Genomic DNA, 144179 nt, shown 5'->3' with positions numbered 1-144179 from the left:
AGCGTGATCAAAGGCTCAGCCCAAAAACACACGACACACTAAAAGCATCAAGGCTCTGTCGGCATTGTTTTTCTGCTGTCCCACAGCTCAAACACAGAAAACTCCTCAACACCCTCCCTCCCCCATACCGTCCATGGGAGCGAGGGAAAAAAAAAAAAAAAAAAATCACAGATAGGTTTGGGACCAGAACACTGTCGCTTTAAGATAAAATATTCTATCTTCTACATCATAATTATCTCCTTAAGGTAGAAATATTAGCATATCCACCAATCTTATTATCTGAGAAATTGGCTCATTAAGTCGGCTGGCTCCCTTTGCGCCCACCTTGTTCTCCATTGTCCATACTTCATGAGTGCGGGAGGCTGCTGAGGGGCATTCTGACTGACAGGAGGCGCTCGGCACTGGGAGCAGGCCTCTGTGGGGACGGGCCCGGGCCGGCGCCGGCTGATGGGACGGCTTTCTGCCGTTCAGCAAGGGGCCAAACGGAGAAGAGGAAGAAGAAGAAGAAGAAGAAAGCATCTTCACCGCTGGTGAAGTCAGATCTCAGAGCGAGCCGTCCCTGGAGACGGGGAGATGCTGAGATGAGCGGTGACCCAGTGCCGCTTCCGGAATGCTTGGTGATTACAGAGTTTTTCAGCGCTCAGGTGGTGAATCAGTGAAAGCTGATCGGTGTCGCTCGCGGCGAGATGAAAGTTGCTCAGCGCGGTTTGACCTTCCTGAGTCGTGCTCCGTGTGAAGGAGGCTGTCTGCGCGACCCCGCCTGGGGATGAGGGCTAAACCCCGGACAGAGACAGTGTTCAAAGCCCAATTTATCGTCTTAAAGAGCAAAGCATACATTTGCTTAGTAATCAGAAAGACAGGCTTTCCAAATTACATTTCCTGTGCTATTAGATATTAATGACATGCTGGAGAATAGCCCTGGCCTCTAATCTGCAAGATTTAATCCCTGGAATGAAACCTGACACCCGTGGAGGCTAATGAAATCATCCTTTTAATCCAGGGAAATGTCCCCCATAAGCCCACAGCTTTAGGAAACCACAGGATGCACGGCGGACGGTGCGGCCGACAACACGGAGCGGGATAAGTTCAAGATTGGAAGGGGAGACGCAGAGCTAAAAGTAGAAGCTGTTTTGAATATTTAAAAAAAAAAAAAAATAGCGAGACAAACAGATTCGACATGAATGGAGTACGTGAAAAGGCGTGGAGGAGCCGGAGGTCGCGAAATTATAGTGTAGCTCTGGCTTGTGATTAAAGATGAACCAATCTTTTTGACGTTTCTCCAGAACACAGAGATGCTTGCACACAATGCAGGAGCTCCCGCTCCCTCCCTCTTCCCTTTCTGTCTGTCTCCCTCTCTTTCTCTCTCGCTGTGGCTGTGTGGGATTGAGTTGTTAATTAGAATCGTGGCCAGGCCAAATGAATTCAGACCTTCTTCCTTCTGTAATGGTGCTGTAGACCCCAAGCTGTGGGCTTTAATTCTCCTCTCATCAGTCTGATGGAAAAATCACCTCACTGCCATTCAGCTCTGCCACTCATTAACCAAGCCAAGAAAAGGTGATGGGCACAATGGACAATTTTATTGTGTTTTTTTTTTTTTCCTTCCTTGTCTCTTTTTTTGATGGCACACATATGCATATAAATCGTTCTGTGTCAAAAACGTGTGCATATGTGTGTGATTTGAAAAGGAAGGGGAAAAAAATTAAGGGAAAAATGACATATATAAAAATGATATTGGCTTAAAAAAAGACTTTGTACCAAATAAAAACGATGAACAAAACCGGAGCGAAAAAGTGCGTCTGTCACTCTCGTATATGCGCGAGTTCAAGTCCCTAAATACTTCTGAGGGTGGTGCTGCCCTGCTAGTGTGTATTAACAGGCCGTGTGTGAGGCATGAGGGTCGAGTTGTGATATGCTTAACAGCCAATTTACAAAGGTCAGGTGAGTGGGATCAAACGGGTGGGAAGATCACACCTCACACTCCTAAATGAGAAACAATCATCCCTCCAAAGGTCACGCAGACACAACCAAGGATTAGAATAATAGAGCAGGCCTTCTGCTCCTGCTTCTCCCTCTCCTTTGCCTCAACATCCTCTTCATCTATACACGAGGAGAACGGAGAAAATGGAATAAAGTATTTTTCTCTTTTGTGCTTTTCTTCAATTCGTTTTCATTTTGTACTTTTTTTGATCGATCTATGCATATATTTGAAATACTGAACATTTACATTAAAGAAATGAAAGTCATGTATAAAAAGTGAGTTTCAGCTGTAAAATAATGTAATTAATCATAATTAAAGTTAAACAGAATCAATTTTTTTCTATATTCTTTATAAAAGTATTTTCTATATACATTGTGATTGACCAGAAAAATGTTGTTTGTACTTGTTGAGTTATTGGAAATTATTTACATATTTTAAAAATGGATATGCTCAGCATTACACACTCTAATCTTGGTGTATTCTTTCTTACATGTTGTAGTCAGAAAGAAACAACTACGAAAAGATGTCTGCTAATAATTCTGTAAAGGGTCATTCAATATTCAAAAAGTTTGAAAAATGTAAACAGACTTCTTTAAAAAAGTTTACATATTTCCATGATCAATTCTAATTTGCTATTTAAGCATCAAACTTAAAACAATCAAATTGAATCATTTGAATCTTTGATTATGGATATTTTTTTTTCCACATTAGAACTGCTGTCAATCTAAAACAAATATTTAGGGTTGACTTCATTGGTCCTGAGAAATGAAACAGCATTATCAGCTTGGCCCAGCCTGTAAAGTGACACACAGCAAAGCAACAACAGGGGGCAGTGTTGAGTCATCCTAAACTCCCGGCTCCCTGTCCACTTCCTCTCTCTCTCTTCCTCTCTCTCTGGCCACAGTCCAGTCTCGCCACCTTTCAGGATTAATTACACTTTTTCAATTAATGTTCTAATGAGAGCTGCTGGTGCAGAAGTCTGATAAGGCAGTTAGGATGTGAATAAGACACACACTCACACACACACACACACACACACACACACACCACACACACACCACACACACACACACACACAGTGGGAGATGCACTAAGTACAGTGATTGATTGGACATAACAGAGGCTGATGGAGTTGATACTGAGCAGTCAGGAGCAGGGATGCAAACTGGACCAGGCCAGGACCGAGGTGGACCGACACATGGATCGCACACGTATACGAGTGATTTTAAGACACACACACACACACACACACACACACACACATCGTGATGAGGATACTCGTTTTAGTGACATACCTACACATCTGCAGCGTAGGTTTCCATGGTAATGAGCTCAACCGGTGCAGGAGAGCCCCCCCCCCCCCCCCCCCCCCCCCCCCCCCCACTCCTCCACGCCCCCACGTGCAAACTTTGCTGGCACGCACCAGGGGACCTGTCAAGTATAAATTAGTGCCGTTGATGTGTCACAAGATGCCCCCGAAGGTCATTAATTGGTCAGTGATTGGAGGTTGGCATGTCATTTATATGAAGATAATTTGCATAAGGCAGTGTGGAATACTTTTTCCTCTCAAAAGCATTCTACAGATTCTATATGCTGAACCTGACTAACTAGCGTGGCGTCTCTCCCCCCCCACCACCCCTCCCACCCCCCATGAGACTGCTCCTGCTCCTGAGTGGCTGCAGATTCACGCTTCAGACAGAGTGTTCTATAGCAACATGTAGAACATTCTTTTCATTTATTCCCCCGTTCATAATGTCAGAAATTCAATCTGTGAGTTTGTGATAATTCAGGGACATACGTCCAACCGCCATTAATTAGCAGCAAAAAAAATATTTTCATCCAAATGGAATCGTTTGTCTAAGCTTAGGAGGCTTTTCAATTCTTTTGCCGCACTATGGACAATGCGATTTCGAATATGCATGGCTTTCTCGCCCAAGTACAATACATTCATATTATCATTTTAAAATAAGTCACAGAAGGAATAAGTACATTTTCAATGGACGGAAATGAAAATCAATGGAGATCTGATGAATCTTAAAGGGGCCCATTGTTGGAGAACCAGAACCAGATTGAAGGTCAAAGGGAAAAAAATAAAAAGGAAAATCCCTGACTTTTTCGATGACATCCTTTTGAAAACTGTAAAAGCTGACTGTTCTGGGAGGACAAAGGAGAAGATAATGTGTGGTGTGTATATGTGAGTCTCTCTCTCTCTCTTTCTGTGTGTGTGTGTGTGTGTGTGTGTGTGTGTGTGTGTGTGAGAGAGAGAGAGAGCCTGCAATAGTGCGGGAATGGGGCGTAGAAATATAGTTTTTAATTTAAAAACACTGAATGTGATTCTGACTTTCACTAATCAGAGCAAACCATTACATTACATTTTACACTTTTAAAGATAATAAGAATTAATAGTGTCTTGTCTGTATGTGCATTATGCCGAATATGCATTAGTTAAGAGTTTGTCAAATTAGAATACCATTTTCTCTCATGTACTTACACAGTCTTCACCAAAGGACAATATGAAAGTGTGAGTGTGAGAGATTACTTTTCTCGCTCTTCTGCTGCTCTCTCTCCTCCACACAGACACACAAACACACTCTTCCTCACTTACTTTCCTTTTCCCTCTGTTGAATTTTTTTTCGCTCTTTCACTCCCTCTCTCTCTCTCTCTCCCTCTCTCTCTCTCTCTCTCTCTCTTCGTCTCATTGCCCCATAACCACAGAGAGATGAGTTCAAGCCACCATTAAAGCGTTAAAAATTTAAATATATAAAAAAAAAAATCTTAACGCTCTTTTTAATTAAAAAGGATCCTAATAATCCACATCATATTATACGTCGCAGATTCATCGGTCAATTTAATAACAGTGAGGCTTTTGGATCTTAATATCTCTGCTACCAGGTTTCCTTCATAACTGAGAGCCCGTGTTAATTACAGCAGAGCCTAATGGTGGGGAATATTCAGGGCCTCTCCATGTTTTGATAAATGGCTTTCCACTAAGATTTATTCCTAATTATCTCATTTGTCTTTCTCCATTACTTTTTATAGCTTAAATTTATGAAGTCATTAAGACGTTAGTGGGCCTGATAATGATTAGGAGAAGGAATTGTATGAAAGTGAATTATATGAAAATGATTATGGCTAAAGGAGTGTTTAAAATGAGGGCTGCGGAAGCCTGGACGTGTGCTTGTCTGTGTGTGTGTCTCTCTCTCTGTGTGTGTGTGTGTGAATGAGAGAAAGAGAGAGAGAAAGAGAGAGAGAGAGAGAGAGAGAGAGGTACATGGCTTTGTTTGAAGGTGGCATGCGACCCCCCGTCCTGCCCATCGGAAGCCACCACCACATTACAGCAATGGAAATCAGCATGATGAAACGTCTTTGTCAGGCGCTCCATCCCTCTGCGTCCGTCCTCTCCCTGCTGGCCCCCTTCAGCTCATATCTGGCCTCCATCTATCTGTCTGCTGCAGCCGTATTAACGCGGGGCCAATGTTCTCCTGCAGCCATGAGAGATGATGTCTTTCTCCGACGCTCGTCCACAGATACACACTGAGGAAGTTTTTCTTTCGGTGCAATTGACTTGAGTTTAATTTCATTTGGCTCGGAAGGTAATGAAACATAAATACTGAGGGCCGCCTGTGCCTGTGGGGGGAAACAGTTTTATTGTGCAGGAATTCAGCTGGACTGTTGATGACACTGTGTGAAACGTTCGGCTCTCCGGCCTGGCATGAAAAATTCTGAGATTAGAGATGTTCGGGTTCTGGCAGACACCGTGAGCTGTCCTCTTGTCGTCCTGGCCCTCCGTTGCTTCACAGCAGTCCGCCCGCACCCTCCTGAACCTCCACTTCCCACCCCGGCGGGCTTTGTGCCAGAGATCATAAGAGGGAGCGCAAACCCCTGCTTAATGAATTAATTATTTGATTATTTAATCATCCAGATGAAGAGCGTCTTTAACACCGGTGTTAATTAGCCAACATCTGGGCGAGTCAGCGAACCAGCCACACAGAAACAAAGAGGAATACCAACACACACTCCATCTTTCCCCCGGTGTGAGGTGGCATAATCTGGATCTTTAATGTACGTCAACGCTTCAATGATGTTTTCTTGTAAAAATAGAGCAAGCCATTCTTTTAATGTAAGGTTGTTAAGACACATTGAATAAGTAAAAGTTTTTACATTTTTTTTTAATAGAATACTTATATTAATACATAATCTTCACATAGCATTGAATTTGGATGTCTGCTTAATCTCTTTTCATCTTCATATTCCTCATTCTTATGCAGTGCGACTACTTGCCATTGGGAGGAGCAATGTCTTTTCTTTTGACCTCATAAGACTTGGTTTCTGTGCTTAACAGATCTGCTGCCCAGTTGACCACTGTGTGATTTCTGGCAATGCAGACGGGCGCGGCGAAACCGCCCACCTTCAGTGATAGCAGCAAAGGACATGCAAACCGCTGGACTGAAGACATGAAACTGATCATTGTAGCCAGATTGTGACAGTCATGTGAGAACGGCTTGTTGTTCCCTCATCTACTGAGTGTCAGTGCAGCGACTGAGTGTTTAAGTGAACATTTACTCTTCTGAAATAAATCGCTGCACCTTTGGGAGTCGTTTCTGACTCCTCTTAGCAGCTTTTAAGCCTTTTCTCTCACTGCGGCATTTCCACATCAAATTTGAGAAATAACTACTTCAGAGAGTAGCAACAAGTAAAATCATTAAAACTGGCATCAAATTAAACATTTGTGCAGATTTCAGCTGTGATCACCAATAAACTCTTCGCTGTCTCTTCTACTCAAAACACTCTGATATAAGGAAAAGTCTTGTATTTAATTTTGAGTGTGCTTCCATAGCAGGCGTCCATATGAAGCAGACCTCAAGGTCACACGTTCCTGCTTCTTTCCCGTCTTCCTCGTGGCCTTGCCTGTTGAGGAAGACAGACATGGTCTATTGAAAGACAGCGAATAGCAGAGGAGGCGTGGAGGAGGATAAAGATATTTGTGACTCTCTAGGCTGATTAAGACCACTTCAGTCTGCTTGCTGCTACTTCACACCAGTAGCAGCAGCCTTCAGTGAGTGAGGGAGGACCAGAAAGGTGTAAAGAGTGTGTGTGTGTGTAGAAAGAGAAAGAGAGAAAGGTGGAGGGGGTGAAAGAGGGATTCCCTTTAATTGCAATCATTCTGGCAGCACTGCAGGGATCTACATGCCATGCATACAATTAGGAAAGAAGAAAGTAAAGGGTGTGCTTCTGCAGCCACCTCACTGGCTTCCAGCCTTACCATGACTAACCCGAAACACACACACACACACACACACACACACAGCTGAATCTAAAGAATTCGCTCTTTCACCGAGAGAAGTGATTGCTTGAAGGTTTGAGTGAATTAGTGTCAGAGTGCTGTGCTGGCAGCAGCGTCCTGATTTCTGTGTGTGTGTGTGTGTGTTTGTTTGTGTGTGTGTGTGTGTGTGTGTGTGTGTGTGTGTGTGTGTGTGTGTGTACGTGTTTGTATGTATGCTTTCTGTGCGCCGCCGAGGTTAATTGAGACACACAGCTCATCTCTGCCCCGATGAGGGTCAGAGCACAGAGGCAGATCTGCATCCCATTAATCTCACCCCAATTTATGCTGCCACACACTGTCAGTCGCAAACCTACCCCCCGCCATCCCCTCACTCACACACACACACACACACACACACACTCCAATGCCCATTAATTTAGGCCCAATTTGTGTTGTCCTCAGTTGCTGTGATGCATAGCACACACTCTTGGCTTCATGATTGCAAATGCGCACAATATGGTTACAATTCACACCCAAACACTTCTTACACACACAAAGGCTGCAGAAGCTCTAACAGTGTTGATGGCATATCTGTTTTTTTTTTTCCTTTAATATTATCATTATCAGCACTGTGTGACCTGCTGGGTAAAGTGTGAAACCAAATGACCTGCGGGAAAGCAAAAAAAATCTCATAACAGTGCCTATCACCTTATGAGCACACACTCGCACACACACACTCACACAGTTTCTAACATCCGTGCGGCCTCTATTATTCTGCCATAAGTTCCTAGCACAATGCTGGCCTGACAGAAGCTAAACCCTGCAGCACCCAGGAAAAGGAAAGGCAAATTAACCAGCTTCACTCCAACACTGAGGGACCATTAAAGTCGAAACGCCTGGTCTCCCTGGCTAGTTTTTCCTCTCCATCCTCTCCCTCGTTCCTCTCTCGTTTTCTCACTCTCCAGCAGGAAAGGTTAACCGTGAGAGGTTCTCAGAGACACTCCAGCAGACACACAAGTGATCTTTCCTTTAATTGGCTTTTCCACTCCCCTTCTCCTCCTCTCTTCTCCCCAGCAGGTCAGCACTGTCGACTGCAGGGCCCGACTGGAGAAACACACTCTGAACTGAGAACTTGATGCACTGGGTAAGGTGTGTGTGTGTGTGTGTATGTGCACCTTTAAATATCTCCATCCAGCCAGTCAATCTGTCGTTAGTAGTACAGAAGGAGTGGGGCTGTGTAATTGAGCTATCTGGCTCCCGGGCCTCCACGATGTCCTCATCCATGAAGCAGCTGACACCGTGGCTTCTCTCCTCACTGTCACACACACACAGGGCATACGGGAAAATTCATAAGAAGAACACTGACAGGCGTCCAGCCATTATCAGCCCCGGTGCAGGTCTTTTTTTCTTGCTTTTTTGCAGTAAGGAATCCTTACTTTCAGCTTTCCTCATGAAATCTCTTGATTTGAAAGAAAAAGAAATGCATTGTAGGGCAGAAAATGAAGATGTGGAAACCACGAGAGTCGGACTTTTGGTTCAGACTGGATTGTGAAAGAGATGCAAGCATTTTGGCTCAGCTCATTGCAATCGTTTCAGGACTGGATCTGAGTCTGAGTTGAGTTTGTGCCATTGAAAACAGAGCTGGGAAAAGTTACCAAAATTCTATAACTTCTCATCACATCTGGAAAAAATACCTAATTATGTTCTTCTAAACTCGATCTGGCAGCCAGCAGATCTTGATAGGAGAAAGAGAATCACAGTGTGAAATGAGCTACACGCTACACTGCCTTACCCGTGGTAGCCTGGAATCAGAGCAAGATGACTAGACAAGGCCGCTCAGACGATTGCACCCCGGACTCAGTTATGCCGACAGTTCTGTTTCATCTCGCTCTATGTGCCAGGCCACGACACAGCCATTATCCACAGGGTGCAACGTGTGAGAAGACATCATTACCAGCTGTCTGCAGAGCTGCCTCCTTCCCCTATCTCTGCAGACGCCATCCTATCTAACGGCCCGGTCCGAGCAGGACCGGAGCAGAGCCGGCAACTGAGAACAGCCTCATTCCCACCTGCCACAGAAACAGATAGGACACCAAGATTCGGCAACCTACTGGTGACTTACTAACCTCCGCTCGGCTGATAATGGAGCGAGGTTCATGACTCATCGAGTCACCGGTTCAGATGTTCAGGTTTCATCTGAGCTGCAGGACTCAGTGTGATAGATGAATCACATCAGCGGCGGAAAAAGAAAATGAAGTCGGGGAAACCCTTTCAATAACAAAGTTTCTTGAGGGCAATGCGTAGCAATTTATATATGCAAACTACTAGAAAAACAGATGTAAAGCCCAGTCAATTAACCTGATAAACAGGCTGGTGACTCAGAAAAGGAGGATGTGTTGAAGTAAAACCATAGAGACGACACGCAAACTCTTCACAGAGAGGCCTCCCGGTTCAGGAGTGTTACTTTAGACAGCCTGGATAGATTCAGCAAAGGCAACATGAATAGTTTTGCTTGAAATCATCAGTAAAAGGGAGTGAAACACGCATGATTTTCTCCCTTTTATCACCAGTTTCCGGTAAATAGCGGTGACCTGTAAGCTATGGAGACCGTTAATCTCCCTGCCGGATACTGCGGTAGTAAAATAAAGCCCGGTTGGATTTCATGGGTCTCATTCCCCTTGTGAATTACAGCGTGTTTTGTCATCATCAGTGGCTCCTATTGGTCTCTTTTGACGGAGACGTGTGATGTGGCGAGTCGTGACTGTGTTTGAAAGCTGTCTTCAACCCCAAAGGTGGACGCATGACAGCAGGTGGGCAACTACACAAGAGCAACAAGCAGCGAGAGGAAATGGAGTCTGGGGTTGTCAAGGCAGCGAGAGCGTTATGACCCAAACAGTCTGCGCTCTGTGGGATATTACCCCGGCCCTGGCCGTCTCCTGACCCCCGACTCCCACCTCCCGCCGGACTTAGCGGAGGTGTAGGTCTCGTATTGAAGTCAACCGGACCGCATCTTTCTGAAGCGGTGCCATGTCGCCCCCTGACAGTGCGGCTCTTTGTGTTTAGTTACTCACACACACGCACAGACAATGGTCCGAGGAGCCGCTTCAGACGACGGACCGGAAACCAGTGTTTGTGTTGACAAGGCGCCCCTTCCTGTGTGCTCCCGGAGGCTGACCACCCCCACTGATTCATCTACATGTGTGTTTCGAGGTTGAACGCACCCCCACCTCCCCCCCCCCCCCCCAAAAAAAAAAAATAGATCCAACTGTAATAATTGTTTCTGAAAGGTCTTTTTTCATCATTCTCACTGTTTTTTTAATCCCAGCTATGTCGCACCCTCCTTCATTTCCTCTGCTTTTACTGGCTACAGAAAACAATGGAGTTTTGTTGCATTTTACCTTTATAGGCACATTCATTTTTTTTTTTCTCCAGATGACCCAGTAAATGTACTCGAATTGGGTTTTTTCAATTGGCAGCGCAGGGCTCCAGGTTTGCAGTAGGTCAGTGGTGAAATAGACAGTGCTGTGTGTACCGAAGCCAAACAGAGACATAGCAGAAACCAGAGAGGCTGTTTAGACCTGTGAGATGTTGACTTGTTACCATTGCATTTTGTGTATTCGTGTGAGTGTGTGTGTGTGTGTGCACGCAGAAGGACAAGGCTCTGGTCTGTGCTCCCTGTTTGCTTAAGGTGGCATGAGTCAGCTTGACTCAAAAACAGGAGCCTGTTTTCGTGCGGCCTGCCAACTCCCTGTCTGACATTTAGCGAGCTTTTTGCTTTCACACTTTTTTTGCGCGCACAACCACACACTCACTTAGCGGCAAGTCAACATCGCCACTGGGAGCCAAACTGGCCCTCTTGGCTCTCCATTGACCCAGTGTTCACTTCTCAACTCTGTCATTTTCTGAGCTCCTATTTCCACCAAAAGTCATAGCGTGTCAATAAATTCTGTTTTTCTTCACATTTTTCGAAGGGAATGAGGTACCTAAGAAAAAAAAGTGTGGTCAGAATGGGACTTGACGGTGCTGAAAGCAAACATTGGTGGTCCAATGCAGGTGATAAGAGGCGGTTGTGATAGCGTCCATGTCGAGGGTGCGTGTGGCGGCCTGGGCAGCAGAGGAGAGCGGAGCTCATTAGGAGGATCAGGAATGAGGTGGGAGGATGTGCATGTGTCAGGGGGACGGGTCTCCGTATCACCTCCTCTCCTGTGCCCCTCAAAGCCAAGCTGCTGTGGTTATGAGGAGCTGGAAGGGTTTGGCTGGTGGCCAGAAGTTGCATAATCGTGTCTTTAAAGCAGCAGGGTGCCATTCCTCTCCCCCCCCCCCCCTCCTCTCTCTACTGCCGTCACCTCAGTTCTAAATCTCCTTCTTTTAGTATGTTTGATACTTTGTTTTATATCTGTACTATTGCTACATGTTTTCTATGCTCGATTTATCAGTGTCCGCAAACACAACTTGAAAGTTCACACCAAAATAAATCTACGAATAACTTACTTTTAGCAGAAGGACTTGCTCCAGATACTCTGTCTATGATGATGAAGGGGTTTGACTGTTGTCCAAGAGATTTGTTATTCTATTTAGATATCGAAGCACTTCACTGAGTTGCACTGTTGTGTGTCGGCACTAATTCCTTATGTGCAAAAAATGTTGTCCCAGTAGTATTACAGTTATTCTCACATATGCCAGTTTGCTTCTCTAAATATCCCCTGTGTGAGTAAAGCATTGCTATCATATCATTACTTTAGGCGGTCCCAGCTTTGTAATTGATTACAGCTATGAAATTACTACGGAAAGTAAAAAAACCCCTGACATTTCATTGAGCTTGTTATCCATTGTAATATGTGAATAAAGATGTGCTTCCTCTCCCTGCCCTGCTCTCCTGGGTCACTGCTACAGTTAGCTTTTTCTGAAGCTGTTGTCTCTATGGAGGTAAACTCTGTTACTATTTCTCAAAACTCCTGTTTCTGATATTTGTATTAATATCGGTACTGCTTGTGAAAAATCTATGATTACTTATAACTGAAGTAATTACCATCTCCTGAACCAACGTGGTAAGTGGGTTTGAGCCTTTACTGCACATGTCTTTGTGCTTTATAACTGACTCTGGTTCAAATCATAAGACTACATCCCTGCCCCCCTCCTTCCTGAGCGCCTGCAGCGATACCATCACATAGGTGACACTGTGATGTCTGGTTGGAGCTTTTCTCCCCCATCATTCTGGCTGTAATGCTGTAGAAAACATCATGTTGATCTCTGTATCTTTGCAAGAAATCTCCTCAGGAATCAACAGAAGCTCCCTCGTCTCTGCTTGTCAGTGTAACGCACTCTCTTCTTCGTGTCAGCGGATCATGCTCCTACTGTGAGGGACTGTGGTAAACAGGTCTCTGGATTTGGGTGAAAACAGCTTCAATCCGAACTTAAGAATCAGACAAAAGACTGACCGACTCAGAGCTGATGGTTCAGCTATTGTGTTATAACACACTGCAGTAATTAACTAAGTAAGTAACTATTTACTTTCCTCACAGACTTCAGTCTGTTCTGTTCAAACAACCTGTGGATTTCTGGCCACAGTTTGAAGATGTGCGCCTTCAATAGTTATAAATGACCTTCAGACTGAGTGCCATCAGAAGGAAACCATTTGGAACATGTTGAAAGGTGCACTACATTGACGGTTCTATTCCTGTCGTGGGATTTGTTAAGAACAAGAAAAATGTGGGATAAACCTTCTCAAGCTCTGCTTTTATGGCGAGTCCTTCATGTTGCTTTTTTAATGAAAAAGAAAGACTGTCATTTATGACATTTGATTATAGCACCCAATGGAAATATGCTAAAGAAGTAGACTTTTAGATGTATTTAAAATGGGCACAAACTGAGCTCGATGAAGCATGAAACTTGACTCACATTCTGTTGTCATTTAACAAGAAGTTTGTTCTGTCTGGCCTCCTATTTTCCCCTGGGATTCATTGTAAGCGCTGGAAGCCCTGAAATGACTTCCCCTTGCTGCACGGTGTCACTTTGGCCATTTAGCTGTGGGCTATTGAAGCTTTTCAGTTGAATTTGAAAACAAGCTGAGTAAATTAGCGCTAATTAATTATCCATCAAATGAACGGCAATAATTATAATAGCGGCAGTGTGAGTTTTAGTGTTTTTATAAGGCCATGAGGTGAGTCATCAGGCCAAAAACCCAAGACCTGAAGCTGCAGCCAACTGGGAGGAATACTTGGAGCAAACCAAGAGCCAACATTTAGCCAGTGTTTTATTGTAGTAGTGCCAATTCTGGGGATCTGGCACCTCCCACCCACACAGATAAAAGCCAAGCCTTAAGTGGCGATGTCTGCTCTGAATGCACCTCCCCTGTCTGACACAGGAGCTCCACTCTCAGAGCGAGAGCACTGCCAGAACTGCCATGGAGCTGAAGTGTGTGTGCGCATTTCTCTGTTTGCTAACATGGCATTCATTATGTATTCAGTTAGAAGTTATATTTCCCCCCCAATCTTTTAATGTCTTCTTTTTTTTTATCGTTCGCTTTTCTCTCCATTTATGTTGAATTCACAAGCAGCTGGGGCTGCTACGGCATTTTAATCATCCCCAACTGATGCCTGCATTCGCTTTAAAACTCGCCTTCAAATTGAGGCAAGGGTAAAGTTACGGCTACGGTTGAAGTTTGCATGAGCGGCTGTGGCTGGTGCAGTGGGAATAGGTTCCTGCCTCATATCCAGGAGTTGAGCTACATGGTCCCAGCCCTGCGCTGTGGTTTTCCCTCATTCAGTATACGTAATGGCTCTGGTTTTGCTGCAGAACTCATCGTGAAGCGATGGGTATGGATGACAATTAATCGCACACATTTGATGTAAGATCAGGAGCAAATAAGTCGTTTAGCCTCAGCCTCCTGCAGGGAAATGACCAGAGTAACCTGAGGTCAGCGGATGAGATTGAGCAAAAAATGCCCCTCTGCACTACAGGTATACATATCCATTAAAGCAAATGACTTTTCTGTGTCTTAGTGAAATCTTTCAGATGATTCATCAGTGATTCATTATCTAACGGATGCTCTCACAGCGGAGGGATCCCAGCTCACTAGATTAATCTATCTGTCATCGTCTTATAAGGAAGATATATGGTCATTGTTCAGCGGGGCTGGGATGAAGTAAGGGGGCGGGTTTGTATCAGTGCTGGACATAGACATTTCTAATGAGAACATCACTCCAAGCACATACTGGGAGTCGGGGGCTATTGTGTCTCCGTCCTATAGGAAATACATTCAACTTGTGTTTTTCCCATATAAAGTGCTGGCTGCTCTGAAAAGCTTTTCCCTTACTCACACTGACTGACGTCAAAACACATATCTGATGCTTTTTTTAAGTCTGACGCACGCGGACGGTCACCTCGGTTCCACCCACTCTCCGTGCACGGGCCTGCCGCTCCGCCGCTTCCGTGAGACCGGAGCAGAAACAAACGTCTCAGTCCTGCCAGCTTATGTGTGTGTACATATGTGAGAGCGTGCATGTGCATGTGTGTGTGTGTGTGTGTGTGTATTCCCTGGAAGCCCACTGAGCTGTGGTTCCCTCAGTAGTCCTGCAGCAGCAGTAACTCGATACAGTACACACACATTTTTGTTGCTGATCCAAGCCTGTCCGGCTGCCATGATTTCGGTTCAACTTGTTGTAAAACACTGCTGAACGCCGTTAAAGAGGAGAACATGCAATCAGCATCTAATGAGCACAGTGTGCTATGGTATGGAAGACGGTTATGTGCCCCTTAATGAAGTTACAGTGGACTTGTGTTTAACGATTGGATGTTTTTAAACCACATGTTGATTCTGTTTTTTCCTCCATCAGTAAAACAAAAAAAACCAAACAAACAAAAAAAACGGACAATTTCATTGAAAAACCAATGTATTTATTCAACTCATGTCAAATGTCCCAATATGATGTTTTCCTTTTGAACTGTTCATCTCTCTGCCCCTTCTCTCACTCTCGTGTTGGAAGAAAAGATGTTGCTTTTGTAGGAACTTGTTGGCAAAGCTTCCTCTGACTCACACAGCTGCACCCCGAAGAGCTCCCTCTGATTTACAGCCAGCAGGGGTATTACAAATTTCTACTTATTTACTTTCAGCCTCAGTCCATCTGTCTGAGCTTTGAGCTCTTCATTCCAACCTCTAAACATTGCTGGCAGCGTGGGACAGTTTACTTCACGTTATTATTATGCGACAGTTACAGTTTGAGGGCTCATTCAAGAAAAACAAAAGGCATCTTTTACTGCAAGTTTGTAATGGCGGTAATAAAATCCGCTAACAGCTGCTGGACTGAGGCTCCAACCAGAAATGCGTTTTCAAAACGACCAATTAAGCCATTGCCTGCTTTCTAATGCGATCCTGCTCAAATCACTGGCCTCACACATTATTGTGTTTGTCTAAATGTGAAAATGTGGAGGAGACAGAGGCTCTTGCTGCTCGACTGTACTGCATGTGGCGTCTCTTCCTGCGTGGCGGTGGATGTACGGCCCGGTTTACACGTTCCACAGTCAGTTGTTCAAAGGTCTGTCGCCCCTGCCTGCTCATGTAGAAATTGTTGTTTCTCCCTGTAAAAGTGCTGTGAGATGACTGTGTTGACTTTGGCGCTATAGAAATAAAATTTAATTTAATTTAATGTGGAAAAATACTTGATCCTTTGTGTGAATCAAGTGATTTGACTGCAGTGGCATACATGCATTCACTGAAGGGGAATCAAGCAAATAAAAAAAAGTCTTTCTGAGTCCTTCTGTCTCCCTCTCTGCCCAGCCCCTCCCGTCGGGGGAGAACTCATCACAGGGAGCTGTGCAGAGCCGCGTGCAGGCGCACGAGCTAGAAAAACCATTAATAATCTCTCAGAAGTGGACTTTGCCATGCTACTGAGGTGTCATTGAGAACATTGTCCATTTTATGCTTCATTGCTCCTTATGAAGATTTAAGAACTGTACAGTTCAGAAAATGTCCTCCGTCGATGCTTCTTTCATGTGGCCTGATGAATTTAAAAGGCTCTAACTTTACTTCACAAGATTTTGACGTTAGAGGAGACACATTTATTAAAATGATTAGTTGGGCCCTGTGTGCATCGTTCCTCCTGGGCCTGTGGGGGTTTACCCCAGGTATTCTGGTTTCCTCTCTTAAACCAGACGTGTTTGTTGATGAGTGAGGCTGAATTGTCTTTTGACACATGTGCCAAAAGAATCTTATCTGAAGTGTTATCTGATCTCATTTCTCAGTTCAAATGTGCTCAAAATATGTTTTTAAAGACCAAATGAAAAAGACATTGGCCTGTTTTTGTCCACTCTTTGAACAGGAATCCATTTTTTTTCCCCCTCGGCTCTTGTTACTTTTTCTTGTTGAATTGCTCTTGAGTCGGATGCCGTCAGCCCATCAATGAGCTCAGACGCTTCAACTCAGTCAACATATAGATATTTGAGAAGGCTGTCCTTGAACGTGGCCCCGGACACAGTTGTGTATACAATGATTTAAAAAAGCGTGGCTGTATGTTGGCTGCGCATCCTCAGAATGTTGACTGAGCAGTCGGGTCTCAATGCGTCTTGGCTGCATTCACGCGCGCACTTAAAGCTGGCCACTTGTGATCCGATCACCCAAGATGCATTTTAATGCCTGGTGTGAAGAGGGCCGCAATAATAGAGGTCCCATAAGAACACTTTAACAGTAACCCCTACAGATGTAGCCACACATGAAGGTTATATGGTTGTCGTCTTGTACAATAATCACATCAGAAAACTATCAGGCATATTGTATGAGTTCTGTGTCTGTTGTGGCTTTCCTTTGACCCACTATTAATAATAAATCGAGTATTTTCTTCTCTAGGTGTCTCTCTGACTTCAGTGGAGGAAGGGAGAGCTGTGTTTGGCGGGATCCAAGGGCGAGTGGCTTGTCATGTCAGGGGTATTAATTTATGATTTCCATCCCAGCTTCTGACCTGCTCACCTTCATTAGAATGCAGCTTTTGTAATTTCATGGTTAATATTCAATAGCCACTTGTCCCCTGTGTCTGTTTTGTGCATGTGAAATTTCTTGGGCATGGGGGTGTGTGTGTGGGGGGGGCGGGAATCGTTTTTGATTTGTTCATAACGTGTTTGTGCATATGTGTGTTCATGGAAAAAGGAAATGAGGGTCGACTGCTGAATGGCTCCCTGCAAAACAGTTGCAGATGTCCAGAGATGTCCTCTGTGTTCCTGCTCCCACCGAGGAGCTCGAATCGCGTCTCTGTCTGACCTGAAACATTTCAATTACCTCCCTCCTTTTAGAGACACACACACACACACACACACACACATACACACACACCGCATACAGTAACTGACCCCTTTATGGCCACTTGCTTCAGGCTGTAATTCTGTGTCTGTTATCAGTGAACTGTACAAGAAATGGAGGCTGGCCAGCATCTAACACCAAGTGGACTACACACACACACACACACACACACACACACACACACACACACACACACACACACACACACACACACGGATGGTTTTCATGAGGCATACAGTAATTTCTAACCACAAGAGATGAAATAAGGAGAGAATGAAAAAAGAGGAAAGATTAAGGCAGAAGAAAGAGAAAATCGCGAGCTGTAAAAGTCCCCAGCATCTCTCCACACATTCACACGTTGATGCACTGGCCTGAACACACATTCCTACTGAATGACTTTGGCAAACCTTTAGAAAAACACATTAAAGAGCTCTGTTCTGCTTAAGACCGAATGTTGCTCTGTTTTCTTCCCCTTTTATTCATTGTTTTCAGTCATTTTGAAGCTCACACAGCAAATCTGGTGGAGTTATACTGACACTAAACCAACTGTGATAACATGGATATAGGACTCACAATACATACACGTTTTAAGGAAGTATAGTTTTTTCAGTGTTTGGGGCTCAGTTGCAGGCAGAAAATTGAAATCATGACCTGTACAGTTTTGCACTTGGTGTGAAAATACGAGAACACAGAGTGCATGTAATTCACATTGTTTATTCAGTATTACACAAAGAGATGTTAATGCAACTTCCAGGACAGCAACTCAAACTGACTGTAAATGAGGGTCGTGTAAACAAAATGACACTATAGTGGACTAATTCAGCTGGGCTTCTTATAACTCTTAGAATATTTGCAGAATATGCCAGCCATTTGAATCCATCTCTAAACTGCACGGCATAACGATATAATAAATCCATAAACGTCAGTCAGACATTTTCATCGTCGATGCAACTCTAACAAAACACTACAATACTGAACTGATGGGAAGTAAACACTTACTTTCTTCCAGTATGTCTGTACTAGCTAGGCTAAATACAAGGGAATTATTTGGAAATGAGATGATGAGCGGGTACAACATCAGATCCATGGTTTAAAATCCTCTCTATAATCAATAGATTGATTGCAGTGCAAGATCAAAGTTCACCTGGGAACTTGTTCTATTGAGGCAAAGTTCTCCATCATCAGACCAAGTAAACAGTGTTTTCTGGGGGAAAAGCTGCTCCCACCCTCCATAAATTCCAAGGCACCTCTCAGGATAGCATGAAGTAGTATTTAATGAGTGAAGCCATAAAAAGTATTTGAGCATCATTAAAATAAATTGCTTTAGTGTTTTGCATTGCAGGCCTTAGTAAAATGTACCATCACCACAGTAGCTTTCTAGAACCCAGTTTTCGTGCTCAGTATCTCCGCAGTACCTTCGTACATCATGTTAAACTCATTCTCAACAGAATGGATGACGCTACATCCTAAACAGAAAACCCTCATTTGATATTAAGTTCTTCTACAGCAAAATTCCACTGATTTTAAACCTTACTTTTTCATTCTGGGTAATGTTTCCTTTTTATTTATTTTTTGCTATTTTCTACTGGAATGTGTACGTTTCTGCAGGGACTTGAATGGGTTAAAGGGGTGATTCAGTTCCTCACAACAACACTTGACAGATCCGGAAAGATCAGGTTGTCCTCTTTAAAATATAACAGGATTAAGCCGAGTAGCTCAAAGGAGAAAAGGGAGACGGCTGTGGACAACGTGTCCACTACACAGCAGAAAATAAAATGGTCCGCATCCCCGGAGGAGATGATTCGCAAAACATAGTAGTGCTTTGTAAGGTTCCCACACTCGTCGTCTGAAGAGCTTAATAAATGATTATGCTTTTGATCCACGTTTGAGCCCAGAGAGCAGCTGCAGCTGAGTGTTACAAGTCTTAAAAGCTGAGTTCGAGAGAGAATGTGGTTTTTGCAGTCATACATGTTAAGAAACAGGATGTCAAATCTGTTGGGTTCAAAAACAGGGAACCTATTGTTTTAGACATAAAGTGAGCCAGGAGGACACTCGATAGCTCAGTCGTAAACAGTGTTGTTAAGAATTGGCTTTTGTTGTTGTTGTTGTTGTTGTTGGAGTCATATGCACGGACCTAACACACACCAGAAACATTTTCTGGCAAAGTTGGTCTGCGACAGAGAGCTGGTCCCCAAATGAACCACCATTATTACAATCTGCACTATGAAATCTTTGTCAATAAAAACATGTAATATTGTCATTTCTACACACATCCTTACACTGAATAATCAATTCTCCCTTCATAAATTTCTCTTAATACTCAAAAAAAAGCACTGTTTTCCAGATCTCGCCAGGATTTTTTCTCAGTTGAGGGTGAAAGTGTCCCAGAAATCTGAAACACACTCAGTCCAATCTCCACAGACAGAAACAGTTATTACGTCATATTAAGTTGCATGAGTGGAAATCTTTGCCATTGCATGTAAATGCAAGTTGCAAAAACGCAGCCAGGCTTTGGTGTCATCCAGCTGATTACAGTCTGATCCTCCGTGTTGGAATTCAGCCCTTAAAATAGGGTTTACTCAAACACCGCCGCATTAGCAAGGCACATCAGCACTTCTATGTACAAGTAACTACAGGTCTAGTAACAAAGGTCCAGTAAGAGCCAAGTCTTTAGTATTTCTGAGGAAAAAAAAAAAAAGTATGTAACAGTATTTCATCAGAGAGGAGGGAGAGATTTGTATCAAGTCATTTTAAAATGCACAACAGATCTAGGTGACATCTCAAGAGGTATTGGGTTGGAAAAGGTATGCACCGGAGCGACTGAGCGCGCAGGCCTGTTATCAAAAGTGTACCATTCATACTACGAGCATATGGATCTAACTTAGCATAATATCATGAGATTTTCACTCGAGGAATTAAATTAGATGTTGAGCAATTTCTGCTTTACACAGAGCCCAGCAAAACCCGATAACACAGAAATGTGATTTTCACATTAGAGGAAAAATGCAAATATCTTAACTAAAATCTACAAAACAAGGATTAATAGAGATTTGGTAAAGGCGAGGAGCCCACTTGAAAATTCAGGCCTTAAGCTAAGCCAAGGCCATTTGTTCACATCGCAAGAACGACAGAGAAAAATGAAATGTGTGAAGGGGGGGGTGTGATGACTTCCAGTCCTTTACCAGATGAGCAGGAATTCAATGAATACAGTCAAAGCCCCTCGAATAAAATGTGAAAGTAAACAAGACGTGCGACAGAAAGCGAGGAGAGATCTTTGATTAAGGATGCTCTCCCTTCACATGTTCGATCAGAGAACGTGTCCTTTACACACGCCTGTCAGCCATTTGCGATGTGATGTCTGTTACAGTACACATATCTGCAGGCTCTCTTGATTGTTCTCTGAATAGATCAGTTAAGGAAGGATAATTGTTAATAAAAAAAAAAAAAAAGAAATCTAATATTGCCACGAGCCATCATTTATGTTTTCTCTAGTCCGAACAATACAACAAGAATAAAAGACAGCGATGGATTCAACATCTCCCACTTGGACTCTGTGTCACAAAGGCCGCTGTAAGTAATCAAAATGGAAGACTTTAACCTTGCCAAGGACAGACTATGTTTCTACAGAGATCTGAGCGACCATTTTCCCATTATGCAGCTGCTCTTATCTACAGAAACACTAAAATCCGGTTAAATGGAGCCATTTTCTCATTTGCCTTTTGGAGGTCATTTTTCATGCTTGGAGAACTCCAGTCATTCAGACGGCACAAGGGGCTCGATTGTAATAATAGCCCGATCAGCGAGGGTTCCTGGGCCCGGTCCGCCACGCGGCTCCGCAAACGCTCGCCGACCACAGCTGGAATGCACTCTGCACAGCTGTGAAACAATGACCCAGCAGCAGAGGCGAAGCAGAGAGGGTTACTCTCCCGCTGTGTGATCGATAAGGGAGGGAGGAGTTCACCAGCGCCCGCTCTCTGCTGCTAGGAGGAAGACATCGGACATATAGCAGAGCCAACCAGGCCGGCCGGCTGACTGTGGGAGGGGGAGGGGGGGGGGGGGCCTCACGAGGAGAAGCACAGGCTGCAGCACTCCATGCAGATCTCCAGGCAGTCCGCCGACTCGCAGCAGGCGTCGATGATGCCACAGTCCATGTCGCAGGGCAGGTCGCAGTCGCCGCACTCCTCCGACGCGCAGCAGCAGCAGAAACACGAGTCGTCCCCCGCGCACGAGCCGCAGGTGGCACAGTCTAGCACAATGTTGCACAGAGTCAGGAACTCGCAGAAGAGGCACGCCAGGATGCAGTGAACACAGCAGTCTGCTGAGAAATACCATTCATTAATTAAATTTAAAAGTAAAAAACATAAGTGTATTCAAAAAAATGTTGTTCTAATCTCCTACTCAGACTGGACCAGTGGAAAAATACAGGATAATATTGCTATCAGTCCTCCTCCTCCATCTTACCATCCTGCCCCTCTGTGGGAATCTGGGAGCTGTTGCTCTTGGAGCTGCTCTTGCTCCTCTTGCTGCTCTGGGAGGTGATGGAAGGGTTGGACCGCAGCTTCTTGGTGTGTTTGGGCCCGGCGGAGGAGGACGAGGAGGTGGACGAGCCTCCTCGCTGCAGGGAGCCCAGCTTTGGATGAGGGCCCCCGTTCTTCACCCCGTTGGCCTGGAGGGCATGTGTGTAAGGCACGTGCGTGTGGTGGGGACAGTGTGTGTTGGGGGGGTGTGGGTTCGCGTGACTCTTGACTCCGTTGCGTAGCTGGCCGCTGGGCTGCGTCCGGCACGGCTGGGAGTGGTGGACGGGAGTGGACCTGGCTGCTGGCTGGGCTGGGAAGGGAGAGAAGAGAAGAGCGCTTATTCACCACAGGCTGAGGAACACACGTTCAAATGTGCTACACAGTGTTGTTCAGTTCTAAACTAACAAATAAAATATATAATAAATAAACAAGCAAAAGTGTTGATAAAAAGCAATAAGTTGAGCAAAGACACATTTTTTGAAGTGAAAGTAATGTAAATGTAATGATAGCAGATTAGCGTCATAAAAGAAGTAAGACATGGGCAACTGGAAGCCTGCAGCCACATCTGGCCGCCAGCTGCTGGCTCTGCAGCCCTCAAGACAATATTCAGAAATGGTGGAACAATGAAGGTGGATGAATTTTAAATCCAGCAACAATGTCAATGATATTTTAAAAAATGCTTGAAACGTTGCTTGAAATCAGCAGCTCCAGTTCTTGTTTTATCCATCAAATTTGCCGCTTTGTGCTAAAATATGAGTGAACTGAGTTAATAGAATGATTTTCAGGCCTGCTTCATCTGGATTTCAAAATAGATTCATCAGATTAGTTTTGTCCAGAATTCTGGGGAAGTAGATAAATTCAATCTGAGGAACGGTCATTTATTTGTTCATGATAAAATCGTTCAGCAGAGAGTTGACAGGGGTGAGACAACGCCACCGGAGGGGGTCTCTGGCCACAAATGTTGGAGAAATCATGACGTGTAGAGCACTCTGAAGTTGTTCAATCCAATAATGAAAAATTAGTAGTATGTGTATTGTAGGTGTGTTGGTGTGTGTGTGTCAGGACGCTGGCCAGGTAGTGTGTGCATTGCACCTGCTCTGTGTGTGTGAGCCGAATCTTTCGTGTCAATACACTCACACAGCTAGAAAGCAGGAAAAAAGACAGGATGGTCGAAAGAGTGTGAGACAGGAGGAGGAGTTCTGGCCATCAGAAAACCATCTTTCATGTATTTTTGCATTTTTCGTTAAACATACATGAACTATAAACACGCATATGTAGGGTTAATCTTTCTGCTACTTTCTTCCAAATGCTGTCGAGTCCTGACAACTCAGAAAAAATCTGTCTAACTGCCAAACCAAACACACACACACACAGACAGACAGACACACACCCTGAAGAGAATAATGGAAGCCTGGGTTTGATATATTATGCTACTATTTAATACCAGCCTATGGAGGTCCACATTTTTAGGGGGCCCTTAAAGCATATGGTGTGGAGAGGAGTCGTGAGATTTAATAGTGCAGAGGAGAGAACAACACACACACACACACACACATTACTACTCACAAATGGAGAAAGCATCCTCCATGATCTCTTACTATGAAAGTAGACTGGATGTAAAAGTGTGTGCTTGATAACCGCTCGCAGACAGATAACCCGGCCGAGCGTGTTTGGATTGGCCGCCGGTCGCGGTCGCACAACCAATCCAGTGTTATTATAGATTCTTTCATTCAGCGTTTTTTAACTCTGCTCCAGATGTTTGGCAGGCTGCGGGGTGAGTGTGTGAGTGTGTAGATGTACATGTATGTGCGGGGCTGGTGAGGAAAAGCCACACTTTCTTCCCAGAAAGTATGTAAAAAGTCAAAACCTTCAGTCCGCCTGTGTTATGTCTTTCTCTCTTCCTCCCAAGGTCCATCTCCTCCCTTTTGTGTCTCGCCTTTCTCCCTTTAGCACTTTCCACAATGCTCTATTCTACCACCTTGAGCTGGTCAGGATGTAGGTCAGCATATGAAGAAAGGGATTAGAGAAAGGGGAGGAACACTGTGCACACTTCCCTTAAATGTTGCATTGTCCTCTGGGGGATTTAAGTTAGTGAAAAATTCCAAAAATTTTCACTTTTCTGAACTGTGTGTGTGTGTGTGGTTGCAGAATCAGCAGGCCGACAGACAGACAGAGCGAGACAGGGAGAGTCAGGACTGTCTCCAAACAGGGCTTGAGTTGAGGTTAGGCCCACTCACACATATACAAATGTATGCATGCATGAACACGTGCCAACACACACTCGTGCGCACACAGAGAGAGAGAAAAAAAACAAACAAAGTCCCTTTGTCTTCGATCAAGAAAGTATGAGAGGAAGACAGAGTGCGAAAGAGAGAGGAGAAAGCTGAAGAAATGGGTTACTGCCTGTGCATTTTTGGAACAGGAGGATTCATGGGTGTGACTCATAAACACAATGATTCAGCAGTGGGAGCTGGTTAAAAATAACAGCAAATAAAGGTCCAAATGGCTGTGGGATTAACATGATGAGACTGGGAAACTGCCGGGCGTGCGGCGCTGGCCGCTGGACGTCTCGCTCGCTCTATCTGCACGTGTCTGTGCAGGTTTGAGTCGCCGCTAAGTCTGAATCACAATCGGTCGAATGCAGGAGCACACCGCCAGCCACACACCCTTCACCTCCTTCTCCTCTCCTGGAGGTTTTCAGCTACCCTGTACTTAAACGCTTCCCCCCCATAAGAGCAAATTACTCTCTCTCTACTTATCCCTTGCTGGAACGAGTCAACACAATGACAGTGAAGTCTGTCTGCGTCTGCACCAGATATTTTATTTACTCAATGTCAGATCTGTAGTTTGACTCTGTGGACCAAAGGTTAGTGGGCAGAAGATATCCTGTTCCGCCAAATTCATTTCATGAAGAAAACACAGAATGGTATGAACTTGGCAGAAAATAGTTCAGTTTTGCAACGTTGCACATATCCTTTCAAACTATTTTGTTGAGTCCATAATTCATTCCAGATCCATTATCACATCAACTGACTCTTTTATGGGGTTTTTTTTTCTTGAACTGCTGCATTGTTTGGAGCTGCAGGGCTCAGTGCTGAAGCCGTAAAGCTATATGATGATTACACTCTAACATACAGTTTAGAACTTTCTTCACTGGGGTTGTTTACAAGTTGGCTGCAGTGCCGAACCTCAAGTAACTTCACAGACGTAAAGCCTGCATTTAGAAATGTGCCTGGATGCGATCTGGTGTGCACACTACTAATGGAATCCACTACAAAACAAAACTAACACAGAAGAGATGCCGTTTCCAACTGATCCTCCTCAAAAACAAGCACAACGCCTACATTCTCCTTTTTTCTGCCTAAATCACCTGCATAATGCGTGCAAACTGAAAGTGCAAAGAGTAAGAAATCAAACCTCGGCGAAGCTGGTATGGCTGCATCTTATGTCAAAAACACTGAAAAGCCAAGTTCAGTGCTTTAAATCTCTTGGTTCCAGGAAATGTGGAATGCCTGACAGAAATTCAGTCAGGTGCATAAATGGTTCAAATCAAGACATCATTTTGACCAGAACAATGCAACTGAAATGATGGAAAACTACATAATTGTCAGCTTGTGAAATTACACGCTGAATGAAAAAGACAAGTTGATTATTGCGTTTATTACCGCACATTTGCAGAAGACTTTTGTCGAGACAAGTAATGCTTTTAACGGCAAGTGAGTATTCTGAGGGCTAAATTTTGTGGTAAAATAAAAAAAATGGATTCTATAATAAAAACTGATGAAGAAGATTCCCTCTCTGTTCACATGCATCTTACGTGGCAGCCACCTCCATTGGCGTGTGAATGCGATTAACAACGCAAAAGAGCATCTTACTGCGCAAAAGAGGAGGCCCATTTTCCCCATTTAATTCCAAATAACATATTAAAAATCTTTGATTTGCATTATGACCTCTACTGTGATTAAAACCGTGTAAAACTAAGTGAACAAATTAAAAACAACAGCCACGATTAACTGGATTTGATATGTAGTCTATATTTTTAGCAGTCATCTTGTTTGATGAGTTGGCCTTAAAACATGATCGACGAGGTGTAAAATGTAGAGGAAGTCTGCCGGTGGGTGAGAGAGGAGTGAGGGGAGCTGATGGAAAGCTGCATCACAGTGCTGCAATACCTTCTAACAAAAACACGCGGCACACAGTTTCCCTTTGTTGACAGCGAAATAACCAACAACGGCATTGCTCACTTTAATGTAAATGGTGAAATAAACAAAGTGGAGGCATAAGAGACACTACTGTAATCCTAAATGATCAGCGTAAGCAGTTTACCATGTGTAAACACACACATCCCGCTGCGGTTATGACCTCAAAGACGGCACTGTCACCATGACATCACTCACTCATGGATGTGTGTGTGTATGTGTGTGAGTGCGTTCCACTCACACCATAGACACAGACACACACACACACACACACACATACGGTCTCAGATCTCAGATCCCCAGCCGTTTGCCGACTGGAACCCAGACGCATGCTGCGGCTGTGATGTCATCACTGCGAGACAGGAATTCAGTATTTACGCTTCTGTTTCCTCACACTCGCAAACACCCCCATGCGCATTCACACACACACTTTCACAGATGTCACACAGCCATGATCTCACTGCAGGCGTGAGTCACGGCTCTTTTTTTAGTCCGCACGTTCATCAGAAGACCAGACACGCAGATGATTGACTGATTGGTTGCAGATGACACACAGATCATATCTAACCTCGCTCACACTGATACTGACTTCTGACATCAGACGTCACCTGAGAAGGAAATAAAGTTTAGAAATGTTTTATTTGCGCATTAAGGCTTTAAGTTTGAAGCAACACGTGCGATTGTGTAAGTAGAAGCTATGGATGGAGGGAGGAGGCAGGAAGGCAAAGCCAGTGAGGACTGGTGTGCATGGCAGGACATTTTGTTCGAGCTCGCTGTCGTTGCATAACTCTGGCTGCTCAGCATATGGAGCTGGTAGGTTTCATAGGTTTTTACTGGGATGTAAAATAAAGTCGAGGGAGAAGACGGGAGTGAGAGAGGAGCGACAGGCAAAAAAAAAAAAAAAAAAAAAAAAAAAAACACACCCAAAACTTTTTTGGCCTTCCAGCCTGGACCTGAAAATAGACGCAGGCAGCAGCAGCAGACGGGACAGGTAGAGACAGCAGACATTCACACACCTACTCACTTCAGGCCACACTACATTCACCTACTTATCCATTTCCTGCCTGAGATACTGGCTATTTGGTTACCACAAGCTAGCTATTATCACAGGGAAGGTTCCTGTTCGCATGTGTCACAATGGCTGGCTGGGGATTCTGGGAAAAACCCTTCTACTTTTCTAACACATACTCAGATGTTAGGTTTTCTCCACTTTCTTCTTATCCCCAAATTCCTCCTTTCATTCATCGCTCTTTTCACAGACACCAGCCCTCCTTTTTCTGGGAATGACAGGAAGGACAGATTTAAACCCGTGTTTAAATTAGTTTCCCAGTGCTTTCAGGGTGAGCCGCCATGCTGCTTTTTTATGCGATGAGTGCGAATATTGTGGTTGTTAAGAATTGGAAATCTGAGCAACTCAAGAAACAAATGATCTGCTCTGTGTGTGAATGTTCTGCAAAATGTTTGGCTTTGAAGCAGCGATCTGGAGTGACTTCACATCAAGAACCAGTAAAGTGTGTCACTGTCGTACCTCTGATGCAGACCCAGAAAACACTGCGTGTGTTGACCACAGCTGGACTGATGCAGAATTGTAGCTGCTTACAGTTCTCCCATGATGCACCACATCTATCGGTGGAAGGTTTGGACTGCCAGCAGGCCGGTTCAGCACATGTTTTTGTGATGGTTGTTAGTCTGGAATACATGTTTTTTGTTTGTGTCAACACATGGCTTTCATTCTGTGTGATTTCTAACAGAATTTGTAGATTGTACCTTTACCTTTGCTCACGATAGCGGCTTCCTGTATGAAGTCAATCCTATTTTTCAGTGCATTGTCAAATTAGTGCCTACAATTAACCTTTGCCTTGTGAAAAAGGTTTCTATACTTTCCCTGATGCACTGTAGATTGTAATGACTTCAAAATAATTGCAATTTGAAGTTATCAGAAAGTTTTCTTATCTCCAGATAGACTCCTGCTCTACTGAATTTTCAGTCACAGCCACTTTTATCTTCCACGTCCCACATTTTCTGACATATGTCGCCATTATTAAAATCCCAAATCTTCTAACATTCATCACAGAATAATAGAATGTCTTACTTTGAAAATCTTATTTAAAGTAAGAGTTTATGAGCGTTCCAAATCATTTTTGTTTCTACTTTGACTACGCGCACTGTGCTAAACTTCTTGGAAGCTGGAGTGTGTAAAAGGGAGAAACAGGTGGTGGTAGTTGGTGAAATGACTTCAGGATGACAACATCCAGGTGTTGAGAAGCGTCTCCTCAGCAAACCGAGGCAGAGAGCTGCCGATGCACCGGGCGTGCAGCGTTACGACCGGACAGCTGGGGAAGCAGTCTGGATCTGGAGTGCATTAATATTTCAATGACAACATCATAATATTTTGTGTTTTCATCCGATTCAACCAACATCCCCTCTTGCCAGGAGACAAGTGGAGGAAAGACGCTGCAGGTGTACGTGCCACTAATCACAACTTTACCCTTCTGAAGTGTGTGACCACAGTTCAGTCTGAATTCACAAGATACAAAACATCAGAGTTATAATGAAAAGCGCACCGAGGCGGTGTTTACTTGGCTTGGCTGAAATGACTCACTTTCTATAGCTTCGGTGTGTGATTCATATTACAGTGCGAACTAATGATAGCGTGTGATTTGTGCCATAAACAGAAGCTGGAGTTACTTTATGCAGCGGCTTTGACTGAGGAGTTCAGCGAGGTGAGCAAAAGCAGAGAAAACTCACAGTACTGTGGAATCAGTGCGTATCCATTCATAACGTGACACATAAGGAGGTAATTTAGGCAGAAACAGTGTATTTGTGTGTTTGTGAAACAAGTGGAACAAGCGTTCAGAGTATCTATTTTGGTATGACTCATTAAGATATCCAATAGAGCCAATCGGCTTCACAGAGCCAGGTGCTAGGAGGTAAAACCCACAGTGTCAGTCACACCCACCTCTGGCGGTGACGGTCTAACAACCCCAGGGAGGGAGAGAGAGAGAGAGAGAGAGAGAGAGAGAGAGAGAGAGAGAGAGAGAGAGAGAGAGAGAGAGAGAGAGAGAGAAAGTCAGGGAAAAAAGAAGAAAGTGGAAGAAGAGCAGAGAGAAAGGTGTTTCATTTCAAGTGTGTCAATCCGGGTGCAGACTTGGTTTTAGTCAGAAATCAAAAACTTAACCTACTTAGCTGACAATGTAGATATTTCTGTCTGTGTGTGTATGATTACCTGACCTATTTCTGCAGGGTGTGCGAATGTATTTGTTAAAGGTCAGGACAATGTGACTCATCAGACCAGCGATCAGTAATGGAAATAAAACTCTCACTCGTCTCTCTGAGTGTGTCTCACTGTGCGATTGTGTGCGTGTGTTTGTGTTTGTGCGCGCGGGGCCTTTACTCACACGTGATACTCTTGCTGGGCGTCGTGAGCGCTGAATGAGAGAGGGTGCCGTTGTGAAGGCAGCCGTCTCCATTATCGCTCAGTAGCCTTTCCGGGGTCCCGTTTGACCTCAATATGAGGGGCTCGGTATAGGTGTGGGCCACATCTGCAAAGAAAGGGAGAAAAAAACCCATTAGACACAGATTAAAAATCAGTAAAAACATGTTTTTTAATGATGTGATGAGCTGAGAAGATGAGAACTCTCACAATGCCAACTTTCTTATTATCTGAGATAAACAACCACCTATTTTCTACCATGCTGTAAACTCGTCCACTTCCATGTCATTTCCCATCAGCAAACACCTCATTACTGTGAACGGAGCTGTTCTGCTGACTACACCAAAGCAGAAGATTCTGTCTATGTGTTGGTGTGTGTGCTCTGTCCTAAAGCTGCATCTGGAAGCAGTTAAATCCAACCCCTTGTGACTGCTTAGGAGTCTATGTGCACGCTTGTGAAATCTGAAAGATGTGTATGTGTGTGTGTGTGTGTGTGTGTGTGTGTGTGTGTGTGTGTGTACACATAAAGGTGTCTGTGCTAAAGCATATATGTGTGTTTAAATGAACACATTAGAGAGCATGCTCGGAATATACATGCAGTAAATACATGTCTGGGAGTTTTATGTGCTTAACGGTACCATGCAGTCCTCTAATGAAGCTGTTATTACACACACACACACACACACACACACACACACACACACACACACACACACACACACACACACACACACACACACACACAGAGGCCTTCAAAGCAAGGCAGGCGCAGGCCTCTCTAAGAGGTGCAGACTCATTCCTGGGCAAATGGGAGCCAGCTGGACTTGATAAACACACACACACACACACACACACACACACACACACACACACACACGGCAAACCACGTCCTGTACGAGGACTCAACACTTCCCGACTCTGTTTATTTACACTATCCTCTTTCAGTTCTCAGTTCTTTATCTGTCCTCTCTTTCCTGTCCCCTGGATCTCCTTCTTCATCTTCATCTTCAGCTTAGACACAACATCAAGTAATTGACTGCCAAATTACTTTGCATATTTGTTATAATTATAGAGACTGATTCATATTTTATGAGTACACCTTTATACTTTTCCTAAAAAGTTGATCAGCTCTCTGTTTTGAGATGTATATATAAGCACTTTATAAGACTTTAAGAGGAAAGAATATTTTATTGCTATGGTAATGTGTTGATATTCTATTGCTGGACTTTTTATTTATATTCATATTTAGCTTAAACAAATGATTAAAGAAACTCCCTAATATATTTCCTTTGGTAAAAAACCAACATGACAATTACACAGCTAAAAATCCTCTCTTTAGAAAACGATTAAAGCACCTGTAAGTCTCTGGAGTTTCAGCTTTTTATATCTAAGGATGAAAGCGTCACACATGATCATGTGAAACTTTTACATGATCAAATTTTAATGTTTGTTTATAACTTTAATTCCCTTTAGAATAATTTCCCTGTCGTTGCTGTTGTTTAGACCAATCCTACCTTCATAAATCCATATTTAATCTCAATAATCTGGTTAAATCGGGGCTCAGTAAGTAATTTATTTACTCCACTGTTTAATGACTGACAAAGCCAAACCATTATGCTAACTTAAAATGTATGTGTGTTCTTTATTTTATGTGAATTTCAATATCTAAAAGCTGTTTTTTTTTAATAACAAAATTTGTTCTCTTCTAAAAGTAATCCTGCTGCATCATGTTGTAATGAGGTTTATTATTTTGTGCTCCTGAAAAAGTAAACACGGGACTAATATTTCATGCAGTTGGATGTGCGGAGGTCCAACCACCCTCAGCCCGCCTGAACAAACAGTATCTGTAATTCCAAGAACACTGAGTATATCGGAACCGCCGCTCTGAATCACTGGATTGTGAAAGTTGGTGAAACGCTGATGAAGAGCCGCAGTGTCTGGAGCAACGCTGGATTTGAGCCGGCTTTCATAACGGTGTGTGTTTGTGTGAAGTCTGAGAAAACATAAACAGGACCTGTGGAGATGGGAAGCACTTCCTGCTCTTTTGTTCTGTTCACACACACACTCACACGCACACGCACACACACACACACACACACACACACACACACACACAGATACACTACATAGTGATATTCCAGAGCAGCCTCAGTCTCTGGAGTGCCAGCGCTCTCGTCGCTCTCGCGTTTGTCTCCTGCATGTGAAAGCCATTTCTGAAGTCCATGTTGGATCCATTAGATCTAATCAGCCTGCTGCAGATGCAAAAAGCCACCAGTGAGAACTGCTGCCCTCCACTGCCAAGTGTCTGGCTTCGGATGTGTGTGTGCAATGTATGTCACTGGCTATATCATTACATCCTTTCACCCATGCATCTGTATTTGTCTGTATTTTGTTTTGTGCAGCTGGTTGATCAAAATACTGAGGATGGATCATAAAAAAAATCTTTGCTTGCGGGCAACAGTTGATTTTAATAACATGAGTTGACATGTTTTTGAAAATATTGACATCAGTAGTGTAATTTAAACCAAAAGGGCCTGAGGTGACCTTTATCGGCTCTCCTCATCCTCCCTCCCACCTGCATTGTTCTGTTCTCATTCTCTGGAAGAAGCTTTAGGGGGACAGTCATGATCCGACCAAAACCACATGAAAGACCAGCGTAAGCAAACATGGGGAGAGAAGAAGGGCAGGCTTCTTCAGTGTCAGGTCCCATTACTTCAAGAATTTTCCACAATTACTTCATCTGAGAAATGTAGATTTAACTGCGTGACAAAAGTCAAACACAATTCCACCGTCAGTGCTATGAAAAAAAAACAATTTACAATGTAGGGGAAACACAATGGTGCTTAGAGTGCATACAACATGGGAAAAATGTTTTTTTTGTAATGGAGTCTGAATTACTGCTGAAACTAAGATATGATTATGATTAGATGCGATTTGAGTACCTTGTTCAAGCACATAAGGACGGGGTGAAGGAACCTACAACCTTGCCATTGCAAAATGACCCGCTCCACCAAGTACTTCACCGCCTCCCCACGAGACGACTAACAGCGACACCACTGTGTGGACTGTCCACATAACCTTTGGGAAAGACAAGTTCTCTGTCAGAAACTGCAAAAACACACGTAAACTGCTGTCGAGAACATGAAAAACCTGAAACCTGACGACAGATATCTGCCCTTTGCAATTAAAGCAGATGAGATGAGAGTCTTTCTCATGGTTGAGCGACTGTTGAGATCAGCATGGCCTAACAAGCTGGAATTCATGTGAAAAAGACGCTCCGAGCGCCATCAGAAACAGCACAGATTCAGCTTCACCCGCCGGGTTACCTCAGGTAAACCAGATGGGAAGTGAAGTGGTGTTTGAGTCACAAATACAAACACAAAACAAAAGCTGTGTGGGCTTCGCCTTAAACAAGTCTGTGAGGCAACTGAATGTCAAAATGACAAAATACGAACATATTTTACAATATGAAACCCAATGAATACATAGATTACCGTATGTTTATGTATATTACTTCTCTTGTACATTTCTACTGATTATGTGAGTAAATAAATATTGTGAGCCGCACCCCACTGCCTCAGCTGGGTAAAGAGTGTATTCCTGTGACCTAGCCAGTCAAAGTTTTCCCTCAGTGAACCACGATTGTTGGACCCAAACACATTCCCACCGAAGTCACAGTGCCATCCAAGCAGGCCTTCAACCAATTGTGTGCTGGCACCAGCATCAAACCACCAAACCGCTCGACCTCAGAGCCATTTCTGAGATCTGAGGAGGATGAGCCTCTAATTAGAATCAGACCAGCGCAATCAAGAGCTGCTGAGGAGATCAGGCCGTGTGTTTACACGTGTGGGTGAGCGTGTGTGTATTTGTTTTTGAATGCTTGACTGTGTTTCTCTGTGTGTGTGTGTGTGTGTGTGTGTGTGTGTGTGTGTGTGTGTGTGTATGTGTGTTTGTGTGGTGTGTGTACACGTGTCAGCAGCTCAGAGGGGGCGATTCATCGGAATTTCAGTCTCCTAGTAAAAAAAACAGTCAGCTATTAAAGCAAAAACATATGGATCTAACACACATATACACACACACACACACACACACACTGAGCAGCCAAACGATGTGACATATCCTGAATCACCTGGAGCGGAGCGCATCATGCTGTTCCTGTGAAATAGGAAGCGTTAGGGCACAGACAACAGAGTTCATCAGCTTCCTCTGAAACTTCCTGAACTGTGTTTTTACACTTTCACTGCCTATTCTTCCAGCGCTCACAGTGTACACACACAGGAAGATCTCCTAGCTCTCGACATCCCTTTTGACACACACACACACATTTTGCATTTGAATATGGACCAAGCGATGCCGTAAAACTTAATCAGAACAATGGCCTGTGTTCTTTAAACTGCCACCAACACCAATCGATGAACTAACACGCAGCAAACATGAGAAAAACAACGACTGCACTGCAATGAATGCTGTGTTTCCATGCACTGTGTGTTCAAACTCTGCAAGTCAACATATTTGGCCAATCAGACGAAGCCCTACTGCCCTAGATTTTGTTGACAGTGGATCGCATTTCACTTCAGAACATTAAAATACCGCCAACGGTCCAGAAATCAGGAGCACAAAAGCACGGAAATCAAGGAAAAATGACTTAAAACCACAAAATAAACAACCGCTTCTCTTCTGTCACTGGAAATTGCAGATGCAGAGGGGATCACAAAAAAACGGAAAAACAAATGCTGGTCAATTGCGTCTGGTTAAAATTGGGTCCAAGAAGGGAAAGGGCGCTGTTATTTGGAAGCACAAAGCAAAAGACTTCAACATAATATAATTAAGTTCCTGTTTATGCGTCGCAAATTTGCAGATGCAATCTTCAAAAACATGGTTGTATAACAGATGTTTAACCAATATCATGCAGCTCTTGCACACAATTAAATATTTCTGGATATTCATACATATATTTCACATTAAAAGTAGAGAAGAGAAAGAAGAGGCGATTTTTGGGCTCTGATCCAGTCTAAAGCAAAAAGCACCCACCCACACACACACACACACACACACACACACACACACACACACACACACGCATACACACACACAGAGTGCCGCATTGAAATTCGTCCAAAATCAGTGATTATAGTCGCTGTGAAAGAATGGAGACGTGTAAGCTCCTTAAAGACAAAAACTGTCTGCTGTTGATCAGGATTAAGGGGGAATTTAATTACGCTACACAGTCTCACTGATTCTTCTCATCCCTGGGAAAAGCCAGCTGCTTTGCTGGAGCTGCATCAAACACAAAAAACTGAAACAGGAACACGACCAGATTCAAACAAATGGAAAAACAAAGACAAGCATCACATTTACTGATAGCATGTTCTGCCTATCACGCTATTTTAGAGTTAAGAAGTTGTGAAACTTAAATATCAGCTCAGCTTTTACAATAATTTCAGACTTCAAACCAAAAGGAAAACAACTTGCACACAGAAACGTTGAAAAAAATGTCCAACAACAAGCCACTGATTCATGAACTGAATGGGTTTGAGCTGACACATCGTTCTGACAGTATCTCTAAACAGTTTATGACGAGGAGATGAAGATTAAGAGGGTCTATTAGTGAGTCACTGCTGAGTGATGGAGAGAATCAGAAAACCCACCAGAGCAACAGCAGCAAGCAATTCACAAATGTTTGCGAGGTGGCAAAGAAAAATAAAGCACGCTCATTTTCGTCGTTCAAATACGCTGTAAAAACGTCTCAAGCTGCCCCTGGTTTATTTCAATCCCTGTGAGAAACCAAATTAGACACAAGCCTCGACAAACCTCAAAGGCTAAAAAAGGGAAAAGCTGCTTCTGGTGCAAAGAAGTCAAATAAGTGAAGTTTAGATGATGACAGGGAGGATTAATATTACAAAGGAGGGAAAACCTGAAAAGAGGGGACGTTAATTTATTAAATTAGGTGCAGCCAGTTGTTCAGGGAGATGGCTTAAATAATATCTGTTTGGCACAAAATCTGAAAAAAAAAATCTTCTTCGTCTTTGCTTGTTAGGACTGTGACTCAAAGTCAAGTCAGGAAGAAATGTACAACATAAACAGTAGATTTATACGTGCACACGTTACTGGGATGTAAGGTTTTTACAGTTCATATGATTTATTCAGCCACATAGGTAGTTTCGTAAAAAAAAATGTGCAGCACAACAAATCAGTCAGTGAGTTTTTTGCTGAATGATCTCAACCTGGACGCTCTGCAATCAATCAATCAGATGATTGAAAAAATTTTAAGAATGGAACCAACATCACGTCTGTGATCCCCGATGGAAAGCGACCAATGCATCGGCCCTCACGATCTAAAGAAATACCTCAAGCCTCTCCTTTCTCTTGGCGTTTTTGAAGCTGGATTTCAACAAAAAGTAAAACCAAACAACTGGAGACCGCATAATTATTGGCGTGTTCAAAATATGTGTAACCAATGTTTGACATTGCGACAGCCTGTTTGGTACCAAAGAACACAAATCATGACAGAAAGGAAGACAATCGCAGAGAGGAGGAGGCCAGTTGCAAAACAAAATTTGAGGAAAGTGAGAAGAAAAGAATTGTCCTGGTGAAAGAGGGCGAGTGGCGGCGGACGACTCCTACTGCATAAACACACGGCATCTCTGTGCTCTAGTGAGAACAACATTCACAACACACACACACACACACACACACACACACACTCTCAACACACATATAATGACCCTGGAATGATTGAGGAAAGGTTTATTCACTGACAGCTGAAAATACTGCTGGGTAGAGTTAAAACCTTCTCTGAGCTCGTCGCTACATTGCGATCGGATCATTATTGTAATCACCTCACCGCCTCAGAGACTGCCGCAACAAACTGATCATAATCAAAGAGAAACACGTACAGAAACTGCCGTCTCTCCCTGCCGTAGTGCAGGGGACCAAATACAGTAATGCTACGAAAAAAATACATCCATATATTTTATGCAGCAACTTTATAAAAGATGTTCCTGCAAAGTTTTCACCTGATACTTTAACCAATAAAGTTGGCCTATTGTGTGCTTATTCTCCATAAGTTTTAAAGAATGAACCACAAAAGGTTTAATATTCTTTAAAACTTGCTACAAGTGGTCAGATATGAATGTAGTTCAAGACCTCAGAATAAATACCCACAATTCATCGAAGGTCAGAGAAATAACACGACCACTCAGAGCAGAACAGGGAGAAGAATACAGATATTGTGTTCTTTCAAAAGTTTTTTTGTGAAAGTTGTGAAAGTTTTGGGATGTGAAATTATAATTTAAAGTTTCTTGGTTTGAATCCCATTGTTGTGGGTTATTGAGCAAGGCTCTTCAGCCCCAACTGCCAAGGTTCGACTTGCCAAATCAACCATGATGATACGTACATGAACTGCTTTGGTGACCCTGGAAGGGAACAAACACATTCTTCCACTTAAAAAAACAGTGGTATCAATGAAATACAAACTTTCACAATAACATGTTTACAGATAAACAGACTGATTTCAAGCTTTATGAATCAAACATTATAATCAGGGGATTAAAGTAAATGTGATTCAAAACAATTTTATAGAATTTCAGTAAACTTTGAAACTGTTCAAATAAACTCCGACTCAGAAGCTCGCCGCTGCTCCCGTGTGATTCTACCACTGCTACAAATCGAGAACACATTGACGGATCTGTCAGAACACAAATCCACAGTTGTTGTCATCTGTGCTGACTGCGGAGCTTTCATATTGGAACACGCTCCTCTGCCTTATGGCATTCCAGACACCAAATCATTCTTTGAAGCTTCGGTCAGATCTGTCCATGTATCTGTTTCCCTGTTCCAGAGTCCGCGGCCCTCCATGCAGAGCAGTGGGTGGGGGTGGATCTCAGCTGAAAGCAGGGCCTTGTTGCCCTCAGCAGTGGCCTGACCAATCCTCTCCTCTCTTCCTCCACCCTCTGGATCACCTACTTAACCTTACCCTACACGCACACACACACACATACACACGCCGACCACACGGCTGAAAGATGTCTAACTTTAGTGGGGGAAGCCAGAGTTCCACTGTGTGTTGGAGCAAACACAGGTAAAGCCAGCAGAGCCAGGGGAACATGCTGGGCATGTTTGGGCACAAACCTCCTGTTTAATAACAGTAAAACTCTTCAGGAATCATCATTAAATATACTCGTGCTGGTTAACCGCAATGTAGAACATAGACGGATGCCATCTTTCTGCAAATACAAAACAGTAATTGTAATAAAAAAGATTGGGTCGAGACCTGCCTTCGAAGGGAAAACCAGAACATAAATCGCAGAAAAATAAAAGAAGTTCACCAACCACTGCATATTTTGGGGCAAGTTCTCATGGAAACTAACCACTTATATCTACCCAGTTAACCACACCTAACCTGATTACCCCACAGCACCGGCGCTCTGATCCACACTGCTGTTGTTTTCTCACTGCAGCTTCAGGGAGCTTGAATCATTTTTTTTTCTTCTCTTGGATGAGTCACTCAGACACAAAATACCCAGAGCTGAGTCCACATCCTCCCATTCCCGCCCCGGTGTCAGTCAACACCTTCCATAACCAATCCCACAAAGAGCCGGGGTCATTCTCAAACTCCCAGGAGCCCCATTGTGGCGTTTAAGCATTCCGCGAGGCTGAATTGCCGCTGACCTGTCTGATAGTCCGAGGCGGCGTGTCTCCCGCCCGAACCCGTCTCAAATCACCTGAGTACACAACTGCTATGTCTGTCACCGAGACGACCTCTGACCTAATGAATCACAATGACATCCAGAAAAAACACGCACCGAAACTGCAATGCAGTCACAGTTACCGGAGCGCAGCCTCTGACTCAACCTTTAATAATTATTAATGACCAGCGTTAAATTTTAAACACAACACTGCTCAACTTTAGCAAAACATACATCAACTCTGACACTTTTTTTTTTACCAGAAGTGAATGAATTGATTATTATTTCTTCCACTGTTACAGCTGGGAAAGAATAGAAAACATATTACATACATGCTATTACCGTACATTCACACCCACACGCCGACCCAGTGCCTATCATGAGCTTCACATGCATGAGAAAAAAAAAAGAGCTTCAGCTCAAGCAACTAATCCAGCAGCTCCTCTTCCTCATAACACAGGGTCACGTTTTATTCCACCGTTCTCAGACACTCATATAGAAACAACTGAGGATGAACATTGTAAACATTAGGCGCGTTCAGACCCATCTCAGAGTCCTGTTTATTCTTCCAAAACAGAGAAACAGTAAAGAGCCACGGAGGTTTCATGATGCTTCAGCTCCTCACCTGCTCCAGGACAGGGCTGCTGGTTGGGGCAGCTGCTCCCCGCCTCTCTGTTGGGGGTTTTGTGTGGATGTGGTTGCGGATCTGGTGGTCCAGGGTCTCCATCACCAGGCGGATGGGAGGAGACGGCAGCGGCGCTTCTCTCCTCATCCATGGGCGTGGGCCTGGCTCTTCAGGGAGGAGGGGAACGAGCCTGAAGCGGGGAAAAGGGAGACGGCCAAAACGTTATCAAAGCAGTGACAGCACGGGGCGGAGGAGTTATTTATCCTCCTTTCTTTTGAATGAGCAGGGAGAGGTCTCATCAGGCTCGACTTGAACCGGCATGAATCCCTCTCAGCTATTTGAAAATCGGGATAGGAAGTGTCAGATTGCTTTCATAAAACAGTGCTACTGCTGACTAAACAGAACTATCTAAGAATAGCCTGTGGATGGAGGTAATGAGAATATATTTATATATATTGTGAGTAAATTCAGATGAGTATATACCAAACATAAACACAACAGACTTCAAATGACTAAAGCAGAGTCCACCTCCCCCCGGTTTTCCTTTAAACTTCCTGAAATTCCTGAAACAAAACACCTGATGCTCTAATAAATCTCCACGCAGCCGTTCAGACGCGCGCACGCGCCACTTTCTCGAACTCACGTTTCAAAAGTTTGCGTCGTGCGCGCGCCCGTCCTGCCAGGAGCAGCTGGGCAGCTGTGTGCGCGCCCCCGCGCCGCCGTGCACTCGCTGCCCTCCAAACGCTTTGACAACTTATCGCTAAGTTTCTGTCGGGCGAAAAGAAAAATGAAAAAAAAAAAGGCTCGACGAGGCGAAGTTTACCGAGTCCACATCCGCTCCAGAAGCACCGCGAGCTGCAGCGGGTTTTATACCTTAACGTCCCGACACGACGCGGAGTTTGAAGAAGTGTCCTGAAAGGAGGAAAAGTTATCGCGCCGCACCATCTCGAAAAGTTTACGCACAAGTGCGCGCCCTCACTCGCGCGCTGACAGCGATTGAGATTTACCGTTCAGAGGAAACGCAATGTAGAATTCACAGCTACAACACTAAAATAGCTATAAGTTAATAACGGGCGGATTCTGTTTACCTTTACTGCATGTCTGCTGAGCTCTAATTCCCAAACGAGTCCCTGCACGCTCAGACACAACTCCGCTCCACAGCTCAGATACTTCTTCTTCTTCTTCTTCTTTTTCTTTTTTTTTTTTGTCTGGGTTTATTCTGCAGAATAACTCACTTTGATCTGCAACAACAGCACAGGAAGCTGTTCTCACCTTCTCTCTGGCTGTGGGACTCAGTGCCGCCCGGAGTTTGACTAATTCATCCTCTGATCCCTCCAGCTGGACGTGTCGCCCTCCGAGGACCTTCTGCAGCCCTCCGGTCACCAGACCTCTCCTCGGCTCACGCAGGTGACCCCAATCCCCCACTTCAGCGCATTATTCTCCAGCAGCGGACAGCTTTCTCTCCCTCCGCCTCCAAACTTTGTCCGTGCGGCTCGCCCCGTCCTCCAGATGTTGGGAAGTTGGACTCTTTTGTCTGCGCCGCGACGCGTCCTCGCTTTCTGTTGCGCTCCCGCAGCTTCCACACTTCCAAAGTTTCCAAACTCACGAAAAAGCAGTGAATGAGAGGCGTCCGTCCTGCGCATTTGGTGTCGCCTCTCTCCTCAGTCCCACCGGAGCCTGTTTGCCTCAGACTGCTGCTGCTGCTGGACAGGAAGCGACAGTCAGCAGTGATTGTGCTTCCTGCAGAGTAGTCGGGCTGAGCTCCACTGTCATATAATTAGCGCTTAACCCGAACCAGACTCAGCACCAGGTCCAGGACTCATGCTCCAGGAGTCCTAGATTTAGTCAGGGGGACAGTTTGTGTAGACAGACACACATTTTAATGCTTCCACAATCACCTATTTAATATACTGTGGAGCTAAGAGCATCACCTTTCTGAACCCGAAACATCCAGAATATTTGAGTAAACATGTATTTTAAATCTGTGTCCAGTAAACTTTACTTAATTGAATCAGAAAATAAAGGAGGATATGAATGGAATTTACTTCTACTCCTTAAAAGCAAACATCTTTCGGACTCTTCTAATAGAAATAACAAACAGTTTGAGTGATTGATTAAACTAGAAAAACAAACAAAAAACCAAGAATCACATTTCGCTTCAACTGCCAAAAGGAAAAATACCCAGACTTTTACAAAAGGAAGAACATTGTAACTCTGAATATCAGCTGACATGGAACACTACTGAAGGGACAGTTTCTCAGGCATGTTTGTGGGACAAAGATTGCTTATAAACATGAAAGAAAGGAAACCAATTTGTCAGTGTGGCATCTCTAAGGTGATTAAATGACTGTACAGGAAATTTAGGCCTTAAAATAAGATGGAAACATAAAATAGAAATGGAAAAGAGAAAGAAATGGATTTATCTTTCAAGAAAATTTGGGGAAAATACCATGAATTTCAAGCAAGATTAACCACTTTGACTTTATAGAGAGTCTTTGGTGAGAAAAGATTTTTTAATCAGAAATTTTGAAGCATACATTCAGGAATCGGCCATGTCAGGCTGGAGGAGCTGGTGGCTCCCAGTAAGACCATCTCCACTCATTCTGCGTCTGTTTAAGGCCAACAGCTTTAGGAGTGAAACAAAGAAAACAAATTTCAGAATAAATCTGATCTTCAACTGGGACCGATTCTTTGTGTGAGTCCTGCTTTCAGTTACAGAAACTGAAAATAATGCAGAGTACTGAGCAGACCTATCGATAGGAGACGGGCGTGGTGTAATCTATGACATTTATCTAAAGAAGTGAATTACTTTTTTATTGCTTGGAAAGAAGACATTTAATGAGATATGATAAAGGTGGAAAGGCCACACCTGCCCATCCTCTGTTTAAACTACTTTATTGAGCATAAGAATACTTGTAGTCACAGAATCCTTTTTTTTGGTAAGACACCCAAAGCTCTGTCTTTTAAATTTTTAATTTGTTTCTTTACTTTTTTTTTTTTTTAAAGACAGATCACTTTTAGCATTTTTAAGGTTAATTTGGGAGAAGTTTAGGAATGTGTGATGTTTTTTTTTTTTAAGGAAAGTCAATTTATTTCCGAGTGTTTGTGTGACTGTTTGCAGTCTGATACATTATTCTAGGTCTTTCGGTTTTTCAATAATTTCATCCTTTTGGGTGTTTTGCCTTCATTATGCTAATTCTTCCCTCCTATCTTCATGAACACTCCAAAACATTATCCTTGGGTTTCAGAGGCACCTAAACAGACAATAGTTCAACAATCACTGATCAGCTCATCTCAAAAGTTATTTTTCTGTAACATCTCCATGTACAATGGACACTTTTTCTGTGCACTAAGTACTTTATATGTGCATCAGTGGCTGTACAAGTTTCCAGTGATTTCACATCTGGCTCCGTGATAATAACAATACTGCCCCCGTAATGTGTGGTCTCAGTGCTCCTGCCTTTGTTCTTTCAGAGAAATCTTGTGGTTACTCGCACATCAGGAGCTGCATGTTGTCAGCAAAAGCACGTGGCAGCTGAATACAATCTAAAAAGGTTTGAACTTGTAATTACAATGTGGTGATTTGGGGAAATCACCAAAAATAGTTTCATTCTGAATGGATGTATTGTTTGTTTTGATCCCGAGCGCACACAGTCCTCAGACGAAAGCTGACTGCACCTCTGTCCTTCCTCTGCAGAGTCACTGTTTATGTGCTTCTGTGACTCACTGTGGGAACGTTCTTCATTCATTCTCCTGCATGCGAGCGCCTGCGGGACCAAACTGGGTCATTCTGTTTATGATTCATGCCCCTTTTTGGTAATTGTGTGCCAAAGAGAAATTACAAGAAACCAGCACATCCAGGCCTTATTCCCACACGCTGCTGATTTTCACTGGATTTATTCACGGGTTTTTTTTTAAACCTGCCACGCTCACAACACTTCTGAAACAGCACGTCGCTCAAACGGCTTGTCATTATAACCTTCACTGCAAAAGCTAGACGTTTTATCATGTTCTGTCCTGCTTGATAACGTCAAACAGACGTGTGTATGAATATGTCATATTTGGCACATCTACAGTAAATAAAGTCTGCGATCAAATCGTGATGTGAAGTCTGAGTAGTAGAATGAAGTATTTGTATTTTCATATAAACAGGGTCATGCAGGAGGCATTAGAGCAGGGTGTCAGGGTTCACATACAGCCCAGATCCATCTGGAGTGGTAATTTAGTGCCTTAATGACCTGTACATTTAAATTTCTAAGATTTTCTTTGTTGTGACACAGAGTATACGTGATGAAAACATCTATATTTTTACAAAACCAAACAATTACTCCTGAAACTGAGAACAATCTCAGCATAAAGCCAATTTTGCTGGGTCAGACTGGACCCTCACCCTGCATTAATGCTCTGAACTTCACACACATTTCTCAAAAAAAGACTTGAAATAGCTATAATATGATGTATACATGAAGTTATTTTCATATCTGTTGTTATACCACTTCAATAACTTTGATAGCAACTAAGAATAAAACACATTTCTTCTGTCATGTAGTGTTACATCAATCCAAATCTTATTTTTCTGTACTCACTTCATTCAGCTCTGGCCTGAATCAAATCAAAGTCTTCTTGCTGAACAAAGTGTGGCAAAACATAATATTGCACTCAAAAAAAAGGATGTTTGCATTTTTTTCAGGAAAGGCAGTGACGAGAGCCGAGTTCTTGAAACAAATGACGAGCTCAGACTCATTCGTCACGTGTCTCGCGTCCCAGCCGACGCAGAAGTCTCGCCCATGTCAGACGGGCTTTGTCTGCTCTCGCCACGCCGACACCTGGAGGTGTGAGCTGAAGAGTGTGTTTTCACTGATTGATGTTTGAAGGTGTGTCGGGGTGATTCACAGCAGCAAATCTTCTCCGGCTTCTTCGACAAGCCTTCATTTTTTTGCAAACAGCTTGATAACCACCTGCTCAGTTTGTGCATTCATTGGTCTGCCTCGCTCTGTGGGCGAGCAGCGTCTGTCTGGGCACGAGGGTCAGAGTGTGTGTGGGCAGCGGTGGTGTCACAGAGGTCACGTTTCAGCTGAGTTTTTTTTTGGGATGTGTTTGTTTTTTGGTTTGTGGATAGCACAGGAACTAGACTTAAATCAAACTGACTCACATTTCAGTTTTGATTTCTTTGTGACGTGTAATTCTTATAGATTTGAATGCGAGGCCTCATTTTAATGAGATTGACCCAGTGTGAAAGTCACTAATGGGGGACTTCAAAAAACTCCCAATGGCAGCATTTTAAACTCTCCTTGAGCTAATTCAGATCAACACATTGAGAGCACATGCCCTCCCTGCTGCTCCGCTCGCATAACTTACCAGTTTGTCATTTACTGTGGGGGAGTTTTAACTGAGTGGGACACGAGCACTCCCAAAGTGTAGCTGATTAAAATTCTGAGTTAATTTCAGCTAATTCACTAGATCACATGGTGTTAATGAAGAAATTCTCATCTTGATATCTACCATCAGCGCTGCACTATTATGGAGCAGTCAAAACAGAGAACATGGAATCATAAGCCAAACACACATTTCAAAAACCTCTGAACCCTGTTGACCTTGACGTGTGGCACCAGGCTTATTCATACAACATCAAGGCCGCACAGTCCTGCAGAATAAAAAAGGGATGTAAGTTTTTGTCATCGTTATCTCTATCAGCTGATTTCTGTTCCTCACGCCAGTGTTTGGAGAAATGCTCTTCAAAGGAAATCATTGCTGGAAGCCACTGATTTGCTGATAATTCTTTTCTGTTGTTGAGTTAATAATGCAGTTACAAATGTGTTACAGATTAAATTTTCAGTACAAAAAAGTGACAATTATAATATTGGGTCCCTAATTTATTGTAAATTCAAATAAATAAATTGAATGAAGATGGATTCATTCATCAAAGCAGTGGTCCAGATATCCAGGTGAAATGCAGACAGAGAAACAGACATCAGAGTCTAAAGCTGGGAAATAACTTACTGTATTGACAAATAACCGACCAGGATGAAACACACAAGGACTTGGTGAGACGCAGGTGGAAACAATCAAGCGAGCAACAAGACAGTTGAGAAGCAGGGAGATGGCGGACAGATCCAGACCAGTCCCATCATGAGAAAAGAACCAGGAAAGACGAGACACAATACAGATTCTTTGGAAAAGCGTCAAGACAGAAAACAAGGCGGAATACGGACAAAGCACTCTTTATAAGCACGTTTCATTTAATCTGTTCAGTTCAGGGAAATATTGATCAGACTCTACAAGTGGCAAGACAGTGATAATGTTAGTGTCACTCAACAGAGCAAATACGAGTAAGCACATTATCCTGAATTTGCTTAATCTGTGTTTGAATGATCCGTAACAAAAAAAAAAAAAAAAAAACGCTAAAATGTATTTAAGGAAACACTGATTGTAATGCAACGTACTGAAAATGACTTCATGCTCAAAGAAAGAAACAATACTGCTGTTGTTGGAAGGATGGAGGCGACTCCGTTTGGTCATTAAACTTAAAGAGTTGCTCTGCATGAACGTACAGCCGCACTGCATTTAAATACAACACTTCCCTTTATGTTGCTGCTGGCTGCTGCTATAGTTTCTTTTTTTTTCAGGGTGACTGAGTCACGGCTGTTGCCCAATGCCTGAATTCAAAAGGATTGCCTCAGGAGAACTTCTGTGCCCTGACCCAAACTGAACCTGAGGCAAACTGTCCAAAGACACATTTAGCAATGCAGAGAGGACCACTTCCTTTCTCACAGCTCACAGACGGGATCTTTGTTGTGCCGAGGCCTCCGAGACTTTACGGCCTTTCCACTCCTCTGATAGAAAGAACACGCTGCTTTCTGCCACAGCGGTTTAGGACGTGTCCATGAACTTATGATCAGATGAGATCTGATGGAGGGAACGCCGGAGCTGAGGAATGGACGGGACGGACAGAGACGCGGAGTGAGACGTGTTTGTGAGTTCACAGAGGAGTGAAACTGGACACAGTCTGAGTGTCCGTCCAACATCATCCACTGGTATTATTGTAAACTTTTGATATTTTTAATTTTTTTCTGCATGGTGGAAAGGGGAGTAGGGGAGTGAACGAGAGAGAGAGAGAGAGAGAGAGAGAGAGAGAGAGAGAGAGAGAGAGAGAGAGAGAGAGCGCAGCCACAGCTCCAGAACAAAAGCATCTTTGTAAGTGATTGGAACCACATTTTTTACCCTCCTCTCTCTCTCTCTCTCTCTCTCTCTCTCTCTAACATTATCAACCACTCTCCAGCTCTTTTGCTCACTCTGCCCTCTTTCTTACACTCTCTTCTTCCCATTCTCTCTCTTACTCTCCCTCTCGTTCTGCCACCTATGGCGCTTCCTCCTCTTTCTCATCATCTTCATGGCTCCTGAAGGAACGACCAAGTGGCCCAGGAGGCACGAGAAGAACATTTCTGTTTAAAAAGAATCAGTGCACCACCTCCCAGTGTGTGAAACACTACCCTAGAAATGTTGCTTCATTTTGGAAAACAAGTCACAGTGATGCCTTCTGTTGTTGCTTTTTTTAATTACTGAGGAAATAGTTCTTTCTAAATTATTTCTTTACCCCCTGTAACTTTTAATTATAATTATATTGTCAGCCAAAACCGCACCAAAACGCTCAGCTCTCAGCATTTACAGAAAGAAAAGCTGCATTTGAACCTTTGTGTGCAGAGTTTGCATTAAAAGATACTCTGTACTTTTTTTCTTCTTCTTGTCATTTGCAAAACAGTCATACATTCACGGTGTGTCAAGCGGAGCACTAACGTGTCGCCGCTCTGCTGTTTGCTTGCATGCAGCACAGTTTGAAGGCTGACAAACAGAGGAAGAAGAAGGAAAGCGAGTGAATAAGCAGGCCCGTGGCGACGCATGCAGCAGAGAGACACACAGCATGTTGTCCGCCGCCTCTGCCTCCGACAGGGACGGGAAGACGGCAGAGGCAGGAGGACGGATGGAGTGAACCGGAGAGATGTCAGCGTGGCTCTGGGTAAATTTATTTAGTGACTCACAGGGTCTGCCTGGACCTCACTGCTCTCCGTGCTGCGGGGACCGGCGGCCTTCACGCCCACCCATGCGGTCCGTCACACACGTGCATGTCGACTCAGCCTCGCACGTTTATGCATTAGTGTACAGATGGAGACTGAAATATGTATAAATACATCCAGAGGTTCAGACTCAAGTTTGTGCTAAACACTACTTCGCCCTGCCAAGAATAACCTCTTTGTGTGTTGCTCTGCACCCTGCCTCACCTTGCACAAGTATATGGTACTCAGTTTCTGCTTAGTATTCATGATGTGTGCATGCCAGCAAGTGTGTCTTTGTGTGTGTGCATGTGTGCTTGTGGGTCTGTAATAGGCTTAGGATGGGGTCTCTCCAAAAAACCAAATGTCACAGGGATTTAAGCGTCAAGAGCGAGTTTCCTCCCAGCTGACTAATGGAGAAGTTCACTAAAAGCACAAGATTAAACAAAGTTTCAACTTTCCAAAAAACATCCAGCCGGCTTCCATTTTTTCCCCCCCTCCCTGTGGCAACATACCCATGATGCCGAGCTGAGGTTTAAAGATAAGCTGTAGGGCATGCGGCAAAACCTGCACGGGAGGCAGACTCAGGTAAAGAGACAGAAGGGAGAACTGAGGAAGATGAGCAACCTGGAAGTCTCTCTGTCTGTCTGTCTGTCTGTCTATCTATCTATCTATCTATCTATCTATCTATCTATCTATCTATCTATCTATCTATCTATCAGCCACCTGTAACACCACACACACACACACACTCAGCACAGCTCGTTCAGCGTGTGTTCCTGTTTGTTTTGCACTCTCTGGCCCACTCTGTTGGTCACACCGTGTCAGTGGACCTCACTGATGTTTGTGTTTGTGAGAAGATGCTTGTATTGTCTGGTTTGTTTACTCCTCCTGGTGGCCACTCTCTGTATCACAACACATGACGACCTGTGGAGGCCTGCAGGACTTCTGACTGCACAGAGCTCACACTGGACTTGTCTAATATTAAAGTCAGCCAGAAAAGCTGTGATACAGCAGAGGCTGTCTGTATATATTCAGTAATGATTGCATGATTTGCAGCGTCACTGTTTATTTCAACTGAAACAGTTTTCCGAGGAATCAGACCTTTGATACCACGCACCTTGTTCTTTTTATAAACACAAGTCTCTATATTATGATTCAACCTGCGCAGTTAGACTCAATAATTTGTTCACTTTTGCTCCAGTAGTCCTTCCTACATTGTTAACAGTGGCTGCTTTTATTGCTTTCCTGTAATTATTGCAGTCAGGAGTGAAGCGTTTAAGTGGCAGGCAATGTGTCAGAGGTCACAGGGAAAATTGCTGCAGCTTCATTTGACTCTGCAAATAGTTCACCGTGTGTAAAGTTACCATTAGTTTGTGTATTCGTAGTCTCATCTGCGCATACGACGCTATCAAAACATCCAAAGACAAGGGACACAGCTGCTAACTGAATATTTCTGACTACGCCTCCTCAAAACAAAGGTTTTCACTTTTTACCTTTTTTTTATATGGAGATTACACTGCTGTCATATTCAGTTTATTCAACTCTACAGAGTTGTTGTTGAAGACTTGGGTCTCAGAGTTGCTCACTGGCTCAGTGGTTGGTACTGTCACCTCACAGTGAGGGGAACCTTGGTTTGATTCTGGGCTATAGTGGGTCTATATGTGAAAAGTGTGCTTATTCTCCCTGTACACACACGGTCTTTCTGAAGGCGTCTTAAACCCACAACTTTAAGGACACGTCAGTGAACTGATGGCTGTCGATGTACATGAAAGAGAATAAACAGTTTGGCGTAGGACAGTGTAATAAGTATTTTATTGCATTTTATAATGCCATTGTCAATAATTAGTACAGATTACATGCAACTAGACCTACTGTACAGTTTTTTTATTGTCTGCATGAACAGACACAAGAAGATTCAGGTTACAAATACACAGATATATGTGTGTGTTTTTATACAGCATGAAGGAAAGGGCAGTGACTGGCATTACATGGCTACCCGGGGTCGAGGGTCGGAGGGCTGGGCTCCACTGTCTGTCTAAAGCCGCCGCCCAGTCCCTGTTCCCACCTCTTCCTCAGGCCACACTTTCAAATAACAAGAAACATAACGAAAACCAAAGGATAAAGAGGTAAACAGGTAAACTGAACTAAAAAAACAATACAGAGAGTCACTGCTGAAAATGTACACACATTCCTAAGGTTTAACCAGAGGAGAGCTGAAGTGGTAGTTCCATCTTATTCTGGCTGTCTTTTTGATAATACCGTTCGGCAATGCTCCACTTTGAGAGTCCCTTCCCCCTCGCGTGACGCCTCAGAACTGTCCAATCACACGTCAGGATTTGAGCTCCCTGTGTCCTCTGAGTCAGTCGCTAGCCAATGGGGATGCGGGCGGCTCCGACAACGCCGCTGCGCGGATGTACGACAGAGAAAACAGCTATCGGCGGAAAAGGTGGTCGGTGAAGTCGATGGAGAATTTTGGAAGTAGCTTGGCTTTTGTTTGGTTGCGGCGTCGGTTTGGTTACAGTTTGGTTACAGTTCAGGAGATTTTGGACTAAGCAATGTTGGCTTCGCAAGGCCTTTGGTAGTCAGAGGATGAGCTGCATCTCTGAGAGCCGTTTCCACATTTTGGTATTGAGACTATACGCCGAGAGGGGGGAGTATCAAAAATGCAGCGGTGTGAGTCTTTGATCTGCCTCTGTGGGACTGGGAGATGAGGTTGGCGGCCGGTCGCCACCCGCCAGGTGTTTGACTCGGCGACACCCCCTCACGGCACCTGCAGATGACTGACAGCTCTGCGGGTCGGGAGTTCAGCACAGGAATGACAGGGGTCGGGGGTCACAGGGAGGGGTCACAAGGAGCAGGGACACATATTGGCACCTGAAAGGACCAACAGCAATACCTTTCTAGAGCTCCACATTTTTTTTTTTTTTTTTTTTTTTTGTTAAAGCAAGAGAGGGGCTACATATTCTTACATTTTTTTCCTCTTTCTCGTTTTCTTTTCAGAGGTTTTGGTCCTGTCTTTGAGAAAAAAAGTCCTTCTGAGGTATCAATACATAATGAAGAAACTTTTTTACTTTGTTTTCCATTTGTTGTTTTTTTTCTTTCCTTAAAAATGCATAAATGCAGTACAGAGACAAAAAAGTATCAAAATAGACCTAGCTAAGATAAATATACAAACAGGTGTTACCTAAACCACTGATCTAACTTTAATTCTTTTCATTTTTTTAGAGATAATACACTTAAAAAATCAGCGTCCCAGACGTTTTAAGAACCGAAAAAAAAAAATGGAAACAAATAAAAACAAAACTATTAAACCAAGATACCTGCAGCACTTAATATGATAAATACATATACTTCAGCATTAGCAGTACAGTATAGGAATCAGAGCTGAAAGCTTTACAATAGCTAAACAGATGCAGAAACGGAACAGAAAACCCCAAAAGAGAAGCGGAAATCAAAGGACAACATGGGAAAGAATGCCCTGGAGAGATAAGCCAAGCATTAATATACAAGAATACATCATGTTATGCCAAGCTGGAGAGAGAACAGAAGTGTTACATGGCGACCTGTGAACAATCTACATCTTTATAAAACAGCTTTGTTTACAGGTGTACCTTAAAGCACAAGTCAGAGATCATCTATGTACTGAATGCAGCAGTTCCTCTTGGTTTGGATATTACTAGTTAGTAGTGATGAGTTTCATTGTGTGTGTGTGTGTGTGTGTGTGTGTGTGTGTGTGTGTGTTTGTCCTCTCAACGTCTCTGTGTTTTGGTGAAGGGGGGTTGGGGGGGGGGGGGGGGGGGTGCTGCTGTGTTGCGGGTCTTTGGATATCTGGATGGTCAGAGCTCTGTGTCGCACTAACCCATAGCCCTGCGTCTACGCTCCCGTTATACACCCCTGCGCGCGCGTCTGTGTGTGTATACGTGTGTGTCAGCGTGCGTTGTCGGCACCGGTATTTTCCCATCACTACCACCTGACAGCATCCCTGCAGCAAAGAAAAAAATAATAATAATAGAATCATTGCTGTTGATGACCGGCTGCTCCTCAGTGGCTGAGAGGCCGGTCATGAATACACACACGTTCAGCGCTCAGAGTTCGTCTGGAACACAGCTGACATGTGGCGAGCGCTTCACAACACATTTCGAGACGTAGAGAGTGCTTCAGATGTGTTTTAAGGAGAGGTAGTCATTTTTAATTCTATGGAAAATGAAACGTCTCTTATGTTTTTGGGCTCGAGCAGATGTGTCAGGGAGTCCAGATCACCTAATAGACTTTTTTTTTCTTTCCCTGTGTATGTGTGTGTGTGTGAGTGTGTGAGCGTGTGTTTTTTGTTGTGTGTGTGTGTGTGTCAGTCATACAGTCAGTGTAACAACAATTTTGGCATTCATTATTATCATTGAGGAAGAATGGAGAACAAAAATATTTGCGAGAGTTCAGTCTCCCATTGGCTATGTGTCGAACTGTTTTTGAAAAGGAGGTAGTGTTATTTTTGGTTTTTATCTCATTTCAAGATGTCTGTCTGCCACTTTGTACTTTGTAAGAAATCAGTCTCTAATGTGACAGGAAACAGTCCTGTTTGAACACAAAGTCATCGGAAAGGTTCTTTCATTAAATAAGAAAAACCATCTGAAGTGCAAGAGAGAGTTTGACAAAAAAAAAAAAAAAAAAACTATGAAAATATGAACCCAACTTTAAATCACATGACGTCCCTTGGTTGTTTTCTTCTTCTATTGGTCTATTTTTTTTGTTTTTAGTCGTTCCCTCTTTATTGTATTTGTCATAGATATTTGGAATAACGTCTCCCTGTCGACAGATGTGGCTTTTTGAAGCACGTTACAGTACACTTCCACTTCTTGTGAAAACTACATACAGACAAACAGGGAATTACTTTCTTTATAGAACTTTTTTTTTTTTCCTCAAGAATTAAAAACTCCAAATGTTCAGAACATATTACAACAGCATCAGAAAAAAAGTACCTAGTGTTTGAAATTAGCCATCAGCTTTCATTTCACCTCTGATTTTGTTGGTAGAGATGCGGAAATGTTGCGTTCAAGTGCCTTGTGAGTGCTTGGTTTTTTTGTTTTTTTTTTTTAGGGTCAGGTTGTGTTTGGAACACAGTGAGCCCGAGTATGGGACAGACACGGTTTTACCTCCAAAATAGTATTTTTTCCTTATCTTTTTCGTTGGTTTTTGGGGAGGAACTTAGCGAGGTGTGTTACATTTTTTGGCCTCATACTGTTACTTGATATGAGTCGGTTTCAGATTCTGGTTTGCTTTACACCCTTTGGTTTTTGGAATGATCAGCACTGTAAGTCATGGAGAATTGTAAAACAATAGTTATATGAAGTACAGTAATAAGAATTCAAACTCCTGGTTTGTTGTCTTTTGGCCAGTTCTTTAAGAAAAAAAAAAAAGGGGGGGGGGGGGGAAACACAAAGAGCAAAAATAAACTACAGGGTTTTTGGTTTTCTACATATTCTTTGGTTACCTGTAACGAAAACAAAACGGGAATAAGCAGATAATAGATTAAAATAAATGTCAAATTTGGCATGGCACTGGAGAGAAAAGCAATGCTTTGATGCTCACGGAAAACAAAGAAACAAATCTCGCGTGCTGTTCCTTTAACACAAACTCACACAGTGAATTGCAGATAGCTTCTACACAGTAACTATTACGACCATAGAGCTTTGACTCCAAGCTGAGCAGAGTTGCCACATTTGGTGTCCCACAGGAAGAATTCCCCCTTATTTCTTTATCAATTTGGACACAGTTCCAGGCAGAACCTTTTGTGGGATGAGGTATTCTCTGACTGCAGTAATAATATATATCTATATATTTAAAGCATTACAGATATTTGTCAACTAAATACACAACCCGAAAAAAAAAAAAAAAAAAAAAAAACAAGTGAATGAGAAGAGAATGAAAAGATAAAGTTTCAGCTGTTAAATAATCTGTCTGGATAATGGCAACTTTAAGTGCTATTTCCAAATTACTTGCCTGCTACACTTGGGACAGAAAGGGAGGGGGGCTGGAATGGGGGGGTTGGGACAGTCGGGACAATACTGCGCTTTTTCTTTCTTTTTCTTTTTTTTTTTTTGTCCTTTTTTTTGCCAATACTCACTTGGAATGGTGTGAACAACCAGCGTAAATCAAACAACTTACAATACAAAACAAACAAAAAAAACAGCATCCTTACAAAAGGTGTGTCAAAACCGAACACGACCTCGGTAATATTGATCCTCAAAAATGAAACAATGATAATAACATCAAATTTAACAAAAAAAAAAAAAAAAAAAAAAAGGAGAAAAGGAAATGACAAAAGCTACCACACGTTTCTTTTCTTGCTATAATCCATAATCATCAACAGTTTTCTTTTTAGTCACAATATTTTTGTAGAGGCTTCCTCCATCATTTCTCACCACTTCCCCTATTTTCTTCTTTTTCTCAAGAGTGTTCCACACTCGTCGCTCCGTCTGCCGGCGGAGGAGAGAAGGAGGACAGCACCAAACGGTCCAATTCCTGCAGTCTTCTGGGGAGGATGGGAAACAGGAGGGAGGGGGGGGGGGGGGGGGGGGGGGGGGGGGGGGGGGTTTGGGTTGGAAAGTGTCTTCTTTTTTTCACTTAGAAGCAAAAAAGTCTTAAAGGTGTCCCTCGCTAGGTGTGTGGCTGCTGGCTGAAGAGTGGGGGGGGCCTCGCCGCCTCCCCGGGTCAGCCTCGCTCATCCTTCCTGTCTCCTCGCCTTGAACAGTTTCGTCTCGATCGGAACCGAAGAATATGAAAAAGCAAGTGATTGACGCAAAGGGGGGGGGGGGGGGGGGAGGAGGAGGAGGAGGAGGAGGGGGAGGTAAACCGCACGGCCCCAGGCGACTGCTCCCGATCTATGTACACATGATCCCGTGTGTGTCTGAGGGCAGCCTTGTTCTTTTCAGCGCACACACGCGTGTGTCTTCTCAACCGACGTGGAGATAAAGCGGCCAGCCAGGCGGCCCGGGTGGACAGAGGGGGGCGCTGTGTGCCGGGGGGGAGGGAGGGGGAGGAGGTCCACGCCTCTCAGGGATCTCTACATAGAGCGCCATCTTTCCAGGGAGGGCGATGAGACATGGTCTGACAGGTGGATGGATGCGTGTGTGTGCATGTGTGTGTGCGTGTGTGTTTGTGTGTGTGTGTGTGTTTGTGTGTGAGTGTGTATGCATTAAGTGGTGTTACACCTCTGAGCCAAGTGTTGAGAAAGCAACACATGGAGGTAAAGCAGTGCTCCACAGTCTGGTTTTTGCCTCTGAAAGTAACGAAGGTCATCTAACCCTGTTTGGAGTTTCTCAATAACGTCCTCAGTTTGCTTGTATTTTCTCAAAAACAAACAAATAAACAGAACAAAACAAAAAAATCTCTTTTTTTTCTCTCTTTTCTCTTAAGTGTACTGTTGCTATCTTTTCCTCGTTGCTCAGGCGAGAGGGATCGGGGTTCGATCTCAGGAAGTCCCGCCCTCTCCGCTCCGCCGCGGGTCCGTCTTACTCCAGCTCCTCCGTGGGAAGGTCCTCCTCCAGGTCGCGCTCGTCGCTCGGCAACGGCAGGCTGTGTGTGACCCCGGCCAGGAGGGACACCGGCCGACTGTCCTCCTCCACCTCGGTGGGCTCCTCCTTCACATGCACCGGGTGGCTGCTGAGCAGAGCGCACAGCCGGGAATCAGACCATTCATCTCAACTGAAGACTGGAGGCACGGTTGCTTGTGTGTGTGTGTGTGTGTGTGTATGTGTGTTACCTGTACTGCTGAGGGCTGAGGGTGGGGCTGCAGCTGCCGTTGCTGTTGACCTGCTCCACGGTGGAGCTGACATCGTCGTGGCCCACGTGCAGCATGTTGAGGCTGGCTGCAGACGGAGGGGTCACCAGGGGGGGGCTGTTCAGCAGGGCCAGACTGCTTTCTGCCAGGGCCGCCTGCACACACACACACACACACAGAGGTATGCACATGTTATTTTGAATGGGAATACTTTCATTTCATGTTAGAGACAGTTTTTGTAAAATATCCAAGACGAAAAAATTCACAAAACTACAAATTTTTCAATCAAGTCGACGTGCAGACCAAGTGCTCAAAAGTTCTTTGATTTTTTTTCAGTTGAAATTAAACATGACTTTGTGAATTTCCTTTAAAATGAAAACTTACATTACACTAAAATAAATAATAAGTTTTGAAAATGAACGACCTAGAGTTCAGTGCATATTGTTAAAATGCAGCGAATGAAAGTAAAAAGTTATCTACCATAAAAACTGTACAGTAGCAATATATTTATACTTCATTACTCCCAACCTCTACCCATAACCGGAGGTTATAAAATTATAATTCCAGTTAATGTGGATATATTTAATTAATGAGAAAATTATTTGAAAGCTGATTCAGCCACAAGGCGTGATCAATGTTTTCTCTTCACACACTGATGGCTCCTCTTTCTGACGTGTCAGTGAGCGGGACGAGCCACTAGGGGGCACTTATATACAGTCTTTCCAGCCACCAGCTCTGCTCCTACATGTGAGTCCCTGCTCCAGAGGCTGAGCCGAGACACTAAACTCTCTCCACCGCTGCTGGGAGAGACCAGGTGAACTTAAACACTCACAGGGGGGGGACAACGGCACCGGAGCATCTTCTGACACTGTCCTGGACGCTCACATCCCATCCAGATGTGCGCTGACACAGGTGTGACAGTGACTGAGCCTCACCCCACCGCCCCCCACCTCCCCCCTCACAGATCCAGAAAAAAAGACAAGAGCAACTCTCACAGGCTCAGAGGTGGAATTTCTGGGACAGGCAATAATTTTATGCAGTAACCTTAATTGACAACCGCTTGACGCAATAAATTGTGCGTGTGTGCGTGTGTGTGTGTGTGTGTGTGTGTGTGTGTGTGTGTGTGTGTGTGTGTGTGTGTGTGTGTGTGTGTGGCAGTGGAGGTGACACGTGTGAAAAAGTGAGGTGGGAGGTGAGAGTGTGTTGTGTGATGTGGGAGGCGGAGGTGGAGGGAACTTGCTTAAACGTCGTGAGGGAATTGGCTAATTATAAGAGGGAATTGATATTAGTGTCCTTGATTACAACTGGCTATCGTGTGTGTGTGTGCGTGTGTGTAGGGGTGTGTGCATGTGTGTGTTGATAACAGACACACACACAAACAAATCCCAGGGAGGGAGAGCTCTTACCTGGTAGCTGGCGTTTAGGGATCCAAAGCCCAGGCCTGAAATCATGTTTTTCACCAGGGTGGGACTTCTACACACACACACACACACACACACACACACAGAGAGAGAGAGAGAGAGAGAGACAGATTGAGCACATATGTAAAAACTCATCGCATTATGACAAATCTCACAAATATGTTTGTTTCACATACAAACATTTACAGACTGTAAACAGATGCTGAAACACATATATGACAGTGTGTGATATCTGGCATGCAGGTGTGTGTGAGTGTGTTTGTGTGTAATTATCCCAGGCTGCTCTGGTGGTTGGAGAGAACATCTGTTTACATACACTAACAAGGTTTTTTCCTGTCTTGTATCTCTCACAGCTGCTCACTAATGGTGTCGACAAACAGGAAAAACACACACATACACACACACACACTACATACATTATGAGGCAGCTGCACCCCTCTTTTCTTTTTCTTTTTGTTCTACTTGACTCCTGAGTTGGCCCCTTGCTAATAATAGAGGGTCCATTTAAGCAATCATAGTGCCAGCGCCCATAAGCTCACACACACATCAGCTTCAGCTGCACATCAGGAAATAGAAACGTGTGCGTGACCGTGTGTGTGTGTGTGTATGTGTGTGCGTTCACGTACCCGGTCATCTTTGGTGGTCTCCTCTTTTGGTATTCAACTTCATCCACAGTCCACACGGCCCCCTTGACGTTCTCCACACGTACAAAACACTTGTGCAGACTCAGGTTGTGGCGCACAGCATTCTGGGAGAGAGAGAGAGAGAGGAGGGAAAAAGAGGAGTGATTCTAATATGATAGCAGTGCTTCCATTCATTTACTGTCTTACTTTGTGTTTAATGTCAGATGCGCATGATGTAATGCATTTCAAACCCAGATATTTCTTTTTTTTGTATCCTTAAGATAATTTTTTTCTTTTGGAAATTTCTTTCACTTCGTAAATGTAAAAAAAAAAGAGAAAAGAAAGAAGAAGCTCTACTACTAGAGGAAGCAATCAGCTGCAAACCACAATCAGGCACAAAAGCTGGAAGAAATAAAAGAAGGGCATCTAAATCTCCTTGTAAATTCACACATTTAGCGAGCCGGTGGCTTCAGAAATCTCCTGAATCCAGTGAAAGCAGTGCAGGGTGGAGGGAAACACATGGACACTTTAATGCAGCTTAGAAACACTCAGAGACGCTAACTGCAAAATGTTTCCCATCACTCGTTTATCGATCCCATGACTCACGGATAAAAGTTATTTTATTTGTACAACACGACCCGGGCTTGGCTCTATTTTACCCAGAACTCCACACTCGGCTGCGGCTCTCTGAGCGGCGCTAATTCAAGGCAGCCGTTCTCTAGTAGCGTTATTTTATCTCAGAATGTTTCTAATCAGTCATCATCAGCACACACACACACACACACACACACACACAAAAAACACACACACACATCCACAGGCACTCAGACAGCCAAGCAGGCAGGCACACACCGCTATCTTCGTCTCAACCCCCCAGGGACAGGCCTCCCTTTTCATCTGCTATTTGTAGTTTGTTCATGCCCAATTTCATTACCAATTTTAATTCGTCTATAATTAAATCCTGCATATTCTCTCTGACACGCTGTTCTAAGCCGAGAGGGAGGGACAGGCCAGGCATGCATCACTCCTTGCCGTAATTACACACTCAGATACGCACACGCACACACATACAAACACACACACACATAATTACACAAGCCATAATCAGCGGAGGAACCCTTTCTCCCCCGCATCCCCTCAACCCCCGAGCCGCGATGCTAAGTTTTGTAAATGAGTCTGACCCCAATCTTTGCCTGCCACCCTGACAGTGCAAACACACGCACGCGGGCGCGCGCACACGCGCGCCAGACGCCGGTGCTGTTGCAGTGCCATTTGCATCCGTCTCCGTGATGAAAGCCTAATTCTTCCAGTTAAAACATTAGCAGTCATTTACAGTGGGTCACAGCACATGTGCCACTCATCCCCGCCGCCTGCAGCTGGAGGAGACGGGCAGACAGCGGGAGGCACGGCTTTCTTTTTGGGGAGGGAAGACTAAACAGTGTGCGGCAAACAAGAGATTATTTTACATTAAAAAAAACTGGAACAACAGATTAAATGTATTTCAGTTTCAAAGTAAAGCTTCTTCTTCAGCACAAGTGACTTTTTATAAATCGTATTTTATTTAGTTTAAATTGTTATTTATAAGCCCCAACGAAAGGGAAATACTATTGTTGAATCTGGGTGAAAAAGCAAACTGCAGATCTTTATTATAGCACATTCGAATAACCCTTAACACCCATCTTTTCTTCTCCTTCAATCAGCCCTCTCTTTTCCCCCTCTCTCCTCCCTCCTTCATTCTTTGCCCCTCTGCTTTTCTGATCAATGACTTCCACTCCCTGACACCGGTGCTCTCCTCATGAAATATAACGGTTTATTAAAGGACGTACATCTCTACGGCCCTATTTGACTCGCTGAGCTGCTATATAAATACATAAGGCCGCGGCGAGCTATATTTAAAGGTCTGCTAGGCCAACGGCGCAGGAAGCAGACGCCAGACATTAATAGTTAAAATTCATAAAAGTCAGATGAGGGGGTAAAGATATTCCTGGCTACCCTGCCTCTTAACCTCCTCCACACCGCACCCCTCCCTCCATCCCTCCATCCCTCCATCCCCGCCTTATTGGTGAGGTCTGCTGGAAGGCCGCGGCCGTCCCCCTTCCTCCTTCCTCTGCTCATTGCCTCACTTTCCCTCCATCCAACAACCAGATGAGAGCGAGGTTTCAGTAGAAATGGGTCAGCACCTACAATGGTGGGATCAGGCCAGGTGTGTGTGTGTGTGTGTGTGAGAGAGAGAGTTATACAGAAAGAGGATGATGTGTGATCATGAACAGTGTGCAGCAGCTCTCTCTGAGCTGGATGTGTCCCTGAAACTCAGTGTGCCACGTCAGGAGAGAGAGAATAAGAGAAAAGGACACCGCCGACAGGGACGGCGCAAGAAAACTTTCTCTAAAATGACAGAAACTGTCAAACTGATCACATCTTCATCCTCATCGTGTGTGCTTGAGTATTAGATATTTGTAAATGCATCGCTATGTAAGTGGTGCAGGGAGGTCTGCAGTGAGGCCGTATTTTCTGCTAAGTGAGGTAATTTGGCCGATGAGCAGCGTTTCAAAGAGGCGCAGTGGAAACTGCCTGCAAATGTTGTTTCATTATTTGTGGTCCAACAAGTCTCAGCTGGAAAACACAGTTTCGTCACTGGGTGTCCAGGCAATCACTTAGCAATAAATACTTTTAAGCTGGTGACTTGTAGAAAACATCTGTCTTGGAAATAATAGAATCTCCCAGCGACAGAGAGGAGTGGGTTTTATTTCTCAAAAATACATTTATGTCTTTTTCTCATCTAAATAAAGAACTCCAAGTTAATCTGTTCATTAGTTAAATCTCTGTTTTAATGTAGTTTGAGAGGTTTAGATAATGCAGCGTTTCCAAAAGCAGTGCAAATATTGAAGGTAAATTCATCTTATGGAGTGTGTGTGAGTGTGAGTGTGTGAGTGGCGTTGGGACGGGGAGCCGTTACCTTCCATGTGGCTGTGTTTCTCCTGAAATAGGCAAACTTTCTTGTAAACCAGTTATAGATCTCATTAAGAGTCAGCTGTCTGTCTGGGGACTCCAAAATGGCCTGAGAGCGAGAAGAAACGGGACAAAAGTCAGAAGGAGAGAGGCAGGTGGAGCTGCTGGGGGGGGGGGGGTCGCCGGATGGACTTACATGACGTATAAGAGAGGCGTAGGTAAAGGGAGGCCTGACATCAGCGTTCTTGTAGAACTCACAGTTCTGAGCGAGCTCTGAGGAAAAAAAACATTCAGATTAACTGATGTTTAATGAATCTGAAGTTATGAACAAGTATGGGACAAAAACAACTGAGAAAATCTCAGCAGCAACCATCTGAACAATTACAATTTTTCTTTTCGGTTTATATTTAGAGGGCAACTCAACGTTACGTCATTTACAGATTCGAGTGAAAGAAGCAATCAAACTGCAAGGTGAAACTCGAGAAATCTTCACATTGCAGGAAAACCACAAGACAGCAACAACTACCTAAAAGTCACGATTTGCCATAATTCATTTCTTTTACCAGAAATCTAAAGCAGCTCCAACTGAATGCAAAAGAATCATCAAACAGCAATCAACACCTGATTTTTATGGACCCCAGGTGGAGTCACGGATCAAACATTAGCAACAGCTAACAGGGATGTAAATAAATAAAGGTAATTAATCTGCTAATTACGACTCACTGCGCCGGCGATGATAATAACATAAATGAGAGGGTAAAGCTGGAAGCGGGGAGGACGTGTGCTGCGGCGTACCTGAGGCGATGGGGGTGCAGTACTTGTCTGAGTTGCGCCGACGTATGGGCCCGACGGCGTGCGTGTGGGAGTGGGAGTGTGTGTGCAGGCTGGAGGAGCTGATGACTGAGGGTCCCTGGCGCAGCGGGGTGATGGGAGTGGCGGCGGAGGTGGGGGGGGTGGGGGAGGCCCTCTGGGTAGGCCTCGCTGTCCCGCTTTAGCAGAGAGCCACTGGAAGCCAGGTTCAGCTGGGAGGAGACACACACGGGACAAAATGAAGGAAGAGCCACAGCACGGGGACGGATTTCACTGTAAACTACTGCTGTCTGCCTGTTGACTTTATCACTTCACCATCCGCTGAGCGCCGCCGCTGTTTACAAAGGAGGATCGTCAAGACAAGAGCGGGGTCAGATCTTATCAATGGATCACACGACGCAGGAAAAAAGCTCCTACTGTACAGTCTCCGCTGCTGGGACATTCATCCTTAGGGTGCAGACTGCGAGTGACTAGTCTAATAGGTTTGTCTGCTCTGTCTCACACACACACATACACACACACACCACAGAAATGATGCAAAGACAATGATGGAGAGGCCGACATTAAACTGACATCGTTTAACCAAACGTTATACAGGGTGCTTTATTCAGGAAGCACGACAAATGTTGAATCAAATTAATAGAAGGCCTTCAGCTCTCTCGGTGAATATGAGGCCCTATCGTTTGTGCAGAACCGCACGCACACACACACACACACTCACACACACACACACACACACACACACACACACACACACACACACACACACACACTTGAACACTCTGCACATACGTTTCTACACACAGCACTGGCTGCAATTAACCCTGAGCTTACAAAAACAAAACCACACGACAGCATGTTTGTAAGAAGGGGAGCGCACACATGCGCTCTGCGGTGGCAAAGTCTTCACGGACCAATTCGGCCCAATTAGGCAGAGCCTCGCACGTGCACGCCAACACAGGCGCGCGCTCACAAACGCACGCACGCATGCACACACGGAACCAGTGGTCCCAGTCTCACTGGGAGAGACGTTTCAGGGCTGCTAGTTTAGGACTAATTAAAACCACTGAGTGTGTGTGTGTGTGTGTGTGTGTGTTGTTTAGATGTATGTAAAACGTGCAAATCGCCTCCTCTCTACTCTGCCCCCTCTCTGTACCATTTAAACTCTGGAGGGGGGCGGGGCTGTTTAACAGGTACTTCATTAAAGCTGCAACCCTGCCCCATCACCACGGCAACAGTGGAACACTGTTAATTGAGGCCAAGCTTTGTTTCCATTCCTGATGCTCCTCCTCTGCCCCTCCTCCTCCAATCCCTGACCCTGAGGCTCGTCTCCAGTGGTGACAGAACACGCCTCTTCCTGATTTCCCATTAGATGATAATGGCAGCTGATCCCCCTGCGATCAACACATCATTCAGACACACACAAAAGTAGACACACACGCACACACACACACTGGCAGGCGCACACACACATTGCCACTCGGCTGCACCCATTTATATTCTCAAATTAAGACACTCTACCTCTAATTGACAATTAATTTCAACATCTTCATATTTTAATAAGACTCCTCGTCAATCTGAATAATGAAATATTCATTAGATACCTAATAACAACCTCGCCAACCGGTGTGGACACACACACACACACGCCACATCACATTTCTACCCTATTTGTTGGCACACTCTCTTATGACCGTGAGTGACTGTTTTGGCTCTTCTCTTTCATTGATGAGCCGACGGACGAAGCTGAAATGCTGGAAATTCATATTGCTGCATATTGTAGAATTAAGGACAGGGTAGTTTCCTGGGATATAAACCTGCATCATGCAAGGTTCCAAGAGAGTGAAAAGGAGTAAAGGACAAGTCTTAGAAAAAAAACAGGCCTTCTAATTTATGAATAACCCTCACTGGTCAATAGAGGGCGTGAATACCAAGCGAGAGAGAATCCGAGGCTGAAGTCCCAGAAGGACAGAAGAGGAAAAAAAAACTTATGGGTGTTTAGAGGGAAGGGCAAAGGTCTGGGGTCAGAGGGTGGCTCAATGTGACTCTGGGGTGAAGAATTCTACTTACAGGTTGGTTAAAAGGCTTTGGCTCTGAGGGGCGCATGTGCAGGTGGGTCATCATGGCCTGGAGTCGCTCGCTCTCTTTTGCCAACTAGAAAACACACACACACACAAAAAACACACATTAGAGTGGATACTGTTATATTCCAACCGTTAGATTGATATAGAAGGGTATTGACACAGAATTACGATGGCAATTACACCTCAGGCGCAGAGACAAATACGAGAGGATGCCTCTTTAGCACCCGCAGCGCTCTCACACACTTACACTAGCCTGCAGACACACTCGTCCCCGTTTGACTTTGTTAACAGCTGTTTAATAGGCGATGCTCCAGCCTGTGGGAACACTGAATCCCGTGTGTGTGTGTGTGTGTGTGTGTGTGTGTGTGTGTGTGTGTGTGTGTGTGTGTGTGTGTGTGTGTGTGTGTGTGTACACAAACATCCACGTGTAGCCTCCAGGTATGATGGAACTACGCTGAGCCCGCTCACATCATTAAATACCCGCACACAGCGGCAATGTGTGTCAGTGAGCGTCCGGGAGACTCTGAGCACAGCTCCCGTCCTGCATCTGTGTGTGTAAGGGGCCCGAGCGGCGGGCTGCCTGCGGAGCGCGGAGGGATGAAGTGACATGTCATGGGGAGAGGGACGGCTGTCCTGATGTGATGTGACACCAGCTGCCTCTCTGTCACTTTGCGTTCCCTGGCGGTGGCTTCAGGGTCTCAGCTAAACGCTGTTTACTACCGCCGCCAAACACAAAGGCCCGTCCTCACGCCCCCCCCCCCCCCCCCCCCCCCCGCCGCCGCCGCCCCCCCATCACCGACGTGGACAAATACACTGTGATGCAGTGGGTGTGAGGACTGTGTGAGGAGACAGCCTTTGTGCTTCCCCTTGTATCACTTTGTTTAGAACTTTTCTCTTCACATACTGTACTGTTTGAGAGCAGCAATTCACTTCTTACCCACTGTTGTTTTGCTTTTTCCTTTGCATTCAGATGTTTCAAGAGCGTTGCGTGCATGAACCACTCTGAGAACAAGAGACTCCTTGCAGCCCGGTCCTCCGCTCTCTTTCTTGTGTCTCTCTCTTTTCTTCCCTTTTCCTCTCCCTCCTCCCCTCTCAGTCTCTTGCTGGTGACCAGAGAAGCTTTATAATTGGAGCAGCGATGGCAGCTTCCCTGCTGACTGCTCCTTTTAAATTACAAGCTCCACTGCTCTCCATAAACCCTGCCCTGCCTGAGACAAGTTACTGCCATTGACAGGCAGAAACAGTCTTCATTACTTTGTTTGTGAGCAAATGAAAATTAAGTGTGTGCACTCGTAACGCAAGTGTGCGCCTTGTGTGCGCGACTCACCTGTATCTCCAGCTGCTGGACCACCTGCATCTGGACTCGGCACTGGGCGGTGCTGCGGTCGTCGAGGGCGTGCTCGTTGTTCAAGTGCCTGGAGGAGACGGGAAATTGCAAAAAGGGATCAGAATTCATTGGTTTCTGGGAACTAAACCGATATCTACAAACACAAAGTATCGAGATCAAAGCGCCGCTCGCTCCAATTTAATAAAGATTCCTAAATCAGGAGGATTAATGCTAAATCAATTCACAGGTCCTCGGTGATGAAGTAACAGAACTCGGCTCTTTTATTTTAACGGAGCTGGTTTAGTGCTAAAAAAATAAATCACAGTCTTGGAAGTTTATTTTGTCTAGAGAAGAACGCAGCAGCTGTGTTTTGTGTGTGTATACTTCATTGGGACTCAGTGAGCCATAATCCAAGACAACCACCTGGATATGAGCTCATGTGTTATCGTACAAAGCCTTATCTTAAGACTTTTTGTTAGCTCTACTCCACTTATTAACGCGGCTATGCGTGTGTGTGTGTGTGTGTGTGTGTGTGTGTGAGAGTGTGTGTGTGTGCGAGCATGGCTGTGTGTGTGTATGTGGGAATGGTGGCGCTGTTTGTTTCCTCAGACGTGGGAGGACCTGGGACCTTCTGATCTTTCACAGTGTGCCCCTCCCTCTATCTCTTCCACCGTCCCTTTCGCTCCTCTCCGTCATCACCAAGGTTATTCACAGGTTGCTGCAGCTTGCCTGCTGTGTGTAAGTGTGTGTGTGTCGGTGTGTGTGTGTGTGTGTCCTTCAATAGGCCTTAGTGAGAGTGTGATATCTTATACCCTTATAAGCTCTTACATATAAGCTCCTTCCATAATTTGTTTATTGTGAAAATGTTTGAATATGTTATGTAATGAAAATTGTGTGTATTTGTGTGTGTGTGTGTGTGTGTGTGTGTGTGTATGTGTATGTGTGTGTTTTCAACAAAGTCAAAAGTTGGGCAATCTCAAGCAAAGACCAGAAATGAAACAAAAACAATGATGTCATGGCATGGCTAATCTCGGCAGATAGATGGCTCGACACAAGTGCACGATAATAATAACAAAAACATGATCTCACTCCTCTCCCTCTCTTTCTCTCACCCGTTCCCTGTGAAGCCCCCTCTTTCTTCGTCACTTACACTTCTGTCCACTCTCCCCTTCCCACTCCTCTTCCCCCGCAACTCCCCAAATGCCTATGATTCACACTCATTTCAACTGAATCTGCCCCCAAAACCCTCCCCTCCCTGCATAGCGGGGCCATAAACAGTAGCAGGGTTTTTTTTTCCTCCTATGTGTCCCGACAATGAGGCTCTGTTTACTCCTCTGAGTGCTGGCAGACAAGGCTTTAACCCACATTACAGCTTCAGCGACCACAGCCGGAGTATTATACCAGAATACAGGCAGAAGGAGGGAGGGGAGGTGGGCAGAGAGACAAGAGAGGAGAAGAAAGACCTGGAAAAGTGGAGAGCCCCCCCCCTTCTCAGTTCTTCTCGCTCTACCCTCCTCCCTCCTGGGGCGATGACTAAGGCCCGCTGGAAGGGAGCGCACTGCTGGACTGACAGCGCTATCTGTCGCTGCTGTTATTTTTTTTTTCATCCTGCTCTTTTACACACACACACACACACACACACACACACACACACACACACACACACACACACACTATCTCTTACTCTCCTTTCTCCTTCCATCTGCCCTGGGGCTATGTGAAATGAGACACCAAACAACAGCTTTCCTCTCCAAACTTTCCCAGCCTGCCTGCAAGCTTTGATCTGACTGTCCGATGCCATCACAATCACTGCGCACACGTCCGTGATTGCGCGTGTGTATGTGTGTGTGTGTGTGTGTGTGTGTGTGTGTGTTTGAATGCGTATTTCATCACTGGGGCTTATTAATATCTCTACAGTTCAAATAGCTAAGAGTTCCACATCGATAATGACTGTGAGTTTGTTTAGGGCTTCATTAGAGGCTGGCGAAGCCTTCGTTAGTAACCGCAGCGCCACGGGGAAGTCCACTGTACTGTGTGTGACAGAGGAAAAAAAGAGGCAGAAAAATGTCAAGGCCAGACACTACATCAGCATCACACTGTGACTCCATACTGGCAAATCAACAGTGTGTGCTGGGAGGAGTGAAAGTAAACAGAAATAAGGAGAGGGGTGAGAAAGGAGTAGCTGGAATGCAAAATGTGGAACAATAATAATAATTATTATTTAAAAAAAAAAAGGTCAAATCACTTTGTGAATGAAGAAACACGTTGAACTACTTTTGTCTGTTTGTGTTTCTGGAGAGAATGGGTTAAAATGTACTGCAAATAAAATACATAATAGTTGAAAATTGACAGACCTGGAGGCGACCTGTTGGAAAATTAGCCCAGCCAATCCTTCCCAAACAAAGAACTCACCCACAGGACGAGTGAATGTTTAAACCGGTGTGTTTTCATGCATGTATGAGCCTCACTGCTAACGTGATGAAACCGACTGCAACAGATGAATTAGTCGGGAAATGCAAATGTACGTGAATGACATGTACATTACTCATTAAACTCCACTTTTCTTTTGCTGCATCTACTTTAACGTGGATCAGAAAATGTGTCCGTATTCAACACATTACCTCCCAAAACTTGGAAATAAAATGTAGTCAAAAACTAATTCTTAAGATTGTGATCCTCTTCTTCTCTGTGATGAAACAGCCGCCTGATGATGTTCAGAGTTTCCAGGCGTTATCGATCCCTCTTCAGATTGTTTCTTTGTATCAAATAAATAATATGAAGAACCATTATGTTATTAGTACTATTTTTACAACTGAAAATTCTTTGAATCAGAGGAAGGAACAACTATTATAAAACAAAATTGAATTTTATTGCGCAATATTAGATTATTGTTTGTGAACATCGACGGTTTTATTTACAGCTATTTCCTGACATTTGCAGACGGCTGTTGACTCACTTGATGAACTGTCCCATGTCCTCACACAGTGCTTCACAGCCCGGCCACTTGCACTCCCCGTGGCCGTAGAGCGGATGAGAGCCGGCGTGCTCCTCATGACTGTGGAGAGAGCGACACACAACAAGCCGGGGTCAAAACCTGGCGAGCGGCTGCGCGCCGCACGACACGCCAGAGAGCTTTTCATTTTCCAAACGAGGACTTTTCATTTGAAACGTATACAGGAAGTCGACCAACAGCGTTCCCCCCCAGGTCGCTAGATCAGGAAGACACATTTATAAAGATGTCACTGCACTTGCAGAAGAGCAAGACGGTTTTTTAAAAGCATCGAAGTCAAAAAGCAATGACGGGATAATATATCAAATGATTGATAAGCCACGCTTCAGCACAAACACACATGCAGAAAACAAAACAACAAGCACAGTAGCGGCATCGGCACAGCCATCTGAATCTGGTTAGCAGTCATTAGCCTGCATAGTTCACGAAGCCAAGTGGAGAGAGAGGAGGATAGAGCGGAGTGGGGTCAGTTACAGAAGCCAGGCAAACAAGGGAATCGGTCCAGCAACCTCAAAGTCACATTTTGAATTCTATGACCTGTATTTCTCTCAATGGTGTGTGTGTGTGTGTCCCAGTGTCGGTGTGTGTTCTAATGTTTCAGGAGTTGACACAGAGCCGGCACAGGACCAACCAGCCATGACTGATTGGCGGCGGTTGCCGTCATGTGCTGGTTGTTCTTTTGTGGTGAGCGTTCTGTGTGTGCTTCTTGTGTGCGTATCGGTTCGTATTTATGAGTGTGCATGTATTTGTATGTGTGTTCGACGACGAAAGACTCGGCCAGGTTTGGTTTGGACTCGGGGCAAAATAGCTCTATCTGTGCATGTGTGTGTGGCAGGTCCAGTAGCAGATGCGGTTCAGACCTGGACCTTCGCCGGCGACGGCTGTCTCCACATATATTTACACGACTGCGTATGTGTGTATTTGTATGTGTCTTTGTGCATGCACACCATGCGTGTGAGAGTGCGTGCGCGCGTGTGTGTGTGTGTGTGTGCACAGACTGGAATGGGGATTCTCCCAAATCAACATCAGAAGGTTGTCTAACAGAAACCATTTGTCTTGCAGATGGAAACATCTCTCTCTCTCTCCCTCTCTCTCTCTCTCCCTGATCATATGTGCAGGCTGAGGTTGGAGTGTATGTTTTGTGTGTGTGTGTGTGTGTGTGTGTGTGTGTGTGTGTGTGTGTGTGTGTGTGTGTGTGTGTGTGTGTGTGTGTGTGTGTGTGTGTGTGTGTGTGCTGGCTGTGGTTAAGTCAACTCAGAAGCAGCTCAGACAGCAGACATGACAAACTGTTGGCAACCACATTCAGCTCCACATCAGCCGTGCATTAGCTTAGCAGGCTAGCACACTCTGCTGCTACCCCCTCGGTGAACTTCTCAGCCGACCTGCACACATTGTAGCAGTTTCAGAACAACAGCAAATGACACATTCAGTGAACTAACAGGACCTCTGTTAATGAACACTTGTCCAGCCCTTTATCACTCCTTTAAATTGGGTTGTAGAACAGAGTTTGAGATTTAAAACCGCTTCACCATGGTTTCTGGCTTGTCCATATACTTATGAGTGTAAGTGTGTGTATGTGTTTATGCTACTCACTGGCTGCTGGGGGGTTGACTGCCTTTGGAGTAAAGTGGTACATGGTCATCTCCGCTGTCTGCCTTGGTGAAGGAGGATATCCACTCAAACAGTCTGGCTCTTAAAGATGGAGACAAGTCCCATGAGCCATCACAGCCACGGGACAACACAGCCTTTGTATGATGCCGAGGGGCAAATGCGTCCTTGTTAATGCCCACACCGTGATGCCGGATTGGTCTCTGAAGTACTTTTAGACATCTGCCCTGTTTTTTTTTTTTTTTTTTTTTCCACCTCTCCTCCCCTGATTCCACCATGGTCTCCTTCTCCTCACATCTCCTCTATACCGTACTGACATGTGGTTGACAGCCTACTGGCAGAACATACTGAACCTTACACACCTCCTATCAAATGAGCGGAGAGACATTTACACTCTGGTGATGTGTGATATGCTGCGTGTGTTATAACTACGTCTGCTTCGCTGTAAAGCTAGAAGCTCTGAGTGGAGAAAATCCCAAACACACAGCGAGATTGTTTGAAAGGGAGAGATTGTAAAAGACACAGAGGACGGAGACGTCGTCACGATGTGGGACGGTAAATGTAGGAGCTCCTGTACCTGTCTCTCTTTGGGGTGTGGCTCTGTCCATTGGGCAGGCTGTGCAGTGGAATGTGAGCACTGGGAGCTTTGGGGAAGGCTGAGGTAGAATTGGAGCTGTTGGTGCTCAAGTCCAGGCCCTCGGCCTGTTTCAGGGCCTCCTCGCTGCTCGGCACGCCCGATACCTCCTTCCAGAGCTGCTGGAGGTCTGACGGACACATCGCTGCGGAGAACGTCACACAGTTACCTCACATGATTCAAAGATCAATTTCACATTTTCTGGGCGGTTTTAACACGTTTATTTCATGACAGTGAAGGAAACGCGGCGGGCGATAAATCAGACGTCACCCACACACAAGACACACTTAGAAACTGGAGTCACAGATAGCTGCAACTAATTAGTCTGATCCACATAAAACACACATGCTCCTATTACAGCCCCTGCGGTGAGGAGCGGTGGTTAAAACAGGAAAACAAGCCAAATGAAACATACGGGGAGTTGATTTTCGCGTGTACATGTTATCCTCTCAGATAGCCGCTCTTCCTCGTCACTTTTCTTAACTGCTACCGTCCACCAGCGCCGCCGCTCTCGTCACAACCGCTGATTTGCGCGAACAGGGTGGGTGAACACTCGGAGCTCATTTCTAGTCACAGCTTTGTTATTTCTTCTCCAATTTCACACAGAGAGACGCCTAAAATGCCACAGCCAACTCCAGTGGATGTTAACATGTGTGTGTGAGCGTGCGCACACACACACACACACACACACACACACACACACACACATCTGCGCATACGCATAGAGAGACCTCGCAGCAATCCAAATATTATGTCTGCTTTGTCTGCATTCTTTTGCGGTCCCGCCAAAACAAAAGTTCTCACTCTGGAAAAATGAGGTGGTCTGTGTATAGATTTATGCGTATGCGAGAGCACAAGCGTGTATTATCCGAAAAGTCCGACCAAATCTGCCAACAAGGGAGTGAACGTGTAAAGTAGGTAAAGGATTTTGCATAAAGCTGCTCATACTGTACAAATCCAGCGAATTTAAAAACAATTAATATGTAACTCGAGAGTTAAAGAGATTTTCAGTCCAAGATTGGAGTACGCCAAGAATTTCGAGGTAAATATTAGGTGGGAATAAAAAAAAAAGCTGAACATATTCAGAAACAAAGGAAAATCACTACTGTGTGTGCAGTCACAAGAAATTTGTTTTTTTTTTTTTTTATGCACAATATTTTAACATTTTATATTCACACATGGGCATGTGAATAGTTGATATAAGTAGACATGTTAGAATGTAACCTGAATTTATAAACTGTAAACACTTAAACTGAGATAAATTCAGGGAACTTCTCTGTACGTAAAGTCCAAAAACTGCTTTTAAAACACTTTTGGTTAAAATATATATCGATTAACTTGATCCCTTTGATCTTAAGACAGGCTTCCTAAATGCCTCCATCTTACTGCAGACACACAAAAAAACCCCAGAGGCCATTAAAGGCCCCCTCATGCCACCCCCACCCACCGCTGCCAACACCACACCAAACAACAGCCCTTTGAGGCGGGGCAACAGTGCGTGCATTTGTGTGTGTAGGTGCGAGTGTTTATGCATGTGTGTTTGTGTGTTTGTGTGGCATGGCTGGTCAGAGGAATGCTCCAGCTCACGCCTGGCTGAGCCGTCACAATGGAGCAGCTCTTTCACACTGCGGGGAAATTCCAGCCTGATACGGAGGGAAGGAAAGACACAGAGATGCCGAAGTTCAGCTGTCTAAAAAAATTACATTTTCCTAACAAAAACCGAAGCCTCTGTCTTTTCATCTGAATCCAGTTGTTTTTGTTTTTCTCCTCAAACTCTTCGAAAAACTTTTAAATTCACTTGTAAACTTTTTGGGATCAAGCTTTCTCAAAATGTGATTAAAATTATTGAGTTTATTTGGACTGCGTACGAGTGTGTGACTGACTGCATGTGACTTTGCATGAGAGAGAGAGAGAGAGAGAGACAGAGAGAGAGAGAGAGAGAAAGAAAAAAGGGAGTGGGATCTGGGATCAGACAGCGGGAAGGAAACCCGTCTGTTTGGTCAACTCAGTCAGCGCTTTAGCAATGTTACGGCCACTTTAGTGCCCCGAAAGCATTCTCTGTGAGATAGCGTTTGTCTCTCTCTGTGTGTGTGTGTGTGTGTGTGTGTGTGTGTGTGTGTGTGTGTGTGTGTGTGTGTGTGTGTGTGTGTGTGTGTGTGTGTGTGCTATGCATTGCTCAGCAAGTGCTCAGACAGAAGAGGACAGAGAGGCACACACACACATGTTCACGTGGGGCGGGCCAGTCAACATTTATCATCCTAAAACTCTGCTGACAAAATTAAGGGGGGAAAAGTTACAGCGGGAGAAGTTCCACACAGAAACAGAAACCGAATCCAGTGGGCACAGCAATAGCAAAACCATGATGTACTTGTGTCTGGTTAATCTCAAGTACACACACATGCATGAGCACATTCGCCCGAGCATATGCACACATCTCTAAGCAGGAGGGCTTAGTGGCATATTTTACCTATTATCCAAATGAGTACTTTCCACAAACCCACCAATCACGTTTTCTTTCATCTTTTATAGGCTGATTAACTTAACAGGCTTCACAGACAGCACTGGGCACAGGCCTGGGTGTGTGCGTGCGTGCGTGCGTGCGTGTGTGTGCCCGTGTGGGAATGCAGGTTTGCGCACATACCTTGCTGCAGAGACTGCATGGCGGCGGTGGGCTGCAGGGGAACCAGGCCTTGTCTCTGGAGGTTGAGGATGTGCTGCTGCTGAAGCTGCTGCATCTGGATCAGCTGCTGCTGGAAGGCCAGCTGCTTACTGCCCAACTGCTGCTAGAGCAAGACGACACCGGGACAGGAGAAGAAGTTCCACATTACTTTAATGCCGTGTGTGACACGGCGCTAAGTGATGATGTCTCAGGGGAGAAGTTAAAACCATTTAATTTCATCAAGTCTCAATTTGCGAAGTCAATGAAATCTGTGTATTTCTAAACCGTGGCAGACAATTACTCACAATAAGAGCAATTAGTTTGTTCTGTACTCTGTAATCCAAACTGAAAGCCATAATTTTAACCAAAAGTCTATGATCAGGTAAATCCAAACCATTTCAGTTTGTATGAGCAGACCTTCAGCTAATAAAGCCATAAACTCAAATTATGAATGCAGTGTACACCAGACCACCACATTTTCATATTTGCTTTCATTAAAAACCCATAAAGAAAACGTGTGACTTCTTATTGGAACTGAATACCTGATATAAAACAAATATTATCACAGAATCTTTTTTTTTTTTTTTTTTGATTTTCTGTCTCAACATATTCAAGAATAAAGCATCCGATAAATAAAGGCTTGGCACAAAGGTCAACTGCGGATAAAAAGTTAAACAGGAACTAACAGATATAAAAACTGGAAAGCATCAAAAGAAAGAGGGCCTGATGCCAAGCAGCGAGGGCTCAGAGGAGGTACAGGAGGGGCAGAGGGACAGAGGGAGGTTAAAGGAGGAGTGAAGGAGAACATGGCGTGTAGCGATAATGTTGGTGTGTGTTACAGTGATAAATGTCCCCTTTCCTGCTCTCCCAGTCCGAGGCAGACCTGGTCTGAGCCGAGCTATTTGAAGTTCACCCCCCCTAAACCAACCCCTGAGAGAGAGGGGCTTTATCTCTCACTGATAACTAGTGGAGGGGAAAAATAAATAAATACGACTGCTCATTGTGTGTGTGTGTGTGTGTGTGTGTGTGTGTGTGTGTGTTCCTGTGTGTTTGTGTGTGTGCGTGCGTGTGTGCCTGTAAGAAAGTGGCGGCCTGAAACTCTTTCAACAAAGAGGAACTCACAGGAAGGGCAAATAGGTCATTTCCTTTCAGACTTGGAGCCTGAGGAAAAGTTTGTGTGTGTGTGTGTGTGTGTGTGTGTGTGTGTGTGTGTGTGTGCTTTTACACAGGTTCATAAAAGGGGTAAAAAAAAAAAAAAAAAAAGACACCTTTTGGCATGAAATTACTTGCTTGATCATTCCAAGCACTTCTGGCTCCTGTGATACAGTCAAATTCTGCAAGAACACTTTCCTTTCATGCACTGTCACATCTTGATTGATCAAATGATTGTTGTTCCTGCATGTTGAAATGTGTGGAAGTGTGTGTGTTTTACTGTTAAAGAACGAGGAAGAAATCTGCCAGCCGGTGACAGGAACAATCAGATTTATGTGACAGTTCAAATACTACAGTAAAATCCTCCTGAGATTTCATGAAGATGTTTGGTCTATGTAAACAGAGTAAACAGTCCTCACAAGTCAGCATATGTGGTTTCCAATCATGAGCTGCCTCCGGCGTTTCACTTCACTGTAGGTTACAACTAGCTGCTTTGGGAAGACGTGCATTTGTTGTATTGTAACTCTGTGTAATTGGACGCCGTCCATCTCTTTGGCTTTGTCAAGACGCAAGACGTAAAATCTGTGTCATGCTTGCATAGTTCGGTTCTTTGAAGTGAGTTGCCAAATTCTCATTAGTTGCAATAAATGGTTTATCAAGATCAGAATGTCCTGACTGAACCGCTCCCTCCCGCTCATTCTGCTTTTTTTTCCAGCCCTCTTGCCCCTTCTTTTCTACTTGTCTGTCCATTTTATTTCTTCCACTCCCTCCTCTGTCTCCTATTCCCTCCTGAGATATGGCCATAGTTCTTTAATACACACATTGTGTGTGTGAGAGTGTGTGTGGATGTGTGCCTGTGTTCTGTTTACATTAGCTGTGGCTGAGTGGCCAAAGCTAGCGCAGTAACAGGCTGTCAATGTGATTTATGAGCACATCACACACTGTCTGAGCCTGCCAGTCACACAGACGCGCGCGCGCACATGCGCGCATGCACACACACACAAAAAGGACACTCAGAAGATGGAGTAACACACACCGTGGATGGACGCTCGCGGATACACACACACACACACACACCAGCATGCATCTCTTGTGATGGTCAGAGTCACTTCATTAAGCTGACTCCTGACCAGTCTCAAACGCTCCGGTGACACACAAAACACAAATTTAACACACACACGCACTCACTCAGTCTTTCCTTCAACGCATCACTTCCATGCAGACAAGAAAGTGAAGAGGGATAGAAGAAGAGAGCGAAGAGGGCAAGAAGTCAAAGGGACTGGCGCACAAACACACCAGCATGCAAATCACAGATTTCACTCGTCCTCCTCCTTCAACTCTTCTCTTTGTCTCCTGTTTTTATTCCTTCTTGGGTTTGCTAAAGGTGGAAAAATTCAAATCTGCTATCTAGAAAACTTTGCATTGCAAAAATCACACACAAATACCCCGTCAGACCCCAGGAAATGAAAGAAATGACTAAAAAGCTGTTGTCAGGATGAGTGATGCCTCGCAGCCGCTGAAAAACACCGACTGCTGGAAATGTCCTTAGTCACATTAGCTGCATGGAGCTCTGCGGGGAGGCGTATTCCCCCAGGTGTGTGTGTTTGTGCAGTGAACCGGCACACATCAAGCATCTCTCCGCATGTATGTGTGGCTGTATGACCAGTGTTTGCACTTGTCGAGTTGTTACAGGACAACAAACCTGAAAACTGGGACAGTGGCAGAGCGGAGGGAGAAGGGGAGAGCGATTCAGACACCCGCTCAACATGCGAGTCAACCACAACTGGTTTGCTTTGGTCACGGTCGAGTTGGCTGACCGCTGTCGGCGAGGAGTTTGTGGGGCGGGGGGCTCTGCCCACTGGGAGAGGGGGGGATGAGGAAAGAAATCTAGGATGTGTCTCCTCATGCATTTATCAGGAAAAAAAAAAAAAAAAAAAATCTCACGAGGTCTTCCTCCTTAAGTCTGTCTCCTGCAGGTTCCAGTCTCGCTACTATAATACACACATCAGAGAAAGCGAGTAAAGAAGCACACGAGCGCTCGCACCTACAGCCACGACGGTAAACCTCAGTTCTGATGCGCGCGTCGTGTCCTGGTGTGATCCGCCGTTATCGTACTGTACCACAGCTGTGGTAAACTTGGCACATAATTGTGCGGTTAGAGAGAGAAGGGAAGCAGACGAGGGGAGGACTTCTCGTGTTGGCGGGGTTAATTGCCAATTAAGGGAACGGCAAACCCCTCCCACGGAGAGATTTCCCTTCAGTCTCAGAGCTCCAGGCATGCAAATGAATAGCTCGGCAGCACAACGCTCGGCTCGACGCAGCCTCCACATGGCACGCTGGAAACCCTGCAGTCACTAATCCTTGTTTGGAGACACGATTGTGCACACTACAGTTAACTTGACACCGGAGGACGGGATCAGGGATAGGAGGAGGAAGCTCCGCCACTATATGTAGCTACAGTCTATACATTGCGTCCTTTATGTGATTATTTTTTTTTTCTTCTTCTGCTTACTCCCATGTCAACCACTTTTACTGCATTTAAGGGCACTTGTGTACTTCAGAGCCTACTTGAGCTGAGTGAGTGTGTGCTCGGTTGTGTTCACCTCTTTCGCAGCTTGCTTCCCGGCCTGCTGTTGCTGCTGCTGCTGCTGCTGCTGCTGCTGCTGAGTCAGAAGCTGGAGATGTAACTGCTCCTGCTGCTTCTTGTAGTACTCCTGTAACTAGAGACAGACGGGGAACGGAGGGGAGGAGGAGGAGGAGGAGGAGGAGGAGGAGGGGAGGAGGGGAGGTAAGAAATATGAGGCCACCGAGTCACAACACACTTTGTATCAGCCTCAACAATGCCAGTTTTCCCAACACTGCGCTCGCTATAGTCAAGATACCTTAAGCTGAATAGGAATGTCAAGGAAAGCCGTTTCTTTTGATTCCGTTCGGCGAACGCCTCGGCCCATTGTTGTGGCGGCGTTGTGCTTTATTGACAAACTGCGCATAATGTGCAAAACGCGGAGATGACAACGACTGCTGAAGTGTATCAGGTGGCCGCGACGGTACTGTACGATGAGACGATTGTGCGTGTTTATGGTGTGTGTGTGTGTGTGTCGCCGAGTTTAAACTGAGTTAAGTATGGCTTGAGTGTGGCTCAGAGACACAAGGGCAACGGAGCAGAAACACCCCTCTATGCAAGCTCACCCTAGTATTGTAAAGAGGAAGAAGCTAAAAAGACTTAAAAAAATAAATTTGAGGATCTAAAGATAAATGCTGGGAGCAGGCGCATGCTTTTTCCACACACTGTGTGCAAGACCGAACAGGATGATTCCAACCTTACAGACAAAAATGCATAAGGATATATAGCTGTGGGCTTCTCCTGTATTTGCTGTACACCTGCTCAGTCTATATGTATGAGTGTGCACGTACCTACACTTTACAGTGAAAGCTCTTGACTCAGTAAATCTTAAATGAGCAGTTTTTAAACCATGTCGAGATAAGAGGAGGCGCCCGAGGCGACGTGAGCTTTTTATTGGTGGCCCGTCCTTTGGCAACGCAACAGACTGGAGGACCCGAGTTTGAAAGTGACACTTCAGAGAAGTTTCTTCATTTTTATTGGAATTACCTGTTATGTAACTGCACAACTAGTTCCAGAAATGAACAAAAAGCACGATAAACTGGCATTTATGGAAACTCACTCAAACGCAGTCCCTGTCCAGAGTTTCCCTCTGACTGGCCAGAACGTGTTTGTTTGAGTTAGTAATTATTAATTTGCCAGAGGAACTCCATTAAGATTACAATCTGGCTGTGAGGGGAGCAAGGCAGACGGGAAAACCTACACTGACCACAGCGTGTGTTAGTTTATGTGTCTGCGTGCGCGTATGTGCGTGCATGTGTGTGTGTGTGTGTGTAAGGGAGGTTATTCTCCTGAGAACAGCCTGTACGTGTGTCCATCTGCAGTTTGTCTTTGTTTCATGGTGCATCAAATGTTCAAAGAGGCTTTTCAGCGGAGAATGACTTCACAGCACAGCAGTTGCTTCAGTCTCTCATCCGTCTGACCCGACGCTGAACACACCACACACCAATGCCCATCCTCACCACGCACGCACACACACACACACCACACACACCACACAATGTACTGTAATGGTCCTTTTGTGCAGAGCTGTTTTACATTTTCCAGTGTTAATCTAATACTTGACATAGTTTCATTTTTGCATAATTTTTTTTCAAGCTTTCCTCCTATGACGTTCCTCCTCGTCCTTAATTCATTTTAAATGCAGAACTCATTCCTTCTTGCTACTATTTCTTTCTTTTCCATCTGTCTTTCCTCTATTTTATCGCTCCTTAGGCGGAGTTAATCTCTCTTTTCCGCGTCACTAGCCCTGATCACCTCCTAATCACACAGACAAATGCATATGCAAGCACACAGACACACACACACACACACACACACACACACACACACACACACACACACACGCGCGCGCGCGCACACACACACTTGGCTGGAGAGTGGTGAGTTGAGGGAATAATTAAGTGATAATTAAGGTCTTTTTAATGATTTGATTCAGTGGCTCTGTGCATTAAGAGTATGTGTAAGTGAGGCACTCACCTCTCTACCCTATTACCATGACCTTGACTTTAGTGAACACACCAAGAAAGAAAGGCAGCTGTAGCATAAGTAAAGTAAAGGTTAGACGAAACTTAAAGGTTAGAACACAAATATGCGCGTGCACGTGCACGCACACACACAGTCTGTCTGTGCAAACACACTGCTTTGTGGCAGCGGGTTGTAAAACTTACTCACACACTCTTACACAATGCACCATTGCCATGTGGATATGAAATTTAATGCTCCAGTGAGTGATATGTTGGTTGGTTGTTCTATGTGTGTGTCTGTGTCTGTATGTGTGTGTGTGTCTGTGCGCAAAAGTGCCTGATTTGCAGATATACACTAAGTGCGTAGTCCATACTGTGGTTAATTAAGTGGGAGAGCAATGTTAAACTCGGTGGTTTTATTAGCGGTGCAGTGAGTGAGTGTGCATTATCAACCCCCTTTCCCCCCCGTTCTCTTTTTTTTCTCGTCGTAGAGAAAAAAAAAAGAGCTGGTGAAGAGGTTCTTAGCCATCTGCATGTCTGTTTCCAGAAAGCCGGCACATTTCACATTTCCATTATGATACGTGTTGTCAGATCTTCACACTGCAATTTATACTTGCCTAAAGCTACTACTCCTTATTAAATCTACTGTATGCCCTGGCCTTGCCTGAGTGTGTATGTTCGTGTTTTCGAGACATTCCCCACAATGCAATTACTTCTCCATCCCCTCACTGGTAACAGTCGTCTCCACAGCCTTTACAAGGCGGCGTGCGCTTTTAAGCCTGTGTTAGTCGGAGGTCATGGGTTGGTGTGGTTGAGTGTTTAACAAATCTGTTAGGGGGTGAAGAGTGTTTACCGGTTTGTGTTGACATGGCAACTCCTTTATCACCTGCTGGGCACAACACACACACACACACACACACACTCCTGAATCACTATGATTCATTGCCTGTTGCTAAAAAAGCGCAATCGTCTGTGTGTAGGTGTGCATCTGAGTCCCTGCAGGTAGGAGCACGTAGAGCAACAATGCTGAAGACGAGGCAGGCGAAATGACAATATGTCTATGAGCCGAGATGCGAACGTGCGTTTAGCATCAAAGCTCTGTGAGAATTGAATCAGATACAATCACGCCCAGTGTGTGTCAGCGCCTACTAAAACAGACGCATCTAAACTTGCCAGTCTGGGACAGGGTCCAAACAAAGTACAAGTGCACGTGTGTGTGTGTGTGTTACCTGCTGTAGCATGAGAGCTTGCTGTTGCTGCAGCAGGGCCTGGAGCTGAGGGGGAGACAGGATCTGTTGCATCTGCTGAGGAGTGATCATCTGAGGACTCATCATGGCCATGGACACAGGCACCTGCAGACAGGGACACGGGTCGTTTAAAACGCCGCACACATTTGGGTTTCAGCACAAAAAAAAAAAAAAAAAAAAAAAGTAGGACAACTCAGTCAGTGGGTTAAGAGTTGTGTGAAAAAAGCCCAGCCAGCAAAGCAAGCTTCAAGCGTGACTGTGCCTGCAACTGAATGCTTAACTCAAAACAAACAATCTGAATAGAGATCGTGCACTTTGCTGGTATAGACAGGTAAGAAATGAGAGAGGTGTGTTTTGTCTTATTCTGTACTGTCAGTCAACACACAGAAAAAAGAGCTGGCAACGTCACACGGAGATGAACAGGCAGCCACAGTAAAACTGTTGACACTTTTCTACACAAAGCATTTGATTTTTTTTTTGTAGCGACAATCGCAGATAAAAGAGTGGATATGAAATCTCCCGACAAAATATAAAATCTTATCTGGCTTTATAAACATGTGATTACGACTGCCTCCGATTCTGCTTCCACAGAGTCAAGCCCGGCTAAGAAAAGGGAACAACAAACTGTGTATCTGATGAGATGAGTATCTCATCAGATGGAGCTGCAGGCAGCTGCAGACAGGGAAAGTGTGAGGACCGGGAGAGCAACATGGCGAATTTCACAGCACTGTACGCGCACGTGCATTGTGCCCAGAGATCTGCAAAAGATCCTAATCTGAATACAAACACTGTAAAACTGAAGACAAACATAAATCGGAGCAGAGCATGCGTGCGCACGTACATACGCAGACACGAGATGTTCACAATACTGCTGACAAAGTGCTTTTGTGCTCATTAACAGTTGCAGCAACAACAGCTCACAGATAGACTTAATACGGGGAATAAAGGGACTTGAGAAGTTCAGACAGTGAGGAGAGTTTTCCTTCATTTCCTACGTCTTCCTTCCCTACCTCCTCATCGATAAACCATACAGGGTTCTCAATACAAATAGCCATCTTGTCTTAACATGTCCGTTACGTCTGCTTCAGAGAGACACCACTGCGGGATACCTCTGGATCTGCCCGTCACTTTATACTCAGCCCTCCAAACGCTGTGTGTTAGTGTGCATCTGTGTGTGTCTGCCTGTGAGCGAGGCTGTTTGCGAGGCTCATTTAAGAGCAGTCTATCTCCTCGGCACCTGAGGGGATGGCGAGAGGTGCTGAGCTGTCACCGCTAAATTAAATCAGTAAAGAGCTGATTTGGTAAACAAGATCGGTCATAAACACGAACACCCTCTTTCCCACACATCCTTTCTCTGCAAACCCTAACCCTTCTGCCGTTCATCCGGTCTGTGGCTTCATCGAGCAGAGGCTTCCCGAACTGAACACTCCTTCTACCACATGTAACAGCAAAGAGATAGACAAAAAAAAAAAAAAAAAGACAGAAGGCGAATAAGTTGGGATATGAGATAAAGGTGCAACAGTTTGTTTAAGCTGGAAGACAGGGGAGGAAAAAAAAGACAAAATCAGAGCCAAGGAAGTAAAGGGAAGGGTGGTGTTGTGGCAGTTGGTAAAAGAACAGGCAAAAGGGATCAGGGGGAGGTGGAGTAGTGAGTAAGATGGGGGCGGTGATGGGTGCAGCTTGGCGTCATGCCAGCTTGCCCCCGCCGCTGGGCCTTGTCAGTCTAAGCTGCCAAATGAAAAGCTGTAATTAATTGCTCTTGTGCATCCCATTCTTCCTCCCTGACAAATCATACATTCTATTTTATACACACCGCCATCGACATTTTCAAGTCACAGGCGTAATAATTACTGGAGTTATAGCACCTTTCTGTGTGTTGGCTGACGCTCTGATGCCAGAACCAAATGTGTGTGTCTGTGTGCAAGTGTAAATATACTGTAATGTGTGTGTGTGTGTGTGTGTGTGTGCTTGCGCGCGTGTGTGTCTGCAAGAGTGAACATGTGTGTGCGTCAGGCTGAATGCTGAGTAGCTAAGGTTTGACGCCATTAATTGCCCCTATAATCTAATATCACAAAGCGTGGTGATTATGGGGCATGCGTTGCCACCGCCATACGACACCGCCAGCCTGAGAGCGCCGCCACAAAACAAAAGCCTCGCCATTAGCGATTTGACGGGCCAGGACAAAAGCGTCTCACAATGCAGAATTATATTTTCATTCGGCTTTGTCTCTCCTGGTGAATGATTTCTCCCCTTTCATTGGACTGTGAATAGGGAGAGTCTGAAAAGCCGGGCGATTTGAAGTCAGCCATTTATTAAATGCATTTAATTTTTTTCCGCCGCCGTCGTTTTTTTTTTTTTTTTTTTTCTCACCCCCCCTTCCTCATGTTGCATGTTAATTTAAAAGAGAGAGATGCGTGGTAGATTAGCGAGAGAGGTGAAGCTAGGGGAAGCAAGTGGATGGGCGAATAGAGAAAGGGGGGAGAAGGAAGGGTACCTTCCGCGCTGAGGAAGAAAGAGAAGGAGATTGCAAATAACGGTTGGGAAACAGAGAGATGTGCGTGAACAGTCACACAGAGAAAGAAAGGAACCAGAAAGCAGAATTTTTTTTGTAGCCTTGAGCTCGAGCAGCGGTTGTCTGCCTGGACACGCGAAGGCAGAGCGTGTGTGTTCGATAAATGCGAAATAAAAGAAACTCCTATGATGTTGCCAATATCATTAACATGCAAGAATCACTCATTAGAGGACACACATACGAGCACACGCGCGCAGGCGCACAGAGCCGAGGGGTCAGCCGGCTGACAGAGGTCAACCCCTGCCACGGAGAGGGGGAGCTGGGGGAGGGAGGGACGGAGGAGAGGCAGGAGACAGCCCTGTCGTTTACAGAGAGTTGAGGAGTAATTAGAGGGGTTGTTTGAAGAGGGAGTTTAACTGATTAACAAAGAAAGAGGGGGAGCCGAGGAGCGCCCGAAAGATGGGAAGGAGAAGGAGGAGAAAGGCATGAAGTCCCAGAGGAGTGAAGAGAGAGGAATGGGGGAATGTAACTTGCATTTCAATGAAGCTCCATCCCTCTCTCCTCTCCTCCCTTGATGACTTTTCATTCTAACAAGGAGGAAAGCCTTTCACCGCCTCCCATCGCCGATGAAACCTCAGGAAGAGACGAGGGATGGCGATCTGATATTAAAGCCGGGAAACGGGGCCAGCTCAGCTCATCGCCGTGTTTACACAGACACAGGCTGGTTAAATGACTGCATCATCTCCGGCTTAACTGTCTCATGTGATTTAACGCATGCTCCCGCACCAGAATGATTGCGTTTAAACTAAACAGCGGCACTCTTGAATTTTTTTTTTTTTTGTTTGTTTTGTTTTTTTTTCTCACACATAAACAGAATTTTTGAGGGCATGACAGCAGTTTGGGAACACACACTTTATAAGAGAGCAACAGCGAGTGGCCAGAGTGGCCATAAACACTCCCCTGAGCTGCACAAGCAGATGCATTTACTTCGTTGGTTATTCACCTGAAAAGCGGGCGGCCGGTGCACGTGCGCATGAATTTGTGTGTATGATGGCAGCAAGTGGTGAGAAGAAAAGAGGCTATAATCAGAATCTAAACAGGCTCTCAGTCTAAATGATGCAGGCCCTGCCTCTGGGTCTATGGGGACACACAGGAGAGAGGGATAATTGAAAAAATGACAAGGGGAGAGCAGGAGGAAGAGAGGGGCTGACACAGACCTCCTCCTCCTCCTCCTCCGCCTCCTCCTCACCCCCTCGCTCGGCAGGAGCAAACCCCAGCGCTGTTTATCCTTGTCACTGAGCATTACCACCTCACCATGGAAGCGACGGCTGCCTCTCTGCCTCTCTCCCTGTCACACACACACACGCACACACACACACACACACACACACACACACACACACACACACACACACACACACACACACACACACACACTCCGTCTTCCCAATATGCTCTCTTATAATTTTCCGTCAATGCACATAAAAAAAAAAGTATTTTAAAAGTTTTCTTGAGCCTCTGCTGATTGAGAATAAGTTCCCCGTTTGACACTGCGTGTTTAAAACCGAGTGTGTCGGTGCTCCGTGGCCTGTTGACGGGTGAAGGAGTTAATAGCGTGAGGTGAACTAACTACCCCCCCCCCCCCCCCACCCCAACCCCCACGCTTGCTGGTGGAGGATTTGTTTATTCACCAGCTATCATCACTATCACCCCTTCCATCTTTCAGCCCCTCAGGTAAACAGCCTGTCTGTGCTCATCACACCAAGAAATGAGAGGAGAAAATGGGGAGCGAGGAGGGGGGGGCAGTGGAGTACAGGGGACAAGGGAGAAAAGAGAGAAGCAGAAGAAAAACCATTTGAGTGAAAACGAGGAATAGAAGGAGTGCCCACTGTGCTGAGAGTGTTGTTTGGAACTCAGGGCCAGGCCTCCACTGGAAATAAAAGGGCCCCATTGTGTGTGGTGAGTACCCCTCCTCCAGCTAATCTGCTGCAGGGCCAGGGGCCACATTACTCCGGGGGAAACTGATGAGCGAAGCCAGGTGGGGTTGGGAATGATACGGGCATCTTGCGGCTTCAAACTTCAAACATTTTTTTTGCTGAGTAATGTTTCGGTCTACGTCTGCGAACAGAGCATCTGTGTGAGCCGCCGCTACAGAAAAAACACCCGCGTGTCAGAGGAGGCCTGAGTTTTATTCACGTCTTTGGTTATTTTTTTTTTTTCCATCCAAAAATACTTCAATACATCAACGATCCAGTTAAAAGGAAGTTAAAAATCTTGCGAGCCCTTGAACACCTGTGAAGTACAAACCGAAAAAGCAGAGTCATTTAGACGATCATTGTTGGTTTTCTCGGCTAATGGAAAGCTAGAAAGCAAGAAAACGATTCACTGCTTCAATTACTGTCGGTAAGTCATTGCAAAAGACACTGAAATCCTGGCTAATGTTCACAAGAAAAGCTCGCTTACTTAAAGTGTGATTCGAGCCCAGGACAGTGAAAGACAGCAGTCGCCTGTGAAAGTGAGAGAGTCGGGGTCTTGGAGCGGGAACTTGCTGTCTGGGCACGCATGCTTTGACTCACACATACAAACAGTATGTGTGTGTGTGTGTGTGTGTGTGTGTGTGTGGGGAAGTGTATAAAACACAGCTCTCTCTGACAGGACACAGACAAATGAAAAAAGAAAGAAAAAAAAAGAAAAAACTTGAGAGAGGACAGTGAAAGACCAGCAAGTTCAAGTGGATAATCCCCCTCCCCCACCCTTCTCCTTCTCCTCCACTGCCTCCCTCCATCTAACGCCCCAGTGCTTCAGAATAAAAATGACAACACATTTCCAGAAACACACGCACAGACATACACACACTCAGGGCACTTCATTGGGAAGTGTGAGAGGCCTTTATCGACCATATTTCATTACTGATTTCACTCATGTTTCAAATCACAAAATAAGAGTTTCACACTTCAGTGGCCAGACCCAAACCTTTCCTCTCCATCCTCCTCGTCTGTCCGTCCACCCCTCCGCCCAGAGCCGAACCCAATCCGCCGGCTGCCCGGCCTCCTCCCCTGCACCCTTCACAAACTGTCAGGATCCCATACGGCCCTCCGAGACACACACGAACACACACCAACGTGTGCGCGTACGGCCACAATTCCCTCCACATCAAATAAGAGAAACTGCCAACTAAGCACTTTCATTGAGTGGACAAAAGGAGTGCTTTGGGAAAAACACTTTGAACGGAAATAAAAGAGGACGAAAGAAGGAACTGCTTCAGTTGCGCAGACTCTAGGGGGCTCAACACTCATCTCTCCACATACTTTTGTTGATTAGTTAAAAGACTTTGAACCCAGCCTCCATCTTCACATTTAGTGCTTTCTCGAAAATCTATAGAAGTTCAAATAAGGCAGCAGCGGGGAGGAACATACAGAAAAATACAGCGCGATATGCTAGCAAGAAAATTGATTTAAAAGCGGCTGCAGTGGAATAAACCTCTGAGAGAGCAGAAGCGGACTGCTGTGAGTCAGTTTCCTCCTCGCGTCTTTCGTTGCGCGGCTCCCTCTTTCCCCCCCGTCCCACCGCGCTGGTGTCAGCTCTCTCCAGAGAGCAGCCAGCCAAGCTAATTAACATATCTCTAATGAGTCTTTTCATTTTTTTCCTAATTAAACGAGCTCCTCAATAATACATGAAAACAGGACACCGCGCTATTCAATTACATACGTATGGGCCGCAGCCAAGCACGCGCGCATTAATCTGTATGTGTGCATGCCAAGTGCCAGCGAGTTAAGTGTGCCAGGCGTGCGTCTGCCAAGTGCTGCATATGTGTCTGCGTGTGCTGCCCACCCAGCGTACAGGGGGGGTGGGGGGGGGGGGGGGGGGGGGGGGGGGGGGGGTGGGGGGGGTGGGGGGGGGGGGGGGCGTGCCAAAGTGCGTCCATTGAGGAAAAACGTGCAGCGGGTCAAAGAGGCAATGCTACGTATCACGCTGGGTAATCCGCCAATTGCCACTCTGTCTGCCAACGGCGTGCCCGCCGATTCTCTCAGTAGCGCTTGTGCCAGAACCAATTAAGGCAACCGGGGCCAATTATGTCCGACACTCCTGACAAACACACATCTAAAGTGTAGAATTATCCAGATTGCAGAGATATGAAGGCGCAATAGAAAGGAGACAGGTCGTCTTCGTGTGCCTTCAGTCTGCCTTCATTCGTCACTTGAAAATAATATTATTTGTAACATAAAAATAATCAGTTATATTTAGGTTGACATGATTCTAAACATGAGTTGCGCAAACACAGTTCTCCAATTTTCAAACTGTCATTTAAAGCAATATCATTTCCAGCCAGCGTTATTAGGTATTATTTCTTGCCGTCTTTTGTTTCAAGTGCCAGTCATTATAAAACTACTGACTCCTAAATAATCACTTGTAAAAATATTTTGTACTTTTCAGCAACTGTAGCTGCAATTTTGATGCACACAATCAATTTTTTCTGCAATTGCCTGTCGAGAGACTTGAGCTATTGTCGACTTTCTCCTCAACGTGACGCATGACAGCGTGACACACGCACGTGCATGTGCACACACGCACGCACACGCAGACACACACATGCACACACACAGTGGATTGATACCATCTCGCACAGCCAGCCAAACACAGAGACCATCTCTGAACAACCAATCAAAGAGCAGATACAATCTCGGAGTTTCTTTTTCTCTCCGCTCAGATCCTCCCCTCTATTATAAATAAAGAAAAGAAAAGAAATATGATGGGGAAGGCGGAGGGGGTGTGGGAGGGTAAGAACGAGGGGGGCACGGGGTATAGTGGGTGGGTGGGAGTGGTGGGGTGGGGGCTTGTCAGCGCAGACCAAGGCTTTTCCAGAGAAGTCAAGACACGAAAAGAAGTCTTCCCGCTCACCCTGTCTGCCGCCGCCGTTCTCCCTCAGAGAGAAGGGAAAAATCTAATTATCGAGCTCCTAAAGATCTCATTATTGGCTGAGGCTCATTTGCATGTGAGAGAGGAGCCCAGCAGGAACCAACCTGAGAACGGCCATTTTGTGCCTGATGTGAGCCGCTGTGCCAGCGCGCAGGTCGCTTATTGGCACCTTTAGAAATGACCAGATTAAATATCGAGCTCTGCTCACTCATTCTTCGGTGTGACCGGTGGATGATTGCTTCTATTACAGCGACTACCTTGAGTTGCTGCGATTTGAAGGTGATCATGAACCTGGAAATTACAGTAATTAAGAGATGTTGACCCGCCGCCGGAGTATTGTGACGTCCTGTAAACAAACTGAAGCTCAGGTATACAAAGAACAACCAGCGTGTACTTGGCTTTGTGACTGTGTGGATGCAAGCACAAACACACGCAGAAGTGTGTGTGTGTGTGTGTGTGTGTGTGTGTGTGTGTGTGTGTGTGTGTGTGGTGGCAGGGTGTGTGGGGCCAAGTGAGCTGACAGCTCAGACAACAGAGATGTAGCACGGATGCCCCAGAGAGCGTAACGAGGCTTGCAGGGCCAGGCAGCAACAAACAAGACAAACAAGACAGACAGAGGAGCAGAGCTGTGTGTGTGTGTGTGTGTGTGTGTGTGTTCACTGCAGAGAAATAGAGCATTGAAGTATAGGAGATGTGCATTTGAAGCAGGTCAACTGAATGTGCGTTCGACCTACGCTTGACCCCGTTCATGTGAAAATGCTTGTCAACATTTGCAGACGACTCCACGGCGGATCCCGACACTTCACTGCATAACAGGAGATGTTCATGTTACATGTTACCTCTGAGTTTCACTCCGCCCACAAACGTGTTTTCCTTTTACTTCCTAACTTCACAGTCCTTCAAGCTGATCTTGCGTTGAGTCAGTAAGTGCAAAGTCATAATGGAACAATTGAAATCCCGACCCTCTCTGTAAATTGCTGTTCTCCAGAGCAAACTAAGGTCCAGCGTGAATCGACTGCAGATGTGGACACAAAACATTCTGCATCTTAAACGGTGAAGGACTACCAGCAATAAAACATACTGGCTTGTTAGCAATAACTTATAAATATCACAGCAATTCACAACTGATATAGTCTTCAAAGTAAGTTTAATGATAAAAAAGATTTTTTCCACATGTCATAAAAACTGTTTATTTGGTCTTCTTGCCTTTCAAAATGTCATTTCTGCTGCTGCCAGCTTTCATCCAAAATAAATAAAGTGATTTTGATTCCAATTCAGGTTTTGATTAAAGAGTAATCTGTAGGATCGCAGTTTTTAAATCTCATTTTAGTTTTGACATCTTGAGTAATAAGCAGTCATTAATTCGGTGGCATTTTTCTACATCCCAGAGGTCACTCGGCAATTAAACTGTGTGGCCGACAGTTCAAAATCTTTACTTTTGGACTTTCCGTTGGTGATTCCTACGCTGATGTGATTTTGGTGGCGGTACGAAGTGCTGCTTCAAATGTTCCTTTTAATTCCTCTAAAACAAAGTAAAAAAATGCAGCAAAGGACGGCTTATTCATCAGAAGCCAACAAATGCAGATCTGCATCCATGAACTTTACATTCTCTTCTATAGATGCAACAGCAAAGGAGCAAAACCAAGGAGTTTCAAAGAGTGAGAGAAAAAAAAACCTGAGCTGGAACCACATTGTGCTCCCCATTGTGTTTGACTGAATAATAGATGTCTTGATTCTTTTCACATATTAATACTATTGTTGACGACTGCTGCGATACATAAGCAACAAAAAGCACATCTCATGACAGATGGAATATCTGATTCTTACATTTCCACAACATAACTTCCACGTGCATAACTTCAACATAACTAATCATGTGCACTTACAATCATTTAATCTCCGTGTTTTTTTTTCATGTTTTCCTTTCAAAAACTCAGAAGTTTCCTTATTTCCTATGAACTCCGTAGGAATCGCAGACTCCGAGCACTAAATCTTACCTTATCCTTGCTTCTGACTCACATCTGTCTTCCTCCTTTCCCTTCCATCTCTTCCCCCTATTTCCCAAACTATGATGGACCAGCTGTCTGTTTATCGTGTGGTAATGAGAAGAGCAGTGAAATACTCAGACAGCTCACTCCTCTAATAGACCCGAGGCCCAACTTTATTGATATATGATATAGCTATAAATCACACTCTCCGAGGAGTCCGCATGTTATGTGAAGAAGAGCTGAATGTAGTGTCTTGGGTGATATTTATTGACACACAACGAAAGCTACGACGCATCCTCGTGTGTCTTCTTCAAGAGGCTTTTGGCAGTTTTCACTACAGCCAACCCCGCTCTCCCCGCTCGCTCTGGAATTCAACTCTGAAAACGTCTCGCTGGCCAATCTCTACAAAGACCTCATTCACTCACATACTAACAATCAGACACACATGCAGTCATAGACAGAGAGAGAGAGAGAGGGAGAGAGAGAGAGAGAGAGAGAGAGAGAGAGAGAGAGAGAGAGGAGGGACAGCAGAGAGAAAGTATGCAGCTATATCATACAGTGCCGTTGACGTGGCAGGTTGGTGAAAACAAAGCTGCAGCAGCCAGCAGCTTAATAATATACAGATTCTGACAATGCAACGCCGGATTTGTGCATCTGCGTGTGAGTGTGTGTGTGTGTGTGCGTGCGCTCTGACCTGCACAGGGCTCTGCTTGACCTCGTTGTTGCCAGGAGAGTTCAGACCAGAGGCCTGCTGGAGAAGGAACTGTCTGGCTGCCTGGAGCGCCTGCGAGAAAAAAACAAAAAGGAAAAGAGGAAAAGAAACAGAGATGATCAAATGTTCCATCAAGTACATGTGGTCACTGAGTGAAGTATTATGACTGCTGAAAAACAACCGAAAACACACTGCGAGGAGAAGGAGAATACACGTGCGCAGTTACAGATGCGAGTGCCCATCCAATTAGGATGTTCCCTCTGAGTTAAATGCCATTTCATAATCCGCTCCCTTCGCCAAGCTTAATTTCATCAACCTGAGACATCCACCGGGCGCGCAGCCTGTTTGTGGGTGTGTTTATGTGAGCCCGAGTTCATCCTGACTCATTCAAAACCATCGCCGACTCCAAGTTTTAACCATCATTGCTTTTCCTCCTTCTGGGTTTTTTGCTCTCTTCCAAAGTCCTTCTCCTTCAAAGGAAGGTGAAAGGCCGCTTTTCCACATCCTCTGAGGCAGGAGTGTGTCAGCACATTTCTGTTTGTCCGATGAGCTGTGTGTGTGAGTGTCAGAGCGGTGCGGGGAATCATGCCCCCCCCCCCCCCCCCCCCCCCCCAACCACCGATGGGCCCTGAAGAGCTCTGACGAACCACCGCCCACCTCTTCATCCCTCCTCCTCCTCCTCTTCCCATTTCCCTCCTGCTTTCCCTCCAGCGCCGTCCATTCAAACCAGTGACACCATCGCTCTCCAGCCCCGTTTCCATTCTTTCACTCCGCTCCGCCGTCGAGTGCTGCTGATTCATCCTTCCGACTCTTTAACCTCTTAATGATCCCCTCTGCTCCTCAATCATAACCAACTTTTTCCAGCAACCGTTCCGACCAGCACTGCTCGCATTAATCCTCCTTGTGTTACTAAATATTGTTTGTTCTTCGGTGCACGGCTTGTTAAAACACGAAGCTCTCTGCTGTCATCAAGACAAATAATTCCCCCAGGAACAGGCATTTTTGTTGGAGTGCTTCAACTGTTCTGAAAACACAACTAGAAAACACCCATCAGAAAACACAAGGGATGCCTTGCACTTACTGTAAGCGCGCGCACGCGCACACACACACACACACACACACACACACACACACACACACACACACACAGACACACACACACACACACACACACACACACAGACACACACACAACAGAGGGTTAGAGAGGGGAGACAGCAGGATGCACATTTGCTTCCTCTGACTGAAAAGGGGAAAGGTTCCTTAGTAAATATTGATTTATGAAAATCTGTGTGTGTGTGTGTGTGTGTGTGTGTGTGTGTGTGTGTGTGTGTGTGTGTGTGTGTGTGTGTGTGTGCGTGTGTGTGTGCGCGCGCGTGTGTGTGTTCCAACCACAAATTAACGGCCAAAATGAAAGATGTACCTCACCAATGGAAGCTCTTACTCAACCGTGCAGTGCCACAGATCTGCTGTACTGCAACATCTCACAAACACACAAAACCGTGAAGCTGCCTCACAACACACACTCACTCTTCACTGTCAGTTATTTAATGGATATAAAGCGGGGTGCATTAAGTTATCTCTAATTATAAAAAAAAAAAAAAAAAAGAAAGAAAGGAGAGATCAGACTGGGACAGAGGGAGAGAGAGAGAGTAAGAGTGAGAGGGAGAGAGACAGGGAGAGAGAGAGAGAGAGAGAGAGGAGTTCTCTGTGCAGTCAGAGTAATGAAAACCATCTGTATAGAGCACACTTGCTACTTTTGCTGAGACCGCAATTAAAACACACACGGACGTGGCTGTGGATGTGCCTACACACACACACACACACACGCAGACACACACACACAAACACACACACACGCAGACACACAAAAATCTTGGGAACCCCCTCCCATTTACTGGTTTGACCTCGGTATTAAAGCATGTGCGCGTTCACACTCACACACACTCACACACACTCACACACTCACACACTCACACACACACAGAAAAAACACAACCGCCCAGTTTGTTGGCATGTGGTGTGAATTACTCCTTGAACACCCTGTCTGCCCAAGAGTGAGCGTGTGTGTTTGTCTGTGTGTGAGTGTGTGTGCGTGTGTGAGTGTGCGTATGAGTGTATGTTGGCAGGAGTTGGGGAGGCATGTCTGGCAACAATAAGGGACAATTCCACCCAAATTACCACCCTGATTACCACTATATTAAAGAGCCATTTATGGCTTTCATAAACGCTACAACCAAGCAGAGGTGATGCCTGTCTCCTCTCCAGCCCCTCCGTCCCAGGACGTGTGCGTGAGCGTCTTTGAAAGACAAACAGAAAACACTACAACAGTTTAATAACTGAATTATGATGGTGTCCCGATATACGATATATGGGCGGCATAACCTGCAGTGTGATATCAGTTAATAAATGAAGCCACTGGTTTTATTTATTCATGTCTTGGAGTGAGTTTTTCCTCATGGTGGCAGGAGTGCGGTAATTTCCATTATTTTAAGGATGAATGCAATCAACCTTGTACTTTTTAACTCTGAACGAAACAAGAGAGGAGACAGGCACGCACGTGCGCGTGCACGCACACACGCGCACAGTCAAACTCTCTCATGTCTACTTTGTCAAGAAGCACTTCTCTTCTTTGACCCTCCTCTTTTATTTCTGCTCCTCGTACTCAGTCCTCGCCTTTTTCTTTACGTGACCTGGGTGAGCTGCAGCACTGCAAAGTGTGTCTCCCCCCACCACTTCCAAACACCCACCCAACTACACACCCACACCCACACACACATCCACACAAACACACACCAGCTCCTCCAGGCCTCCCCCTTACTGCCCCGCTCCCCCTGTGGCATTCTTGGGGGCGCACTGCACCTTTAAAGAAAATATGAGGGAGGCCTAAGAGGGAGGCCCAACAACAGAGCCTTTGTGCTGCCGCGGAGCACACACACATATACAAACGCGCGCACGCGCGCACACACACATAGACACATCAGTGGTGTCAGACAGGTTTTATTAGAGTGAGAGAGGGAGGGGAGGAGGAGGAGGAAGGGGAAGGAGGGGTGAGGAGGTCACCGCTCAGCTTGGAGGCCTGAGAGCACGGTGTGAGTGTGCAAGTGTGTGTGTGTGTGTGTGTGTGTGAGTTTAGTGTGCGAGTTCTTCTGACTTGTCATCGCTTCCCTCTGTAAATCATCGCCTCTGACACAGCCTTTAATAACAGTGCATTTTTTTAATTCAGCAGGGTCACACACACACACACACACACACACACACACACACACACACACACACACACACAAACAGGCACCCGGAGGAACGTCTACACACTCTGCCCTTAATGAGGCTCGGATCAATCACAAACTTTATCTCACTGACAGGAGAGACGCCCGATTAAAGAACTGATCATTAATTCTACTACGTAAGTCCATTTTAAAGAAAACGTGAATTCTTATCGTGGCTGTTGTAAAAACCAACATATAAGCAGGCATTCTTAGTGTGTGTGTGTGTGTGTGTGTGTGTGTGTGTGTGTGTGTGTGTGTGTGTGTGCATGTGCCTGGCTCAGGTTGCTAAAGCAAACAGGTCTGTGTGTGTGATGAATCTGGCCTCTAATCCGCCCAGTGTGTTTGGGTGACACAGGGAGAGGGAACGCAGGAATAAGCAAAGAAATCTAAACAGAGAGACATAGCGAAGGAAAGGGGAGGAGAGAGAGAGAGAGAGAGAGAGAGAGAGAGAGAGAGAGAGAGAGAGAGAGAGAGAGAGAGAGAGAGAGAGAAAGAGACAGGTGGGTACCATATGTTGGAGTAATCCGTCAGCACTGACTGAGGTCCATTGTTGACGGCCGAAACGAAACAAACCCGTCCCCCCTTTTACCCTCTCCTCCTCATCTCCCCCCCAAAGATAAACAGCCCCCGGGGCAGACAGTGGGCTGTCCTTGGGGTGGGGGGCAGGAGCAGGAGAGGAGAGGGAGGGGGGGTTTGGAAGGGCAAGGGGGAGGCAGGTGGTATCAGATTTCCTCGCTCTTAGACCAAGACGAAGGGTGCACAAAAAAAAAAAAAAAGAAGGAGCCTGAGTGAGGGCGAGAGAGGAGCTCATTGTTTCATCTGTCCACGGCCGAGCTAAACTAGGCTTGACTAAGCGAGCGATTCAGATGTTTCAGCAGCGTCTGAGGAAACAGATCTCTCCAACGCCAGACAGCTATCCCTCCTTCGCCCGACTAGCTCAGCAGCCGAGGAGAAGTTTGTAATGCACCTCTCCTTTCAGTACTCTACAAACACTCTTTTCTTTTTTTTTTCCTTTCCCAGGAGAGATGGGCAGATAGATTCAGGGTGAGAGATGCAGGAAAGAGCTTGTCACACCCAGCTGCCTCTCTACAGGTCTGCATGCTTTCTGATTTCGGATCAGTGGGAGAAACTGGGTTCAGAGAGAAGCAGTGGATCTTTCTACACTTCCCTCTTCCTCCTCTCCGTAGTGCTGTCATTGAAGCTGAAAGCCAAGCTAAAGCTGCACCGGTGCTGCCGTCCTCCTGGGTCACTCCTGTGATCCCCGGTATCCGTGTGCGCCGCTCCTCGTCTCTCTGGCACCAGAAACACACTCACACTCGGCGAAATCCCTTCCTACTTTAATTTACTCTCTGCTTTTGGCTTGTTCTCTGCTACTCTACTAGCTTTTCTGGCTCTAAATCTCCCTTATCTTTGATTCTTTCTTTTTCTCTGGATACTCGGAGGGAATCACGATCAGAGGGAAGATGAAACAAGACCGAACAGATGTAAGACAATCTGCAAAGCATGTAAATTTGCTAAAAGGATAATGATACGCAGTCCTGGTACCTGCTCACCTGCTTCCAGAGGACGGCCCGGTATTTACGCCCACGCACACTGTACACACAGCGAGACGGCTGAGGAGGTGACAGTCGGCGGGATTGCCGCATGACTCTGGGGCACATGTGAGTGAAGGCTTGGTTACAGCCACAGAGGAATCTCACGTATCAAATGCATCACTGTCACTCACCACAAAAACCAGATTGCTTTCCCAGATCACTCCTACTTCGTTTCTCTCCGCGTCTGTATCACCCGATCTGTCTCATTCCTCCATATAACGTATAACTTACAAAAGTTTATCTGGCGTCTCTCCAAGTATCCTGTCTTTCTTGTGCCCTGGCCCCTCCCGTCTCGTCTTTACAAATCTGTTACCCATACCCTTACTCGCCATAGCGCGTTTTCAGAGCAGATATGGGTGAGACAGAAGCCTAAAATAGACTGTCCGGGCCTACCGGTGGAAGCCATGTTTTGTGAATGCAGCTGCTGGCTGAAAACTCGCCGTCTACGAACAAAGGCCACCAAAGAGATGGCTGAATGCTCATTAGAGGTAAAACTGAATTTAAATGTTCAAATTTAAAGGGATAGTGAAAGAGCGGTGCGGGGTATAACTTTTTGACTATATATTTACCCCCTGGACACAGCAGGGGTTTCTAGGGGGTAAACATATATGGAAGGGGCAGCTTGAACCAAAGCCGTCTAAAGCCCGTCAATTTCACGGTGGGTTACAAATAAACCAAACTCTGCCAAGACTTCAAGCCCTTTCCTCTCACTCTTCCTCACGAATGCCTCCTCCTTTTCTGGAATTAATCAGGTTTTTCCGCCCTCCTTTCAGCAGCTTTCCTGTCATTTGTTTTCCCTCATAAGAAACTTGAACTTCAAACCAGTTGTCCACCAGTATAACGGAGCTTAAGCTGCGCCGAAGGCCTCAATCTGCTTAAGACGCCGCCGCGCTGGAAGTATCTGGGACACCTTCAGAACCGCCAACCAGCCGCAATCCCGTTCAGCTATTTAATGTAATGTTTCCGCAATATAAAGGCAGCGTTTGAGAGTTGAGGTTTTAAAACGGCTGAAGCAAGATTCTCTGGGCCCAGACTGACCATTAAAGAAAGGAAAGACCGCGTTCAAGAGCCAACGCAATAAAAACTCACAAACTCCAAAAGAACTTCAAAATATGCCGTAATGTTTGAAAACCCTGGCTGATTTTAGTTTCTTTTTTATTTTTTTTCACGTACTATTTTTCACAAAAGGGACCTGTTCGAAACTCCAGGGACCCTGCCGTTTTCCAGATGGTTCTCTTCAGCGCAAAACTGTTTTGTGAAAACGAGAAAACCTCTCCCCTTAAACTATGTCCCTACACTCATCTAATGTTTCTATTGATTCACAGGGGTATACGCATGCTCGTAAAATAGAGCTGACTGAATACCCAGGGCTGCTTTATATCATGACACAATTCATCATCATACACACATCTTCAATTCAGGAGGACGAGAAAAAAAACGACAGCTTCCTAAAGAGATGTTTTCAGCTTTTTTGTCTAAGTGAAGGGAGAGGGCATCAAAAAAGACACAATTAAAGATAATGATGAGGTGAGCAGGCGTAGAAAGAAAGAGGAACTCCCTTCCTGAGAGTATAAAAGCAGCTCCTTCTTTACTGTAGGCCTCATCTCAGTCCAGGCGGCTAATTGATGGCAAATAGCTCTACAGCAGTTTCCTCACACACACACGCACGCACACACACACACACACACACACACGCACACACACACACACACACACACACACACACACACACACACACACACACACACACACACACGTCATACATTATATACACATGTGCAGTTTCCCTGCGGTTTTCAACACAGCTCGTTTGGCAGGAGAGTAAGGTCTCACTCCAGACAGACCCAGCCCAGAGAGGAAAACACACACACAGACACACACACACACACGGACACACACACACATACAGACAGTGTACCTTGAACGATTTAGTCCTCATCTCGTATAAGGTGGGACAGTTAAGTAGTTTAGTCATGCTCCTGGGGAAGACAAGGCCGCGGAGGTGTTAGGTCGGAGCCGGGCGCACTCCTGAGTTTAAGCTGCTTCTTCTGCCCAACAAGACCGAGTTGTGTGAGGGAGAAACTAAGCGAGACTAGCCCATGATGAGGATAGCACTAGCCTGGCAACCAGGCCTCACATATGGAAACCGTTTAACTCTTATTAATAATAACAAAAAAAAAAAAGCAAACTAATAACACATGCAATAAGCTGCCAAAACGCAGCTCAGGAGACAGAGAGAAAACACATACATACACAGACTGTCTGCCATGTGCACATGCATGCACATACACAAGCACACACACACACACACAAACACACACACAAAAGCAAATGTACACACTCAGACGCCCGTTGGTTAAATAGAAAAACACGCTCCTCGTCAGCGGTCTGTAAAAGCATTAGCCCGCCTGCCCACTTCGATGGAAATAAAACCCTTTCATGTGTTTGGTTCAGAGGGTTTTTACACCTGGTTGTGGCTGAGGGGATGGAGGTAGACACGCCCTCACACCCACCCCTTACCACACACACACACTCACACACACACACACACACACACACACACACACACACACACACACCGGAAGTGGGCAGGGGCAACTGAGACCTGCTGTACAAAAGTTCAATTTCTAAATAAGCACAAAATCTTTAACTTCCCCAAATGACAAACAGGGGCGGAGTGTAGTCTATGGAGGGGAAACAGGGAAGTGTGTGTGTGTGTGTGCAGTTTAGTCAAAGTCACTATCAATCCGTCCTTTCCTTTTAAATTTTTCAGTTTTTACAACAGATTTATTTTTTGTTGATAATAAATCTTTCCCCTCAAAAAAATCTAACATATAAGAGAAATGTCAAAATATTGGTGTAATCACAGAAATATCCCTTTTATCTAGAAACACAACAGTGGAAGTGTAAATACATAATTACCATTTGTTAAGCAGTAATTTCCTGAAAACAAATGAACTGCATTTTAGCATCAATATTTGCAGTTTTTACTTCTACACTGACATGACATGTTTGCGACTTTACTTTCAGGTTGCACGTGATTATTTTTTCCATCATGGCCTATCTTTGAAACACGAAGACTAACTTCAACCAAACACTACACAGGTCTATCATGGTGCTTCAGAAAGAACTGAAAATTATATTTAAAAAAAAAAACATAATGAAAGTGAACAGATGAGAGAAACTTGAGCACCTGGGAATAAACTACAGTCAGTTGCTTTTACTTTTACGTTTCTCCTATTCTGCTATTTCAGAACCTGCTCTTTGTTACTTAGTTTCCCAAAAAAAAAAAAAGAAAATGAGTCACAAAGTCTTTTTAATACAAGATTATTGAGTGTTTCCATTTTTAAATAGTTACTGATTGTTTCAAAAGAAACTTTAACTTCATGATAAATTTGTTGTTTGTTTCAGATATAATGCAGATAAGATGTGATAAAACGCAGTCAGTCAAGCCCTTATGGTTAAAAGTAATTCTAAGCTTAATTCCACATTAGGTTTTATTCTACCAACAGTACCACACTCACTTTTGATGTGTTCTTAGTTGTGGAAAAACTTAACAAGGCGGCCAATGCATTCTGCCTGTCAGGTGAAAAAAGGCCGCCGTGCACTGTTCCAGGGCTCAAGAAGAAGGCAAACAAGAGAGAGAGAGAAGAGCTACATTCCTCTCCTCCTCCCTGTTGACTCTAATCTCTCCTTTAAAATGGCTCACACAAAGAACCAGCGCAGACTAGCTAATTAGCAACACTTTAGGCCTCTGCAGCTTTTGTGTGTGCGCTGTGTATATGTGTGTGTTCATTGTGTGCATCCCGGGCTCTCAACTGTTTCCAGGGTAACTGCTTGCCTAGCAGCCGTGCAAGCGTTGCACATTTTGTCTTTACCCTTTACTTTCCCCCCCGGTTCCAACTTTCTCTGAGTCCATCTACCTCTGCCGGTCCGCTGTGGCGGAATGAGATGAAGGGATGAGGACGGTAGCATTTTGTGCGACGTGTGTGTGTGTGTGTTGGTGCAATGAACGGTTGTAAACTAAAGTTGCTTTGTTTTTGTGCCTTGCTCCTAATGAACCCTAAAACTGGGCATCTGAGTGCACGTCACTTAAAACCCATTACGGTCAGTGTGTTTTGATAGAAAAGGCAGCGGACAATGACCAATGGGAAGAGGCGTCCATAAAGAGCGAGAGAGTCGCACCCCGCCGTCAATGGCCGGCGGAGGTCACCGGGCTTTGCTTGGTGATCCGTGACCTCCCTCGCCACTCAAATACCTTCTGAGGAGTAAAAGTCAACAAGCGAATTTTCACCATCGGACAGAAAAATTCTTCATGAAGAGCGTTCACCCGGGCTCAAACACAAGTGTGTGTGTCTGTGTGTGTTATTTACTCAACGCCACAGCTCGGCCTACTTGGTGTAAGTGCTTTCAAACACTCCCATGGCAACCAAACCCAACCTAACCCCTTCAGGTGCCCAGGTAGGTGTGTGTGTGTGTGTGTGTGTGTGTGTGTGTGTGTGTGTGTGTGTTTCCAAGAGAGAGAGAGAAGAGAAGACAGACACACACATTTCTTCTTTTCTTGGTGTTTGTCAATTCTTGTCTCTGAGCCTCTCTGCCGGCCGGACCAACCAGCCGTGACTGTGTCCATGCTGGCTGATCTGGCCTGCTGGACCATGTCTGCAGGCCGTCTAGTCTTTATCCACAAGACTTGGAGCTCTGTAACACGTTTCAGCGGGCGACTTCAGACAGGAAACCTCATTGATAAGGACGTTGTAGAGCTCTGGTAAAGCCCGGATGAAGGTTGTGACATAAAATTTAGCGGTTAATTCCAGGAAAGTGTCGAAGGACGGCGGATCGTACGCCCGCAGCTGATCATAAAGGCGTATATGAATCAAAAACAAAAAGGACATCAGTGGTGAGAACAAAAATCTGCTCTCAAACTCTCACTGTGTGGATTCACGAACATCCAATGTCCCGGCTGGAAAAAAAACGCAGTAAAAAAACGTTTTATGACGCTCATAAACGCAGCATCTCAGCATCTCAGAATTAGGTCTCAATGTGTGAAAAATACACAGAATGAGACATATGAGAAGGGGGAGGCAAGTGAGACCGAGTGCATTGCTCAGTGGGGTTCGCCATGTGCCGTACACAGTCCTCACAGTATATCTGACTTTATGTTCACAAAAAAAGAAAAAAAAATCCAACAAGCTGATCTTTACCATTAAAATCAAAGATTTAGCAGCAACATTCTTAAAAAAAATGGAGTTTTAAGACCATTTAATAGTCTTTATTGATTGATTCAAACAGATCCAGATACAAGGTAAGGAGAAGGGTTTAAAAAAAAAGTCAAAGAGGACAGATAAAGGGACCTCTCCTTGTGCTTTTAAGACTTTTAGAGGAAGTTGAAGTTCTATAGGTTTCTTTGTATCACAGCGGTAACTGCAGTGGGTGTTCTGTGATGCTAGGCAACCCGTCTTCCCCCTCCTCTGTGTCGGCCTGACCTCTGCCGACCTGTGAACTACACTGACCTGACACATAAAGAGGAAGGCCTGGCCTAGACTGGGGGAAAGCTTTTAGGAGGTGACAGCACTCAGAGAGAGGCCCGGCGCTGATTTACTGGCCGGCGTATATGACAGGACGGACGCACGCAGACGCTCGCGCACATGTGTTCCCGCACGCAGACGGAGAAATGCACACATGGGATGTGACCCGTCACGCCGACGCACAAAGCACGGCTGTAATTAAATTAAATGAATCTTAATATCACAGCAAAGTCCTGAAAATACATCCCGGCGTCTCCTTTTCGCCTCACCTCCACCTCCTCCTCCTCTTCGGTCGCCCGTTCACCTCCATCTACTCTGCACTTCTGACCTGAAAGTGAACTCAGCGCCGAGCTGGAGGTCAAACAAGACATAACTGTCCCAGTGACCAACATTCACCTCCCATAATTTAGCAGAGCTCGGCTACCAAAGCAAGTGGATCACATGTGGCTGAAAGAAAACCTTTCCACCCTCCATCCATACAGACCATAATTAGTCTAGCGATCTAACAGGAAGCCATACATTATCTGAACCATCCAGCATCTCTGATAACAGACGCACGCACGCACACGCCAGCCTCACACATCTGTCCACGAAGCGCTCGCTGCATCAAGCCTAAAAGCACATTTTTGCACACGCACACACACACACACACACACACACACACACACACACACAAAGCAGCTATCGTTCATCAGTGTTTGTGTATATCTGAGATCTGTATCGGTTCCCCCTGATCTCCAGTCATCACTGTGGCTCCTTAATTACACCCTTCATTAACTCACATCAGTGCCGTGCGCGTGTGTAACTGCCTGTGTGTGTGTGTGTGTGTGTGTGGAGACGAGAAAGAAACAAAGATTGCTCGTAAGTGTGTGTGTGTACGCGTGCACGCAACAGAGCAAAATGAGGGAAGCACTGAGGAAAAACTACAACATGACAAATGGGAGCGGGGATCGAAGCTCCAAACCAATTTCTAAAACTGCCTTCTTCTCAACCAATGTTCCTTATAAACCCTTGGGGAAGGGAGACCACTGCCTCACTCTGCCTTTCACTTTCTCTTTGCCAGTAAGAGTGCGTTAAGGCCAGGCGGGAGAGTGAGGGGACCAGACAGACAGCTGGGGGAATGAGCCCCTTCCTGGCTGCTGTAGTCAGCCGATGAGCGGCGCTCCCGGGAGGAAACGGCGTCTTTCTGCCACTGCCTTGTCCTCTCTTTTCGTTCTTTCTTATCGTCACTAATTCCTCCTACTGTGGCTGCCTGGACCAACAGGAGCGATTCATTGATGAAGTGAGAAGACAGAAAAGGGGGAGGAGTTTGCAGAGCCTATAGTTTGGACATGCATAAAAAAAAAAAAAAAAGAACGGAAAGAGACTTAAGGAAAAGGAGCGAATTGAAGACACCTGGTTCTCGTCAGAGCACCCTCCACCCAGCCACACACACACACACACACACACACACACACACACACACACTTTGAGGTTTGTTAAGATTTATCCTGCTTACATTTCTCCTCTGCTATGCATCATTTCATGTCCACACCCGGCACCTCAACAAAGTGCCATACACTCTCCGCTGCACTCTCACTTTTCCACCTCTCCTTTCTCTGTGACTCGGTAACATCACTCACCGTTTTCCCCTCCCTCTCCTCCCTCTCCCTTCCCATCTCTCGCCCTCGATGATGGGACCAAACTGGTCTTCGCCCCCTCTTCACTTTCTTCCCTCTCTCTTCCCTCTTTCCCTGCTCTGTTCTTTCTGGGGAGGCAGACAGGCCACATTCCACAGGGAGGCCCAGGCGCCCTTTTCTGACACGTCTCAGCATTACACCCCTCCCTCATCCCTCTATTTCTTCTTTCCAGCCCACAAATGCCCCCCCCCCTCCTCAACCCCACCCCTCTTTGCCCGTCTTTTTTACCTCCATTCGGTCTGACTGGTTGACCGGTCTCCCCAGCACACCCATATTTACCACTGATAATATGAAGCCTATCTATCTATCTATCTATCCATCCATCTATCTATCTATGGGACTGAAAAAAGGACAATTGAAAGATGGGAGATATTCACCAGAGACAGAGAGAGGACAGTTTAGGAGTTTGACGGCTGGAGAGACGGCTGTGATTTCTCTCAGGTTCCAGAGGGGCCCAGAGGAAAAGACGGCTTTGTGTCCCGACAACACCGCGCTGTCAGGAGGGCTGTGTGTCTGCGTGCGCGCCGGTGTGTCTTTTCCGCTCCAGCGCGCGCTGGCATGGTGTTTAAGCACAAACGCCGGTCTGCACTGCACCTTCAGGTGAGAGACTGAAGCGTGGAGAAGAAGAAGAAGGTATACACAAGACGTTCGGGAGGAAGCACGAGCTAAAAATACAGCCTGTCGGACCACCCTGGACCAGCGCACTATAAAGTCTTGAAGTGTGATGGAGTACAGGGTGAAATGAAATAAGCCTACACACACACAGAGGCAGAAACAACACTTCAATTTAGGTGTTTTTTTTTCTGTAAAAGTTTTAGACTAACATATTCCCATTTGTCCAGGTAGAAGACATTCCACCGGGTCTTATATGGACTTGGTTTTATAAGTGGAAAATGTTTCATCGGTTCATGCTGCTCCCTTGACCAGACTGGCACAAATCGGATGAAGCCACTTGGACAAGACGCGAAACATCCTCAACACAGAAGTCCAGCTGACGTGATTCAATCAGCTTTGAGATATCATCAACTGAATTTGATGCATTTTAATACGTTTCCCAGGCCTTAACGTCAGAAAATGTCCGATGAGAGTCAGAATCTGGAGGAAAGGTTGTGCTTGTCTTTCACAGTCCACATCGGATAGAAGGAAAAAAGAAGTACAGTGAGAGAGAGGAAGAGAAAAAGATGGAAAAGAGAGAGGGAGCTGTGTTTGTGGTTGGTAACCCGCTCAAGAGAGGAAATACCAGATTGCGCACACACTTGCACACACACATACCTATATACACACACACACACAGGTGCAAAAACATAGAGAGCGCAGACACGTCCGAGAGAATAAAGGCCTGCTTTGTATGAGGCGCAGGTTTAGTGTTTAAGTGTGTGCATTTGTGCGTGGCTGTGTGTGTGTGTGTCCTCGGCTGAAGGTTGCTGAGGAAGCAGGGTGAGGATGCAGTCAGGGGAAGAAGGAGGGAGGGCAGGACAAGAGTGAAGGGCTTCGAGTGTTCTTCATCCACCTAAGGCTCCATCATTATAATTAGAGGGAATAATTTTAGCAGCAGGGAGGAAAACCCTGATTTTTTTTCTCCCTCTGGGTTTCCTAGAAGCTCAGCTGGTGACGGAGAGCCAAGAACTCACACTGACCCTCTGTGATGGGCAGACGAAGGGCATCCAAAATACTATCCACCTATCCATCTATCTACAGAACATAAAATCATCATTTGATGACAACTCAACATGTTCAGGGGTTATGAACAAACGGCTGATGTGACCTCTGCAGGGAAGAAGTGCTCACTCTCTCAGTGAAGTGTGTGTATTTGTGTGAAGGCCCAGGTTCTCTGGAAGGCAGTCAGTGGAGAGTTATGTGGATTTTCGGAGAGAATGAGGAATAAAATGTAGAATTTCATCCAAGAAGTTCCGGGAAGAGTTTGGAAATTCCATTTGACACAGTGGCCTAGGAGCGTGTGTGTGTGTGTGTGTGTGTGTGTGTGTGTGTGTGTGTGTGTGTGTGTGTGTGTGTGTGTGTGTGTGAGTGTGAGCGTGTGTGTGTGTGTGTGTGTGTGTGTGTGTGTGTGTGTGGGTGGACTGACGCACACGAGATAAACGGCACAACGGCACTGACTACAAGCTGACGTGTCAAACAAACATAACTTTATGGTTCGGAGAAAAAATGAAACAGTAGAACTTCACTCCCACAACTGTGACACACATACTTCTCTCGCATCCCCGCTGTATGGGAAGCATGTGAATGCCACTTAAAGCACGCCAAACTGGTTCCTTCCACCTGGACAGAGCCTACGTATGGCAGGTAGTTCTGTCTATTTTTATTTTCAGCCAGGAACATGTAATAATACCCCAGTGGGAACCTCATGGTTATGAATTATTATGGCGCGCTGAGTCCCGGTGGAATTAGCTGGCACATTATGAACGGCAGATAATTAAAGCACTGACGAGCCAACCTGTCAGAGCTTTTCACTGCGCGCACATGTGGGGCTGACAATTACCAGAGTCTGGCCAACTAAGTGTTGTCACATCTGTACATTATGTAATGGCCCGGTGTGTACATGCTGTTCCCGACAATGTACCGTACACACGCTCATGAGTTGCACAAGTGGGAGTTGTTGCAGAACAGGTCCCTGGAGCGCATATGTATAGGTGGAAATGTAAACACAATGTCAGATGCACGCATGACGAGCGAGCAGAAGTGCACACGGGGCCCAGAAAACATCCACATGTGTGCTGCAGAAACACACCTGTTGCTGCTGCAGGTGCAGTAGGTCGACTGGGCTGATCTCTCCATTGGTGTCTCCGTTGGACCCACCCTCTCTACCTCCTCCCGCGTCTGATTGGCTGCTGAGGCTGCTGACTCCGTTCTGGTTGGACGGTGTCGTTCGGATGGTCTCAGAAGCTGATTCCACCATCATCACTGGCACCTGAGAACAGAGTGGGGGGGGGAGCAGAGATTGAATGAAAGAGCCCTGGACTGTTGAAGCAGAGAGCCTGCTCCCATGTGACTAAACTTGAAAAAAAAAAAGAAAAAAGTTGCATACAGTAAACAGGTGGAGAGATAAAGAACGTCGTTGTGTCTATGTGTTCTTGTGCTGTATACTTTGTAACAGAAAAAAAAAAAAAGGTCTGGTTATCAACCACCCACACAAACAGGCCCAAGAGGCCACAAAGCAACACACCTAAAGCCGTCTCTTTTTGTCTACATGTAAATGTGTGTCGAGCCGAGCGCACATGGATTAGGATCAGATGTGCAGCAAATATAAACTGACAAGGCTGTTAATACTGAGCTATATAGTTAAATAACTCACACATTTTTCCAATAATCAGAGGTGGCATGTGTGCGCTGTGTGTGAGCCACGAGCAAGTTGGTCTTTGAGAAAAAATCTGTTTGATGCACCTTCAGAGGGCCTCTCTAATTAGAGCGTGTTCCTTCCACAAAACCCGACAAAACGAGCCGTTCCTGGATGTGTTGTTGTTTTTTTTTTTTTTTTTTTTGCGAAACAACGCCTCACAAACACACAGGCGCATTTGCCATCGTTAGGAGCCGGAGCGTGGGAGAGAGAGAGAGGAGACGCGGAGCTACACACACAGGCGTGCACAGAACACACACAAGGTAGCAGATACAAAACAAAACAAACCTTCATACAAGCACGCAGGCTGTGAACTCCTAATGACAAGCTCAATCTCGTCTTTCTGCCTCATCCAGTTTTAGAAATTAACACACACAGGCGCGTAGTTTTAAAGGGGAAAGTTCTACTGCTTTTATTTCAGCAACCCGGAGTGAGTACACAAAAACGCCATCGAGGCATTCCACCCGTCGTCTGTCTGCGACTATGTGTGCGTGCGTGCGTATGTGTGTGTGTGTGTGTGTGCCTGTGTGTCGCTTTCAGAGGCATACAACCAATTCCTTCTGGGGAAACAATAAAAGCCAATTCATGAGAGAATCTAACTTTTCTTTCCCTCTGAGGGAAGAACAGGTGAACGTGTGTGTGTGTGTGTGTGTGTGTGTGTGTGTGTGTGTGTGTGTGTGTGTGTGTTTCAGAGACTCTGACAGCAGGTGACGGTGTGACACATCGCTAGTGGCTTTGTTAATGGTATCATGCCAGATTCTTGCAGAGGGACAGGCACCTGAGCATCTGCGTGTGTGTGTGTGTGTATGTGTGTGTGTGTGTGTGTGTGTGGGGGGGATGCGAGTGTGTGAAGGCGGACGTGCTCGTTACAGGGTCAACTCGTCCAAATCGCACTTTTTTATTTTTTTTGCTTTGTTTCTCTCCTGGCAGAGTGGCGTCCGGCTGTGTGGACAGTCTGATCATGCCATTTAAGTGTTTGTCATACCTGTCACTAAAATTTCACGGTGTTGCGTCGTCTAGATGAAGATGAAAAGAGAACCGGTTGTGCTATCTGATGCACTCAATCACACACTGCATGGAATGCTTTAGCACAATTTGTAGTGGTGTAACTGATCACGGCTGACCTGTGAGTCACACAAGTCACTGCCACAATTGCCTCTGTGTGAACCGCAGAATAATTGCCGTAATGGCGTGAAATGCAGCTTCAGTGTTATTAGTTTTGCCGTAACAGAAACAAAAAACACAGCAGCATGAATGGAGCAGCGGCCATTGGCAGGTATACAAAACTGTTAACAGGAACTTTACTTTGAGTTTCTGTTCATTTGAATTCATTGTTTTTGAATCAACGGCTCGACACTAAAATAGTTTCAATCTGACTGATTTTGAGTCACAAAATTGACTCAGTCGGTGAAAAACCTCCCAAATAATTCCACATGCATTCTCCACCAGGATACTTTCTGGACAAACATCATTTTATTTATGCTTCCTTAAACAGATATTGCCGCAGAGTGTTTCAGGTAAACACAAATCTAATTCTATTCAATATCAGTATTTTAGGATAGCATTATTCACTTTCAGTTACAACATTTTTTTTTAGTTTTTTGCCATTTTTCTTTTTTTTTAAATGTATTGCCCTGTATTTCAAGGTTAAGAGGCTCAAACCAACTCTTGTGTGGTCACTGGTATTGTTGGGTTCTTTTCAGAATTTTGGAGGGCTACGCCAGGTGTCTCCAGACCGAATTCAGCCATACAACATTTCTCGGCGCAGCGGCACGATCCGAAAACCACAAATCACACTTCAGCGTTTTCCTCCCCATTGACTCTCCCCTTGTGTCCCTCCTGGCACCCATCCGCCTGTGAAGTTAAGAGTGAGAAGCTGAGCGTTATTGTGACATTTAGAGCTACTCACTTAATCTCCAACCTCACTCCTCTTCTCAGCGCTCTCTCTCTCTCTCTCTCTCTCTCTCTCTCCCTCCTTCGTTCTCCCTCCTGCCTCCGTCCAGAGCTCTGCGAGGTCAAACTACTCCCCGAGGTAATATTATGAAGCAAGGCATAGTGCTGAGTGATCAACAGATCTCGCCGCACAGTCCACTGACTTTGCACTGCAGTAGAAACTCCTCACATCATCACACATTTCACTAAGCATGAATCACCGGCCGGCTATCGAGCCCACACTGCGCTGCACTGTGCTGTAATGTACTGTACACCCATCTGCTTCTTACTCTTTCTCATTGACCTTATTAGCAATAAGGGGGGGAGAGATAAAGACGGGGAGGGAGACAGAGCTTGCAGGTGGACAAGGACCTAATGGGAAAGTGGGAAGTGTGTAAAGCTGTGAGCCTATGCCCTCGCTTTCACACACACACACAGGCAATGTGGTGGTATGCTCGTCTAAAGGGTGTGTACTCTGTCATATCCTGTAATGGGTGTATATAAGCTGGTGTAATGGAGGTCGGGAAAAAGGCAGGGGCATAAATCAACCCTGAAGTCTCTGATTAGGGTTATGATATACACACACACACACACACACACACACACACATTGCCTTAAGTTTAAGTGTTTCTGGCAGCAAAGAGGAGCTGCCCGTGCAGAGGCCTGCCTCAACCCGCTCCTCACTCTTTTCCGTGTGTCTTTTTCTCGCTCTCTCAATCGCTCTACAAGCTCAGACCCTCTCGAGCTGAACCCCTGACCTGAGAGTGTGTGGGGAGAGACATTCCCACTACCCCGAGGGGACCGAGCGAGGGAGGGAGGAGCGCAGATCAGAGAGATAAAGAATGTGTTTGGAAGAAGGGGGAAAATAAAAGGCCTCCTTTGCCTTTTAATTGGGATGCAGAAGAGACGAAGAGAAATGGGACTCAACATGTTTCTGATGACTCCAGTGCATGTGTGTGTGTGTGTGTGTGTGTGTGTGTGTGCGTGCGTGCGTGCACGTGTGTTTGTCTAAGAGGCTGACAACTACCTTTGTACTGTAATGAATTAGCTCACTGGAAATGCTGGGCGCTGGTGTTTGTGTGTGTTTCTGGTGTGATTGATGAGCGGAGGGGAGCTAGGACGAGTCCTGTTCCGACACGTAGCTCGTTCAGACGTTCCCGAAAATTTAGCACTAATAATAATACAGAATTTTACCCCCCCCCCTTACCCCCCCTTACCCCCCCCCCCCCCCCCCCCCCCCCCCCCCCCCCCCAACCACCATTTCTTCCCACCGCACCGACTGTGAGGAGTTCAAAAGAGCCAAGCTGAAAATGCCCAGTGAGCTCGCTCGCCACGGCCGGCTCCCAGAGGCTTTGTCCGAGGGATTGGCTCTGTCAGATTCCTCCTGGTCACTACTCATCAGAAACTTCCAGCCAGGCCAGTTGCACTTTCTGCGAGTGTACGTGTGTCTTTGTGTGTGTGTGTGTGTGTGTGTGAGAAGGAGAGGGTTGTGTACGGCGTGTATTTATGTGTGCATCTGTGTTTACAGCAGCTTAGTGAGATAATAAGTCTTTATCATGTTATGCCTCATGTGGGAATATTTCCAGCAGTCCCAGAACGCCTGTTCTGTTTCCTTCGCCTTGCATCAGCTCACAGGAACGCTGCTTATTAGGCAAAGAACTGAGGGAATAAGGGTGGGAGGGAGACTGAGTGGAGGAGGGAGGGGGTGAGGGAAAAAATTGTCTGTACCAGTATCTACACTCCATCATCTATCTGCTTTCATCTGACTCTTGAATTATCTCTCCTGCTCTCTGCATGCTGTCTTTCCCCCTCTGGTTATGCTTGGTAACTAGTGGCATCTTCAACCCTGGAAAACATTAAAGTTTTCACCCTGAAATAGAACCCACATAGGTTATTTCTATGATCTTTGATAGTTCAATCGATATTTGTGAGCAAGAGAAACAGTCTTCCGGAGAGAGAATATTTGAGGAAGAGGAGCTGTAACCTGTTTTGTAATCAGGAAACAGAATTCGGAGAAGCCTCTGTTGACAACAAGCGACTCTGTGGATTTATAAAATATTTGGTTAACTATTACACCCTGAGGGGCTTTATTTCATTATAAATGACAGTCCCAAAAAGAGTCATTGTGGTTGCTGTCAGTATGTCCACAAAATGTGGTATTTACTGTCAGTGGAGCAACCCCAGGATTTGTCTCCTAAATGCATCACAAAGAGTCCTCGCTGTTTTGCATCGGAGCTTAGACAAGTACATGAACGCTGACATATAAAAGACAGATCATGACTTAATAAACACTTACACACCCATGTTCTTACAGTCTCTCACTGCAAGCTGGCAAAGGATCGAGGGCTGAATAAACTGTGAGGCTGGCCCTGAGGGAATCTGACTTAACCCCAAACCATCGGATCTACCAGATCTGCACACGTACACCTCCACGATGAACAACCAAACCAGAGAGCAAAATGGCATGCAATATAAATACACCTTGCACAGTGATGAGCTTTGTGGCAGTGAATGTACAAAAGAAAGAGAACAATATGAAAATGAGGTTTAAAAAAAAGAATAGTGACTATTACCCTTTTTTTCTACTGGAAAGACAAGTCGTTTATATATAATCACGTTTTAGTGGAACTGTTTCCTACCCGTACCTGGAGCTCTTACATCTTCTGTGAATAAAGTAGCTTGCTTTTTTTTTACCGTTCCATGCAAGCAGATAATTAACTAACTAATGAGGCTATCTCTGTGTGTGCCAAGACATGAACTGAACAGTTAAGAACAGTACCACTCTAAATGCTATTAAATGAATTACTGCCAAACAGTTCTGTGCACTTTGTGAAGCATATTCACAGTACTGTAATTCAGCTGTTACTATTTTCTTTTCACTGGGTGTCTTTATGAAGCTTGAGAAAACGCAAAGTTGTCAGCAAATTGCTGTAAAGAAATCTTATTTTAAAACGTTTGACAGTTTGGATTTTTCGTAAAACAAAAATGCATTGAAAACAACACAAGAACTGTCAAAATAAACAATGTCGCAGCAAAAAAACTACACGGCTCCATTGTTTCCATGTTTGGGATATCTTTAGTTTCTATTCTCTTTCTTTAGTGGAAAGAAAGTAAGAAAGCGGGATAGGAGGGATATCTGCGTGGCATTTTCTTCTGAGCAGACGAATCTCAGTTTCAATAAAAGAGAATGAGGTCAGGGGAAAGCTGGAGAAATAAAAGATTCTCACATAAGTGTGCGCGCTCAGATCATACTCTGCGATCGCTTCCCTGTCCAAGTTTGGTAGTTTCCTCGGCAGCTGGCGGTTCCTGGTCGGTGGAAGCTTCCAGGTAGGCCTGAGCTAACAGCTAACAGCTAGCAGCTTGCAGCAGCGCTCCAGGCTGCTCTGGCTGCCAGCCAGCGCTAACAGGTTGGCTAACAGCAAAAAGGGCTAATGCTAGATGTCTGCGGCCGCCCTGGCCCTGCTCCAGTGCTAACAGGTGAACTCCATTATCCCACAGACAGATAGCCAGTCAGATGTGGGCCAATATCTACTACTGGCTGGCTGACTGGCTTCAAAGAGTATCATCAGCCCGGAGAGAGAAGTTAGCAGCACTGGCCTGTAGTCTGACCCCCAGTGTGCTCTGCAGCTGGCTAATGAAGAAGCCAGTGCTTTTCTAGGGGAGTGGAGAGAAGAAGAGAGGGGCTCAGTGTGCAGATGATAAGAAAATCCGCCGCTATGTAAACAAGGAGAGTTCTTCAATTCTTCAGCGGGATGTCTGCCATATGGTGTTTAGTTTTAGCGTTTAATACCATGCCGCCGTGCATGAAAGTGGTTTTTTTTTTGTATGCTGCTGGACAGTACCTATATGTTGGCCCCTCCCAACTCTTTGGCGCGTATGACCGTGTGTGCACGCATGTGTGAATTTGTTACCCGCCTGCAGTTCTCTGAAGACAAAGTCCCTGTTTACAGAGCCCATAAAGATTAGCCTCCCTCGGTCAGGTGGGTTCTGGAGCCATAGGTAAACACACAGCACATTCCGCACCGATGAGATCGCTCCGTATGTGTGTATGACCCGGGCAAACATACACTCCTGCCTTCACCTCGACCCTTCTTTTAGAGCGCAGTAAGTGATTTACCAGCCTGCAGACTTCTGTCTGTTCAAAACGCTGGAGACAGACACAAAGATACACACAAATGCACACACACAAATATTTGTAGAAGGAGCGGACTTCATGCGCACCTCATTTATCTGAGCCTAAAATCATGGGTTGAACATTCCAAAAGTGTGTGCGCGCGTGTGTGCTGCGTGCGCTCCCGTTTGTCAGTAGGAAATCATCCTGTGATCATGAAGGTGAAAAATCCCAGCGTTCACCTTCATCTCTCCCCCTCGGTCCTGAGAGGTAACTGAGGTCAGGTCGTGACGCTCCACAACGGATATTACTCAGATTGTATTTAACATGGTGGAACAGAGGTGAAGGGGGAGGTAGAGGAATGCAAGGCAAGAAGGAGAGGAGCTTTTTGAAAAAGGCAATGTGCCTTTATTTGGATCTGAAACCAGCGAGAGCGCCGCGGAGCAATTAGCAGCTCTGTCCTATGAGAGCTCTTTATTAGAATGACCTTCACTGTGAAGGGGGATGGATGGCGAAGGGGGGCAGAGAGGGAGGAAAGAGCAGAGGAAGAGAGAAATTTTGAGGGATACAGATGAGAAGGTGCCAATGGGGAAAAGGACACATGGCACGAAGGTGACAGGGATGAGTAAACCGAGACTTAAAGACGAGGGGATTGAATTGAATCCATATGTGACGAAGCCAGAGGTGTGTGAGGAGTGTGACCTGTCTGGCCCTCAGAGCTTGGATTCATAAATGCACACACACTGATGCTATTTTTTCGTTTTGGGTCTCTGAGTCTTTTCCAATCTGATAAAAGAAAGCGGGTGCATGTGTCTCTTCAGGTGCATGAGAAAAGTTAAGTTACAAAAAAGTCAATAATTGAAAAAAAAAAGCTCATTCCTACACCCTCCACCGTAACGGAATACATTCCAATTTGCTCATTTTAAGTACATGGAGCAATTTGTATTTTATTACATGAAAAGGCAAATCATGACAGAGACCGAGAGAGGTGCGTTTTTATAAAGACCTAAATGTGTTTGAGTTGCCTTCAGGTGAGGCCCAATTTCATTTATGATCAAAATTTGCATTTCAAGGAAGATAATGTGAACAGATTTAATATTACCTGAAAATAGGCAATAGCAGAGTTACAATAATAAAGGCCTACAATGGATTAAACAAAACAGTGGTGTTAAAAATTATAAATAAATAAATATCAAAGTGGACATGATATAATTTTATACATCGGCTTTCAAGTCGGGCACTTTGCATTTCCTAGTTAATTAATAGATTGGATCAGAGCGAGTTTAATCAAATATAATTGAATAAGTCCACAGTAAAAACAGGCCAGACTTTAAAGGAGACATGCAGAGAAAATGATAGCATGTCCAGTTCTCAAATTAATTGAATTTTAGTACTTTTGAACTTGGTCCAAGCTGTTACAGAGGTAATTAACTCACATCCTTTCCAAAAGTGCTAAAACAAGATGATATCCCTAAGGATTCAATATGGATGAACACACACACACACACACACACACACACACACACACACACACACACACACACACACACACACACACACACACACAAACCCAATATTCCTGTTTTTTTTCTTATGGAGAAGCAAAAATAAAAATCAACACTGTTGCATACCAATGAAAGTCTATAATGTATTCCATGTTATTGTTAGTTTTCTGTTCTTTTGCTCTTTTCTTCTTACTTTTGTCTTATGGGCCACAGCTAAAATATTAATAATTTCTCAGGCAGTTCTCATTGTATTAAAAAATGTCTCCTTTATAATTTATCAGAGAAAGAAAAATCTTTGTTATAGTGACAAGCATGCTAATTAATAGAAGTAGAAGGAACATTGAGAGAAGTCATACTAATTTGGAACATGCTAATATTAATAGAATAATTTATGGCACAGTATAAATAAATTAATAGAGTAATTCATTTGAAAAAGGGATGCCTTCAATTCAATTTAGGAGAAAAGAGCAAAAAAAAAAAAAAAAGAAAAAGGTCTGCCTCTTGGACAAGGACATTAATAACAGTGCTCTTTCACCAGAACAGAAAAGGAAGAGACAAACTAAACACGCACTGTTCACTTTTAAAACGCATCAATATTTCAGTCGGTTAATGAAAATTGGATGAGCAACACTTGTATTTCTTGCCTTGTTATTTTCATTTGCTGTTTAAGGACTTTTGTGCGGAACGTGCGAACGGCGGCCGCGTCCTGTTTTTCAGTCTCCCCTAAAATGAACTCTTCTTGGTTGGCTTGATGTAAACTAACAGCTGTGTGCCAGGCAGTGGGCATGAGAGGCAGCGAGACAGAGGGAGAGAGTAACAAAGACCGGGAGAGGGAGAGAGAGAGAGAGAGAGAGAGAGAGAGAGAGAGAGAGAGAGAGAGAGAGAGAGAGAGAGAGAGAGAGAGAAGTGGACTGGGTCATTACCATCCTTATTACTGCTCATTAAAATACACCCATCACAAAGACATTGTGCCATGTGTGTGTGTGTGTGTGTGTGTGTGTGTGTGTGTGTGTATACGTGGTACACCCACACTCGCATGTGGCCGAGTGCAACGCGCACGCGCCGCGTTTCTGGTGTTCCCGACGTGCACACACGTGTGTCCATATGCAAAAGTGACAAAAAAAGAACAATATAATTGGAGAAATGTACGCAGTAATAATAGGTATTCACAAAATGATAATTCATATTAAACAGGGTGCACAAAGTCAGCCTCATTTGCATGTTTTAGATTATATGCATTTCAAAAGTAATTTCCGCAGGGCATATGAATGACATTAATTCCCGGGCGGGTTCTGCTATAGACCTCAAACTATCAAACACTCAAACATTTAACAGATGAAAAAAAAAAAAAAAAAAGAGGGAGCTGGTGCCTTGGCAAGGGGAGATTTCAAGGTTAAAGTATTTGAATGTGAATTTCTAAACTTCTGTCTTGGTTTGTTTAAAGTTGCTCTACAGCGAGACACAGAATTCCAATAATTTGAAGATTCAGTGAACCACAGATGTTTTTTTTCTTACTCAGCTCGATGTGTGCGCATACGTGTGTGCGTGTGTGTGTTTTTCCTGTACCAGTCCGAGAAAGACACCTTTCCTCCTATAATCCACCACCATTTCCTCAGCAATAAGCCTGAATTGGTCTGACTCACTGGCTGTGAGTCATGTGCTTGTGTCACTCCAGAGGCAGACCAGCGCGAGTTCCAGCCGAGAGAGGAGAAAAGACGGAGCCCGGAGAGCCCGCATGAGCTGACCCCAACCGATGGAGGAGGAAGAAAAGAGTGATAAAAAGGAGGGAGGGGAGGGGAACGGGACAATGTGAAGAGAGGGGAGCAGGAGAGGGAGACAGAGGGTTCCCTCTCCTCATCTGCTCATGCCGAGAGGAAGACCCCGGGGCAGGAAACAGGCGGGATGAATGTGTGATTCCAGTGGAAAACTCGAGATGCCACGGACAGCATTCCTCTCTTATTAGGGAATCTGGTCTGCGGCCACATTATAGCAGCCTGTCTCATTACTGCGTACGTGCACGTCTATCAGACAGACCCACACACACACACACACACACACACACACACACACACGATGTTCCCCACCTGTTATTCTCACAAAGTTTTGGCCACAGCAAAGTCGCAGCTTCAGAGGAGAAGAAAAAAAAGGAGTGAAAAGAAAGTGGATTGGGAAGGAAGCCGAGGGCTCGGCATGCCTGTGTCTTGTTTGTGGTTTGTCCTCATCTGTAAACAGAGCTGCTGCTGTGAGCATGTTAGCATGTCATTATCTCATTAAGAATTGATGGCTTCTGCACGGAGGATTCAAACTGTTTTGTTTGTAAGCGTTCGGCGACTGATGTTGTACAAACACAACAACCATAAAACACACATGTCCTGCAGTGCAGACACACATGGATGCAAGGCGACGGCAACGTACACTTACACGCACAAGCACACTAGTTCAATAGAAAACCTTTCACGAGTGTCTCAATGTGAAAAGCAGCACTCTCTGTTTCATCCGTTTTGGTCACTAACCCTTTACTCCCCCTTCTTTTATTTGTCTTTAAGCACTGTCAATGATTTTAAGCTGCAAGCAGGCTTCAGACCATAAAAGTGGACAAATTGGGGCCTGAGAAACATATTTGTTTTCTCACTTTCTCTTCTTTCCCCTCTTTTTTTTTCCGTCCAACCCGTCAGAGCAGATTTGTTCATCTAAGATTTACAAATGGAGAAAAAAGACACTAATCGTTGCACACACATGTGCGCATGGATGCGCAGACACTTACACAGACTGATTCAACATGCCATAAGGCAGCCCTGGGGCGCACGTATTGAACAAGGTCCGTCTGTCTTAACCAAATGACCAACAGGGTGCGGAGCTCTCGGCTGGACCACTCTCTCTTATCGATACTCCGCCGCTCGGACCATTCAGCAGCAAAGAGCTTTCCTACGGCTGCGGTTCAACACCCGATCAATGTTATGAGCAATGCGGACAGACCGCTGCTAAAGAGACCGGTCCCTGCCTGGAAGGCTCGCCACAGAACCCGGCTCCCCCAGGCTCAGATCGTTCCGCTAATGGAGGTCTCCACTGGGGCCCCCGAGGGCCCCTCACCACCAAACAGGCCCCCGAGGACTCGCCTCCTCTTTTACTTGCTTTCTGTCATCTCCTGGTCTCACAGTTGCTTCTGTAGCCACATGTTTGTATCGACCTCCACCTCTTTAATCACGACTGCTGACCCGTCTTCACGTGTGCATGACGGACCTGCTACATCCTGCTCCAGTCCGGCTCAGGCTGTTTCAGGTAGCAGAACTGGGGGGGGGGGGGGGGGGGGGGGGGGGGGATCTCTCTCCTTGTGGGATCTTTTCACCACAGGGCTCCTGACGAGCCACTCGGCTGCATTTGTCTTGTGTAATCACGCTGGAAACGGCGAAAGATGAAAAAAATAGCGATGGAAAGAACCTGCATATTTGTCATTTCCGATTGTTTACCTTTTTCACGGCAAATTGATTTTTACATCTCCTGTTACTGGAAGCTCTCCGGACTCGACTGCCAGGCCTGTCTGGCTCGGGCCTCGGCTGCCAAGCCCGTCTCTGGGCTTTATGACCTGGCTCTGGGGAAGACTTTTAAGGCTTTCAACTCACAAGTCATTTCAGTGATACAATGCTGCTTTTGTCCTAACCACCTTTGTTGTTTTCTTTTTCTCTCTGCTGCCTCTCACTCTCCCTTTCTTTCCTCACTCCGAATCTTTCATTCCAGAATTCTCTTTTCTCTGGCTGAGTCACAAAGAATAAGGCCGATTTCTTGCCCGTTCCTGTTTGTCTGCAGAAGCGGTACACTTGTTGCGTCATGACGGGTTCGACTATCAAACGGCAGAGAGACGCGCCGTCGGAGCGCACATTAAAAAAAGCCCTCTGGCTAACATTTAAAGCTCGCTGTGGGGCGAGCCCGGTCAAAGAAGCTCGAGTTTCACTGTGGTGGCTGGGCGGCGCGCTGTGGTTCGGATCTTCCTCGATTCTGGTGGGACTGAGGTTTGCCTGCAGGGACCTCCAGTGAGCCCGGCAGCAGGCCCGGGCTAAACCCAGGCCGGAGCCAGGAATAGTCCTCAGAGCAGAGGATGGGCCCTAATGGTGTGTTTGTAAGGGCAAACCCAAACAAACAACCTGCAGTTTGGATTGAAGGACAGAGCGAGGCTCGGGCCAGATGTTGTAGAACAGCAGAAACACACACAAACACACGCAAACACACAGCAGCGAATGTGTACGGAACGCCAACGGCTGAAATAGACTTGTGGCAAAGGGAGCTCCTCATGTACCTCCAGACATTAGCCTCAGAAGCACGCACGTGTGCAAAAAGCCTCTGTGTGTGTGCGTTTGCGTTTGTGTGTGTGTGTGTGTGTGTGTGTGTACATCCGAGGCTCTATGACTTCTCTCCATATTCAACACTAATGAGAGAAAACGGCCAGAAAACCTCTTCTGTAATTACTCCCCAAGGAGCAGGGTTTCAACATGACCATGGTGCATAAACAAATACACAGTCATACTCACACACGAGCACACACACAGAAATATACAGTACGCTGAAACAGCATGAGGCTGACATTTAAATGTGTTCACCTGTTGTGTGAGAGAGCGATGGAGAGACTAATACCTCTAATAATATCATATCATTATGGAAGCTGAGGACATCTGCTAATTAGGACCCTGCCAAAAAGGTAATTGTGTACGTGTGTGTGTATGTGTGTGTATGAAACAGCGTGTGTTTGTGCGCATGTAGTGCAGCACCTTTGTAAATAAACATTAACACCATTCACCTCGCAATTAGACCCTTCTCATCTTCGCCTACACACAATGCTGGAACGCCACGTAATCTCTTATGATGACAAATCTGAATGGAGCTTTTCCATTAAAATGTTAGTCTGGCTTTTTTTGTGTGTGTGCGTGTGTGTGTAGATACGAAGTGACTGAAGGAGAAGGAGAAAAAAAAGGGATGTACAGTACATGAGGTCAGTGTTTTTCTTAAATTGCTGCTTTTGTCACACTGCATCAGTTCTGACTTTTCTGTATTTCACGGAGTCTTTAATTCAGCCAGTGTTAGCCCACAGCAGCTTTTAACAACTACAATAGTCTATTCATCACACACACACACACACACACATACACACACACAATATCAGAAACCTGCTTACCCTCAGTCAAAAAAAAAAAAGTAGAGATATACACCAAAATCAGGGTGATCATTTTGTCTGTCTGAGAGTGAATAGTTGAAAGGGGAGTCTTTGAGGCGCACACGCACACACACTGCCTGCCCAGTGTTTGTGGTGGCGGAGCACAGCTGGTAACATCTGGATGTATTTTAGAAGTGTTTACATTTCCAAAATGCTGAAAAACTACACAGAATAGAAGAAAGGAGAGAGGCAGAATTCTGAAAAACACTGCAGGTGCCAGAAGAGTATTAAAAAAGGAGCAAGTCCTGAAAGAAGATTGTTTAAAATCTATCACACACACACACACGCGCTCATAACCGTTGCCCAACTGTAGTTATTGCCATAATCCTGGTCCAACAATAACTGACATCTGGTGCACTAATTGGCAGGCTGCAGCTTCTCCATCGAAGTTTGGTCCCATCAGGCTTCCTTTACAGTAGATTACCGAATGAAAGCCGAGACCTCCGCACGGCTCCCTCATGCGCCGGGTCTCTCACTGCTCACCAGCTGACAACCAGTCTTACGCGTTCACTGCCACACACCGCAAGGCAATTTCCTCAATCGCATGCATGCGCGCGCACACGCGCGCTCGCGCACGCACCAAAAACAGCTGCATTTCCATTTTACTTCTCCTAAATGACGAAAACACAAAAAACAGTTGGACTTCATTCAGCCTAATCAGACCTGACATCGAGAACAGCTCTGCGAGATGACGTCAACAATCAGGAACCACACACACACACACATACACACACACACACACACACACACACACACAGAAAGAGAGAGTGAGACGATAGGATGTAATTTCAGTGATTGGGTGTAATTTACCAGGGTAAGTTGAAACCAGACAGGGCAACCAGAGTGATCTCTGCAAGATCAAAAACAAACCATACATATTGGGGCAGGACACCACACACACACACACACACACACACACACACACGCACACACACACACACACACACACACACACACACACACACACACACGCTTATGTTTCTTCAGGCAGAAAAAAAAGGGCCTGAGGTGTGTGAAATGGTTTCAAAAAAAAATTCAACGTGCAAGATTTTACAAGAAATAAGAAAAGTGAGTGTGTCCCACGGAAAGTGTCCCTGGGATCATACTAATCCGCTCAGGTATGCTGCTTTCCCATGAACCACCCTAACCTCAACACACGCACACACACATACACGGGGGAGATTATTAAAGCGACCTCGTGGCACATGGAGGTTTGTGATGGATTTAACATCAAGAATGATTGTTAACTTTTAGGACTAAAAAGACTTGGAGTGACTCCTGAGAAGAAAAAAAAAAAAAAAAACACTGAGCTCTTAGCCAGACACATGGATCACATGACAGCCGGGCTGCAGGAGCAGGGACCCCTGGGAAAACGGCACCGTGCCATCTCTCAGATCACGCAGACTTGGCAGCCAAGCAGTAATGACGGCGTGGAGATATATCATATTTAGGTATGAATATACCATTCACGTGCACAGGGCTGAAGTGGATTTTACTGTGAATGCGCATCACAGTCAAGTGGTTAAAAAAAAGATAATCACCGTGAAATAAATTAAACCTATTAAGAGGAACGTATGCTCAAGGTGACAGAAGAAATTAATTTGGCTCAACTATTGAGACCCATACCTCCACCCCGCTATAGGATTTCCACCAAACTAATTATCACGCTCCACTTTCAGAAATAATAAGGAAAGTACTTAATAGGTTAGGATTCACCCCTGCATTCATATGTCCATTTAACATCTCTGCTTTTATGCCCACACACTCCTGCCGTAATGCAATTTCACATCCGTGATTTAAAATAGGGGAAAGAATTATATTTCAAGTGGTGTCAGGATTAGAATATACAAGCAGTGATATTAAAATACTGTAAGGTCTTCTGTGTGTGCGGCGAGCCTTTCTGAGTGGCTGGAGCGGAGGTAAAGATGTTAAATAATGTTTTTGTCACAGTTTAGCACGATGGAGGAATTACAATGAAACCACAGATCTCTGATTAGTCCTCCCTCACTGTATATTAATTTTTTGCTCCTCTCTGCTTAAAAGCTGGCTGGGAGTTTAATTTTTAAACAGTGCACAGATATGAAAGAGACCCCCAAGTGTGTGCTACACCAGCACGAGGAGTCTGTTTATCTAGGCAGCCACTCGCTCCAATTATAACAACATCCAAATGCAACTATTGTTTCATTTCAAACAGTCTTTAAAATTAAAATCACTCTTTTGTGTTTATATCTTCCTACTTATGCACCACTAAATTAGCATTTAGCAGTCCCCGGGCAGCAGAAAAAGTGCAAAGTCAAAACGCAGGTTTAGGCCACTTCTGCTCATTAGCAGTGCAACAAAAGTTGAGCAACAACCAATATAAATAAATAAAATGAGCGAGGCCTCATAAAGGGTTTTGTTAGAGTATAGTTGTGTGCATCTTAACCTGGTTTTCACCTGTGAAAAATATCTTTTTTTTTTCTGTCCTTTATCTCTATGTGAGATGTGTCGCCGGGTTCTGTCTCTGTCATTTTGAAATCTAACGTCTCGCCGGCGAGCGAAGAGGAGTCAATATCCTGTTGAAGTCTGAGAGGATTACTCCTCTAAATGTCACTTCTTCAGTCCACAACATGCGTGGACAGAAGATGCCTCCAGGTGTATCAGCTGAACCCCCGACAGAAGCATGATAAAATAAAACAAACTGCTGAGAGACTGAGAGGGGAGAGTCTATTAAGTGCTTTGGTTTTCTATTAAACTCTAGTGGAGGCGGGGAAGAAAAGGGGAAGAGGAGTTCACATTATCTAAGAGAATTCCAATTAACACTCTCCCCCTCAGTAATTAGCTACTAAAATAGCTGGTGAACAAACCCAAAATCCCAACCCTGACGCCACTGCAGCGCCTAATTAATTCTCAAATCTGCAGTATCTGATTCAGAAAATAACCTGATAGAGATAAAGGTGACAGGCAGTCAGAATAAACCGTCAGGTATTGTGTTGAAGAGCAAACTTTAATAATAATCTGTTCTACAGCTTAAATCTCTTGTTCTTTGTTCCTGCATCACTTCTTGTTTTTAACTTGTCAACGTGCGTGATAAATCTAAAGAGAAATTGCAGTTAAGACGAAATAAAATACCTAGAATGTCCCTCAGTGAGGAAAAATATAGATATTAAATGAAGAAAAGAGCTGCTGGATGAGCAGTCTGACGGGACTGAGGGAAGAAAAAGCTGCGCCGAGGGTGGAAGCCAGAAGGAAGCAGATATCTTCAAGTCGTCTGCCACTCATTTGCTCCGTCACTGGTCACTTCTTCCACTGTTTAATGCAAACAGATGAGACCTTTTCTTCGCTCTTTTTAGAAATCTTCTTAGCCTCTGTTGTAGCCACTATTGAAACTCCATGTGTCTTCCAGTGCTTCATACTTTCAACATACATAAGCATACTTCTTCATGAACTCTCAGTAGCTTTCAAATGCCTTGAAAATACCTCCTTGTCCACCTAAACGGCAGGTGATGGATAAAAATAAATTACATCCATGCATGAAATGCATTCAGATATCATCTCTCTGCAGCTATTGTTAACTACTGATGACCAAGCCAGAGATAAACCAACAACCCATGCAGTCAGGTGGGCTGAAACGTCCCGCTTTCATAACACAGGTCTAATTCATCTGCTTTTCAGTATGCACACCGTGGCCCGCTCCAATAAGACACGCATAGTCAACCACAGCTGGTGGACAAAACACAACCTGCGGCAGTAAGTTATAATAGGCAGAGATAGCCATCATTAAGATTTTACACTGATTTGTGCGCCCACATGAAGAAAAAAAAATAAAAAATCCTCAGTTTTTCAGAAAAGCCTCACGGGCACGCGCACGCGCACGCAGGCGCACAAAGTGGCACATTATAAAAACACGCTGTCACATGCTGATCTCTATCTGGACAAGTCAAACTGTGATAAAGTCACTCTACAACTACAGCAATCGATGGAAGTAATTTATTTACCTCACCAGGCAATTTCTGCTCTGTCTTTAGAGAGAAGGCGAGAGGAAGGAAGGAGGAACGAGAGAGAGAGAGAGAGAGAGAGATGGAGGGAGATTTGGCAAGCATGTGTGAGTGGTGTGTAAATTAATCTAGCAGCAGTGAGATCCAGAGCCATGTATAAGTCCATAAAACAAGAGGAGGTTAAAGCAGCTCACATCATACACACACACATCAGGCAAAGGTCCAACACCAAAAACCACTTCTTCCAGAGAGAGAAGAGACGTGAGACGTCATCTCGGTTCCATTAATGTGATGTGCTATCCCTGGATGCCACTAAAACGAGGGGGGAAAAAAAAAAGAACAGTTAAAGAGTTCTTTCTCTTCCTTTTTCTTTCTTTCTTGCTTTCTCTCCATTCATGAGCAACACACACTGGAGAGAGGCCTGTCCATGGTCCTTGACTTTAACTCAGTGAAATAAAAGGCACTTAACTAAGCCTCAATGATCGATACAAACACGGCCGCTGGCTGGTTTTCACACACACACGCAAACACACACTTATCCCACCTCCTCAGATGCTCATGCATATGCATGTCCATTGTGATTTATGCATCCTGGCGGGGTGTGAGCCTATCTAAGAGCAAGGCCAGCACACAGGTCACCTCATTTGTAAATCAGTTGCCTATTTATGGATGTGTACGTGTGAGTGTTTGTGTGTATGTGTGCATGCGTGTGAATGTTTGTGCCTATAAATCTATGCGTGTGTGCACGTGGGCAGAGGTCAGCATTGGAAACAGGCTCATAATCACTGCAGCGCCTTCATTCATTACATTTATTGAATTCTTTCCAACTTCTGCTCCTGGCCTGCATAAATCCAACAAGTTTCACACGGTGAGATGCCACTCGTTCGCTCTGAGCGTGCGTCACGTCCACCGAGCGCCGACTGCTCCGGCTATCTTCAGCTCTGACCCCGCTCTGTGCAGCAGGAAGTCATCCTGTGTTCTGACCTCTTTTATTATTCCCAGTTTGGGGGAAAAGTCCTCTGAAAAACACCTTCCATCGGAGTAGCAGCACGCTAATGGGGTGTCCTCTCTCTAACGCACTGCATTATGGGTAAGAAATCAGAATACCAGAAGAGGTGTTTGGGTTAAATGTCCTTTAATTCAAGCCATAACCCGAGAACATAGTCTTCTCTGCACATAAAGTTAAAAAAGTGTCTGCTTTCCTTTGTGGAAAAATCAGTGGTGTTGCTCCACCCTCCTCCCACCTCCTCCGAACAACAGATTTGGGCTAATAGGGCAGCTGCTAGTCCCCCCTCCTCCCCGTAACCCCACCATACTGCTCTCCTTGAAACCCTTCCATCCCGTCTCCCTTCCAGAAAAAAGCCCAGGAGGAAGCCTGTTGTTTTTAACTTGTTTTTGACACAGAAATGAATGGAAAAGTTCAAACTGTCGGAACTCTCATCCAAGAAAAGGGCAGATTTTATTTGTTCAACTATTTTCTTTTGGTATTGGTCAGACTGTTTCCCAGATCATTTAGAGAATAGTAATGAAAGAAAGAAAACAGCCGTACGACTGTTTATCCATCTATCAGACTGTCTCACCCTTCCTCTTCTGTTTTTGCTTCGTTGTCAACACAGGCAACTGTATCCCAGAAATAAACACCGCATTAGACAAGCCAGCAACCATAGCCTGTAACGTCATCAGCCGCACACACTCCAGCCTATCCTGCCCACAATGTAAAAAAATATCATTTCAAAAGACGACACACAGTAAGCACACTTGCATATACAAAAGAGGGGGGAAAAAGAAAATGTTGCAAGCTATTGCAACACATTAAAAAAATGATGCCAGGGGATACACAACTGAGATAAAAAAAAAAAAAAACCCTCAAACACACAATCAATCCCTTGTGGCGTGTGTAAAGCAAGCTCATAGACGTGTCTCAATGGACTGGAAACCGCTGCACCGATCACAGCAGGCGGACGGCCCTGACCTCTCCGTGTGCGCCCAGCCGGGATGTGTTTGTTTGTGTGTTTTGTGTTTATGTGGGGAGGGGTAGGAGTGGGGAGACACGTGTGTAACTGGAGCCAAGCTGTAAGCCATATGCCACTCCGGCTGCGGTGCCAGCCAGCGAACGCCACAAGGCCCCGCCCCCTTCTTACCAGTCAGGATGAAAAGGAAAAAAAAAATACACACACGCACACCCTCTCATAAACACACTTGGATGTACACACAGGCTTCCCTGGTTAAAAAAAAAAAAAAAAAAGAAGCCCCTCCACTTCATTAGGAAAGTAAACACAAGTGCTGTCTGAAGTGGCTAATTAGAGACTAATTACTCCCTGCTCGTTACTAATGCAAATTAGATTATGCTGCTTAACTTCCTCGTGTCCACAACGCTGCTGTTAATTGAGGCCTTTTGAAATTAAATTACTCGCTAATTAGCATATCAAAACCATTAATTCTGAGCAAGGAGGGGGAAAAAAACAACAACAAATGCCAAGTTTTGCTAATGAGTTTTGCTAATTGAATATGTACGCTCAATACCGGGGTTTGTGCCAGGAATACCTATTCAGCTGATCAACATGCTCGTGCCGCCACGTGTTTGTGTGTGTGCCAGTGTGTGTGTGCGCGCGTGTGTTTGTGAGTGAGCAGCCAGACAGAAACATCATGCATCATAAGAGCAGCATATAATTAAAGGAGCCATTCCATCTCTGCAAACGCTTTGTCAATATTTCCCTCTGAATGCACGACTCCACTGATGTTCGGCGCGCGGGGAGCAAGGGATACAGCGGAGACAGGGAGCGGAGTGTGAGAGGGGATGGATATTCATCTTATGAGAAGCAAAAGAGCCACTGAATGTGGAGTGCATGTGTGCGTGTGCGCGTGCTGCGGTCGCATGTGAGCGCGGTGCGTGTTTGTCCGGGCTGCGAGCCGTCTTTGAAGTAAAGAACCCTGCCTCTCTGATGTTCCCCTAAAGCCTCGGACCCCCTGCCGGCTCTTTCTCCGTGCCCCCTCTTCACCTCTGTTTCAATACCTGTCCAATTAAGAGCAAAACACACACCTTCATGCACATTCACACACACTCACACACATGCATTTTATAGCCACTGGCAGGTGAGCAGCCCAATCGGTCCTTGATTCAAAAATAAATCAGCTTTGCCGAACTGAATAAATGATTTCAAAACTAGAAATAGTGAGCTTATTCACAGTTTGGACTACCTGCTCATGAATAAGTGGGGATACGCACAGCGAAGCCAGCAGCTATTAGCTACTTTAATCTGTTGACGGAGGAAAAGAATCACACATCTGGAGATCCATCTCAGCTCTGCATGTAAAACCAGCGGAAATAATGTCATTGTGAACGAGTCTGCCTTCCCTTTCCTAAATATCTATCCAATCGGGGCGCTTGAAAAGCCCCATTCAGGTTGACCCTTCTAAAAGTTTCATCTTATTACACTTTCCAACTCTCATTTCATTATCCCTATAATGGCAGATGAAGAAATGAATGGTAAAATTGAGAGGTAGCCATACAAAAAAATTAAATAACCATGATAATTAGATGTAAAGATATTATAATTCCTTTAACAGGATGCATAGAAACTGCTGCTCGACAATATTTGCCCTAATTGCTAGAATTATCATATTAACCAGTTACCATTTGGGTAAGTTGATTAAAAAATTGATTATTCGTCTATTTCTTTTAGGAGTTTCTTAATCAAAATCTAACATCCTTGAAAAATTAATTTGAAGCCGTTTCTTATCAGTTAATTAAATCAGGTTGGAAGTCATTTTTTTCTGTGCGGCATGATTAGAACGGTTCTGTTCTCTTCTGTTCAGACACCATGACGTTAGAGGGGGAACTTTTCACTGTCTCATCAAACATTCACAACCACAAGAATAGGACTTCTTTGAAGGGCCTGCCGCCTTTTTTTTTTTTTTCTTCCCTTCCAAACCTCTGCCTTTCTGATAAATTGTGCTATACCCAATAGATCTTTCTTTCTCGTTAACACATTCTCATTAACGGACAGAGAAAGTGAAAGGAGAGGGGAGGGGAAGAGAAAAGGAGAGCAGCGTCGGGGAGGTTGGATGGGGTGGGGGGTGGGGGGGTGAGCTCTGAAGAAGGGTAGAAAAAGAGGTGGGAATAACAGCACCGAGGGAAAAAAAATAAAACCCGAATCCATCCAGATAAATTCAGAAAGAGAAATGAATACACTGTCAATATTTCGCACACAATTGTGAGAATTAAATAACATGGAGACAACACGGGCGCGCACACACACACACACACACACACACACACACACGGTGTTTCCTGCGTGACAGCCTGAGGGTGGCCCGAACCGAGACTAAACAACTCAGCCAGAGGCCAAAACACGAACCCTCTGCATCTTCGGAGGGAAGAAACTGCTACCGCCACGAAAGCAGCGGCGAAGGTGAAAGAGAGTCAAAATTGATTTCGCCTTTATTTTCTATCGATGGAAATTTGCAGCTTTAAATACTAAAGCGTCAGAGGTTGACTTCACCTCGGAAAACTAGTTTTCTATTTCCGGAAGAAGACTAATTATGAAGCTCTGCCCCTGGGAGAGAAAAGCCCCTCTTGAAGGAGAGAGAGAGAGAGGGAGAGGGGAGAGAGAGAGAGAGAGAGAGAGAGAGAGAGAGAGGGAGAGAGAGAGAGAGAGAGTCCATTCAGCATTGGCATCAGTAGAATATAACTTTGTCTCTCTCTACTTCAGCAGGCAGCGGAGCAGAACCGAACAGATACAGTGCGCTCCACTCATCTGTCCATCCCAGACTCCTCGGGGAGGTATGGGAGGATTGGAGATGGGAAGGTGGGAGGGGAGGGGAGGGGGGGGTCAAAAGGAGAATTAAAAGGAGAATCAGCGAGGATACAGAGTAGTGTAGAGTCCCTCTGATTGGATAATGAAGTGAATGATTATTAGAGTCTGGCTTGTAAAGTTACACAGAAATCTCACTTCATCAGCCAATCAAGGAGCGCCCTCATCAGCCAATCAAACTCCCACACTGGGGGGTGCCGAGGTGGAGAAGCTTTTTTTTTTTTTTTTTTTTTTTTTCCCTATTTGCTCTTCCATCTGCCTCTCCTCCTTTTTCCCGACAACACGGGACTGTCTTTGGTACAGCTGCCCTCATCTTTCTCGGTGGGAGACAGAGAATTCTCAAAGCCACAATTACCGTACAGAACTATCAATTTCCCCTTCAATTAACCCTGTGGGAGGAGAGGGGGACAGGGGAGAGGAAGGTAGAGAGTGGGGACGGGGGATGAGAAATTCAAATTTGGGATGAAGAGGTCCACCTCGGCTGGCTTCCCCCCTCCCGCTGCGCGTCCCGCTCCTCCTGGGCGCAGTCATGTGTTTGGGCTGAGAAGGGAGAGAATTACACCTTCTCAGGATGAACTTGACCCAGCGCTGGAGGTCAAGCAAGTTGCTATACAGCACAAACCCCCGCCCCCCCTTCCCCCCCTTCCCCACATCCTCATTACCAGCAAACAGGCCCAGGAAGGGCTGCACTAACGCACACTGTATGTTAATAAGCAGCCGGTCACAACCGAAGCTAAGAGTTAGATAGACGGAGTGAGCCTGAGCGGCGAGAGAGAGAGAATGGAGGAAAAGAGAGGGGGGGGGGGGGGGGGGGGGGGGGGGGGCAGAAAGAACAGAGGGGAGAAGGGGAGGGATAAGGAGGGGGCGTGATCCAGGAGTTGTGTTTCTTAGATCAGCGTCTGAGGGCCTGTTCCCCGTAACACCGGACAACTGTGATGGCATGCCTGCTCCCTGTGCTCCCCTCACCTCCTCTTCTTTTACACTGGCCCCCCCCCCCACCCCACCCACCCGTTCTGCCCTCCACCCCCTCTCGGAGCAAAGCCCCCCGGGGAGGGGGGGAGCTGCTCGGAGCGAACCCAGCCTTCAGCGAAGTTTTTTGCAGTGGGGGATAGAAACTTTTTCACAAAGCCCCCCAGAAGCCGCGCGCCCGCCCGACACCACAAAGCACGCCGAGGTCCCACCGCCGCTCGCCCTCCCCTCCCGTCCTCGTTTTTTTGTACTTTAGTCCTTCGTTCCTCCCTCGGTCCCCTCCCTCGTTTATGCTAACCGCTTTCCGAGGCTAATGCACTGTTCCTCGCTGACCTTTAGACAATGGAAACCTGCAGAAGCAGAAGTTGCCGATTAGGACTACAGGTTGCGTACAGCAGCGCTGACCTTCAGCGGGCACACTGTGGCATCTGCTCATCTAACAACCCAGTGACCACATTTCAGGATGATAAAAGAAGCTGTTAGTTTGAAAGAAGAGGAAGAGAGAGAGAGAGAGAGAGAGAAAAAAAAAAAGACGGCCCTCTGTTTTCTCCATTAGTTGCGAGTTGATTGACGTAACTTCAAAAGAAACTGCAAAAGATGAAATAATAAGGGAAAAAATACCAACTAGAAATTGAGTTTTTTTTTCAGATTATTATTCTTTGTTGTTTTGTCAGAGAATCGCGGTTTAACTCGGTCTGTTTATGCGCTGTGAGGGACAGTCTTTTTGTCCAGGGACAAGTAGGTGCTCTGACAAAACACTGCAATCACGTTACCACAGTCTCAACACGGCCTGAATGCAACTCTGGAACACAATTCAACACTTTTTCCTCCACAATGAATGTAATTCTTTGAGCGAGTAGATACACACGCCTTCAAGTTCACAAATCAGAACCAGCAGGAATTCTGATTCTCATTTCTCTTATGTGAATAAAATGCTTGCGTCCAAAGCAAGAAAATACATTTTTTTAAGCAAATACTTTAAATGATTGAAGCGACGATTTCAAATTGTTTGTGAATATAATTTTTTTTGCACAAACTCAGACTCACAGCTGTCTTTTTACCAATACAGAATAAAAGATTCCAACTGCAACGGGGTCTGAACAGAGGCGGCAAACGTTGGAGGTAAACTGTGATGACATGTCGGACGTAACGAAGAGGCTGAGGGAACACAGAGCTTTGATAATTAGACAGCGAGCGCGACGGCGAGGGGAGCAGAGGGCCAAAGGGGGGAGCGCAAAGACGAGGGAGGTTAAAAAAAAAAAAGAAAGAAAGAAAAAAAAGTAGATGAACGGGAAAAAGCGCACCACAATAAGAGGTAAAAGAGGAGAAAGGAGAGACAGCAAGTGTTGAGTCCTTCACACTGAGTGACTATTGGAGCTCCAGCAGGGAAAAGAACGCTTTCCGACCGACCAACCACCGACCAGAAATGAAGGCAGCCCTGGCAACTGCAGGCGCACACGCTGAGTGTGTGAGCGCAGCCTCGTGAGTGACACAAACACTTTATCTGAACACATTTGTGTGACAACTGAATCGGAGAACAGGGAGAGGAGTTTATTGTGATCTAATGAAGAAGGCCTGATTACACATCCTTTTTTAAGTTCGCATACGTCTCATTAAAAGTGAACCAAAACTGTCGGCTGAACGCAGGGGGGAAAAATGTCTGTGTTGAAACATTATGTCGAGCCTTTGTAGATACAGTGGAGCAGTGAGAATGTAATGGCAGTATATTTGAATGATGTTTTTCCTCTTTTAATCCTGGATAAATTCATTTTAATTAATTTTTAAAGGAAAAATTCAGGCTTTTCATTAAAAAAAAAAAAAAAAAAACGAGGCTGAAGTATTTGAAGTTGAAAATAAAACAAAACTATGGTAGGTAATAGTTGAAAAAAAAATAGAATTATTTGGGGAAATAACTAAAAATCTGATAATGGTATAACAAAGTATCACACAGTCATTATCAAGGAAATTACCTTGACTGAAGAGTGAGAAAAGAACTTTGTTAAAATCAAAGGCTTCACTTTTTTTCCTTCTGACAAACAACACGTTTTCATCTGAGCTTTTCTTCTTGTTTTCCATTGCTCTCGGCTTTACTTTTCTCTCTCTGCAGCCCCCCCCCCCAACTCCAGCCCCACCCCACCCCGACAGCCTCAGAGTCTGCCGGCAAACAGTTAACGCTGCTTCACAGGCCAGCGGCCCACAACGCAAACACACCCACCTACACACTCTGACTTCTTTCTCCTCAGGAACATGAGAGCTGGCTCTAATTCACAGGCTGGTAAAGCTGTGGTGGACAGCAGTCTTGATCTGGCAGGATTAGGCTACTTTTATTTCCCCAAGAGCCACGGGAGGAAGGAGCAGAGGAGAGGTGGAGGGAGTTTTGTGTGTGTGTGTGTGTGTGTGTGTGTGGTGAGGCGGGAGGGGGGGGGGGACTCAAATCCTTCTACAAATGTCAGACAACGACCGGTGACCGGGGGGCTGAGCAGATACCGGCTCGCGCTCACACAACCGAACTCACGCACTCATAAACAGCCATGAAAGATCCCAGCGTGCCACCCAGAAAACACACTCATCACTCTCTGTCTCATCAGTCTGAGGAAGGAGAGATGCGGGGGCAAGGAGGGAGCAAGGGAGGAGGAGGAGGAGGAGGAGGAGGAGGGGAGTGAGGGGAGGACGGGGGGAGTGGAGCGGGGAGGGGAGGGGAGGGGAGGGGGATTACACAATTATTCAGATAACAGCTGGGAATAATCTAGTGGCAGATGTCTCTCGGTCAACAATGCCCACCACACACAGGAGTGTGTGTGTGTGTGTGTGTGTGTGTATGTGCATACACACCAACAGAGCTTCAGTGACCAGCGAGTGAAGACACGATGACCCAGCGGCGCTGCTGAGTCCTCAGCGCCGCACTGATCTCAGGTCTGGCTGCGAGCACAAAGTTTTTTTTAAGCCAGAAGAAGAAACGATCTATAAAAATGACAATAAAGAGCCTGAATCCTCCTTAACCACCAAAACCAGTAGAAATATTCACGTGAAACTAAAAGTTGTGAAAAGTGACAACATATCTGCTTCTTTTTTTTTCTAGACCACATCAGCATCCTCTGCCATCTCCCAGCAGAAGCTCCACCAGTATCCTCTCCTGCCTCGCATCTCTGAGAGCGCCGAAGACTGGAAACCACACGGCGCAGAGCCGGCATGCTTTTCACATTCAGAGCAAATCAAGGAGCATGTCATCTATTTATCACATCTACTCTGAAGGAATATCTCCTGATTATTCCTTCCAGAAGTTAGCGGGAAAAGTAAACTCCCCGGCTCGCCTGAATAAATCTTTACGTGAGGCTGTGGAGGAAGGAAGGGGCGGCCCAGGCGAGCGCCGACAGCGAGCTCTGTCAATCCGTCAACCCAGGCAGGCTATTGTGATTTGGTTTAACACTGGTTAACAGCTCGTCCTGTCAGGGGATGGATCATCCCACGGCGCCTCACATGCTAATAACTTAAGTAGGCATCCCATGTCCCCCGGAACTAATACCACAAATACTAATACCATAAAAGAGCAGTGGCTCCAGCCTCACTTTCGCCTGCATTAGCCAACATCTCGATACTTTACGGATTAGAAAACATAATGAGATGCATTTAAATGGTTATTACCTTCATCGTCCAGGACGGCAAAGGAACAAGGACGAGGGGAAACTCTGCACAGCGAATTTCATATCATGGTGTTTGAGACTAAAGTCGCCGCGGTTGAAGTAATTAAAGTATCTGCATGCAAATCAAAAACTAGAAAACTACGGTAACCTCTATCAGATTCATTTTCTTCTGACAGGTTATATAGTTAAAGGGAATTAAATTAAACTGAGAGAAGCAAAGCAATGGAAATGTGAGGCCTCACTATATTTTATTTTATTTTTTTTTGCATGTGAGTTTACAGACCTTGACGCGAATCCCTGAGCGCTCCTGCTGCTGCTCCGGTGTGAATCTCCGCATTTCATCGGAGCTTTCACTCGCGCGCTCGGCAGATTTTTTTCACCACCACAACACTACGGACAAACGAGCACTCAAGAGCTGTGTAATACCTCTCTGTAGCAAGATGGTTTTTTGAAATGTGTAAAGCGTGTGTGTGTGCGTATCCATAACATTTAAAGTCTTGCGCTTCCCAGCTGTCACCTTCCCTTCACAGCCATCCTTTCAATACACATTAAAGCGGCGCTGGAGAAAGTTTAGACACATTGTTGTTCGGAGTGAAGCCTTCCACCGCTCCGCTCCCTCGGTTACCCACTCGATTGACGGCTGCCCTGTCAGTTTGTCGCGGCGCTTTAGAAAACACCAACGGCTCTCTGATGAAGTGCTTACAAAAGGTCAGAGGGTGGAGGCGACGGAGAGGAGGGGAGCCGACTGCCGAGGGAGGGAGGCAGGGGAGAGGGACGGGGAGGCTGGATGGAGTGAAGTAAAATCCATACCACAAATACAGCTGTCAGAGGCGGCGCGGAGTTAGCAGGGGACACAACAACCGGCCAGCGCTTTTTCAAGAAGATGCTCCACTTGAGCACAACAGGCGTTTTGTTTTTGTATATTTATTTCTGCTTATGCTGGCCATCTCCAGGGCTCTTCCTGCTCTGTGCCACTGACCTCATGATCCTCCGCAAACTCCCTGTCTCTCTCTGCCTCTGAAATGGAACCTGATCGCTGCGACTGCCGCACTTGGCGCTCCGCTCCGGGCGCCTCCAGCCTCCACGGCCACCACGGCGCCGCCCCTCCAGCTCTGCGCTCTGCGCTCCGGCACTGGCCTCAGGTGCCAGGCGCACTCTGGAGAGGCTGATCTAACGCTTCCTCGGCTGTAATAACCCCGTGCCCATAACCCTCGCTCCGGAGTCCCACGCACTTTGAGCAGCCTTTTCACTCATATTTTCTATCTCTCCCTGCCGACCCCCCCCCCCCCCCAACCACCACCACCACCCTCCCCTCCACCCCCCCTCCCCCTTCCACCCCGCCACCCGCCCAGTACATAGGAAACAGTCTCTTCCGCTCTAAGCTGTTGGGTCACTCCTTCTCACATTCATCAGCTGTTAATGGGCCGGTCGCTCTGCGGAGCCGCAGACACAGCTCCTCTGCACCAGCCTCCGTCCCGGCCACCACACCGCCAAGCAGAGCAACCTGGAGGGAAATGCCTCATCTTTCATATCAATGCCCAAAAACACAGAACAGACAGAATCTGACGTCTCCATCCCAGCGCTTTCAAAACCCCAAAAATTGCAAAAAGGAAAAAGCAGCGACGTACATCGTGGTCTCGTCCTCTCTCTCACAGGTGGTCAATCTCTCAAAGCCCGCCAGAGGCATCTTCCCGCTTTCGCCCCCCTCTTCACCATACGACACCTCCGTCTCACCAACCGTGACAAAATGCATCTCATCTTTGAAAAATGTGTGGGATTCATTATACACACACACACAGACAGACAGACAGACAGTCACACACTTTTCATGCAAGCATTCAGCCCCCAACTTCTGCTAAATAACAGGTTCAATTAGAACCACATGTATAATCAGGCCTCAGTCTGAAGCAATGTGGCGGCAGTTTCACTGAGCTGTCAATCTCCTCAAAACAAAAACCAAGCCTTCACCAGCTCTCCGGCCATCAACGTACAGTAAAAGCATATTTTAGACCAGTAATTTGTCTAATACATTTCATTAACATTTTTTTGAGAGATGTAATGAGCAGCAGTCGCTCGCACTAAAGTGCTGATATATTTCATTTCATGTTTTATGTACGAAGTGGGAAAAAAAAATTAAGGAATCTGTACAATTTAATGAAATTATATCATCCAGTAAAAGAATCTGTGTTTGATTCAAATAAATAATTATACAGTTGACAGTATCGGCAGAAAATCTACCGCTTCCACGCACACACACACACACATACACACACACACACGCTCAGCGTGAGGAGCGCTGCAAAAAAATCTCAGCTTCAGGACCAAAACTCATAACGATCACATTCTGTTCAACAAAAAAAAAAAAAAAAAAACAAGCTTTCTCTCACCGCACATAGTTTTTTGAGCTTTTTTCCTCAAATCTCATCTAAAAGGTATTGGGAATTTAACCGTTTCAGCTTTTAAGCAGGTAATGCACTAAGTGCTGCGATAGAAGTGAACATATGAGTATCTATCACCGGGTCAAACCCTACATGTATAGCAGTGTCGTATGCGGGCGCTCTTCAACATCACTTTGGAGCCAAAAGCCCACTCAGACTTGTGGGTTTGGGAGAGCAGGAGGGTTTTAATGAAGTGAGCGCAAGAGATGTGGAAACGGACAGGCGAGCCCATCCGTGCTACCGACGCAACGGGACATTTAAAAACTTCAAATCCTGTCCATTTTCACTCAAGCAGGACAGGTGAATTGAGAAAAAAGCCCTCTCAGATACACACGCTCAAGGTATTGCATACATTCACACACGCTCACGCCGGTGGTGAGGACTCTCTGAGTGAGTTTATGGACTAACACAATCATGTTTCTGGCTTTTAATCCCCCTGAAGGGGTTTTAAAAGCACATGAGATCCACAGCCATTATTGTCTGTCTCTAGACCGGTCTCATGCGGGGTTCCAGTCACACACCAGCATCCGCAGGACTCCCGGCTTGAAAAATCAGCGTTTCACCGACGTGTCAGTAAGCATAACAGAAACAATCGTCTGGTCGGTGCAGAGAGTCTGAAACTGATTAAAATCAGCAGTTTTCGCAAACAATGAAACAAAACAGGACATGGAAAAGACACAGCTGGTGAGAGAGGAGGAGGGGGGGGAAAAAAGCAGAGAGGAAAAAGTATTGGAGCAAGTCAGATGAGAAAAAAGGTAGCAGAGCTGAGGCGAGCACAGACACGGGCACACAATAGCCGACAGAGAGCAGAGAGAGTCAATCAGTCTCTGACACCTCTGGCTTCCTGCACACGTACGCTCATTTTCTCCCCCAAATAACTACTTCTGCCTCTCAAATACTCTTTTGTTTCATTGTGTCTTATTACATTTTCATGAAAAGCCTGTCACGGATGTGATAACCTGTCACCGAGCAAAGCACCGCAGAGAAATGAGAACTTTACAGTGGTTTTAACGATTTTATACGTTGATAAATGCTGCCGGGTTTTAACCAAGCCAGTCATGTTTTATTCTGGAGCTCCACCGCAAGCTTCTTCTGAGAATCTCTGATTATCCACAAGGCAAATCCTGACACCAATTTGCACACAACTAATTTGTGAAGTACTTGTTAATCATAAATTATTCTCGAATTGTCACATTTTTTGCTGCTAAAACATCACTGTCCTCCACACCTTTTTGGTATTCACATGTAACCTATTTTAGATAATAGTTTTCGAAACATAAGGCAGCTTTTACCAGTCAGCATCACTGGACTTAATTATTCAGAACTGTAAAATAAACCTGACAGGCAGCTGAAATATAATCAGCCCTCTCATATATATTTTTTAAAATGAACAAATCAACAAAAATGTTTTGGTGGTGATTTTAACAAACCCCATGATGAGGCGGTGAGAAGGCCACTGTACTTTTTAAAACTTCATTGTTTCCATTCAATGAAGCCAACAACGTGAAGGTGAGACTAACTTTTTTTTTTTTTTTGTCTTAATTTATACTCGGCAAATACTTTATAATAAGGGCTCGGAGCAAACCACAAAATACCTGCTTTCCTGTCTGACACCAGAAGTGTGACAAGGTCATAAAACGTGATTAAGAGCTTTTTCATTCCCGCTGGATCTTCTATTAAAGTGCAATTAAAAGTGTGTCATCGCGTCGCGGAAATGCCACCGCAGAGGACAGGAGGGAGACACAACAGCAGAGAGAGGGAGAGAGAGAGAGGGAGAGAGAGAGGGAGAGAGGGGACACAGTAAATAAAATTAATTATGCCAAATGCCCCGGCGCCCATCAATCACGGGGCAATAATGCCCGTGTCAGGGTGCGCGCGGCCTGTATGCTTTTCTCTCACTGACAGACAACTAACAGCAATTAATTGTCATTTCATCTCTCCTTCTTTTTTTATATATATATATATATTTTATTTTTGGGAGTCTACAGCTTTCAATCACAGGAACCGAGAGCATCTGACATGCGGCTGGTATCTGATATTTGATTATGGGAATTTAATTCCTGTGTGTTTTTTTTTTGAGACTAGGAACAAAAGTTGGCTTTGCGCAGAAATGTGGAAAGAATGTTACAACTGGTTATCTCATTACGATATAGTTAAATTATATATAAATGTCGGAAATGTTTATAGTTCTGGTGATTTTTTTTTTCCTGGAGGAAAGGAGATATTTTGGTGCAGGCCCACTTTCATCCGGTTTATAACTAAAAATTAGGGGAAAACATAAGTCAGACAGAGGTTTCCTCTGCAGCCTATTTCTAATTTTATATCGGCTTCAACTATAGACATAACTGTGAGACAAAGTTCTTTTTTTTTTACATGTGGAATTTTCACACCATTGATCTATTTTACGCATCATTTAAGGAATAAATTACAATTAAGCATGGACATTATAAGGTACTTATAATCTCGAGTATGGACATTTGATCCGTTAAAAATTCAGGTAAAAAAAAAACTAAAACTGCAGCTTAACTTTTACTCTTCCGGTGTAACTTTCCCTCTGCGTTCAGGTGTAAAAACATCCGTGTGTGTGACTTCTTTTATTTTAATTTAATCCGGCGAAATATGCAGCAGCAGCAGCAGGCACATCAATCCTCAGCAGATCACACAGAGCGGCTCCGATTTCTAAAGTCAAAAGCGTTTGAAAAGAAAGTATTGTCCGCAAAAACCTATTGACCATGTCAACGAGAAAGATTTTTCATTTTTTTTTAATTTTTTTGTATCCTCCTTGAGACAAGAGATCTATCATCCTCAGTGGTGGCTGGGAGGCCGTTTCACAGTTTCAAACGTTACACTTTAATTGTAGGAAACTAAATTTCCGCAGTGAGATGTGAAACTATTCCGCGGCTGTGCGTTAAGCAGGTATTAAAGCTCCGAAACGACGCGTTGCGCGCAGGTTTGTGTGATATTATCACCGCAAAAGCCACATCGGTGTGTCTGCGATCCCTTTTCCCGAAACAAGTGTGCGGCACGGTTAAAGTTTTGCCCCGTTCAAATCCACTCCCGACGTTTTAACAAGTGAGAAAGAGAGGAAAATCAAACTTTTTTTTGCGGTCGACTGGCATTTTCTGAGAGGACTGGACCCTGAACGCACCAGACGGAGCTTTAATTCATTACACCGCTTCTAATAAATCCCTAAATTATCTTAAAATTACGATCTTTGAAAAAAAAAATTGGCTTTGGCTCCGTTTGAACACGTGTCTGGGTGGCGAAGGGGGGGTCAGACAGAAGAACACAATTTCTTGCTGTTAGAGACGAAAAGGGGAAAACAAAAAGGGAAAAATAAAGGTGAAAACCAGCGATTTGAAGCGAGTTTTGAAAAGCGTGAAAAACTTTGGAGTGTGTGGTCAAAGTTACAATAAACCAGGAACGGAGGGAATCAAGAAACCGGAGGACAATAACACTCTAATGCCCGATTTTAATATCAGGCGTGACTTCAATGAGTTTCACCAACAATGTGCAGCGAAGAAGTTTAGTTTTTTAGGAGAAAATGTGTGTGAGAGAGAAGCAGTTTCGACTTGAAGGGAAACGGTGTGTGTGTGTGTGTGTGTGTGTGAGAGAGACAGGAGAGAGATGAAAGGGGAAAGCAAAGTGTAGATAATGCATCAACCTGTTCTCTTGGTTTCTGAAGAAGTCAACTTTCACGCCAGTGGTTGGACCATGTGGACAGTCCGCTTCTGCTCCTCAAACCCCCGGCGCGTCCACTCTCTCACGGCGACAAAAGGGGGGACACAAACCGACGGGACGATAAAAAAATTAAAAAAAAAAAAAAAAAAAAAATGAAAGAAACAAGAGGAGAGAGAGAGACAGAGAGATCTAGGATCTAAGACCGCAGGACCATTACTTTAAGCGACAAAGCGTTGCTCGTTAGTCCTTTCCTTTCCCCCTTTTGTGTGCGTCCTCTCTCCTCGGAGTGGCCCCTCTGGAGTGAAGTCAGAACAATACAGCCGCTAAAACTCTGGCACTGTGCGCAAGTTGCCGCGGAGCGACCAGCCGCGGCTCCTCGGTGTGTTTTTTAGTTGCTTCTGCTTCCCCCGCTATCTGTCCAAGACGCTCACTCAGCGCGCGCGACCTCTCCGCCGGGCTCCACTTTTTGGCATCCCGTCTGTTGCTCGCTCGTTCGCTGGAAATCAGGGTTGAATCACTCAGGCTGTGTATGTGTATACGAGTGTGTGACCGTGTGTGTGTGTGTGTGTGTATGTGTGTGTGTGTGTGTGTGTGAGAGAGAGTTGCGGGGGGACAGTTTGCTGCGCTACCGTAATGCATCTAAAGCAGGTGCGCGTTATCGCCGCTGCCCTATCCGCGCAAAGCCCCGGCGCACAATGAAACAGCAGCCAGTGAGGGGCATCTCCCACTCCCAGTGTGTGTGAGTGTGTGTGTGTGTGTGTGTGTGTGTGTGTGTGTGTGTGTGTGTGTGTGTGTGTGTGTGTGTGTGTGTGTGTGTGTGTGTGTGTGTGTGTGTGTGTGTGTGTGAGAGAGAGAGAGAGAGAGAGGGGAAGCCACTGATCTTTTGACCTCTCTTTTGCATCCTGGCTCAGTTGCGCTATTGTGGAGACTGAGAGGAACAGATGTTAGAGCCCGAGCAAAGTTTGAGCTGAGAAACCGCCAGAAACAAAGCAGATCAGTCAAACAGAAGTACTCCGCTACTCAAAAAAAAAACCTCCCTTTTCAACACTTCTGCAATTTATTGACGGTTGCAAGCTCATCTGTGCACACTTATGCATAGAATGGGTTTTAAGAATGACATTCAAGATGAAAATGGCAAAATCCTACATAATAACACTGGTTTTTCTTCTTTTAAGACTTTTTAGGAAAATAGTTTTGTTGTATAGATCATATAAGATTATGCTCCCTTTCATTCAATTGATTTTTTTATGTGTTGTTTTTTTATGAATGAAATAAACTAAACTAAATAGTGCTGGCACATTGCTTTTTCTTTTTTATTTGTGTTTTTATACTGAGGTTTGCAGGTTTTTTTAATATGATAACTTTATGTGTCCTGCTGCTGACAACACTGTGAAAGCATCCACTGTGAGATAAATGAAAAGCTTATCTTATTTTTTATTTAAAAGTTCCTAATATTGATTTACTTAGGTAGATTTCTCAAGTATTCTAAAAAATAAAAAAGCAAGTGCATCAGGGTGTTCACGCTGGCCGTATACACTATACCTTCCAAATAGACAGTTATATTGTGATTAGATAAATTTCACAGCCTGCCTACATCACTGTGTCCTTTTATGTATTTTGGAAGCTTGACAACTCCTTCTGCAGAGTTATTACCACCTTTTTTTTCCCCCTGCCACCACATTCATTTACTAATTGACAGCATAATCAGTGTTGAGATTACTGTCTCTGATGAAATTTGGAAATTACATCATACCTGTCGCTGCAAAAAAAAAAAAAAAAAGAAAAAAGGAGGAAAAAAGAGTTAGAGAAAAAAAGTGCCATAACTCAAAGGAAGATCCTGGTATAATTTTGCTTTGACCATTAAATGAGATTCTGCCCTCCTGTCTTTACTCTATGGAAGCTTTTACCTTTGGAAAATGATGGCAGTCCATCACGACGCCACCCAACAATGGGCCACGACTGCAGTAAATCACAACACATTCATTAGCGCGATCAATACCACTAAAAAAATATGCGCGTCTGTGTGTGAGTGTGTGTGTTTGCATCGGTGAGCCTGTATGAGCACCCATATATTGTTTTACTTACTCAAGCCTAGCTTTTTTTTTTTTTTTTTTTTTTTTTTTACCAGGGACACTTGGTCATACGTCTCCACTAAATCTCTCAGAAATTGACGAGCTCTAATGTGAGGAACTTGGATGGTGATGAGTGATGCTTTTCTAAGTGGCTGTTATACAGGGAAGGTGCACTTTCAAGTTTGATCTGCAAAAATCAGACGGCGTCATTAAAAGAAACTTCAGAGCAAAGAGTGCCTTCGGTTTGTTAACATCTGAATAACGCAGAACCTGCAAAGCGTAACTGAGAATAAGAGAGAAACACAACAGGTAATAAAGAAGATGAAGCATTGATGTTGTTTCTGTTGTGTCTCTAATGAAATGTTGACTGATCATATCGATCACACCAGTCCGCATCGGGATTTACTTGTTGTTTTCCGACTGTTTTGGCCCATGACGCTCACAAAATCATGTTTGTATGGCATTTTTGAGTTATAAAACTTAAAAATACAAAGCTTTGTGAGTTTGTTCTCATGATTTGCTTCGATAAGTGCAAGTTTAATTTCAACAGACTCCAAAGTTTTGAGCCCTCCCAGATCTTGAGAAGCTCCTCCACTGAATACGACACATAAACACATTTCAGTTAGGAGTTAGTAGAAATAGTTATTTTCTTTCACCTGATGAAGCCACAGACTCAGATATAGAATTTGTTCTGCTTTGCCTGAATACAGCTGAGTCAGTCCAGACTGATTCTGGCCCCGTCTGACAAAACAGACCTGGCCCGGACATCGACATTCAACACCTTCATTCTTGTTCGTGGTTGAAAGGAGGAAAATGCTGTTTGGCCCTGTAACCCATCTCCCATCCCATTTAGGAACCCTTCTCTCCCTGTTAATCAGGGGGAATAATTATCAAAGTGGACAGGTAATTAAATTAAAACATAAGTGGCTACATGAGCTGGGTTGGCTGTACTACAAGGTTTTCCCTGGCTTAATTAAAGAGAAATATGGGAGTGCTCACCCACAGTGTCACAGAGCTGCGAAAAATGAGAAAAAAAAGCCCCTGCCACCAACTTGAATAATTCAGCCTGATCCGTTCAGAGCGGGATTTTGGATTGATCCAAAGAGGTGGCGAGTCTGGCATGTTCTCCTCTGCAGAATCCCGGACGAATGAGTCCCGCCGACTACGTTGTTTGTTTGCATATGAAAGTAAAAGCATATGGCGAGCGTGAGTTGAAGGAGTGCAGGATGTGTGCTAGACGCATTAAAACCAAAAAAGAAAACGAAAGAAAGAAAGAAAAAGAAAAAAAACTGTGAGCTTTACCAGCCATCTGGGAATAATGTCATAAAATAAAACTACAATAAAATCAAATCTTACTGCTGTTGATGTTTACAAACAACTCCCACAAATTCCCAAGTCAAAGCCAGAGTGAGGCCTCACATCCACCCATACCCGCCTCCTCAGAACACACACACACACACACACACACACACACACACACACACACACACACACACACACACACACACACACACACACACACACACACACACACAAATAAACAGATCTAGTGTGCAGAGAGCATTATCCAAACATTCACAAATAAGCTCATATGTGCACACACCCACTTCAGTACGCATGTGAGTATGCATGTTTACAAATAAAGACAAAGTGGGAAGATCACACACACACACATACACACACACACACACAACCGCCGCCGCCGCCGCCTCTGTGGTTATGCAAAGACAACAGCAGACTGCAGCTCAAACACATCACTGCTCACTAAGGGCTTGAAATGTTGCAACAACAAATAAGGGGATGTGCCTTTTTAAAGCTGCTGCACATGCTGCAGTACCACTATACCTGTGAGCACGGTGCGCACACACACACACACACACACACACACACACACACACACATGCACACACACACAGTGGCATCCGCACGTCTCTGAACATGCTGATCGCTGGGAGGATCACAGCCAATCACCACCTGCTTTCTATTAGACACTCATAAGGTTGTTTACTGTCACAGCTGCTCTGCATCACAAAACCACACACACTCACACACACTCACACACACACATACACAAGTGAACAGAGCGGGAAAGACATGCAAAGAAAACGTGTTTATCACTCCTCTCTCCTCGTCTTGGCCTTTGGTTGGAAGGGGAGTAATTAAGGGAGTCCCGGCCAAGGCGGCGGTGTACGTGTTAACAAGCTGTTTTAACACACACTCACACACTTCTTCCCATATGCAGGGACAACCGGAGGGAGAGAGTGGGAGAAGCACAGAGAGAAGGAGTGTGTGTGTGTCTGATCCGCTGCCTCCAGGACTTCTGACCCAGCAGCGGAGTCCAGGAACGAGTCTCCGGCCAGCCGGTAGGTCGACCTGACAGGTTCAGGCCGACGCTCCCAACAGCGACAGCGCAGCATCCTTCTCTCTCAAATGAAATTGTCAATATATTAAGAAGAAAAGAGAGAGACTATCTTTGCTTTAAAGAAAAGGAAAAAACAAGCGGTGTCTTGCTGGATGAAGGATTAAATGCTGAAGGGGCTGTTGAATCAAAGATGTGGAGGGATTGTGCTTGTTCTGCCTATCAGCTCTCTGTTTTAACTATATCACCAGCTTTACTCTCTTCACACATTAAGAAGCGGTAAAAGTAATTTGTAAAAGTATTTTTTTTTTGTCAGAATCCATCACATTCTCCCTGCGCTTGTTTTTCTTTCAGGTATTTTGAAGACTTGCCTGTTAGTTTAATTGGGTTTGAACATATTGGCTGTAGGTGTGAAAATCGGTGGGTAATCTTCTCTCTCTATTAGTTCAGCTCCACATGGTGGTGTAGTGGTTAGCAATCTCACCTCACAGGAAGAAGGTTCCCAGGTCGAGTCTAGATACAGCTCGGGTTTGCATGTTCCCCCTGTGCACGCGTGGGTTTTTGATCATGGCTCTTTGGTTTACTCCCGCATTTCAAAAACATGCATTTGTGTGTGTGTGTCTGTGTGTGTGTGTGTTGTGTGCATGCGTGCGTGTCATCTGGGATGGGCTCCAGCCCCCCGTGGCTGTAAAGAAGATGGATGGATTCATGGGTTCATTCCAGGTTTCCCAATCGGTTTATAGCTTCATTAACATGAGACCGTCCTGGAAATCCAGCCTGCTGCCTCATGTGGAGCCTTCGCTGTGAGGTTTGCATGTTCTCTCTGTGACTGTTATTTACTTATTATTTGTTGGGTATTTAGTCATTATGTGTGTGGCTCTCTCTTTTTTAACCCAGTGGATGACAGCCCGTCTGAGGTTAACTTGCCCTTTGACCCTGTTGTCTGTGATACATACAGTGATACAGTAATCTCATTTAAAGCAGGTGTAGAAGATTTGTTGATAGACGGATTGACGTTTTGTCACATTTATGTTTGTAAACATAAATATATTGCCTCAGTATATTCAACACATGTCGAATGTGTGTTGGTTTGTCTGCAGGTGTGTCAGGCAGCTTTCCAGGTCAGTATAGCACAGATAATAATAAGAAGCATGACAGCAAGCAATCAGCTTACTTGAGTCAGTTTTAGATGACTCAAGCTTTAAATTGTAACGTAATAATTTTGAATTACTGGATTTAAACCTAAAACATGATTGAAAACACTTTAAATTAAAAAACTCAACCTCATCTTGTTCAGTTTCAGAGTCAGTCCAGAGTGGTTATTAATAAATAGTGATGGTGTATGAGCGCGGCGTTTAATTCTAGTAAAAGTTGAGGCAGAATATAGTCAAGGCTGCCCTGACGCCGCGGAGCTGCCCGTGCCGGGGCTTTATTCACGTCTTCTTAACTGTAACTTAATCAGAGCATTTAGGAAATATCCCCCGAAATCTTATCCCTTCATCTGCTCACGAGCTGGATGTACAAACCCACTGTCAGGACGCACACACACACACACACACACACACACACACACACACACACACACACACACATATATACGCACACACACATTTTGCGGAGCCTTCTCCTCCCTCCCTCAGTGCGATCTTGTATCAAAGCAAACAAATGACATGCTGTCTTCTCCTCTCTCTCCCCCCACTGTCTTTTTTGATGTGTGGTTGTGTAAAATGACACGCCGTATCTCTCCAGCTGACATTATCACTCGCCAGCGCGCTCACATCTTCCGGCCGCACGCCTTTCCCACAGGACTCCCTACAGCAGGGGTCTTTGTCTCTGAAAGCATCACACACACACACACACACACACACACACACACACACAGACACACACACACATGGAGTGAAGCCTCTATGATTTTACCTCTGCATTGTGTGCTGTCAGTGACTGGTTTAAGAAATGAGCGAGAGGTGCTATAGAGAGATGGAAGGGGAGGATAGCATAGAATTGAATTTTCCAAGCAACCTTTTTGGGGTGTGTGTGTTTTTTTTTTTTCCTGAAGAACTGATGTGTGTGTGGCATTTCCCGCTAAGATTTTTAATGCAGCAGAAAGAGATGTAAGTTACTCAGAGAGCTCTGTCACATTAGTGTGTCCGTCAGTATTAAGCTGACGTCTGTAACAACCCCGATACAATAAGCAGCCCGGCTCAGGATGAGATGGGCTGATAGATGGAAGGAAAAGGGAGGAAAAGGGTTTTTGTTTTAGATTTATCATTTTTTACAGTTAAAAACGGTAAAAAAGGAAGCTATTTTTGAAAAGAAACAATAGAAATACTGTTTTGTGGCAACAGCTCTGAGTTTTAATATGGAGTTGTTGTTTTTTTCAGTATACAGGATACATACATAAATGACAGAAATATCATCATACAAAAAAAAAATATCATACACACTAAAGTCAATCAAACAGTCACGTTAATCTCCACTCAAGCTGGAAGACTCTTTGCCCTTTAACTTGTATTTTAATGGAGGGACATCTGATACAGGAGAAAAGCCCCAAATGAAAGCATTATAGTGTTGTTGAAATTGAAAATAAATAGATTTATTTATCATTTATTTCACCTTTTCCACCCCCATACCCCCTGATAATCAGTCAAGAATGCAGATTGGATTTTTTTTTCTTTTTTATTTTCTGTTGCTGCATGTGATCAAATGCTCTTTTCAGGGGATGAGAAGTTTGTTTATTTGAGCCTAAAAATACATTTAAAATCCTGCACTTTGCACAACCTTGACTGTTTTACATCATGAATATGATAAGGTGTTTGTTTGTTTGTTTGTTTGTTTTACATCACGTTTATTGATCTGGAATTCACTAAAACCGCCCCGTCAACATTTGCAGGATGTGTTTGCTTCGACTTCTTTTGACAGACACACACTTTTCAACTCCTCTCATTAGCAGCTAAAACACACATCTATCTGAAGTTTCCCAGTGTGAGGATTCATTTTTT

The 144179-nt window shown here is 45.0% G+C and overlaps 2 protein-coding genes across 4 annotated transcripts; both read right to left on the bottom strand.

The window, feature by feature from the left end:
- Positions 1–18246: 18246 nt before the first annotated feature.
- mdfi (MyoD family inhibitor) lies at positions 18247–40638 on the bottom strand. 3 transcript variants are annotated; one of them, XM_030090766.1, is made up of 5 exons: positions 40263–40638; positions 38991–39180; positions 29644–29787; positions 21991–22356; positions 18247–21847 (listed from the first exon to the last, which is right to left on the bottom strand). In XM_030090766.1, the coding sequence occupies exons 2-5, from the start codon at positions 39139–39141 to the stop codon at positions 21591–21593; spliced, it is 918 nt and encodes a 305-aa protein (XP_029946626.1). In that variant the 5' UTR covers positions 39142–39180; positions 40263–40638; the 3' UTR covers positions 18247–21590. The 3 variants fall into 3 exon arrangements, with proteins under 3 accessions (XP_029946626.1, XP_029946628.1, XP_029946627.1); XM_030090768.1 differs by having other exon boundaries at positions 18247–21844; XM_030090767.1 differs by lacking the exon at positions 40263–40638 and adding an exon at positions 40079–40161.
- A 13018-nt stretch (positions 40639–53656) lies between these two features.
- foxp4 (forkhead box P4) lies at positions 53657–137395 on the bottom strand. The gene is given in 19 exon segments (XM_030090765.1): positions 53657–54694; positions 54798–54970; positions 56222–56288; positions 56863–56984; positions 59816–59917; positions 60005–60081; positions 60604–60760; positions 60762–60830; positions 62689–62772; positions 64030–64117; positions 66986–67084; positions 68633–68731; positions 69225–69426; positions 71923–72061; positions 75696–75812; positions 78909–79031; positions 89038–89127; positions 103870–104049; positions 136730–137395. Coding segments are annotated over 18 exon segments (2127 nt in total). The 5' UTR covers positions 104041–104049; positions 136730–137395; the 3' UTR covers positions 53657–54546.
- Positions 137396–144179: the final 6784 nt, after the last annotated feature.

The sequence above is a fragment of the Salarias fasciatus genome, chromosome 5 (genome assembly GCF_902148845.1).
Source record: "Salarias fasciatus chromosome 5, fSalaFa1.1, whole genome shotgun sequence".
NCBI lineage: Eukaryota > Metazoa > Chordata > Actinopteri > Blenniiformes > Blenniidae > Salarias > Salarias fasciatus.
This window is presented reverse-complemented; position numbering and strand designations above follow the sequence as displayed.

Bases quoted from the DNA above. Each gene is read 5' to 3' on its own strand.
- mdfi (XM_030090766.1), bottom strand. From the start codon at position 39,141: ATGGATGAGGAGAGAAGCGCCGCTGCCGTCTCCTCCCATCCGCCTGGT. The intron at 29,788-38,990 runs GTGAGGAGCTGA...CTTTCTTTGCAG, and splicing joins GCAGCCCTGTCCTGGAGCAG to ATGTGGCCCACACCTATACC. The intron at 21,848-21,990 runs GTAAGATGGAGG...GGTATTTCTCAG, and splicing joins TCCCACAGAGGGGCAGGATG to CAGACTGCTGTGTTCACTGC.